Raw genomic sequence first — 118,102 nt, 5'->3', positions numbered from 1 at the left:
GAGGCAGAGGCAGGCAGATATCTATGAGTGTGAGTTCAACTTGGTCTACATATATGACAGTAAAGGTGGGAGAGAGAGAGAGGGAGGAGAGAGGGGGGGGATTTCTCATGAGTCAACGTGGTCCAATCCTGATGAACCATTTTACTCACCACAAACTTTATTGTTTATGAAACCTTACACAGGACAGGATGATGCATTGGTTTACTGGATGGCATGACTCTTTATTGTTCTATCATATTCTGTCATGAAATCTTTAATGATCACATATTTTGGATAGTCTTTATTGCATATTTTAAAAATCAGTTTTGGAAAATTATTATTGAGTAGGAGAAAACACAATTCAAGCACTTGCCCCGAGTTCCACAGGACTTTGATATCACATTGCTTTCTGTGATTTGGGTATAAGGACACAAGATAGAAGGCAAATATTTGTACAAGATTCCGAAAAATTAAATTTCATTCATCGTGAGATCAGGCCAGCCAAGGTTATATTGTGAGTGAGACCCTTTTTCCATAAAATAAAATACAAAATACAAGTTGGGCAGAATTATCTCTAGATTGATATTTTATAGTAATACTGTGAGGAAACTATTTCTTATTTTACTCATAATACTTAATTAATATTTCCTTTGTGAACTTTTTTTTCTAAGACAGGTTCTAGTTATATAGTCCTTGCTTTCCTTAAAGTAGAAATCCTACTACCTGGCCTGTTGAGAGCTGGAATCTCCAGCTGTATGCATCAGGCCCAGCACATCTGTGAAGTTTTAAATAAATAAATATTTGATAGCAATCATTTGTAAAATTAAAAATAAGTTTAACTAAAATTTCATACTTTCTTTGGACCCTCAAGGAGCAATGGTGACTTGATTAAACATTTTAGATATTGAATTCCTGGTTAACTGTGGGATTTGCAAACAGGTCAATGGAATAGTTCTCACGCATCTGTCTCTAGAGATACAGGGCCTAAGGAATATAAATGGGAGGCTGGAATAAGTGATGCAAATCTAGAGTTATGGTCGATGGCACCAATGATATTTCACATAAAATGTGAGTCTGTCTCCCCTCTGCCATCACTAATGCAGAAGGACAGATGTCTCTACCACCATGGATATTTTCCATACTATTGCTTTAAAAAGGAGCTCTCTTGAAGGGTAAGAACACTAAACAATTTTGTTTCAAATGCAACCAATAGACCAATACATATCTGTGAGAAAAAAATTTGCAAATAAAGACTAGGAATGATGTAGAGCAGAAATATAACCTTTAAAGCATGAGTAAACACATACAAGGAATACCATCAAGGCTGAAGGACTTCATAAGTACAAGAGACATTTGGGAGAAATTAATGTTATATGGGAAGCACGTTCTAAAATTCACATTCATGAATTTTGATAAAGACAGTGAAGAGTGTTTTATTTTGACTTTATTGAAAATAATTTTTATGCAACATATTCTGATCAAGGTTTCCTCTCCTCACCTCCCCATTCTTTTAACTCCATGCCTTCTGCATCTTTCTTTTTAGAAAACAAATAGGCAATAAAAAACAGTAAAACAAAACAAATAAAAGTGAATACACATGAACACAATTCATAAAAACACAACTGTGATACAGACGCAAAAGATCAGTGAGATTTAAAAAAATGCCCAGACTAGGCAATATAAGACAAATAAATCTCCAGATATCTCTTTGAGTTCATTTTGTGTTGGTCATCTACTGCTGGGAATGGGGCTTGCCTGCTCTTAAGTGTGGTTTATACCCTAGTGAGACTACACTGGAGAAAATGAATTTCTCCTTTGTATCTGCCAATTGGAGACAGGTTCTTGGTTAGGGCTTGGGGCTGTGTTCACTTTCCTTCTGAGCACCAGGACCCTGGCTCAACCTGTGCAGACCCTGTGCATGCAGACACTTTCTGTGAGTTCATACATGTGTCCGTCCCCTGCTCCAGCTCTTACAAGCTTTCTGCCTCCTCTTCTGCATAGATCCCTGAACCCTGAGGGAATTTGATAAAGACATCCCATGGATCAAATCCATGTCTGATACTACTCAGATGGCTAAACACTAGAAGGTCATGGACCTAGGGGAAAACCAAATACTATTGTTCTGCTAAAGGAGCCTAGCAATAAACATGTCTCTTAAAAACATTCTGCTATACCCACAGTTGGATGTCTAGCTCAAGCATCATCAGAGAAGCTTCCTCCTGCTGTAAATGGGAAATAATACAGAGATTCACAGCTGGACCATGTGCAGAGGGGTTTGACTTTTTTAGCATCATAAAGTATTTCCTTCCTTCTCTCCTTTTTCTTTCTTTCTACCCCCTTTTCCTTTATAATCTATGTTCCCTTGGGCAAGTCCTTCAACTCTTCTGGGTATCAGTTTTCTTGAATATAAGATGAGGAGTTATTGGGGAGTTTCCAAGCTTCTTTCTTAGAAAACAGACTTTCATGGGTGTTTTATAAATGACACTTAAGAAAGCTCAAAGTAGTTATTAATAAAAAAAAATAGTAAATGTAAGTATTCTTTTATAGGCCTGGTGGTAATAAAATCCCAGCTCTTTGAGACATGGAGAAGAGTTTAAAAGATCAAGGCTCAAGATCAATTAAACAAGTGACAGCTCATGCTGGCTAGATGGCACAGTAAGGGAAGGGAGGCAAACTTATACAGACACTATGGAAATCAATATGGAGTTTCTCAGGAACAGGAATCAACCTACATCAAGATCTAGTACACCACTCTTGGATATATACCCAAAAGTCACGTAACCCTACCACAGAGACCCTTGCTCAGCCATGTTCATTGCTGCTCTACTCATAATAACCAGAGATTGGAAACAACCTAGATGTCCACGAACAGATGAATGGATTTTAAAAAAGCGATACATGTATACAATGGAATATTATTCAGCCCATAAAAAAGTGCATTGTGAAATTTACAGGTAATTGAATAGTACTAGAAAAATCACCCTTAGTGAGGTAACCCAAACTCCAGAAGACAAATCTGTTATGAATTTGCTTATCTGAGGATATTAGCTGTTCGGCCAGTAATAACAAAACCATGATCACTAGAACCACAGAGGTTACGTGTAGAGTAACGACTGGGGAAACACTTAGCTCTCTTTAGGAAAGGAACGTAGACAGATAGTTATGGGTAGATAGGAAATTGGAATGAGAGGGTCAGTCAGGGAGGAGGAGGAAAGAGAATATGAGGAGAGACTGCTAAAAGTTAGGGCCATTAGAAAGATAATAGTAGAAGCTTCCTAAAATATACACATATATGAAGATGAGCTAAATGAAATCACCAAACAATGGGGGAAGACAAAGTCCCAACTGTCCATCTTTTGTCACCATATGAAGCTTTCAAACTAGACAATGTCCCAGAAGCCAGACTAAGGAACAAGAAGTGAACAAGAACGGCATGTAGACTTGGGCATATGAATGTTGACTTCCAATGCTGAAGGACGACCTCGCAGCAGGAAGCTAGGGAGTCATTGCTGATACTGGTCCTGCTCACTGCTGTGTTGCCAGCAAACAGTGAAGTGGGTGGCATAAATATGTTAAGACTGTTTTTTTGATTAAACAATTATCTTTTTATTTAAAGTCAGACACTGGAATCAAGGCAGAGATGTTTTAGGAGGCAAATTTAGCCCATTGTAAGAAAATAATAAAGTAAAAAAATCTGAAAAAACTCAAAAAGCAGGCTTGATTGTGACAAACTTCTAGTCCTTATAAGATATAAAAAGAGAATGGGCAGTTTCACCATTCACTGGCAGGGGCCAGTGCTGGACAGAAAATCTACCTACAGAACACCCGGCAGGTGATCCTTTGCCACACTGGGGTCTTAGGGTTCTACTTCGAGAGCTCAGTGTGGTTCCTCATGTGAATTCATCAGATGGGTACACCATCAAGAGACACATGTAGAAGACTCCACTGAGGCTACATCTGAAGTGCATCTGATCAGAAAATGGTAAACCCCCAGTACATCCCTGTTTCCATGTAATGCGTGTATTCCATGTTACCTAATCTCTACTATTGGCAAAATCATAGTAACTACACTCAGCAGTTCTTTTGGTCTGTTACTCTCTGTCTGTTTTGCTTCTATATTGTTCCTTTTCAATATTTAATATAATTTCTGTAGGTACCTTTTCACTTATAGAAGACAAAAAAGGGGCAATTATTTACTTGGACTATAAATGAAGAAGCTTCAAGTTTTTCATAGGCAGTGGTTCTTGAGGGACATTTTTTTTTTTATTCCTGAGGGGAAAAGTAAATCTTTTACAGGAGATTTATCCAACAGTCACACTCAGAATTAGACTTATTTTAAGAGAGTTCAACAATCACTATGTGACTTCAGTGAGGACACACCTAATCGAGAAGCAATGTGTGGTGGTTTGAATGAAATGCCCCCCATAAGCCATAGGGAGTAGCACTATTAGGATGTATGGCCTCGTTGAAGTACCTGGGGCCTTGTTGGAGGAAGTATGTCACTGGGAGTGGGCTTTGAGGTTTCAAAAACTCAAGCCAGGCCCGGTGTCACTCTCTTTTCCTGCTACCTGCAGATCTAGATGCAAAACTCTCAGCTCCTCTCTAGAACCATGTCTACCTGCATACTGCCATGCTTCCTGTCATGATGATAAAGGACTAAGCCTCTGAACCTATAAGCCAGCCCCAATTAAATATTTTCCTTTATAAGAGTGGCTGTGGTCATGACATCTCTTCACAGCAATAGAAACCCTAACTAAGACATAATCCTTTCTGGGTTTTCTTTCACTGTAGATGAATGCAAAGGTTCCTTACACAACTTTCAGTGATATTTATAAATAAATTGTAAAGAATGTTGTCTTTCTCCTGTGTTAAAATATTTTTCTAATTCTATCCTCATGGCATAAACAAAATAGTATAAAATACTGTAGGGCCCAACTAAGACTAGAGAGACAGTTTTTCATGCCCTTGTTCTGGCATTCTTGAGACTCTGAAACTATAAATGAAATATGAAGCTTTCAAGAAGCAAGCTATATGAGAGGAAAATGATGAAATTGCCGCTTGAGTTGGGTCATACCTCAAGCTTTTAATGTCTAATTGAGATCCGTTCTTTAAATACTTCTCAAGTGTCTTGTTTTTGTAGTGAATGGACCATCATGTAAAGATGAATCAGAAAAAGATTGTTCAAACTATTCCTATGCATTAGAATACAGCATTCATATTTGTGAGTTTACATTCTATCTTTCTCCACACTCTTTCTTGGAATAACTCCCAGGATACATGTGCTCATTCACACACACACACACACACACACACACACACACACACACACACACACACACACGCACACACACACACATATGAATATGAATATTTGAATATGCTGGAGCACCCTATGTGCAGGAGTGTGGAGGCCAGAAAGGGATATTAGAGTCCTGCTCAATTACTCTTAACTGTATTCCCTTGAAGCAAAATCTCCCACTGAACCTGCTAGGCTAGCTAACTCCATCTCTCTTCCTGTCATCACCACTTACAGAACTGGAGTTATAGGTTCAAGCAGCCATATCCACTTTTTATGTGGATGTTAAGGACTTCAAGACAGGTCCTCACGTTTGCTCAGCAAATACTCTTACCTGGTGAAGCACCCCCAAACCAGGACTTTCTTTGATTTGATTATTTTCTTTTGGAGACCTCTGTTTTCTCAATATTCACTTTAATCAAGGCAACCTGAGTGATCAAAAGAACGATTGTGAGTGGTCCATGAAATGAAGCATCCATTGCACGATGAGGAGAGCCTTTGCTCTAGGGAACATTGCGGTCTTCTTGGTGATGAGCCTAGCCTTTAAAGGTGAAGCCAGTTCTTAAGCCCTTTAGGTGACACTCTATGTTTGGCTTAGATGTTATAAATCTGAAAAATTATTTTTCTCTTTGCTTATGAGTTGTTGTTTTCTTAAATAAAAATTACTAATTTGTTATGTGTTTACTAGTGCATCATTATTATTAGTTTATTGTGTTATTAGCAAATTGTCAAGAATTATGCATTTGTCCATGCAACATATTATCTGCTCCAGGTTAAGCTCAGGCATTGCAAATTCTACATCTTTGAGGGGATTTGTGCACACCTGTTATTCATGTCTTTCTTCAAGTCTTACCTCCACTGTGTTTAAGTCTTGATGTATACACTTACTATTTGAGGTTTGACTATGAGATTCTACCACAGGGACATATGTATTTGAACCCTTGGTCGACAGCTGTTGGCACTGTTTTGGGTTGGGGAACACAAGGAGATTTGCTGGAGGAAGTGGGTCACCAGGCCTTGAGTGACAGCACAGCTCCATTTCTTATCTTCTGTCTGCTTCTTGACTTGTGGACATACCATAACCAGCCACGTCATCCTCCTGCCTGCTTACTTCTCTCTCGTTTTTTAAAAAAGATTTATTTATTTATTATGTATACAACATTCTGTCTGTATGTATGCTTGCTGGCCAAGAGAGGGCACCAGATCTCACTACAGATGGCTGTGAGCCACCATGTGGTTGCTGGGAATTGAACTCAGGACCTCTGGAAGAGTAGACAGTGCTCTTAATCTCTGAGCCATTTCTCCAGCCCCCTGCTTACTTCTCTTAATACTGAATCCTCTTATATAGTTTGTGAAGAAGAAGAAGAAGAAGAAGAAGAAGAAGAAGAAGAAGAAGAAGAAGAAGAAGAAGAAGAAGAGATAAGTGAAGAGACTAGAAAAAGAAAGAGAAGAGAAGAAGAGGAAAAGAAAGAAGACAGTAAGAAGAAGAGAGAAGACAGAAGAAGAAGAAGAAGAAGAAGAAAGCAAGAAGCAAGGAAGAGAAGAGAAGGAAGAAGGAAGGAAGGAAGGAAGAAAGAGAAGAAAGAAGAAAGGAAAAAGAAAGAAATAAGAAAAGAAAGAAAGAAAGAAAGAAAGAAAGAAAGAAAGAAAGAAAGAAAGAAAGAAAGAAAGAAAGAGAAGAAGTCCTTCTCCTTTAAGTCACTTCCTGCCAGGGATTTGGTTGCAGTAACATTGAAGTACCTAATGTGATGTATGCATAACTTCAAGGCCACATCCTTGGCTGTCTCCTTAGTTTTGGAATTTTCATCTGAAGAAATCAAGTGCATTGGATTTTAAACTGATGAGAATGCCAAGCAATGTTGCCTGAATTCAAAAATGCTGATCCTTTTAGTATCTTGGCTCTTGAATTCCAGAAGACTTTCTTTTTCTCCCTCCCTCTCTCTCTCCCTCTCTCTCTCCCTCTCTCCCTCCCTCCCTCCCTCCCTCCCTCCCTCCCTCCCTCCCTCCCTCCCTCCCTCCCTTTTACTTTCCATTCCTCCTTCCCTCCCTTCTTTCTTTCCTTTCTTGAAATAATTCTGATGCTGACACACTCCAGTTCTGCCTACTTACATTTGAAAATACACAGATTTGTTTACATGTAAAATGGTTGCATTGTATCACTTTAATTAAAACAGCAATTTGTGAATTTAACTGGGAAGAATGCTGTGAAGAAAGGCTGTCATCAGCTCTGTCTTACATTCACTTTCTTTAAAAAAGTATTATTATTGAGATTTTATACATTGTACTATATTTAAAGCATTTCCTTCTCCTCCCTCAACTTCTGTCACCTGTCTCATGTTCCCCCTACTTCCTTTCAACTTCATGATATCTTTATTATTGTCACAGATATGCACGTGCGCACAGACATAACCTGTTGAGTCCATCTAGTTCTGCTTATATGTGTTTAGTGGTGACCCCTTGGGAATGAATAACCTATCAAGACACTCATCTCAGGAGAAGCCAGATTCTCTCCTTTCAGAGACCATTAAGAGACCATTAATTGTCTCTACCTCTTCATGGAGGGATGGAGACTTATGAGATTTCTCCCACCCACATTGGCATGCTAACTGGTATTGTCGTATTTACTTTCTCTAGGTTCATTAGACCACTTGCTTTATGTAGCAGAGAATGACTTTGAACCCCTGGTTTGTCTATCTCTGCCTCTGGAATGCTGGGAGTCTAAGCATATTTCAGCCCTCCCAGTTTAATTTGTGCTATGGACCAAACCTGATCTAACTACATCCCTGGCTCATCTATCTGCTTGTCATTGACAATGGCTGTCATTGTCATTGACCAATGACAATACTTTCAAAGGAGGCCATTTATTTCTTTGTGAGATGAATGTCCATAAGTCCATAAGTCAGGGCAACTCTTTTCCATGAAGTTTTAAATTTCCAGGTTCTGCCAGTTATCCATTAGTCTGCTCCTAACTTGTCCAACACTGAAACTGCCTCTCCAGCTATCATAGCCACATTCAAGCAGCAAGAAGGAAAAGGTGTGGGATAAAAGAGAGGCATATAGTGTATGCCAGTTTTCTTTAGGGAAGATTTCTTTTAAAAATTCATTTTAGTAATTCTTTTTTATTTTATGCGCATTGGTGTTTTGCTTGCATGTATGTCTGTGTGATGATCTCAGATTCCCTGGAAGAGGAGCTACCAGGTGAGTGCTGGGAATTGAGCCAGGGTCCTCTGGAAAAGGAGCCAGTGATCTTAACTACTGAGGCATCTCTTCGGCCCATTAAAGAAAATTTCTTGAAGTCATGTGATGAACTCTTTTACTTCTAATCTGAATACTGAAAGGTGGCATGACACACTGGGGACCACAGCAGTTGTCCAGTCGCATCCATATTTGGTTTTAAACATGGATTCATCTGTTCACAGTATCTTTTTAATATGATTACAACATAGTGTCTTTATTTCTAGGAGCCTAGCAGCATTAACCAATAGCTATCACTTTTATATATTGGATCCTGGAACGAAAGCTAGCAGCAAATATTTTAGCTCATACTTGGATTTGTGTGTGTGGTGTTGGAGGCTGAAATCAACCCAAAGCTTGATATGTGCTAAGCAAGTAGTTTCCCAGTGAGATATATCTCATTTCTTTTTCTTTTTTTCTTTTTTTTTCTTTTTTTTTTTTTTTTTTTGGTTTTTCGAGACAGGGTTTCCCTGTAGTTTCTAGAGCCTGTCCTGGATCTAGCTCTTGTAGACCAGGCTGGTCTCGAACTCAGAGATCTGCCTGCCTCTGCCTCCCGAGTGCTGGGATTAAAGGCGTGCGCCACCACCGCCCGGCTGATATATCTCATTTCTATTCTTAATAATGTCTTTATCTTTTCTGATCTTTCAAGATAAGATTTCTTTGTGTAGCTCTGTCTGCCCTGAAACTCATTCTGTTTCCCAGGCTGGTCTTGAACTCACAGAGATACACCTGCCTCTGTCTTCCAAGTGCTAAGATTAAAGGTGGGCACCACTATCGCCCAGCTCCTTAACAGATATTTTTTTTTTCCTTTTTAATATTTTTATTTCTTGGGGGAAGGTTAGAGATTACAATTTGATTTCTGTTTGTCATTTCCTTAAGATGTATAAATTCTGCTTGTGCAGAAGTCCAACACCTGTCTCTTCCCCCACCCCACCTGAAAAGGGAACATTCTTCTTCAAAGATGGAAGGCAGGGCACCGGCAGTTTCCAGAGAAGGCAAGAGTAGGTAACTTCCATTAGACAGAGGCAGAGGGTATAAGAGCTAAGTTGATGGTCCTGCCTACTCAGAAATAAAAACCCAGCTAAATAATGGCAAACGCTGAAAGCTGGAGAGCTTTCCGAGTTGTCTCCACTTCCTGTTGGCATTCTACGCAAAACCCTACAGGATACACACAATCAGTACAGGACAACCGCAAACAGAATACAGTGGCGGCAGCATGGGAGAAGCCAAGGAAGGTGCCGTCATGGCAGTCCTCAAGATTCCCTGGCTCCTGCCTGGCAGCTTCTGTGTCCTGGATTGCCTTTATGAGTAGGCAATGTGGAAGGCTGCTGCTAAGCACTGACAATGAGCAGTCATTTGGGTCACTGTGGGATGACTCCAGAGTAGATACTGCAGAGCACAGCCAGAGTTCCCAAGAAAACTGTGGCTAAAATGGCAAGAACCTACAATGCTCGAGCAGGCTCTAGGAGGTGGAAATCAAGTCTTGCAAGCTGTCTTGGACATCAAATAATGAATGAATTGTGTACCAATACTTTTACTGTGCATATTAAGCTCTGTTGGTTATGACAGCGACGACCGACATTTATTATCTGTGCCAGGCAGTGGTAAGTGCATGTGTTCCATTAACTCATCCATTGCATCAGTCAGACTGGGACCAGGAGGTGAGAATAATAAGAGCATATCCTTTCATTTATTAACTGGAGATGCTGAAAACAGGGATGAAACCTAGTTGCAGATCATAGTACCAGATCTAGTCTTAAAGAGGATGAGAAAATGCTGGTATGCATTAGAGTGTGTTTGAAGGATTGGTGTGCAACCAATACTTCCTAGGGCACATCCATGGCACCTGGACCTGCAGTCTGAAGGCTGAGATGAGGTCCAAGCTCCGTGGGGAAGAGTAAATGGGTAGACTTTGGTAGGCACATCTTCCGATCTCTGCACAGCTTCTGTGCTCTGGCTCTTCCTTTCCACAAAGCACTAGGCAGGTGGAAGGCACAAACTGGAGTTATCCCAACTGTTTTGGAGTTCCTGGTCCCTCCCACACTTGCTTCTCTTCCCTTCTGGTAGGATCTGGACTCAGTCTCTCTGTGATTGGGTGCGATCCCTGAGATTATCTGCCTATATCACCACCCGCTCTACTGGTGGCCTAGATGACCAGCATTATGCTGTTATCTCAAGAGTGCTCTCCTGGTAAGGAATGGCTAGAGCCCAGCATTCCCAACAACTGTTTCTAGAATCTATTTTAGAGACTGTTTCTAAAAGAAAGGAGATTTAAAAGTGAAAAGACTGAGAAAACACAAAGAGAGACAAAGCGCAAAGTTTAGTGTCGGCTGCTGAGAGTATCAAGGAACACCCCTCCCCCTAGCTGCCACAGAGAAGTCGTTATAATGTTATTGCAATGCATATTTGATTAACGGATGCATTTCTGTGGTTATATTTAACAACAAAATTCTAAAAATAATTAAATAAATGTAACTTGACTTACCTTAACACGGAACCTGAAACTTTTGTGTGCAAAGACTCTGTAGCTTTATGAATGCGGAAACAAATGTGACTTTTCCTCCCAGGGTAGTGCTAAGGACTGAGCCTGTACCACTAATGTATACCTAGGAGGCATTTTTTTCTGCCCACCAATAGTCTCATTCACTGTGTAGTTAAAACCTGAAAACAGCAGCAAACAGAATTAGTCAGTAGCTCCTGTTGCGGGGACAAACCGCCTGAGAGTAACAACCTACGGAAGGAGACACTTTCTTTGGCTCCTTGGGCATGAGCCAGTTGGCCACATCCTACAATAAGGAAGCAGAGAGAGATGAATGGCAGTACTTAGCTCACTTTTTCCCTTTCCATTTTATTTGTAACTCCAGTCCATGGGATGGTGTTTCTTATATTTGGAGTTGAGTATTCCCTCTTCAGGTCAATCCCTAGAAACACTGGCAGGTCCAGAAAGGTGTCTTCTCTGTAATTCCAAACCTGGTCAAGCTGACCATGAAGAGTAACCATCACACAATGATTATCTATGTTTATAGATGTCTAGAAATATATATAGGATGAATATGTATTGGATGTCCATATATTTAAAGACATAGTCAAATATTTTGGCTCATACATCAGACTCAAAAAATAAGCATAGAGATGATGAAAATTGAACAACAACATCACTTTAGACTTAACAATGCTAAAATTTAAATAACGTTTTAAAGGAATCAGCATAAAACTGTCTTTGACCCTGTACTAATCCTCAAAGTTAAATCTCTAATGGGGAGCTGGAAGGCAGTTATACTCCACCACTAATGAATGGAATTGCTATATTAACTCTTGAATATCTTTGATTTCTTTTACATTACAGAATAATTTTTTTCTGACGTAAAACACTGATATTTGGACTTTTTTGTTAAATTTCTTCCTAAATAAGTGACTATATTACCCTGAGAGCTGTAGTAACACGTTTTTTTCCCCCAGAAACTTACTATATTAATAGGAACCCAGTCTTTCAACTGTGGCCTTCCTGATGCCAAAGTTACACGATAGACATAGATATCTTGAGAGAGAAAAGTTGAATCAAAAGTGTTGCTTCCTTTTTGAGTTCTCCCAGACAGGAACTGACAAAGGGTCCAGAGGGCTAAAGATGACAAGTTTATTCTGCTACACAGGGGTAGGTAGAGTTCTCCTCTTTCTTTCAAGACATGGCCAATTAACTGGGCCTAGCAAGGGGAGACTGCTAATTTGGGGGAGAGACAAACAATAACTACACATGTTCATTCTGAAGAGAAATGGTTAGTGAAAATTGCCCAATGTTAGCCCTGTCAGCGACTCTGCTCCAGGCTAGAGACCTCTGCTGGCAGCTATTGCAACAAACCTGTCTGGAAGTGTCTGTTTTTCCATGTCCTTTCCTTATCTGATTATTGTTCCAATCCCTCATTAAATAATTCTCATCATTGTATCATTTTGATGGATTCCCCTCACTAGGCTTTTCTCACTCTGCCATGTTTTATTTTCTCTTGCAGTAGTAAGGATTGATCCTAGGGCACTCCACACCTGACCTACATTCCAAACTTATGTACCTATTCATTTATATCTTTATTTCTTTATTTCATATATGTGCACCATGAGCATGAGGTACCTGTGGAGGGCAGAACAGGGTGTTGGCTTCACTAGAACTGGAGTTACAGGTTCTTTTTTTTTTAAAAAAATATTTGTTTATTTATTATGTATACAATATTCCATCTGTGTGTATGCCTGCAGGCCAGAAGAGGGCACCAGACTCCATTACAGATGGTTGTGAGCCACCATGTGGTTGCTGGGAATTGAACTCAGGACCTTTGGAAGAGCAGACAATTCTCTTAACCTCTGAGCCATCTCTCCAGCCCAAGTTACAGGTTCTTGTGTGTCACCCTGTGTTGGTGACTGAAACCAGACAAAGGTCCTCTGGAAGAACAGTAAGTGTTCTTAACTGCTGAGCCATCTCTTCAGCCCTTATTTATGTGTTATCTTGGGACTGACCCTAAGGCCCTGGGCTCACTAGGCAAACACACTATCAGTGATCTGGACCCTTCATTATTTTCAAATTTTCTTTTGAGACAAGGTTTTTCTTATTCTCTTTCTGTCGCCCAAGTATTCCTTCAATTTGATTGTCTTGTTTTGGGAGCTAGGATTACAGGAATGAGCTACCCAGCCTGGATGCTTTCTCTGGTATTGACATTACTTCACCTTCTCCACGAATTGTCAGACAAGGAGTGGTCATCAATTTCTCTAACCATAGTTGGAGTAAACCACATTTGTCTAGGAGCTCACCACCGCTGCATGCTCCACAGCACAACTGTCTTCCTGAATGGTTAATTCATGTTTTAGACATATCTCAGATATAACTTGCCTGTATCCTAATTTTCTTTTGGGTGTGTAGTTTTCTTTACCCTTGCTATTTTATTAAACTTCAAAACTCTTGGATTAGCTAGACAAAAGGCACACAAAAATTGTACAATGGGGAAGCTGAGCTATGAAGACAACACAGTTGAAACAGGTAATAGCGAATATGTTGGAAAATGAAGACTAGAGTCTGAGTCTTTTTTTTTTTTTGTTTTTGTTTTTTTTTTTTTTTTTTTTTTTTTTTTTTTTTTGGTTTTTCGAGACAGGGTTTCTCTGCAGCTTTTAGAGCCTGTCCTGGAGCTAGCTCTTGTAGACCAGGATGGTCTCGAACTCACAGAGATCCACCTGCCTCTGCCTCCCGAGTGCTGGGATTAAAGGCGTGCGCCACCACCACCCGGCTAGAGTCTGAGTCTTGTTTCCTCTCTCTTCTTCCTTTTGATAAAGGATGCTTGGCATGGGTAGGGACATTCAAAGTTTTAAACTAAGAAATAAGTATATTATTGATTCTTTGCTTGCATGTATGTCTGTGTACCATGTGCATGCCTTATTTCTGAAGAGGTCAGTGGTGGTGGGGGTGGGCATCAGAGCTCCTGGAACTCAAGTTATAGTTTTGAGCTGCCAAGTGAGTACTGCAAATCAAATCCAGGTCCTCTGGAAGAGTAACCAGAGCTCTTAACCATTGAGTCATCTGTTCAGCCCCATTGAGTGAGTGAGTGGTGTATGTGCAGTTCAAATTTAATTTCCAAGATATCATTACCTCCTATAAAAGTACATGGGTCTTAGTTGCTTTTCAATTAGTATTTATTTAATAAGTGAATGAGGCATTTGGCTCTTTATCAGTTTTTGAATCTTGAAAATAATGTATTGTTGCTGATTGGAGAAGACTATATGTACACCATGTGGTTGCTGGGAATTGAACTCAGGACCTTTGGTAGAGCAGGCAATGCTCTTAACCTCTGAGCCATCTCTCCAGCCCCGCACACTTTGTTCTTGTGTATCTTCTTTCCTCATCATTCTTCTTCATCTACTCTTTCTCTTTCCAAAATCCCCCTCCTACTTTCATGGCACATATATTCTCTTACTCTATTTTATTCTTTCTGCTTTCATTAAGATCTTTTCCTCCCTTTCACGGTCCCCTTTCTTGTTTTATGCCCTACACTCCCCCGACATATACATACATGCAACAACTGTATCCCAGTGGAAGCATACACGACCTGTCATTGTGAGCTACCTTACTTAATAAAATATTTTCCAGATCCATTCATTTTCCTGCAAACTTAATTGTCTTTATGGATGAATAAGATTCTGCTTTATATATGCATCATATTTTCATTATCCATTGACCTGTTGATAGACACGTAGGCTGATTCCATTTCATTGTTATTTTGAATATGACAGTAAAAAATGTGGATATCCAGGTATCTTTGTGATAGAATAAACTTCTGGGGGAGGTGGGGAGATGTACCTAACAATGATGTAGCTGGGTCATATAGTAGTTTATTTTTTTTGGTTGTTTTGCTTTGTTTCTGTTTTTCAAGATAGGGCTTTTCTCTGTAACCTGGATGTCCTAGAACTTGCTTTGTAGATCAGGTTGGCTTCAAACTCTCAAAGATCTGCCTGTCTCTGCCTCCTGAGTGCTGGCAATTTTGGATTTTAAAAGAAACGCCCTTGCTGATTTCCACAGTGGTTGTACCAGTATACAGTCCTGCGGTCAATGAATCGTGTTCCTCTTCCAGTCCTCACCAGCATTTGTGGTCCTGTGTTTTTGTGGTGATAGTCATTCTGTCTGGATGATTTCTTCATGTTACTCAGTTAGTGGACAGAGTGATCCTTCAAGAAAGCAGTTAATAAAATTGCTATTTTCTTCTTATGAAATAGTGTTTATTTTAATATACTAAAAATACATCATTTTAAGAAGGAAGGCTAATCATCTTGAGAAATGAAGACTTTTCTATAAAATAAACAAACCTACTCCTATCTGAACTTGGACATGACTGATTTAAAAATTATCAGAGTTTGGAGATCAAATTCTCTGACCTTGGAGCTTTCTACAATCACTTTCCCCAGATTAATAATTCATCGTGATGGACAAGTTGTGTAACTCCTCTCTGGGGATATTTATAGGGATAAGAATTCAATGTTCTTAAGAAAACAAATTAAGATATCCAGTGTTGACTGATGGTAGCGGACCCAAACTGGGAATCCCCTCAAAATTTCCAAGTTGGCGTCGCGAGACTCTATTACATCAGAATTTACAAATGAAGCATGCGACTCAGTGGCTCACAACTAACATGTGGAAAGGACTATTTCCCATCTACACGGTGAAGAATGGATATAAAAAGTGGAACACTGGACATATAAGAACTGCCTAAAGAATAGCATTATAACATTTGATTTTTTAAATTGATTTTTATTGAGCTTTACATTTTTCTCTGCTCCCCTCCCTACTTCTCCCCTTCCCTTCAACCCTCTCCAAAGTCCCCATACTCTCAATTTACTTAGGAGATCTTGTATTTTTCTACTTCCCATGTAGATTAGATCTAGGTATGTCTCTCTTAAGGTCCTCATTGCTGTCTAGGTTCTCTGGGCTTGTGATTTGTGGGCTGGTTTTCTTTGCTCTAAGTTTACAAACCACTTATGAGTGAGTACATGTGATAATTGTCTTTCTGTGTCTGGGTTATCTCACTCAAAATGATATTTTCTAGCTCCATCCATTTTCTGCAAAATTCAAGATGTTATTTTTTTCTGCTGGGTAATACTCCATTGTGCAAATGTACCACATTTTCCTTATCCATTCTTTGGCCAAGGGGCATTTAGGTTGCTTCCAGGTTATGGCTGTGACAAACATAGCTGCTATGAATATACTTGAGCACATGCCCTTGTGGCACGATTGAGTATCCTTTGGATATATATCTAAAAGTGATATTACTGGGTCTTGAGGAAGGTTGTTTCCTAATTTTCTGAGAAGTTAACACAGTGACATCCAAAGGGGCTGTACCAGCTTGCATTCCCACCAGCAATGCAGAAGTGTTCCCTTTTCCCCACAACCTCTCCAGCATAAGTTGTCATCAGTGTTTTTAATCTTGGCCATTCCTATAAGTGTAAGATGAAATCTCAGAGTTATTTTGATTTCCGTTTCTCTGATGACTAAAGATGTTGAACATTTTCTTAAGTGTCTTTCAGGTATTTTAGATTCCTCTGTTGAGAGTTCTCTGTTTAGGCAAAATTCTTCACAGACCTCGAAAGAATGGTACTCAATTTCATATGGAAAAGCAAAAAACCTAGGAGAGCCAGAACAATCCTGTACAATAAAAGAACTTCTTTTTTTTTCTTTTCTTTTTTTTAAATATTTATTAATTTATTCTGTATACAATATTCTGTCTTTGTGTATGCCTGCAGGCCAGAAGAGGGCACCAGAGCCCATTACAGATGGTTGTGAGCCACCATGTGGTTGCTGGGAATTGAACTCAGGACCTTTGGAAGAGCAGGCAATGCTCTTAACCGCTGAGCCATCTCTCCAGCCCCTAAAAGAACTTCTAGAGGCATCACAATCCCTCACTTCAAACTCTACTACAGAACTACAGTACTGAAAACAGCTTGGTATTGGCATAAAGACAGACAGGAGGACCAAAGGAACTGAATTGAAGACCTGGATATTAATTCACACACCTTTGAACACCTGATTTTTGACAAAGAAGCAAAACATTTAAAATGGAAAAAAGAAAACATATTTAACAAATGGTGCTGGCATAACTGGATATCAACATGTAGAAGAATGAAAATAGACCCATATCTATCAACATACACAAAACTCATGTCCAAATGGATCAAAGACCTCAACATAAAGCCAGCCACACTGACCCTTATAGAAGAGAAAGTGGGAAGTACACTTGAATGAATTGGCACAGGAGACCACTTTTTAAATATAACCCCAGCAGCACAGACACTGAGAGAATCAATTAATAAACAGGACCTCCTGAAACTGAAAAGCCTCTGTAAAGCAAAGGACATGGTCAACAAGACAAAATGACAGCCTACAGAATGGGAAAAGATCTTCACTAGCCCCACATCAAAAAGAGATCTGATCTCTAAAATATACAAAGAACTCAAGAAATTGTGCTGTGGGACAATGGTTTTTACCCTGTCAATTGTATTTTAAGAAAATGCTAATTGGCCAGTAGCCAGGCGAGAAGTATAGGTGACAGCCAGGCAGGAGGTAGAGGCAGGGCAACAAGAATAGGAGAATTCTGGGAAGAGGAAAGCTTGTTCCACAGTTGTGACCCAGCCACAAAAGAAGATGTGAATGCCTGTCTGAATAAGGTATCGAGTCACGTGGCTCTTGCCTAGACAAGAATAATGGGCTAATATAAGTTATAAGAGCTAACGGACCAATCAGTTTATAACTAATATAGACCTCTGTATGATTTCTTTGGGACTTAATGATTGTAGGAAACGGGCAGGACAGAAAACCTCAGACAACAAAATTGGTCATCAAAAGAACAAACAATCCGATAAAAAAGGGAGTACAGACCTAAACACTTGATCTTTTGAAAGAACTTGGTTAAGTAGTTGAGACAGACATGTGCAAGTGCCCTAAAGAGGAGGGAGCATTACAGACAGGCCCGTCTGATGGAGGCGGTTCCTCAGTTCTTAACGGAAGTTCCTTCTTTCCAGGAATATTAACACTTGTTCAGAGCTGAAGAAAAACAACCAACACAGAGAGGGGTGTAGAGAGAGAAACAGAAACAGAGAAGGGCAGAGAGACAGAGACTGAGAGAGACACACAGAGAGACAGAGAACTGGTTGAGGGAATGAGAAGAGAAAAAAGAGTTAATAGACAAGAAAGAAAGTCAAAGAATCAAAACAGACAAGCACAGACCCGGGAATGCAGGCTTCCAAACGTGAAGACACTTCAGCAGTGAACATGAATTTGCACAAATTCTCAACTTTACCTTCATGAGTACTGACGCAGTTAGTATGGTAAATGGGAAGTGGAGACAGGTGTTTTCCATTGAGCAAAGCTTTCAGCAAAGCTTTAAACATGTTTTCAGTCAGTTTTCAACTTGGAAAGCACGGCTGGGCATGCATGCTTTTGGAGTGAGTGTAACCCTCCTGGAATTTAAGAAAAAGGAAAGGCTAAGTAACAAAGAGAGGATGAGTATATACACAGTAGAGTACTACTCAGAAAGAAGGGCGGAATGTGCCCTTTGCAGGGAAACGGATGAACAGTGGATAGCAGATCTTCTTTCATATGTGGAATATAGATTTTGAAAAGATTCATTAAAGTCAGTCAGGCAGTGGTGGCATGCCTTTAATCCTCAGCACTTGAGAGGCAGAGGCAGGCAAATCTCTGTGAGTTCAAGGCCAGCCTGATCTACAAGAGATAGCTCCAGGACAGGATCCAAAGCTACAGAGAAATCTTGTCTGGAAGAAAACAAAACAAAACAAAACAACAACAACAACAAACACACAAACACACAAAGATTCATTAAAGCCAAAAAGACACTATTTGGTAAGAGGTGGAGCCTGGTTGGAGAGAGACAAGAGAGGGTAACAGATGAATGACCCAAGTAATTTTTATGAATGTATGAAAATGTCACAAGGGAACCCATTATTTTGGGCAATCAGTATATGCTGAAAAAAGCTTAAACAATGCAAAGACAACTTGGGATTCCTCATTCTTCAGGAGGTAATAATGGTCAATCAGCAAGGTGTGTCAGTAAAAAGCACAGCATGATGAAATGGCACAAATCTGAGGGTAAGTTCTGGGGTTCAGCTTTCACAAGTCTTGGGCAAGCCTCTGATGCAGGCTGGCATGACCAGTCTCACCTCTGACACAAAGGGAGGGAGAAGATGGTCTTTTTGATTCTCCCCTGAAGAAGACCTGTGGTCCTCTTCTGGTTGTTTTATGGATCCAGTCCCTGCTTGGAGGAACTCGACAAATGTCAGAAGCTCTATAAACAACAGTTGTTTAGCAACAGAATACAAATGGTATTTTTGTTGTTGTTTTTATTTTGTTTTGTTTTTCTAGATATGGTTTCTCTTTCTCTGTGTAACAGCTCTGGCTGTCCTGGAACTTGATTTGTAGATCAGGCTGACTTTGTTCATCTCTCATAATGCAAACAAAGTTCATTTAGCCCATTTTTTTTAAAGATTTATCTATTTATTATGTACACAGTGTTCTGTCTGTCTTTATGCTTGCTGGCCAGAAGAGGGCACCAGATCTCCATTACAGATGGCTGTGAGCCACCATGTGGCTGCTGGGAATTGAACTCAGGACCTCTGGAAGAGCAAGCAGTGCTCTTAACCTCTGAGCCATCTCTCCAGCCCTAGATCAGGCTGACTTTGAACTCAGAGATCTGCCAGATTAAAGGTGTGCACCACCACATCCAGTGAATGGTATTTTTTGTTTGTTTGTCAGTCCCAAAACCTGTCTTCACAATCCTGGAGTTCTTATCCAGATCCTGTCAGAGAGGTTTCTTTAGTATCAATTCATAGTTAGACAAATTGGATTTGAAGAAGACCAGTGGCAGCACACAGGGCTTAGTTGGAATAAGCTAGAGCTCTTAGCTGTAGCCTTGACTCAAGACTCCACCATTCACTTGCAGCCTCTGAAGTGTGTAAATGTAGCTTGTTCTCTCTGCCTTCATTTTCTCAGTTCTGTAATGAGGTCATCACAGTGCTTCTCTTGGGCAACACTGTGCACCTAACACACTGTGAAAGCACTTGCTCTAACAGGACAGTTTCTACTAAAGCTGAGGTACGAATATGAGCCTAATTAAAATAGAAATGCATACTATTTTCTAGCCCTGTGTCTGAAAGGACACTACTGTGCCAGAGTTTGAGCATTCTTCCTCCCCCTTTTCTCCCCTCCCCTCTACTTCCCTCCCCTCTTTTCTTCCTTCTCCTCCCCTCTTCTCCTCTCCTCCCCTCCCCTCCCTTCCCTTGCCTCACCTTCCTATCCCATTCTTCCTTTCTCTTGTTCATTTATGATCTATCTATTACACAGTGACTAGAAGAATATTTGGATGATGGAGAGATGTCTCACTGGTTAAGAACACTTACGGATTTTGCAGAGGACCTAAGTTCAGAGGACCTCAACATGTTGAATGGTTCACAATCACTTGTAACTCCAGTTCCAGGGGATCAGATACCCAATGCTGGCCTCCGTGGGCACCTATTTGCACATGGGTCACATAAACTCACACAGGCACACACACACATCTTAATTAAAAACTATTTTTAAGTGTATTTACTTTTCTGTGGTACGGGGAATTGGGCATTGGTAAATTTTCTATGATTGAGCTATATCGTAGACACTGTCTGTCTATCTACCAATAATCATACTCCTTCCCAACATCATATATCTTAGGTGGCACATGGCTGGAAATGGTAATATCTAGTTGTTGAATTATAATAAAAAAAGCACAGCTGTTTCTTCCTCTGCAATCTGTGTGAGAAGTGAGCATTCGCGGCATCTTCCAGCAGAGGGCAGTAGAATATGCTCGGTTCTTATGCAGGCACTGGGAGCTGGTGTAGCTGTTTGGAAGTAAATAGCTATTTCCATTATTTTTGAACACTCAAGATGTGAACACAGCCCTTTGGGTAGCTCTGCCGTATGAGGCTTCAAGTTGGTATCAGCTTCACTAATGCTATTTTCGTCTGACCAAGAGGTGAGCTTGCATTGCATTTCTTGTGAAGGAAAAAGAATTAGGGGAAAAAAAGGAAGTTACATTTGTTGTAGCTATAAACCAGAACAGGAATTATTTCTAATTTTCACCCCTTTCCTCCTTCATAAAGTTGGTTCTTTGTGTGTGACACACCCTATAACTTTTAGCTACCTTGTGTATTTAAATGCTGTGTGCTGCATTCCATATGCGAAATCGATTTCAGGGAATATAAATCTTCCCCTAAATTTATCAGCTTTTTTTAGTAAAGTAAATTTGTCCTTTATAGTTACTGAACGCTGCAATAGCCCCACAGCCCTGCATCTTAAGGTTACTATTTCGGTGAGATTCAATGAGTGCTTGAAGTTGAAATTAAAGGAACATCTTTGTGCTCAAAATGCTTTCTCTAAGATCTAACACCTGGATAACATTCTCCAAAACTTGTTTGCTGCTCCTGCAAACCAAAAAACATACAAGACTGACAGAATGCTCTCTTAGCCTTCACTTCTGATCCCATCACCTGTTCCATCAAAGTCTTTCTCATCCACCACATGTACACATATCTGTCCACTAATAATACTTAAGCTGAGGATGTTCCTCTTCCCTGTGGCTACCTTCCTCACCAAGTTTTAATTCAGAAGATGAAAGCCGAGGAAGGGAGTCCCTGTGTCCATCTAGATCACAAACTCTGAGGGAGTGCCAGTGTCGGAGCCTGACAGACATGTATTCACAGTTACTTGTGGCCCAGCTACTTCTCAGTCATGGTGAGGCTGACACTGGAACTGGAAGAAGTAGTGAATGGAGGAACAATGGACCGAAGAGGATACAGAGGAAAGATTTACTGAGCAAAGATGCGAACACAGCCCTTTGGGTAACTCTGCCGCATGAGGCTTCAAGTTGGTATCAGCTTCACTAATGCTATTTTTGTCTGACCAAGAGGTGAGCTTGCATTGCATCTATGGGTCTCTCTAACTGCAGCATCTAGGAAGAACTCCCGGTGCTTGAGTGCCTGGCTGAGTAGTTCACTGTAACAAACACCAACAATATGCTACTAAAGTTTTGGACTGTCCCAGGAACTGTGAAAATGGAAAGACAAGTGCCTGTTCTCATGACTTTTCATTCTTCTAGAACTCAAAACTGAATGAATAACCACTATAAAGAATTATATGGGGGGGGGGATTTGCTGGAAAGATGGCTCAGTTGTTAGGCAGGCTTCCTTTTCTATCAGTGGACCTGAGTTCAAATCCTAGTGCCCACAGTGAGCAGTAAACAAAGACCTATAACTCCAGCTCCAGGGTATCTGATGCCTTCTTTTGACTTTTATGGGTACTTGTATACACACACACACACACACACACACACACAGAGAGAGAGAGAGAGAGAGAGAGAGAGAGAGAGAGAGAGAGAGAGAGAGAGAGGTAAAAAAATAAAAATATTAAAATAAATAAAATATTAGAAAGAATTACACTGCTGGGCCTATTGACATACACATTTAACCTCAGCATTCTGGAGACAGAGGCAAGCAGATTTTCGTGAGTTCAACGCTAACCTGGTATACCTAGTGAGTTCCCGACCAGTTAAGACTACACAGTGAGTGAGACTCTGTCTCAAAAAACAGAAAATGAAACCAACAAAAGTGAACAAAAATAACCAAATAAACAAAAATTAAATAAAAATAATTATAATACAGCTTTGTTATTTGGCTAATAATAATTAATATTCTTGTCTATGTTCCACTGATGTGGGATGCCCTTCTGTATATGTGTTGCATTCATTGGTTTTTGAATAAAGCTCTTTCAGCCAATGGCTTAGCAGAATAAAGTCAGGTTGCAAATCCAAACAGAGATATATAGAGTAGGCGGAGTTGAGGAGATTCCATGTTGCTGCCAAAGGAGAGGGACCCAGAACCTTTCCTGTAAGCCACAACCTCGTGACAGTACACAGACTGATAGAAATGGATTAATTCAACATATAAGAGTTAGCTAGAAATATGCCTGAGTAATTAGCCAAGTAATGTTGTAATTAATATTGTTTCTGTGTGATTATTCTGATCTGGACAGCCATGAAACAAACGAGCAGTCTCTGTTTACATAATGGTGCCCAATGTTGGTGCTCCATATCAGAAAAGGATTTCAGATACAAAATAGGATAGATTCAAACATATAAAAAACCTCTAAACAGGGGGCTAGAGAGATGGCTCAGCGGTTAAGAGCACTGATTGCTCTTCCAGAGGACCCGGGTTCAATTCCCAGCACCCACATGGCAGCTCACAACTGTCTGAAAATGCAATTCCACGAGATCTGACACCTTCACACCAATGTACATAAAGTTAAATAAATCATTAAAAAATTTAAAAAAAAAACCTCTAAACAAGACACATTGTGTTTAAAAATGTATGTAGACTTGGAAGAGAGAGAGAGAAAAAAGAGTATAGACAGTTATAAAAAGAAGGAAAGTCTTTAAAGAGACAGTAAAAGTAATCTAAAAGAGTAAAGACAGTCATAGATTAAAGGAGTAAAGAAAAGTAAGCCATGAAAAGATGCATTATGTATATTATTGTGTTTTCATTGATTTCTTTTGATTGCAGAGAGACATTTGGTTCTGGGGGGCTGTTAAGTTAAACCAACATAAAAGTATCTTAACTTCAATATTTGGGTCTAAGGATATGGTGCTTTGGAAAAGAGGTCTGCTTTTGTTTCCACAGATGATGATGAGAACCTATGGATTCCTTTCAGGCTAATGTGGTTTGATGGAACAAGTCCCCCCTGAAAGGTCTCTGTGAACCTTAAAAATACTTCGCCCAACAAATAGCTGTAGTTTGGAGAAAACTACACCCAAATTTGCAAAATGATTGTTTATAAATGTTGTTTTCATTTAAAAGGAGTTGGGTGTAATTGTTAATGGCCACAGTCAATCTCTTTAAAAAAATAAGGGCTATATGACATAGAGATGAATACTTTGCATTGGTTTGGATCTTGGTCTATTTATATAAATTTAAGGTCAATTTGCTATATGTATTCTTGTTCTTATTTAAGGCATTATATTTAGACAATTCATTTAAAAATGTAATATATAATTAAGAAATGTAGGATAAAAGACAGTCATCTATAATAGTCAAACTGTAGTCATGTTAACTAGGTTTTCTAGCTATACAGAGATGTATTTCAGTTAGATAATCTTCAAGTCTTCAAAGACTCACAAAATATAGCATTTAAAATGTTATAAGAACTTAGAGTTCTCTTGACAGTGAGACATGTTTGCTTCTGGCAGCACCAATCTACTTTAAGAGGAAGATGGGTATCGAAGAGTCTCCCTATGGGTTTGCTAGCCATTTGGGCAAGAAACTGCTCTTGCCTGGACTGCTTGATGGTATGCTGTATGAACTGGACATAGAGGACCCACAGAAAAGTGACTGTTGAACATTCTCAAAGATGGGATGGTCCTTCAAAGTTTGTTTCACAGAAGAAATCATGAGACATTCTGCAGGATACAGAAGAAAGTGATTGACAAACTGCCAAGACAGGTGAAACGACCATTCAAATTTCCTTCTCCGTGAAAAAGTCTGCAAGATACTGTGGGCCTGTAGGCTGAAGATGAATGCCCCAACATAACAGAAGAACTTGGTTGGGTGACTGTTCAGGCAGCAAAGTGTCTCTGTCAATGCTAAAGTTTTGAAAGTTGCTTGCAAAGTAATTCTTGTTTACGTAGGTAATATTATATCCTTCTGGGGTATTTGAAGAGTTGAAAACATAGTTATAGTTACAGTTTTCCTTAGTCATGATGAAAGATAAATTAGACATGAAAGTTTCTAGATACAAATAAACTAAATATTGTTAAGTGTAATTCTTGCTTGATACCTGTTTTGTTATATGTAATTTTACTTTGTTAAAGTTAAAGCCTTATTTTTTAATTAGACATAAAAGGGGAAATGATGTGGGATGCCCTTCTGTATATGTGTTGATTTTATTGGTTGATGAATAAAGCTGTTTCAGTCAATGGCTGAGTAGAATAAAGCAAGGCAGGAAATCTGAACAGAAATATAGAGGGAGAGTAGGCAGAGTTAAGGGTATGCCATGTAGCTGCCAAAGGAAAAGGGCCTGGAAACTTTTTTGGTAAACCACAGTCTTGTGGCCATACACAGATTAAGAAAAATGTGTTAATTTAAGATGTAAGCACTAGCTAGAAATATGTCAGAGTCATTAGCCAAGCAGTGTTGTAATTAGTATAGTTTCTATGTGATTTTTGGGTCTGGGTGTCCGAAAAATGAACTAGTAGTCTTCTTTACATTCTGCCATCATAGTAATAGAGAGTCACCACCTGCAGCAGATGGGAGGGCTGGCCTTCAGGTCAAGAGATGGAAGAGCTGGTCCTGTCCCTCATAGGCTGCAGAGCATGTCATAGCAAGCCCTAAGTCCTGCATTTTGTCTGGGCAGCACACTTCAGCTGATCCTGTTGGAAAGGGTGCAGGCAAGCCAGATCTGAGAGCATGAGAGGAGGAGAGCTGACCCATTCCTTTCTGCCTGCTGCATTGGAGGAGCTAGATAGTCTGCTCAGATGATGAAGATGATGGAAAATTGACAGGCTGACCATTCCAGCTATCACCCAGGCTATGAGTTTACCCACCCTAACATGCACCCCATCTATGAACTGCTGGAACATGTAAAGCATTAAGATCCTCATTTTGCTACTGTAGAATGAACAATTATCTAAAAGAAGAGATAGTTAACCTAACTGTAATAAAATATCTTTGCTAAAGGCATGATCGCGATTAAATGGTAGTATGAGAGGATAGAGGACGAAGATCAGCCTGTGTAGAAAGATGCAGAGGGCGTCTGTGTTAGATGTACTTCTAAAGACAAATTTCCAAGATTTTCTCTTCATAATTCTTAGGATTGAGACTGTAGTATGATAATACACTCATTGTTACACCATATTTTATAGTAAAATAAGTTTACAGATGCAATTAACACTTTTAGTGAGTTGATTTTCTGTTGCTTGGAAGGGAGATCATCAAGGTGAGTACAGACTAATCATGTGATCCCTTTAAAAGCAGAGTCATTTCTTGGTTCAGTGAACTGCTTCTGACTTTGAAGGTGAAATTATCCAAGTGAACCAAGACCAGAGTTAGGATCTGGGAGCTTCTGCTGATGTTAGCAGGGACACAGGCACCTTTAGTCCTACAGCCCCAAGGAGGAAGTTTTGCCATAAGTTGGAAGCAGATCTTCTGAGAACCTCCAGAAAGCAGCAAGACTGTCTAATAATTAGTTCACATGCAAACATATAAGCAGAGAATTCAATCTATTCTCTCTCTTTCCCCCATCCCCTGTGTGTGTGTATGTGTGTGTCTTTAACCACAGGACCTCACCATATATCACTGGCTAGTCTGGACTTTGCTATGTAGACCAGGCTGGACTCAAACCCACTGAGCTCTTCTTGCCTCTACCTCCAGAGTTTTGGGGTTAAAGGTATGCATCACCACACCTAATCCTCAAATTAATATTTGGCTAGACTTGTGACCTATAAAAATGTACAATACTTGCTGGCCAGTGGTGATAAATGCCTTTAATCCCAGTACTTGGGAGGCAGAAACAGGCCAATCTTTATAAGTCTGAGGCCAGTCTGGTCTACAGATTGAGTTCCAGGACAGTGAAGACTACACAGAGAAACTCTGTCTGGAAAAACAAACAAACAAAAAAGTGTAGAACTAACTTGATGCTAAATTAGGCCACCAAACTTAAAATGTTATGAAGCAATATAAAATTAATTGTAGCTGCACTGGATTCATGATTCTCAAGTTGAGTGGGTGAAAAGAAGGAGCTGGAAGGTGGTGCAGACTATGTGGTACATAGTATTCCAAGCTAAGAGTGCTATATTGGAAAAGTATTAGATATGAGAATTTTCGGAAATTCAGAGAAGCCTCATATGGCTGGGGAATGGAGTGTCCATGCATTTACATGTAGGAAGTACATGAGACAGGACATGCAGGGATGCAAGAAAGAGTGAGAGGAAATTAGAGGAGAAAGCAAAGGCCAAAGCTAAAGGATACTGTAAATCATGTAGAAGTGATGGATTTTATTACAATGGGTATAGTTATGAAGATTATTCCAGCACAGGCAAACCAGATGTTCTCTACAGAATGATGCCCTTCAGTATGCAGGGTGGAATAAAGGAGTGAAGCAGTGGAGGGAGGAACCCTTAGGAGATTATTGTTCTAATGCAGTCGTGAACTGCTGGTACCTTCAACTGAGGGATGAACTACCTTATACCGTTGGTGTGGGACAATTCTACATTCTGCCAATTATGTTTTAAAGAAATGCTTATTGGCCAGTAGCCAGGCAGGAAGTATAGGCAGGACAACCAGACAGGAAGTAGAGGCGGGTCAAGGAGAACAGGAGAATTCTGAGAAGGAGGAAAGCCCATTCCCCTGCAGTCCTGCCCAGACACAGAAGAAGCAGGATGTGACCTGCCCTGCTAAAAAAGGTACTGAGCCATGTGGCTAACATAGATAAAAATAATGGATTAATATAAGTTGTAAGAGTTAACAAGAAGCCTGAGCTAATGAGCCAAGCAATTTATATCTAATGTAGACTTTCTGTGTGATTTTCTCTGGTACTAAATAGTGTGGGAACTGGGCAGGACAAAAACCCCAACAAGCAGGCCCTCATGTTACATACAGTGTACCAGTAGAACCTAAAATTTAATTTATGAGAGTATTAAGGTACTAATTTTTTATGTAGTGATTAACTGTAGGATAAAGTAAAGAAAAAAAGACATTTAAGATGACTAGCAAGTTTCTTTGGGCAATCATAGGAAGGGACATTTAGCAGAGACAGAACGAAATTCAATAGGAAACACTGGTAAGGGAGGGGACTGGTTAGGAATTCATATTCTAATGTATGCACAGTTTAAAGTTGCTACTTATGAGGATACAAATGTTTTATATGGATTTAGAGTGTAGGAACTAGCATAATCCAGAATTCATTGGCTTTATGTTAAGCTAGGCTAAACTACAATAAAAAGTCTTCCTGTTCTAACCACCATAAGCTTCAATGATTTGACATGACAGAATTTAGGACCACAGTAATGTGTTCTTCCCCTCCATTTATCCATTCAGGGAATCAGTCTTCAGGCTTGTGTCTAAAACATCGTTTTTAAAAAAAGGCCATGGAATGATTTTACAGTGTGTTGGCATAATCTTGTTTGTTGCAGTTGGAATAGATGTTACTGGTACATATTGCACCCAAGCCATGCATGTATGACAGACCCCACAGTTCAAAAGGCAGTTTCCACAACAAAGAAGTCCTAGGTGCAAAATGTCAGCAATGCCATGGCTGAGAGTCCTTTTCCTGGGATTGGAACATCAGTCACTTCATGCTGAACAGAACATGAAGAAAAACGCACGGCTATTTTTTATTAGTAAAACCTGAAAGTGGAAAATAACATTTCTGCCTTTCCAGTCAAGAGAATTTAATCACATTGGCGTCAGGTGCCAGAAGTTGCATCTAAGTCAGGAGTTGTGAAACTACAGTCCCCAGAATGAGGCCAGGCTACTGCCTGTTTGGTAGATGATGAATCCTTGGAACCTATCATGTAGGTGATTTTATCAGAATTGAAACATTTCCTCATTGACTCTCACTCATTCCTTCTTGGGCGGGAGACTCTCAAGGTGGAGGAAGTTGCTGTAACTTACAAAATCTACAAGGCCTGTCCTCAGGATTATAGAAGCACCAAGGGTTGTCTGTGAGGGGTGAGTCAAATTGCCTATAAGTATACAGTATGCCCCAGGAATGCTTTTTTTTTTAACCAGTTAACACCCATGCCAGGGCAAGCTGTTCAATGATGCAGTCACCTTTGAGTCATCTGTGTTGCTAGAAGTAAACTCTCACCCATGCTCCTGTAAGTCCTTCCCATAAATGAACTGGTTCACTAAGCTATACACGAATGGAACTGTTTCTATGTTCTGTAGTTGGTGTCTTATGTAGGGTGAATAGCCATTTGTTCAGGTCTCCCCCAAACATATTTGTGGCCATTTGCTCGTATATTGCACACAATTCCTTTCCCATTGTGCAGCAGTAGGTGAGGCAGAGACCATATGACTGTGATACTTCTATGGAATTATTTATAGGAAGAATTTTCAGACTGTGATATTGCACATACCCAGTGAAAAAGCAAAAATAGATCACAGTAGATGATCTTTAACATAAAACTATGTGATTGAATTATGGGGTAATAGATAATATCACTTAATGAAAATGAGCATGTGGTGAGATGAAAATGAGTCGAGATTTAGGATTCTATTAGCTCACACTGACAGCAATAACACTGGACTTGAAAAATCAAATATATATTTATGTCATGCCCCAGTGCCCACTTCCAAATAGCTTTTGATAAGAAAGATGCAATTAAGACTATGCAGTATTGCCAGGTGGTGGTGGTGCATGCCTTTAATCCCATCAGGGAGATAGAGGCAGGTGAATCTCTCAGTTTGAGGCCAGCCTAGCCTACAGAGTGAGTTCCAAGAAAGCCAGGGCTACGCTGAGAAATGCTATCTCAAAAAACAAAACAACAACAACAACAAAAAGTATTAAAGAGGATTATGCTTGAAAACTCAGAATCCAGTTGGCAATAACTCAAGAGTGCATATTTATTTAAAAAGCTTAGTTCTGCCTTTTCTGTGAAGATACTGAGTTATTTCAAATATCCAAAGTGTATTTTTGAATCCACTATTGGGCAAATGGGAATAGGTATGGCTAGCTGTCTGTCAATTTGGATATATAAGAAGCATCAATTTACTTTCTAAGATTTAATTTTTATTTTTTTTAAAAAGATTTATTTGCCAGGTGTACACTCCTTTAATTCTAGCACTCGGGAGGTAGACTCTCTGTGGGTTCAAGGCCAGCTTGGTCTACATAGTGAATTCCAGAGCAGCCCGAGCTGGTAGTGAGACCTAGTCTCACAAAAACAAAAACAAAAACCAGAGAGGGGGGGGGCGGAGGGAGGGAGAGGGAGGGAGAGGGAGGGAGGGAGGGAGGGAGGGAGGGAGGGAGAGCATTTCATTTTATTTTTATTTACTTGTGTGTGGGCACTCATGTGCACTCCTGTGCTCTCGCACATGTATGAGCCTATGTGTATGCATTCCCAGGGAGGGCAGAAGACAACATCAGATACCTTGAAGCAGAGATACAGATGGGAACCCGGCTCTTCTACAAGAGCAGCAAGTTCTCTTAATCTCCGAGTCATCCCTCCAGACCCCATTCTTGCTTCTGTTTTGATATGCGCACCTTGCTTCAGTATATGGTCTGACATCAATACATATACAGACAGTACTAAATTAACACAAAGGGTACTAAAAAAATAGAGCACATGCAATTGGGCCAGAAGATAGAACAGGAATTGTAGGATCAAAAAATATTTTGTGCGTGTATGAATATTAAGTGAAATATTTTTTATATTCCTGAAAAATCATTGCTCTTTAATGCACACTGGAAGGTCAAAGCAGCTGAATTCTGATGGGAGCAGTAGCAGCAGCAGCAGCAGCAGCAGCAGCAGCAGCAGCAGCAGCAGCAGCAATGATAACAAGATAGAACTTACAGCAAGAGGTGAAGGCAGGCAAGCATCAGAGATTTATTTCTTGTACTGCTTGGTATATGAGCCACCCTTTTGAAGGTACCACCTATTGTGAGGAAGGGGCCTCTTCTTTCAGTTGATACTTCCAAATACCCACACAGACCCACCAAGACATGCCTTTCCTTGTTAATTCTAGATCCTATTTCAGTGACAACGAATCTCATTCATCACAGGTGGCATTTATGCCCCAGAGGTGGGTGGGAAAGATTTATATAGCCCTAAGAAGTGGAGGCTCACCCAGAAAGAGTCTATTATTACTGGCTTCAAGAGATAACCATCTTTCTATACTATATATTGCTGAAGCTGGAAACCAATATATATTATGTCATAATATTTCTTCAAATGACTCCTTTTATTTCCAGTTTTTTAAAAAATATTTTCCTTTTATTAAAAATAGAGTTTCAATGTCAGGCGTGGCAGCTCATGCTGCTAATTCCAGCACTCAGTAGGCATAGACAGGTGAATTTCTGTGAGTTTGGGGCCAGTATGGTCTGCAAAGAAAGTTTCAGGGTAGCCAGAGCTATATTGAGAAACCCTTCTAGAAAATGCAAATTCAAAACCCACTCATTCCCCACAAAAAGCATAGATTTTTTCTCACATAATATATCCTGATGATAGTTTTTCCTTTCTCTGCTCTTTCAGTTCCTCCTCAGTTCTTCTCTAATATGGATCTACCCTCTTTCTAATGCTCATCAGAATAAAAGCAGGCTTCTAAAGGAAAATAATAACATAAAATAGGATAGAACAAAAATCAAGACCTTGGAATGGTGCAAAACAAACAGAAGAAAGAGAGCCCAAGGAAGTCACAGAAACAGATATAGATGTACAGACTCACTCATTTACATGTTCAAGAGTCCCATAAAAACACTAAAGAGGCCAGACGGTGGTGGCCATGCAATTAACCTCAGCACTCAGGAGGCAGAGACAGGAGGATCTCTGTGAGTTTGAGGCCAGCCTGGTCTAGGCAGGCTCCAAATCAATTAAAACAATATTTAAAAGTGTCAACAAGACATTTGAGTTCATTTTCTTTTGGTCATCTGTTGCTGGACATATAGCTCACCTTTAAGTGTTTGTTTCCCCAGTGAGACTCCTTTAGAGAAAAAGAAATTATCATTTTCTTTTTATTAAATTTATTTTTGGTTTGTTCATGGCTATCAATCTGAGATAACTTCTAGGTTAGGACCCCATCTGGTGCAGACCCATGCAGGCCCTGTGCGTATTGCTTCAGTCTCTGTGAGTTCATATCATTTTTGATCATGTGGACTTGGAGGGCCTTGTTTAATGGAGAGTCTCCATCTCCTCTGGCCCTTGCACCCTTTCCACCTCCTCTTCCACATGGTTCCCTGAGTCCTCAGGGGAGGGACCTGATGGAGACATCCTATTTAGCACTGAGCTCTGTGGTGTTTCTATTCTCAGGCTGTGAGAGTATTTGTGTTGGTTCCCATTTGCTGCTGGAGGAAGCTTCTCTGATGATGACTGAGCAAAGGTACTAATCTACAAGTAATGAAGAATGCAATAATTCAATTTATTGCTATGTTGTTTTAGGCGAATCATAGTATTAGGTTTTGCCCTAGGTCCCTGGTCTATCTAGTCTCAGATTCTTAATTACCTAAGCTGTGTCAGATATGGGTTCCATCTCATGGAATGGGCCCTCAGTGAAATCAGATATTAGCTGGTTTCTCGCATAAACTCTGCCATCACCATTTTACTAACATATCAGAGAATCAATGATACTGAAGTTGTTTAAAATCCCCCTTCCCCTCTTTCCCAAACCACTAGGCTTTGTGTCTCTTCCTGTGTCTCTGATTGTGCACCGTATAACTGTCCTTTTGGAGTAAGCCTTTCAACCCTAAGTTACTGAGAGCCTAAGATAGTGTTATTGTTTGGGGTTTTAGAGATTTAACTCAGTGCCTCTGAGATGGTAGGTAAGTGCCCTAACGTTGACCCATATCTCAGTCCTCTAAATGACCTGGAACCATATCTCAGTCCTCTAAAGTGGGAAGATGTTTCAGGTTTGAAACAGAAAATTTGTGAAGAAATTTGCCTCTTGTTGTGTACATTCTTTGTGTTTGAGCATACTTCTTCTTTTCTGAGATAGTGTGGCCAAAATCTCTATCACTGCCCAATAGAGAAGCAGGTAGGGATAAGCAGAAGGGGAAGTGAGTCTGCTGACATTTGCGCAGCATCCTTCCCCTAAGTGTTTAGTGTCTAAGCTCTCTCAGAGCCAGCATTTCTTCCTTGTCCTTATTTTCACTTTCCCCCTTTCCTGATTCCAACCCTTTTCTTTGGTTTTGTTCCCTGGCTCCAGCTTCTATTTTCCAGATGTTAGACAGCTTTGAACTATAGTATTCCGTGTTTGCTTGTGCCATGGCACTCCCCACATTTCAACGCCTGGTATCAGTCACACAAACTTTGATTTCCCTCTGGATCCCCAGTCTTCAGGAGATAATTTTCCATAGAAGAGGCTTCATAGATTTCCAAGAAACTGATCTGTAAGTAAAAGTCAATGGTCCAAATCTTAAGTATTGAAGAGAATAGCTAACATTTACAGAGCCCTAATCTTTTCTTGTTTGGAGATAAGCAGCTCTGATGATAATGCTGGGAGTATATGACTGTTAATATCTTCATTTTACAGAAGGGAAGAGTCAAAGGCACAGAAAAGTCCAACAATTTGTTCAAGATCACACAATATGAAGCAAAGAACCATTGTCTGATCCCAGGTAGCTTGGTCCCAGAATGGTGATGTCAGCCATTAGAATTGCCTCCTCTCATACGTTGGCTTGCCCTTGCTAAGAACGTTACAGAATCATTGATTTGATCCAATTTATAAAATTTCTCTCATCTAACATGCTTACAAAGAAGCCCATAGGGGAAAATATGAGAAAATGGATTCTGTTTTTTCACTCATTATCACTAAGGATAATTTATTGACATATTTATCTTAGAGGTACCAGGTGGCAGAGGGTGAAACTCTCATCACAGTCACCGTTAGATAAGGATGCTTGCAGCTTCTCCCTGTCGAGCTCAGCCTTACCTGTTACACACCACTCAAGGAACAGGAAGCAGAGAACCTGCAAAGCCAAGGAGGAATTCATCCAGGGATAAGGAATCTACAAAGAAGGCAGAGGGGGCACCGATCAGCATTTCCCATCGCCTGATCTCTCCAAAGAAAAGAAGAGAGTAACTCAGAGTTTTTATTTATTTTTCTAGAGCCACCACACTTAATTCCAATGGTAAATCTAATGATATAGCTACAACTGTGACATCTAAACAGCTGCACAGCAAGCATGTCTTCATATAGAAACTTAACTTACTCCACCAGTTGAAATGTTAAGTCCTTTGTTTTAGTAAACTTAATAGGTTTGTACAATTGTTTTTTTGGCTGAGTAATAGTTAATCTGAATAGGCTCATTTTTTACTTATAACACGGAAAACCAAATTTTTGCTACTTATCTTCATTATAAACTATGAAAATATTTTAACTTGATTTTTATTGAAATTTTGATATCTAACTAGGTTTCCATGTAGTTTCATATTAAATATATCTACATGTAACTAGTGAGCTATCGTGAAAAGCTTTCATTATTCCAATAAAATCTAGCTACAAATTACCAAGGGGGAAGAAAACAAGCTCAACTGAAACATTGAGCATAGAAAGAAAACATCAAAACTTAGGAGGTCCTTTGGCCCATTTTGGACAAAGAACAAACACACATTCATTTATTTATTTATTTAAAAAGTGTTGATTACCTATTATATACAAGGCAAAGGCTGGTCTTAACAATGTCTATTAGAATATGATAATAAATGATGATTCTAAGCAGGACCAGTCCATCAACCCATTTATGTTCTAATGGCTGGTTAAGTGAAATGATGGGTGTTGTCCATGAAGGCTCTTAAAACACCCGCAGTCCTGGTAAAGTAATAAGCACTGTAGTTATAGTTACATTTGTTTCAAGGCTAATAAGAAATAACACCCCCATGAGGTGTTCAGAACCCAAAGTAGTTATAACTAAGGGTGAAGAAGTGGACTGGGAACATAAGCCAGACCTGGAGTTCCAGCTGATGATTGCTGAACAACTGGCACGGTGTATAACTACGTCAAGTACTAGTCGTGTGCATCTCAAAATGCCATATTAAATACAAGTGTATTATTAATACTAAATGGGATAAAGAACAATTAGTGTGGAGATTTTATTAAGGAAAAAGTAGTCCACATTATCTAGATGTAACTTTCCTACCACTTGCTAAACTGGAATGTTTACCATTTCTGGGTGTGTGTACTTTACAGTATGGGAAACTTGCCACATGGTCTCACTTATTTTCTTATGGAATTTGGAACTGTGGAAGAATGTTGGCTTTGTTGTACGTTTATTTTATTTAAGAAATTAAAGCCATGAATAGTGGTAAAATTTGAAAACTGGAACTAAACACATGAAATCATAATTCTTTACTTTTACATTTTTTTTTTATTTTAAGCTCTTCTACTGTATTACTAGAAGTCCCATTGTTATGGAATTCCTCAGCATGTCTCCTGCTGTATAAATCTAATCTAAACACTTTAGGTTTTCAGTGGTTATGATTTTTTTTCTGTACAAGACTCAAGATAACTGTTTTAAGAATTATTGTCAGGTAAAAATAGTTTCTTTGATTCATACACGAAAATTTCAGATATCTCATCTCATTAGCTATAATGGTAATATTCTCCATGAAGTTATGATATGGCAGAGATTTTAAAATAATTGAAACATGTCAACAAGAGGATAATATTTTCATGCTATACTAAGTGTTGAGTGTCTACACATGAAGATAATTCCTTTGTTACATAATGCTCTATGTTTTTATTGGCCTATATAGAAGTTTAATTGTTAACAGTAGAAATGCTAGAACAACATGATGGCAATCAACTTTCTTGACATATACAGGTTTATGTGGACCCAACATTCTTTCAATTATCCCTGGCCTTTGCAGTCAGGAACTTTTCATGTGTAATGTCTTAACTAAAAGACAAGAAAGCTGTAAGAACAAAAAGGTTTCAACGTAAATGTCTTCTATGGGATTATTCTGTTTGTTTTCTTTATTGAACATAGCCTGGATGCTTTTGTGCCTCTAAAGGTTTATAACATGTGGAACAGGTAGAAGTACCAAGAAGTGAAAAAAACAGCTCTCGCGTCAACCACACAGCCATTGACACCAGTACTTTAAAGGGACCCCAAGTCTTACAGGCAGAACTTCTCAGAAATACTACTGTTCCTATTTCTCACAATTTTCAGGCAAAACAATGTTGCATCCAACTGAGATCACAGGAGTGGCAAAGCTCCCCTCTCCTGTGTTCATATACCCCATGTACTAAGTTCAGCGTGTCTTTGAACTGTAAGGTTAACAAGGAAGACTTTGTCTCTCATCCCTACAGAGTCATATAAATCTTCTGAATATCTTCTTAGAAATGGGGGAGGGGGCCTAAGGGGAAGGGAATGGTAGGTAGAAGGGAGACAGTTTCTGGAATTTTTAAACACCACCAAGGCACAGATAATTCAGTTATCTGGGGGTGACCAAATGTTTAGAACTGCTGTCAGTGCACAGAGCAAAAGTTCTTGACTGCCTCTGTCAGTTCCCCAAATAAGTCCTAGTGGATGGATTTCAGATTGGCCTGGTTAATGGAAAGAGGCACTCTTGAGTGAGAGGGGGTTAAGTCAAGGATGGTTGGAGCTGCAGTCACTGGTGGCAGACTCCGGTTTGGTCATGTTCTCTGATCCCTAACTACATAGCTGGATTAGAAAGTGCATCAGTTACATGTGAAAAAGCATGTGCTGCCCCTCCAAAGTCCAGACGTGCTTGAAAACTGTGGTGTATATAATTTAGAACAATAAACTACGTGCACAAAAGGAGTTTTATCATAACATAAAATCCAAAAGTAACAATTTCATCACACAGTTACACTGCTGTTTTCCTTTTTTCCCCATTTTTTTTCTAGATTTGTCTTTTTTTGTTTCATTTTTTTTTTAATTTCCATTTTGATTTTATTTCTATGGAGGGCTTGGGCGGGGTAAAGATTTTGTCCACTGAAAATTAGTCACCCTCAATGATATATATTTTAGAAAAAAATATGAGCAGCAAGACTCTCTGGAAATAGATTCTGTTTGATGTCGCTAGTCTGTCTTTTCTGTTTTGCCCTCCTTCACAGCAGCCTCTGAAGCTTTCCGCAGTGGGGCTTTCTCCGAGTTGGCATGTCCTTGGCCAGAGTCTGCCGTGCCGCCATTTTTGTGAGTAGTGTGTTTTTCCAAGTAGTTAAGCATCTCACTGAGGACTGTTTGGAAAGTGCTCAGAGCCGCACATATTGCTGGTGTCCCGAAACCATGAGTGATCAAACTAGAAAAGAGAAGAAGTAGAAAAAAAGTAGGTGAATCATTCGGAACACACACACACACACACACACACACACACACACACATACACACACACACACAAATTCCCTGTAGTTCAGAACATTCCATTTGACACTTAACTGTGTTCTGCGATGTTTCTTTTTATTATGGGAAACAATAAAATTAAATTAATCCCCTTGACCTATAAGATCAATAAGAAGCTTGCACTCCACTGAGACAAAGACTCGCTGTTGACAGACTTTGTATGTATATATTTTCAGTAACTCTGAGTAACCGATGACTCGGTTCTTTATCTCATTAGGGAACAGACAGAACATGTGTCTTTCTATAAGCAAGGATCATCTTGCTTCCCCGAGAATGTCATGTATGCATGTGTAGGCATAGGTCACACTTGAAGACAATTCACAATATTGAGAGTAACTCTTGGAGTCTAGGAGGAGGATTAGCAGGTCAGGTAGTAAGGAGTGGTTGTGACTAGTATATCATATGCATCTATGATATTGTTCCAACAAACTATGTGCCCTTTTGTATAACTAAAATGACTTATAAGAGAGCCAGAGTTGGCAGAGTGTGCCTGATAGCTGGTTCCTCTGACTTCATTCCTTTCATGGCAAAAGTGCCTCTCTAGGCATGTACCCATCCACATGAGGATTGTATTGTCAGCTTCTTCTGTACTGCTTTGGATAAGAGACCAACCTGTCTGCAGGAGGATATACATTAGATAAAGGTACTTCTCATTTCTTATATAGACACTGAATAGCCGTAATTTCTTCTTGAAGGATCTATACACTACGCAGGTGAAGATACCACCCTGGTGATAAAGACAGAAGGAGGAAGAAAGAATCTATATCTAGACTCTGAGATATTGAGAAATGAAGCTCTATCATATGTAAGCAGCTTTTTTTTTTTTGCTTGGAAGATAGCTAGGAGAAAGTAGCAAGTATGTGTGAGAAATGTTGTTTCAAACTCAGCATAAATATCACTTCCAATTATGAAAGCTGTCTCTCATTGAACAAGTATATATAGCTGTACATTAAGCCTCTTGTGAAGAAAACCATCCAGATTGTTCATTTGAGCCAAACTGTCCTGAAGAGATACTGTCAGTTTTCTTTTCAAAGCTTGTATCTTATAATAATAAAGAATGCATACATGGCACATTTAGACATATATTATAACACATAATACAACATAGTATATAATATATATTCTATATCCAATAAATAAAACTACTGTGTACTGTGTACAGGATTTTAAAGTTATGATGATGATAGTAGTTTTTCATTAGATACTCACATCTCAGTATGTTATCAGTATGTTACCAGTACTGTTACTCAGTAGTTACCACTCAAGATATATAATCCCTATTATTAAAAAATGAGATGTTAAACAATACAAAAAAAGAATCTGAGTTAGCCTACTGACACACCTTAATCAAAGTGCTAATAGGACTGGCCATATTGGATGCAGATGACATCAATCCATGAAAATACTGAGGGTGACACTAAAGGTATAGTGTCCTGGCCCCATTATAGTGCCATAGTGCCCTTTATTCATGTTTACGACTGTGATGTACTCATTGACAAGAGTAAAGGTTTTGCATGTCCTTCTTGCTGTTCTAAAGATTTCCATCATCTTTGGGACAGCTTACAAAATTTACCCTGTCCTTAGCTGACATTAATATATGTAGAAAAGAAAAACAATGTTTGGTCACCGATAATTTAGTAAATAAAAATAGTCAAGACTTGAAGCTATTGTTTGCAATAAAATTTGTATTATAACATTCCACTGTACTTCAATCAAATATGTACGTTTCTGCTGCATTCTCTTATGCTGAAAACTAGGCAAGCTTATTTAATTTAACATCTACAATGAGACAGCTTGAGAAAAGACACATGGTAAGAGACATAACAGGAAGTATCGATGGTAAATGGAGCTGTTGAAGTTATAGGTAAATCTATTATGGTGGCACTTGACAATGAGATCCTTTTGGGCTAGGCAGTTAGCCCCAAGAATAAAATATACGCGTGTTTTCTTTATGATAGCTGGGTTACAGTGTTTAGTGTCACTACAGATAAACAGTAAACTTAACAGTCAGGACTGGAACTGGGAACATGATACTGGCCACACTCTTAGTTCTCTATCTGTGCCACTTCACATGTCCTACCTGTAGCATCAGTGAGTAGACACAGTTCTTTTTAGTTTACAGGTGAACTGAGACTTAGAGGATGTAGCTAAACAATTTGCCTAAGAAACCAGATATTCTGTATTTTGTCCTTCTCGGCCTGAAGGCATATTTGACCCCTTTCCTTTGAGAAATCCATTTGTAATGCTTTCATTTTAAGTAGCTACATCTAAATCTGTGTACCATGTACTTCCAGTGCCCACAGAGGCCACAGAGGCACTGGGTCTCTTGGAATTGGAGCTCTAGGTAGTTTCCAGCAGCCGTGTGAGTCCTGGGAACTGAACCTAGGTCCCCTGAAAGAGCAATGAGAGCCCTTAACCTCAAAGACAGCTCCCTTTCCTGACAATGATTGAAGTTCACCTTTTTCTGAAATATTTTTGCCCTGTGTTTTTGCTATCATCCTTCATATGTTTGTAATCCAAGTACTCGAGAAATTGAAGCAGGAGGATTGAATGTACAAGAAAGCCGGGGTCACATAGTAAATTACTGTCTCCCACAGATACAAATCAAATACAGACTACATAGACATGAATACGTGTTATAATGGTTCATGTTCTAAAAAGAACTGTCATCAGGCTAAAAGATAGGATTTTTCTTGGGATCTTCTTTCTGTGTTCAGAGAATGCAGCTGGCATTAGTTTGTGATGTCATCTTTACCCTCAATTGAGAATGGCATTTTCAAAATCTTCATATGGAAATCCAGTTGGTGATGGCACACACCTTTGTTTCTAACACTTGGGAGGTAGAGGCAAGTGGATCTCTGTGTTTGAGGTTAGCCTTGTCTACAGAATGAGTTCCAGAACAGCCAAGGATACACAAAGAAATCCTGTCTCAAACAAACACAAAAACAATAACCACCACTTCACATTATCTCTGGTCTTAGACTCCTAGTGATTTGAGGAAATTATTAGAGCTCCTAAGAGAACAATGGTCTGATTAGAACACCTATGTTTTTCCCAACTCTAAGTTTCAGAGTAGGGGTTTTCTTTTCACAATCTAGAACTTGAAGAACTTGATGCAAGCTGAAATATCCAGCTTTATAGAAATGCCTGAGGTCAACTGCACAGTTTTCAACATAAACAGTGTACGTTTACTGTCAGTTTCCTGTGTGGAAATCAATGTGCAAATTTTATTGCTACCTCAATCAACATTATTTGTGCATCACTGCACGAGACAATACCAGCTGCAATGTGCAGGCACTTTCCTAGAGGTTTCTAGCAACATTTATATATCTAGAAAATTAAAGTGATACAATATCAATTTAAAACTTCTCATGAAATTATATATATATATATACATATTTTATATATATATATATAATTTAAAATGATGGAAAGGAGTACTGATACCATCATACTATTCTGCTGGAAACCTCTAGGCAGAGGCAGATGGGTCTTTGTAAACTCAAGGCCAACCAGGTCTACATAGAGAGTTTCAGGCCAGCCAGGACTACAAAATGAGACCTGACAGAACAAAAAATTATTATTATAGCAATTTTTATAAAACTTATTACATGTAACTTAACCTACATTTTCTAAAACATATCATGAGTTTCTCTCAGTTTTTGGTTGTTTATTTTTCCAGACAATGTTTCTCTTTGACTGTCCTTAAACCTCACTCTGTAGCCCAGACTGTGAACTCAGAGATCTGCCTGCTTCTGCCTCCCAAGTGCTGGGGTTAAAGCATGGGCCACCACTACCTGACTTATGAGCATCTCTCTTTTATCTTCATTATTTATCACAGACCTCCTAGCTACTTCCTGTTCTCCATAACATCTGCCTGCAAACATTCTCCCTCCTTCCCTCCCTCCCTCCCTCCCTCCCTCCCTCCCTCCCTCCCTCCCTCCCTCCCTCCCTCCTCTCTCTCCTCTTTCTAAATGGGTTTCTCTGTGCAGCCCTGTTTTTTTTCTCTGTAGCCCTAGAACTCACTCTGTAGACCAGGCTGGCCTTGAGCTCAAAGAGATTTGCCTGCTTCTTGCTGCCCAAGTCCTGGGATTAAAAGCATGCACCACCATGCCCAGCAGAATTTCATATAATAATATATTTTAAGGTTTGATCTTGTTTTATGTGTATGAGTGTTTGCCTGAACATTACTTTCAGGCCTGGTGACCTTAGAGACCAGAAGAGAGTGTTAGGTGTTAGATGCCCTTGGGCTGTGTAATTCTTGGTCAAGCACTTTCTTTTTAACTTGTGCTCCAAGCCTTACCCATACTTATATTTGAAATATTGCAATCATCAGTGCTTAGTCAGAATGTGCACAGATCTAGGTAACAGAGTTAACTCCTATCTGAAAAACCAAAGCTAATTTAGCTTTCTGAATCTAGTAAGCATGGTTCACATTCTGCTAGTCTATGCTGGATAAAAGTTACCATGCTGTTTCCACTTTGGCCAAATTGTCCTTCCCTTCCAAAATGCTTTATCTTTTCCTGGATTTGTCTAAGCATCTTTGGGATTTCTTCTGAGTCCCTTTCTGTCTTGAAAAGAGTTGTGTCTAGCACCCAGAATTCACACGTACTAAGCAAACACTGACTTAGCATGTATTAAAAATAAAGCTTTGTTGACTCCCCATAAGAAGCCTTAACCTCTTTTAGGAGTGCATGGAGGATGGGGGAGAAGGTGGAGGGAGAGGGAGGAGGGTAGGGAGTGGGAACTGGAATGGGTATGTAAAATTTCAATTAAATAATTAAAAATGTATAAAATAAGAAAAATAATCTCAGCGAGAAAATAAAATCTTTAACTAAAGGAAGTAAAATAAAGCAAAAGTTACTTTTCTTCTGGAGACTGGGTCACAACGTTGTGACTGCCAACTACAGATGGGTTTTTAATAGCTTTTTTTTTTCAGGCTACAAAAATTGCTGAAAAGAGTACATTCTGTTAGGCTACACATCAGAGAAATGAACCAAAAGGAAAAGGCAATAATCATTTAGATAGATTAAAGCTAATTTAATTTGTAAGATTTCAACTTTTTCTTTTTGACTGTACTGGACTTTGAACCCAAGACATTTCAAGTGAAAAAGAAAATAGTTTTTAGTAAGTTCTATCTTCACCTTCAAATTTCAATGTCGAAAATGTTTTGAATTCACATTTCTCTTTCCTGCCCTTCTTCGGGTGTCTGAGAAGGCTGAAGTAAAGTGTGGGTTGTTATTATTACTGTGCTGTTACGTTATCTTGCATCATTCTTGAGTGTTGTTTATCATGGATCTTGTGATTCCTAGTGCTGCATGTGTCTGCTCCTTGTGCTTTTGCTTATGGGAGGTGAACAAGCAGCAAGACTGCAAGGGAAGACCAGCTTCCCACTGCCCTCTCCCCATACTTCCTCACTGAAGACCAAAATTGAAATGCAGTCTGAGGCTCTGGGTGTGCCCTTTCTGTTACAGTACGAGGTGATGTCTGCTAGAAAAGTGCAACTTGCAATCATAGACCCCAGGAGATACCTGCAAAGGGATCTGGGTCTTCTATGCCAAATTGCCAATGTAGATGAGGTGTTTATTTGATCTCCTGGAATCAACAGAGCATTTAAATACAGGCTGGGGAAAGAGACCCTAGCTCTGGGGAAAGAATTGGGGGCTTACTTTTGCTATAGTTTGAGGGATATCTATTTTTTGTAGCCTAAACAAGGAATCAGAAGAAAGGCAAAAACCAGCGGATGATACTTACTCCCTCTATACATTATCTTATTTTATTAAATAAAGTTTAATTAAGGTACATAATGAAGGTATTTGGTTTCCTGGTGGCTGGTGGTGGAGAACCACCCAAAGCTGCTCATTACAGTGGCCTTGGCGGCATTCACAAGGACTCGGTGACTTCTTAAGCTGTTTTTTCCCCCTTCAACCACAAACACACATTAAAAAATTACCTAGCCTGCTTATTTCATTTTGTGGATCTTACCCTAGAGAGCCTAACTTAATTGGTTTGGGATGAGATTCAAAGTATCAGTACTTAAAAAACTATTCCCATACAACTTAAATGCAGCTGGGGAATTGGATAAATCTCCCTAGGGCTAAAGTACACTCTGGGCTTTGTCTTCTTCAATGTCTCCAGTATTTCCCCAGAACAGCTGCGGAACTTCAGTTCCAGAGAAAGTTGGTAGCTATAAAACCTTTATGTGATCAAGTTTTAGAAACAAGGGAGCCAAGCAACACTTCAGCTTCAGAAAAGTCAAGAAGCCAATGACAGGTGATCATGCATTGCAAAAATTCAGTATGTGTACAACAGAGAAATGTCCTTCCACCAAAACAGCCAACAAACACTTCCAAGAACCTTCCTGTGAGACTGGAACTCTGAAAACTCACTTCGGAGGTAAGCTCCCTGGGGGTCTGTCAGGTTAGGAGATGAATGTCCTGCTGCCACTGTAAGGCCACACTTCTGCGACCATCTCAGCCTCTTAATTTCCTTCTCCATTTTAAGAAACGTAAATAATTTAGCATAGATTAATAAAAGAAGGGCACCGTGGCAGCTCTTCGGTGCTAACTAAGCTAAAGCCTTTGCCTGGTTTGAGTTTAAGATCGCGTTTTTGACGGTAAAAGTCCTTGTAACTGTGACACAAGCGCAGACCTCAGTCCTTACAGGCTTCTCTTTGCACTTGGCCATGACCTTCATTTTAGGGGGTTGATGTTAAAAGTAAATGTCAACCCTTATATAGAAATTAATGTGGGAAACAGGATTTTTTTTTCTTCCCAGTTCAGAGTGATGATTCCTAGTTCTCTTTAAAAATAATTGCATTGACTAGAAGAAAAATTTCCCCACACAATTAATTAAATATTTTTTTCTGCTCATACACGCTTGAGTGCCGCAGCTCATGTGTGAACGTCAGCAGACGATTCTGTGGCATTAGGTCCCTCCACCATGTGGTTCTGGCAACAGAATGCAGTTCTTTAGGCTTGGTGGCAAGCCCTCTTCTCCACCGAGCCCCCTTGAGGGCCCAAGAACTCTTTGAAGAAGGTTTGAGAATTTTGCCTCTTGTCTGCTAAAATTAGCTGTATACTTTATAATGTCTTGGTCCTAAATTGAAGATTTGAACAGATTCCCCATTGTCCTATCACAAGAAAACATAAAAACAGCAAGAATAAAATGTTCGCACTTAAGGCTCCGAGGACGAAAGTAAAGATGCTCATAGTAGGGCTGGGACTGTTGTCTGCATATGTTGTTATCAAGAGCAGAGCACTTAGAACATGCCAGTGCCGTTGCCTGGGATGCCCGTCTAACACGGAACACCAAAAGGAATGGGAGTGAATGACACGAGGAGCAGAATCTTGGGACATGAGAGTTAGCTGTTTGTACAAACTGGAAACAGGATGAAACTGACTGTGTGAAGCCCTCCAGGAGACAGATGTTAGAGAGAGAAGCCTATCAATGGGAGGAAGATGTTTCTAATAGACTTGTTAGATGTAGAAGAGCAGGCTGTCATTAAAGTTTTCAAGCCTGCAATGGGTGACAGGTTGACAGCAAAGCTGCGGAAAAGATCTGAATGCTGAAGAAGAGTCAGGAACGGAAGGGGCCTCCCGACACAGAGACGCAACCAGGAAGCCATAATCACCCGCAAGCACATCTCTATATATTCTAGTTCAGAAGCATAACAGGAGTGGTACAGGAGTCCATTTCTGAAGACAGGGAGGTGTCAGCAAATGCTTTGACTTATACTGGAGAATTAAGAATGTCTATCACTTCCCTCCCATAGGTTGTGACCCTGGGAGGCAAACCCATGTAAGACATATCCAAGACCCAAGTGAACTATAATCATAATAACAATTGATATGGGTTAGATAGAAGACACAAGTCTTCTGGCCTCATGTAATTATCAATACTGTGTTTCATTCTTTTCTTTATAGGTTTTTGTTTTTGATTGATTTCTATTTTGAGACAGTGTCTTGGTAAGACCTCTAGCCCTGGCTCACCTGATATTCACTATATACCCTAGGCTGGCCCTGATCACATGCCAGTCCTCCTGCTTCTGCCTCTTAACTGCTGGGATTATAGATTAGAGCAACCATAGCCAACTCTGTATGAATTATTACTCGTTTCCATTAATTTAGAAGTTCCTGAAGAATGTGCCCATCACTCATCCTTCCATTGCTCTCCACTGGCACAGTGAAGCAGAAGAGCTGACTAACATTTCTGTTAGACAAGGTCATGCTGAGGAAGAATCTTCCTCATGTTTCTGATAGACTGTCCTCTCGGAGTTGATCATTAGTACTGTTCTAACGTCTCATTTGTATGAACACATGTGCCCCTGTGACCTCATACTCAAGGAGATTATGAGAATATGAAACACGAAGAATAGAGAGAGTGTTGCAATTTCTCTGGACCGTGAGTTCAGAAAATTTGGGCTGTGGTTTTGACTTGAGTAGATCTGCCCTCTCCTGGAACCCTGATGCCATCTCACACTAATTGACATCACCAGGTCTGGAGACACTGACTGAGTCCATGGGAGTAGTCTGCAGATTTCAGTCAAATTGCTTCCCTTTCTGGAAGACGTTGTGGTGTCTGCTGTGTCCTATGACAGGTCTCACTGCTGGTGGGACTTGGGAAGTGATAAATGATAAATAAACCTGCCTCCTGTCATTTTGATGGAAACAAGTGTCTCCGAAGGCTGAGTCCTCAGAGCGGTGGCTGCTATTGTCACAGATTTCCAGAGCACGATGGTATGTCATCTGCTATAAAAACTAGAGATAGTTATCTCTACTTTACAGGGTTAGATCACTCCCTATCTTTGTCTAGATACATTCAGTCTCTGGAGAGCAAGCCAGGGCTCTCAAGATACTGAGTCGAAAATCCATTAAGATATAAGGTCAATTAATGATCTGCTCTGTGACTTTGATTAAACAAAATAGTAATGCAGATTGATGTTACTAATGACAGAATCCTCTATGCCTATCCAGTCTTGCTCTTTCTTTACTCTTCTCCGAGCCAGTACTAAAAATAGTAGAGAATCAGACTCAGCAACTTGTCTGTGTTAACTGCAATGCTTTTTCTCTTGAGTCCATTTACATGACAATTGCCACTTTCAGCAAAAAGCAACAAAAGAGATACTCTTGTCTAGTGCATTTTACCCAGACTATCAGCAAAATCATATATGCAGAAACTTTTAAATATGCTACTATCCAAGTCACAAATCCACACCGTTTTTACTGGCTCTCCTGAACAATGAATTTGTGGGTCAGAAAGGTGGTTTGACAGGTTAAGAACTCGCTGTCCAGCCTGCTTTCCATTCTGAGGAGCTAAATGATAGAAGGATAGAAATGACTACTGTAACCTGTCTTCTGACCTCTCTGCATGCCGTAGCGTGTGTGCACACGTGCATAATAAATAAAATATAATACAAAAAGCTTTATAATGCATCAGAATCGTATTTCTTTCAAAGGACGAAAAAAATTCCTGAAATCCTAGGAGCATCTAAGGACTATGTTTCTCCAAACTTGCTATCAGATTTTGAAAATAATATAAATTCCAGAATTCCATTTTTTGACATTTAGACTCTTATCCTTGAGGTTTTTAATTGAGATTAACTGACAGTTTTGCTATGAGGCCAAGTTTAAGGACCATAAACCATATAGTCTTTCCACAACTGGTCAGTGACTGAGCCTACATTTACTAACCTCTTGTTAAAGTATGTTATTGTTGCCTTTAAAAATAAATACAAAATGAAACAGTGGGTACATTTAAATCAGGAGCCTTCAATCTGTGTTTTCCCTAAAAATGACAGCTGTGTTTAAAATAATATAATTTTAACATGGGAAAGAATGAAGCTGCAGCACACTATAAGTTACATACAAAAATTAACACAAATGGATCAAAGACCTACATATAAGATCTAAAACTGTAAAACTCTTAGAAGACAGCATAGGAGAAAGCTTCAAGACATTGGATTTAGCAAGCATTCTCTGACATAACACAGAAAGCACGGACAATCATTGTAATAATCCAAAAAAACAGTCTACATTTAAAATTTTTGCTTCAAGGACCCACGTTCGATGGAGTAAAAAGGTGACCTTAGGAAGCTAAGAATTTGAAAATTGTGTATCTAAAATTTGATGGATAGAAGGTTATTGTAAAGATAAACAATGAAGTACCGCAGGTCAGCATGGAATCAAATAATCCAATGGGAACCCAAGATGATTGACTACAAGTCCGTGACAAATAGCTAACAAATTTTAGAAAAGATGTTCAAAGTCATTGGTCATTAGGAAGATGCAAGTTAAATGTGCCATGAAAGGGGATGATTACTATTTTTTTTAAGTCAACAGGAAGTGTTGGGGAGGACGTTTGGAAATGCAAAGCTTTGGGAAACTTTACTTCCCCACATTTCTATCGGCAGGTAATGGATATAACAGATGTAGAATTTACACTTATATTGGAAAATTATATGGTATTAAAGGGAAGGGAATTATGGCATATTAATTAATGCACCTGAAGTGATCTGTGCCTGATCAAATAACTAGTATATATATGTAAACAAATGACACCTATTGTATAATCTGCTTAGGTGCAATCAGAGTCACAGAAATCAAAAGTAGAAGAGCACCTTCCAGGAGGGGGCAGAAATGGAGGGAAATGTGGAGTTGCTAAATAAATATAATGTATCAGTTTTGTAAAACACAAATTCTAGGAGCTTGTTCACACAACAGTGTAAATATGCTTATTTCTAGAGCTGAATCCTACTGAAAAAGGAAAAGGATATAAATTTTATATTTTTAGTTCAAGGTAGAAAAGATAGACTTCAGGAGACTTGCTATAAAATAAATTTTAACCCCAGTGACTTCCAGAATCCTAAGAAACCAGTGAGCTTTATACAATAAACAATCTGGAATGTAAGAAAAAAATAAATGAAAATGAAATCTGGTAAATGTTTAAAAAAGCAAAATAAGCAAGAAATCACAACTGAGATATTCAAGATCTTCAATATATAAATATCAAAATTTTAGAGATGCTGCTATTGCAAAATCACTATTAATTACTGTATTTATTAATTATTCTCAAAACTATTACTGTACATTTATTGTTATTAAGTATGGAGTTAGAACATTTAAACATATAATTGGATTTTTATTTGTTTGTTTTGGTTTATTTTTATGAGACTAGGTTTCTCTGTGTAGCCCTGGCTTTCCTGGAACTTCCTCTGTAAACCAGCCTAGACTCAAACTCACAGAGATCCATGTGCCTCTGCCTCTCAAGTGCTCGGATCAAAGGTATGTACCACCACCATCTGGACTAAATGTATAGTTTTATGTTTCAAATTGTGATTGAGAATCTATAGCCACTTATTTTGTGATTTTTGTATCTCAGCTATAATCTCCTTTTTTTCCCTGAGAGTAGAAGGAGCTAGTTATCTTATTTAATTCTTCTGAGACAGGGCTTTTCTGTGAAGCTCTGATTGTCCTGGAACTTGCTCTGTAGAACAGAATGGCCTCAAACTCAGAGATCTGTCTGCCTCTGCCTCCGGAGAGCTGGGATTAAAGGTGTGAGTCACAACTACAGCATGGATATTTAGTTCTTTAGTTCCCTGGCAAACACTACCCTGTTACCATATTCTAAGGAAGGAGGTTAAAAAAAGAGCATGTAAAGTCCATAGCAGATTTGCTTAATTGTTATTTTATAAATAAATTAAAGCTTTCTCAAAGAACTTTGTGGGCTGGGGAAATGGCCCGCAGGCAAAGACTGTCTGCTTGCTGCTGAAGAATGAGAATCTAAGTTTGATTCCCAGAACCCACATACAAAGATATGTCTGGTCTAGGACCTGTACCCACCAGCAGTGTTGGGGATAGAGACTGGGGGATTGCTTTGACTTGCTAGGCAGCCAGTCTAGCTCCAAAGGAGCAGGCTTCGGGTTCATTGAAAGACCCCATCTCAAGGGAATGATGTACAGTGTGACAAAGCAGGAGTCTAGACAGCCTCCCCTGGCACCTCCTCATGCACATTTGCACATTAACACTTACACAGACACACAAACACACACACATTACACACACACACACACACACAGAGAGAGAGAGAGATTTTGTGACATTTAGGTTTATAGCTTGCACAAGTATCAACACATTAGCAAGCCAATCATGCCTGTATTGAATATGCAACTCTTCTACCTATTTATTTCTTACAGAAGCTAATATTCAAGTCAAAGCTGATTTCACTCTGGCCAGAAGAGTGGGGTCACTATGAATTGAAGACATCAGCATGCCTAAGTAGAAATCAGCTCCTCATTTGCTATAGTGGCGCCTCTTGATTCTGTGTATCTTAATAGTAAATGTGTAACTTTACAAGTTTCTTTTAGACTCCAATTTGGATTTAAAGAAAAAACTACTAACTTCTGAATCTGTAAAAGTTCCAAATCCCTTGAATGTGTACATAAACACAACTGTGAAGATAATCCTGGGCTGTCAGCCCCTCTTCAACTGGCATGACTGGTAGAAACAAGCAATCACCATTTACTAAGTGCTAAATTTATGTTCCTTATCTCATTACTACACATAGTACAGAGGATCTATGAGAACCCAAATCAAGGTTTGAAAGCCATCCCCATGCAACTGACTTCACACCTAAAGAGACCTAGGTTTAAAAATGACTCTCTTGATTGCAAAACCTTGTGCTCTGAAATACGAAGGCATTTGATTTTTCTCCTCATTTCATTACACTTGTCCATACTATTTCCACTGAGGGGCAGGTAAAATTCTAAAAGGAATGTCTTCTATGTCAGGTGCCCAATATGGAGAAGTTCACCAGAACCGCCACGTACAGGCTGCCCATGCATGCTTCAGCATTGCCAGGACATAAATTTCATTTCACTTTTCAGAATCTGGAAAGATTATGTTTACTGAATCTTGTGTAGACTTGTGATATGTTAAGATAGATTACTGCATTTAAAATACTGTTTTTGCAGCCAACATTATTTCAGCACCTATTATATAGATAATTGTGTCTCATCTTAAACAGCCTTAAAATCTTAAAAAGTTTTCTGTTTCATTGTTTTGTCCTACTCTCTTTTGTTTTTACTTATTATTACTAATAATTATTTTTATAAGACTGGTTGTAATCTAATGAGAGATAAAGGGCATGGATTTGGACAGCTGGAGAAGTGGTGAGAATCTGGGAGGAGTTGGGGGAGGAAAAATCATAATCAGGATATAAAATAAGGAAAATATATTTTCAATAAAATATATAAAAGAAATAGAAATATTTTAAAATAATTCATAGGTTGCCCATCCTGGAATTTTCTTCTTAAAATCTAATAAACTGTTCTTGACCTCAGAAAAGAACTTAAGCAGGTAATGGAAACATTTTAATCCTAATGATTATTATTTTTTGCTTGTTCATTTTTGCATGGGGTCTCTTTAGTGAACCATGAACTGTTCTTGAACTTCTAATACTCGCTGCCTCAGTCTACCAAGTACTGGGGTTACACGTGTGGCCACCACCCTAGCTTGTGAATCAATCTTTTATTAATATTGCTTATATTTTTCATCAAACGATAACTCAAGGAAGATAAAATATTTTCTATGAAGGAGAAATATTGCATAGCACTATAATTCTAGAGTTTGAAATGGGAAAGCACTAAGCAGTGACCATTTTCTTGCTCCTACTACAACTAGAGAGTAAATTTTCCAGAAAAAAATTCTATTTATTTCCAAAGTATTTCAGAAAGTGAAATGTAAAATGTGCACTTAATAATGCATTTAAGAATCCCGTGTTTAATAGCCATCTATACTTTCTAAGTATATAGAAATTATTAACATACTCCTAAAATTGTTAATGATATTTAGTGAACTTTTGTCATGTCTGTTTATTTAACAATTTACCATTACATCATAAGTAATCATTTAAAAGATTTCAGAATCCTGGTCCAAAACTTCTTAGCGTTCTTTGATCTAATAATATTATTTCTTGAAAAATACAAAAAGATATTTAATATTCTGTTCTAAAATGCTTCAGTTAGTCATTTTATTTTTAATTCAAGCTGTCACTGCTGTGGCACGAATGTTTGTGTCTGTGTCTCCTCAAATGCATGTATTGAAACTAAACCTCAATACAATACCTAGATGAAGAGTCCCGCGAGGTGATTAAGTCACAGAAGATTGGATTTCTGCTCTAAAGAAGGGTCTCCTGGGAGGTTGTTGGCCCCTTTCATCACACAGTACAGCCGTTAAAGGGTCTGAAGAGAGAGAGCCCTCACCAGATACTGAATCTGCCCACACTTCGCTCTCAGACTTCCAAGCCCCAGAATCTAAACTATACATTTATATCATTGGCACATTATCCAATGGAAAGTATCCTGCTATAGCATTCCTAACAGTCCAGCAGTCTTTGTTTTAGTGTAGGAGTATATCTTTAACCGAAACTGCGATACCAATACAGAAACCTGGAGGGAGAGTGTGGTTTAGCAACTCTGAATCTGAACAGATGGGAAATCGCGTCTTACCTGAAATGCGTTAAGTGCCTCTGGATGTCCAGGTCTAGAATGGGAGTGGGTCTGGAGGACCCCAAGGGGGATCTGTCTTGGCTCAGGAGGTCTTGGAATTCTTTACAAATCTGTCTACAATGAAAAGCACAAGACTGAACTTTAACTCTTGAAATGGACATTTAGTTTTGCATGATACTATCTACTAAAGTCTGTTCCCCACTTTAAAGGGGATTGGGAGGATGTTTCAGTCAGCAGTCAAAAGTTCTATAGGCAGCATGCAGTGACTTTGGTGCTGAGGGCCACAGGATGACGCTAAAACGGTTCCAGCAAACAGCTGTTCCAAGACACTGGATCCACGTCGACTCTTAAAGTGAATATTTACATGTTAATCTCTGGATAAAAGAAAATTCATATGACAGAACTGTAATTAATATTCATCTTTTAAAGTCTTAGAATTTGTTCTTAGTACATCACATCTGTAGATAAATTTAGCTAAAGTTACAGGCTTTCATTATTCAAAGCCATAATTCAAGTCAATTTTTTTTTCTTTTTTCTTTTTTTGGTTTTTCGAGACAGGGTTTCTCTGCAGCTTTTTTAGAGCCTGGCCTGGAACTAGCTCTTGTAGACCAGGCTGGCCTCGAACTCACAGAGATCCGCCTGCCTCTGCCTCCCGAGTGCTGGGATTAAAGGCATGCGCCACCACCGCCCGGCTCAAGTCAATTTTTGAAAGTTCTTTTCCCCAATATTACAATATAATTTACTTTTGACCACAGTCATGCCTCAGTGTTTGAAGCAGATAATCTCTCGCTCCAAAATAAGTTCACCAGTTTCAGAGAATTTTGACAGAGAATTTTCTGCCGCTTTTCTTGTCTTACTATGAATGCTAGCCTTTGTTTAATTAGAAACCTTGATGTGTGTCATGACTAACATTTAAGCTCTTGGAATGATGGCATAATTGTAAGGAAGTATAACATTTAAAGAAATATTGTTTTAAAATCTTTTTTATGGTGTGTGTGAGCACGTGTGTGCACGTGTGTGCATTTTACTGTGTGTATGTGGGTGTGCACATGCTATGGCGCACGTGTTGAGGTCAGAGAAAACCTTTCACATTTTTACAAAAGTACCTCTGTTGTTTTGGCCCCTACATACAGAAGGCCAGCTGGCCCATGATCCTCCTAGGATTATCCTGTCTCTGCCTCCTCTCTCACTACAGGAGCACTGCCTTTACAGACCCATGCTATCATAACTGGCTTTATGTGATTTCTGGAAATTCAGGTCCTTTTATGCTTGTGGGACAAGTGATTTTTACCTACTGAGCCATCTTCCCAGGCAAGAAAATTTTAAAAAATCTAACACAGTGAATTAAGTTAGCAGCTATAGAAAAAAGTCAATAAGCATGGAGACATTTCTTGAAAGCATTCTTCATGTATGACAAGAACATCTGACATTTAAGGGGAAACACAGTTTTGTACGTATGCTTGTTTCCACAATGGGCTTCTGTGCAATAGAGGGGTTTGCCCTTGATTGTCATCAACAGCAAGTAGAGAAAGGTCAAGTCACCTCAAATTCTCATGAAGGCCGTGACAGCTCTGCCCTGAAACATTTGCTCCAGTGACAAATATTTGTAAGTAGTGACAAGAGGGCTGGCCAGGTGTCTCAGCAGGTGAGGTTCAGAAATGCACCCCTGAGACATGGGGGAGCATGAGAACCAGCTCCCTGAAGGTTGTCCTCTCACCTCCACTTGCATGCCCTGGCATGAGTGCACACATGCACACACACACACACACACACACACACACACACACGTAACAAAAGTCTTAAAATGGCAAAGGGCAATTCACTTTGGATGAAGTTTCAGTGTGGCTTCTTGCTGTTTGATGGTGAAATTTTATTGAATTTGGCAAGAGGTCATTTCTCCTATGAAGAGGAAGACTCAATTTTTTTAACTTTTTTTTTTTTTGCCAAGTGGGCTGTTGAGAATTTTCTTTATTCGTTTTAATGGGACCCCGCTCTCTCAAGTGAAAATGGATAGGTTTGAGGATGCTAGTTGAGTTTTAATAGTTGAGTGAAACTTTACCTATGGATTTGAAGACATTTTGTGCTGCCACCATCTCCAGGGTTTTATCTTCCATAAGAGTGAAACATTTTTACTTTTGTTTTAGCTTTCTAACTCAAAAACACATAAATAGAGCCTCACACCCCAGGTTTTCCCTTTTGGCAATTATAAATTATAAATCTATAATGTTATAAATTCTTGTGTAGCCGTCCATCATTACAGTCTCTCCCTCCAACACACAACGATTAGACTGACTTCAAATCAGGTCCTCCTTTTCTTTCAGATTGAAACAAATTTTAAGCAACTTAACACTCATGACTGTTTGGTCACTGAATCCATTAATTTATAGTTTTACAAGGCAGGCTTATGCTTGTCTAAACTACTCTGCGAGCTATAACCAATGTGGTCACTGAAGACGGAAATGAAAGCTCGGCAAGCTTGAACTCTCTGTTGGTGTGCAGCCCAGGACACCACACTCTAGCGGAAGCAGCAGCCGTTCTCCCAGTTGAATTTTCAGTCCTGTCCCTTAACTTGCTGACCTCGGACAGTGGAGGCACTTAAACACAGAAGACAGGTCTGCAGGACTCGGCGCTAATTACCACCTTCTCCCTAGGACAGTTACCAAATTAACATGCTGACTACTTTCATTCTTATTTCAGTATCTTGTTTCTGAAGCTTAGATATGAAAGACTCTTTTGTCTCTAAACAAAGTGTCATATTATGAATTATGTAACAAAGATGATCTTCAGTGACTCACAGCGTTCTAACTTTATCTCTTGCGTCATTGTCCTTAAGGAGGTAACATTTTTTGGCTGATTTCTGGATTTAAAGTTCGGTGTTTCTGCTGGTGATGGCTATTAAGGTAATGACAGTGAAGATTACTAACTTTCTTGACTTTGCTTACTGTCCATCAAACGGGAGGTGTAATTATTTCTAATTTAGCGATGAAACTTTCTTGTGTTTTCTATCAACCAAGTAAGCAAGAATCATGTCTAGTTCGAAATGTGTCTGGTTTCTATCTTTCTGCTGAAACAAACTATGCAAGTTATACCAAAATATTTGGTCAATTACCAAACAGAAGAAATAAAGTTGGTTTAGGAGGGTAACTGTACGTAATCAATGCTGTTTATCTGTAACTGTGTATTTTACAAATTATAGTTAAATACAATGAAATCTATTATTTATCAAAGTAGCAAAGAGTCATATGGATCAATCTGCAGAAGCAAATCGGTGATTGGATATCTCACTGAAAGAATTTTGTAGTACATGTATATTTAAAACGTTTATTATATTTTACACTCTGTATGTGAGTGTGTGTGTATTTGTGCATGCACATGCTATAACACACAAGCAGAAGTCAGATGGTACCTTTTAGCAGTCTATTTGCTTTTTTCTGTTTTTTTTTTTTTTTCATAATAGGAGACCTTGGGATTAAACTCAGGTTTGTTAGCCTTGCCAGTAAGTGCCTTTAGCTGTGGAGTCATATAGTTGACCTAATTTCTGTATATCTGAGAATTTCCTTGATAGCCCCATGTCTAATCATGTGAACCTTTATGCCTTGGTACAGATGGTAGAGAGTCTTGGTGAATCTGTTTATATTCTGGAGCATGAGCCCCCATTGTTTTTAGAGAACTCTTGCTTTCTAGACCGTCTTCAGTCAAAGGAAACAGGAACACTGGAGATGGGGATCCACAGCGATATCTCTATAGCGCTTACTTGGTAGCTAGGATCATCTTTTTCCGTGCTGTCTGTTCTTTCTGTTCCATATGTTGTCTGGCAAGATGTTCTCCTACTGCCTTGGCTGGAAACTCCGTTTCACACGTGTAGCCAAAATCCCGAGCCAAGTGCAAAGCCTCACCTGTTGGCAGAGAGCACAGGTGAGTGTCATCCAGATACCCTACCTTAGAACAGCACTGTTGTGACCTCTCCCCAGCTCTCACCCATGGTTGTGCTCAGATGCATCATTTTGCTTCTATTCGATTTAAATAATGCAAGAATAAAATTGGGAGGAAATGTCGCCTGTGAGGAATGCTGATGAAAACAAAGGGACAGAGAACTTCCTAGGCAAACCCATGGACGACGGAGAAGAAAAGAGAGCAAACGCTGTGGCTCAGAGTTTTGACTCTTTCCTTTGAATGTCTCATGGCATAACAGAAACATGACTTCCAAGATTCTACTCAACAACCACAAAGAGAAAAGCTCCTTGGGTATAACCTTTTGCTGCTGCTCAGTCCTACGTCTGTTGTCTACAGATGAGCCATTCTGATGACTTCTCTATGAGGCTGATGAAAATATCCAGAAATGAGCTCAAAAGATTTTGGAAGTTGTTACACTTAGCAAAATTAAATGTTACACTAATTATTATTATTAATATGTGCATAATACATGGGGACAGGGTTACTCAATATCCACATAGTTCATCAAACCTTTCCACGGAGAAGCAAAAAAAAAAAAAAAAAATCAGGCTGGTGCCAATATCATGTGACCCTTCTTTAATAACTGTCCAGTGTAACACTCTAAGTAAGACTTGAACTCGTGCTGTGCTCACAGAACAACAGACTCGATGATGAATGGACACTTGGAAGTGTGTAAGGATAGTTGGTACACTAGGTTAAGAGGAGACACGAGGTGATATCATTAAAATATCCTTAGTAAAAAATGGTTTTCCTACATAAAGTAAGCCCTTTGGTTTGGAAAATTTGCATTAACAATGTTAACAGTTGTAAAAAGCAGGAAGGCAGCTGAGGATCACAGAACACTGAGAAACTAATATTCAGGAAGTAGTCCCCACAAAAAATTACTCTTAACCTTTCTTATAGCTAAAAATTCCAATAAAACTTTATTTTCAGACACATGATTTGAAAACACAGAGCAAAGCTGAAAGAATTTTACAATGAAAACCCATATGTCCATTCTTCATATACTTAGTGTGCTCTGTTACATAGGTATTCATTTTACTACACACTTATCTATGTTATTTCCAGAGGAAATAATAAATATCACGCATCTCTCAAAGTGGGTATCACTAACCTGGGTTCTATATTTAGTCTTTTCAGACTTTCCCCCTGAAGTATACTAAATAAAAGAAACAAGACTAGAGATGCCTTAATTATGATTTGTTGATATGACGTGTAAATACGTTGGATGAGAGAGGGGGAAGAAGTAGGAAAGGATATCATCAAGTCAGGGACACATGCTGGACAAGCATTTGTACCCACGAGACACACCGTTACCCTCGTCTATACGCTCTACGTCTCCTGGCTAAGTCTGAACTGGTGGAGCCCTGGGGCAGGGGCTGAGCGGTTGGGCATGCGCAGTGCTCTCACAGAGGATGCAGGTTTGCTTCCCAGCACCCACATGAGGTGGCTCACACCTGCCTGTGACTCCATCTCTAGGAGATCCCACACCCTCTTCTGGTCTTCTCAGACATGCGTACTCACGTGCACATCCCTATACACAAACACACACAATTAAAGCTAAAATAATAAAAAAGAGAAGATTTTTAAATTTTTGAGGGTTCCTTTTTGTCTATTTCAGAAAAGAAAAGAGCATTTGAACAGCACGGTAAACTGCTGTATCTGACAGAAGTAGTTGGGAACCTGGTTGGAATTTTCAAAGTGAACAAATGTCAATCAATGGTGAAAAATAAGGCCGCTTCATGATGTGAGTATATTTACATCTTATTTATTTTTGATCGATGTTAATATTGCCATTGATTTTCTCATCTAATCATGCATGTTATGAACATTTATCTCCTTTCCACAGTATGAGATAACTTCTTCTGGGACCTTGCAAAAGAACCTAACTCAATGGGGGAAAAGGCCTCAATGAAACAAGCCTATCAATACAGACAGCGTTTTGTGAATTAGCGGACTAAGGAATGCCCCACACACCACAAATGAGCGCTTCGAGTACTTGTGTGGAAACATCAAGTTTCCCTGCACTTAGAACAGAGATGCTGTGGCTAAATATGAAGGGTCTCTGTATACTCAGTATTTAGTGGGGGGCCATTGTTTTGAGTAATGGTACAATAAACAAGCAGCATTTTTAAAACATTGATTATCAACAGTTTATCGCCCTGATTCAAGAAGAGGATAAAAGCATATTTTTAAGAAATGAAATATGGATTTTTAAAGGCTATAGCAATGCTATGCAGTTATCACTTTTACTAGAAAAAAAATGACAAAATGGATTATTTGTGAAATTTCACACTTGAAGATCAAAAGTCGGAACCATCAAATACTGAATGTTATTGCACAGATAAATGTGCAAAGGTCACTTCAAACCTGCTCAATGACAGCACGGACCATGCTTTTTTTGCAGCTTTATATAGCAAGCCAAGTTGCACATATCAGAGTAGCCACACATACAATCGTTCACAGAGATCCAGATACTTAACTAGCGTTTCACCAGAGACTTTTACATAGCTCAGTGCTTCTCGACCTTCCTAATGCTGCAATCCATCAATACAGCTTCTCCGGCTGTCGTGATTCCACATACATAAAATTATTTTTGTTGCTACTTCGTAACTGTAATTTTGTTACTGTTATGAACCATAAGGCAAATATCTGTGTTTACTGGTGGTCTTTAGGCAACTCGTATGAAAAAATCATTAGACCACAATGGAATAGCACCTCACAGGCTGAGAACCAGCGACAGATAAACAGTGGGAACAGGAGGATGGCAGCAGGCCTCTTGAGTTTGCTAGAATCTGGTCCTTGATGATTGGTCTCATTCTATGCAAAGCTCTCACCGCGTGGTTGTTTTAAAACCTGTTGGGGGGAGGGGGACTGGAGAGATGGCTCAGAGGTCGAGAGCACTGACTGCTCTTCCAGAGGTCCTGAGTTCAATCTCCAGTAACCACATGGTGGCTCACAACCATCTGTAGTGAGATCTGGTGCCCTCTTTTGGCCTGCAGCAGACATGCAGACAGAATACTGTACACATAATAAATAAATCTTTAAAAAGAAATAAAACCAGTTCAGGGAGAAGAGCTGCTGTCTTACATTTACACTGACAGCCCCACCCTTCCTTCCCTTAGCTCTGTTCACTGCTTTCTGTAGCTTGGAGTGTAACATTGTTTCCGGATCTATAGTGATGCTACATCAAAGAAGCCGCAAGTGAAGACGTTCTGATATGTAGTTTAAAAGTGTGTATCATGGGGAGCTGGAGAGATGGCTCAGTGGTTAAGAGCATTGCCTGCTCTTCCAAAGGTCCTGAGTTCAATTCCCGGCAACCACATGGTGGCTCACAGCCACCTGTAATGAAGTCTGGTGCCCTCTTCTGGCCTGCAGACATACACACAGACAGAAAACTGTATACATTGGACCAGGGGGGAGTTGGGAGGACCTTGGTCTTAGCATAGAGTGGGGAACCCTGATGGCTCCTTGGCCTTGAGAGGGAGGGAGGGGAGGTATGGGTGGAGGGGAGGGGAGGGAAGGGGGAGGAGGAGGGGAGGGAGGGGGGAGGAGGAGGGAAGGAGATGGAAATTTTTAAATATAAAAAAAATAAACCATGAGGAAAAAAAAAGAAAGAAAGAAAGAAAAAAAAAGAAAACTGTATACATAATAAATAAATAAATATTTTTTTTTTAAAAAAGTGTGTATCATGGCACAAAAGCGTTGTGTGTGGAAATCTAAGAATGAATGTATAATGCATCTGTCAACTAAAACACAGTATTCTAAAACAATGTAACATACAAAGCAGAATTCTTTATAGCAGATGACTTAGTGTCAACAGGCTTAAGAAAAACAAAAGTGTGTGGATAAGCATCTATGAGTTTTGATTGGTTTGTGCAAAAAAAAAAAAAAAAAGGATCTGTGAGTTTCTCTGATTCTGAGCCATAGGCAGTTAGTTACCTGTGGTGGAGAGAGCATCCTAGGAAGGAACAAGAACATTTCCCCTCCCTGTCTCATGAGTGGCCACTGACACCTTCTTCTCTAAAGGATGAGGTAAGATGCCGTGGTTCTGAGTGGGTTTAAACTTTCTGTTTATTTCAATTTATTGTGTTACTTGGGCATCTACCCTTTAACCACAAACAGCGACATCTTAACTTTGAAAACTAGATTAATTTGATTTCATGTCAAGAAATAAATGCCTCCCTCCATATGTGGGAGACAGTGGTAAAGCTTGGAATATCTGAGGGAGCCATAGCAGTAAGACCAGGACCTATCCCTGGCGCATGAGCTAGCTTCTTGGAGTCTTTTTCTTATGGTGGGATGCCATGCTCAGACTCAATGCAGGGGGGAGGGGTTGATCCTTCCCCAAATTAATGTGCCAGACTTTGTTGACTCCCCATGGGAACTCTTACATGTTGGGAGGAATTGATGGGAAGTGGGACGGGGTGGGGGGAGTGAGAGGGTCAGGAGGAGGGGTGGAAAAGAAAACTATGTTTGAAATGCAAAATGAAATTAAAAAATATATAGAAAAGAATGTCTCAATTGAGATTTCCATACTGATGAGCTCAAGGCTTGCAAAGGCTTTAGGTATATGTGCCAACCATCCCCATCTGTAAAATGGGCCACCACAGAGAGACAGAGAGTTGATACAGTGTTGTAGGTGATTTTAGTAAACAATGATCTTAAAAAGCAGTTTCAGGTAGATTCCAAAACATGGGACGAACTCCAGCATGAAACTTGCTTGCCAGGTCTCTGGGGATTCAGTTTTGTATACATCAAAGCAAAAGTAAAATTCTGGGAGAAAATATTAGAAAAACAATTAAGTGGAAAGATAATGGAAAAGTATTTTCTGATGAAAAATCAATTGACTCTTGTACTGAGGTTTGGGCTTCTAAAGGAGTGGATCTGTATTTATTATTTTTAAAGATTTGTTTTTGTTCACTTGTATGTGTGTGTCTTTGTGACCGTATGCCATGTGTTTATGGGTAGCTGTTGGCCAGAAGGCCTGAGATTTCCTGCAGCTGGAGTTACAGGCAACTTTGAGATGTTTGATGTGGGTGCTGGGACCTGAGCTCTTGTCTTCTGGAGAAGGAGTATGGGCTTGTAATTGCACATCCATCTCTCCAGTGCCTGGATTTGCTTTTAAATTAGAAATAAACACACCTGATTTTTGAAACTTGTGTATTGCTGTGAAGGATTTTTTTTTTAAAAAATAATTCTATTTTAGGAAAAGTGTGATTCCTATAACTAATATTTCAACAACGGTCTGTGGGAAATGAAACTGTAACCTTGTAATTTCTTAGAAAACCCTACTAATGGTCACTGTAAAAATATTACCACAAAATTAGTTTTAATACGATTGCAGCATGTAATAAAGACAAGAACTCATATATTTTAAATATTCTTCACATATGATTTCAATCTTATTTTCATGTATGGGGAAAGAGCAGGCTATTTCAAGGAGTACCTATGAGCATTGACAAGTTTTAAACCTAGATACTTATATTAATAAATTCCTCTCTCTCTCTCTGTCTCTCTCTCTGTCTCTCTGACTCTGTCTCTGTCTCTCTGTCTCTGTCTCTCTGTCTCTGTCTCTGTCTCTGTCTCTCTGTCTCTGTCTCTCTCTCTGTCTCTCTGACTCTGTCTCTCTCTCTCTCTGACTCTGTCTCTGTCTCTCTGACTCTGTCTCTCTGTCTCTGTCTCTCTGTCTCTCTCTCTCTCTCTCTCTCTCTCTCTCTCTCTCTCTCTCTCTCTTGCACTATTGGAGATTCAACCCAAGACCTTGCACTTTCTAAGAAAGTGTTCTAACACTGAATCCTCTCTCTTTCCTATCCTCAACTCTTTCCACTTTCTATTTTTGGGATAGGGTCTCACTAAATTGCCCAAGCTGGCCTTGAATTCATTCTGTAGCCAAGACAGGTCCTACACTTGTAATCCTCCTGCATCGGTATCTGGAGTAGCTGTGATCATGGTTCTGCACTGCAAGGCTCTGCAAATAAATTTTCTTGTAATATGAAATTACCGTCAAATCCTAGAGCTGAAACACAGAGTTAACATTTCTGCTATGCGTCCCAGCTTATTCTGAAAGGAGAGCAGTCTAAGCTCCACCTCCCTGAATATTTGACCTAACCACATGTCTCCTAACCCGAGAGTTTCTCTAAAGAAGTGGTGACTGTTTTCAGGCATTCACATTGTGTTTTGTTCTACACCTCCTTCAATGCCCTGCCATGATCAGAATTCCTGATCTGCGACAACCATTCACTCAAATATTTTATTGGTTAATCATAATCGTCTTGTGAGGCACTCCAACAAATATTATACAAAAGCCAAACCAAAGAAATTTGCTAGAAAGATTGACTTCATACTACAAACACGTGCAAACAAGAACCTATCATTATATCAGTGGAGCTATTTAATAAAACAAGCAACACTTGAAGACATAGTTTCTGAACCCATTCTATACTTCTAACTCATGTTTTTGCTTTAAAAAAAAAACCCACTGGATTTCACCAATATCAGTTAATCTCTGGTATTAAGGCATGAGCTTTTCCCCGAAAGCTCCTCAAGTTGTTCTATTCAGCTGTGGTTGAAAATCTGTCCCCTCAGAGGAGGGGAAAGCATTATGCAGATGGACTACACATAATCCCCCCCTATAAGAATTCTGTGGGTTCCATCAGGGGAAGGCAGTATTCGCCGAGTTACTGGTAAGTTGTATGAGTTCCGTCTAGCTGTATGTTCTTAAAAGCCTGACAGAATTGGCTGATATAAATTCTGGAAACAAAACGAGGAATGTGGTAAGAGGAATAAAAATAGCATAATTAAGGAAACAAAGACATTGCTGATTAAAAAAGAACACTCAAATTGAGAAATGTAGTGAGGTGTAGCTTGTTTTTCAAGTAAGTAGAGAAATGATGGATTACCAATAAAAGGTGTTAGGACAACTGGGTGGCCATCTGGAAAGAAATAAAGTTGGACCTATACCATATATCTGAGAACAAAACAAATTCCAGATGGATCAAAGATTTAAGTATAAAAAGGTAAACCACAAAGTAATTGAAAAACTAGGATGATTCTTTTGTGATTTTGAATCTGAAGGTACTAAAATCAAAGCTGAAATTTCAAAACTACATGAGAAATATGATTTCATCAACAAACAAGTCAAATGCCTGGAAATGCTGAGAAGAAAGGAATAAAAGAGGATAATGAGATAGGGATTATGACTAATGAACATTATAAGCATATACGGCTGAAATTATTAGACAATGAATTTAAATCAAAAGATTTAAATAAGCAACATATCCCTGTAACAGTAAACAAATAGAATCTGGGGGTTAAGGAGCTTTGCAACAATCAGTTTTGCCATAATTTGAAAATATCAAAAGTTACTCTCTAAACACAAAGTCAGTATATAGAAAATAAAGCTCAGAAATTTCTAAGCATGTGTTAATTCTAGATTTTAAGAGAGATTTTCTTTAGTCTATCAAGTTAGCAAACGTTAAAAACCCTAGAATAAATGATTTATGTTCAAACACAGGGAGGCTCCCATGAAAATGCCTTACCCACATTGCCATAAGAATACACATTTATGGGTCTGAAGAGATGGCTCAGTGGTTAAAGAGCACTAGCTGTTCTTCCAGAGGTTCTGAGTTTTATTTCCAGCAGCCACATGGTGGCTCACAACTATCTGTAGTGGAAATGGATGCCTTCTTCTGACATAAAGTCGTATGTGCAGGTAGAGCACTCATATAAACAAACAAACAAACAGACAGACAGACAAATCTATCTTTAAAAATACAGATTTATAACAGCAACTGAGAATAATCTGCCTATAGTCTATCAAGATTGCAGGTGCACTATCCTTTGAGCCTGAAACATTGTTCCTAAGAATTTACCATAGATGTTCTCGGTTGTCTGTATAATTAAGCCTATCAATAGGAGGGTATTCATTCTAGCACTATCTAAATTGTCAAAAGCTGAAAATGCTTTAGAGATATTAAGTAGAAGACTCATTAAATTGCAATGTGTCTATGTTCTTCCTTACATAAGTACAATTGGCTTAATCTGTATACTTTACTTGTATGTAAAAACGAATCATGAAAAAAGAGGGGCATGGATTTGAAAAAGAGCAAGGGAGAGTATGCAGGAGGATTTGGAGGGATTGAACGGGAGGAAAAAATGATGCAAATATATTATAAATTCAAAAATAATGGAAATGATTAAAAATGAAAATAAAATTAAATGTGTTAACTAAATATATTGTCATCAATGGTTAAAAGAACCAACAGCTCATAAATATGACTAAAAGAATGAACATTAAGACAAAGTCCAAAAATATAAAGTCCAAAGCCATGTCATAGACTACCATCTTTCAAAAATGAAATAAACACATATATGCATATATCCTTGGAATGAAGCAGAGGAACAAATTGTGTTGGCTTTCTTGTGTAAAAATAATTGGCTGCCTTGGAAAAAGCGTGTAAATCCCTTCACAACATTTGGACTTTATATTATTTTCCTGTGTTGTTTGTTTAAAAATATATTCATAAGGAAACAAAATCATTCTCTACCCTCTTAGAAAGATTTCATTCATTTTGAACTCAAGAATTTCCTTGTATATTAAACAAAGATAATTTTAAGACTTCGTTATTTCAGTATAATCTATGATTTGATTAAAGGCTTTTGAACTTCAAAAAAATGTAAGGAATAGAAAAAATTCTGAAATTAAGTCTTTGAACAGTTCATCAGCTGAGCCACAGTTTTTGTAAAGCAAATTGTTTGAAAGAATAAAGGAAGAAACTATAAAACGGTATAAAGATGCACATTCTTCAGCAAAGCCTGCTAAGTATGAGGGTGAGGAAAGAATAATGGACCAAAGACTGAGGCCAACAGACTCACACATACCGTGGGGTTCTCTGTCAGTAGGAAGAGGAGTATACGGACCCCTTGAACACATTTTCAAGCGGAGACTAAATTGTGCAGCCTCCTGTATCTTCTGCCTCAGTAAACAAATACCTTCCCTCCCCACAAAATGGATCAAAAGGTAAAATGAAGAGGAGTAAGAAGAAAAATCTGGGGAGTAGCAAGGAAGAAGAGAGTTTAAGGAGATAATTTCCAAGGGTGTACGGGTGTCCATGGTATCCTACAGGACAGACAGACTCGCTGAGGCCATTTACTGAAACCTGAAGAAAGAGATCTCAGATATTACATAACAATATTTAATTGTTACCTAATTATCAGGTATCAAAGCAGAATCTACTTCTTAGGGACCTTTTTGTGCTAAGAAGAAATTTATATGTAATTCCCATCGGCCTGAAGGGGGAAAAAAGCCCAAAGAGGCCTTAGAATGAGTAACAACCATAAGTTCTGCTATAATTAAATATATTGAGGTCAATTCCACTGTTAGCTTTTGAAATGCAAAACTATGCCCCCAAAGACATGACAGTGTCAGATTCTCTCTGTGCAGAAGGGAAAACTGGGGTCCCCTACTTCCTGTTCTTCCTGGCGGTTGTGTAACTAAAGTGAGCACCAGCAGAGGTGTCGTAGCTTTGCTTTCCACATTTCTAAGATTGTCATGCAATCTTAGAACGCAGATGATTGTGACTAATGAGGATGTGATGTCCGGAAGGCCTGGGAAGGAGCTGTTTGGAGGGTGGTGGTCCATTTAGACATACACACATGCCAGTATCATTCCAGGTTAGCCCTTTAGCCTTGTTTATCAAAATAAAGCCCCTGTTACTCATGGCTGTATGGAGGAAACTCCTAAACTCCCTAGATGTATGATCAAGGTTGAGCATGGATTAAACAAATGGTATCATTAAGACACAGGAATAATGATTCTAAGGGTCTTTATTTTGATTTTTTGGTTTGGTTTGGTTTCTTCTCTTCAAGCCGCAAAGAATTGGCAATAGTTCTCTCCAAAGGGAAAAAAATATATATATCATGAACTACAACACTTAGCAGCTCCACTTGCCAGCTCGCTCACCTATAAGAAAACATTTTCTGCTGTGAAAGTTATGTTTTCTTTATTATTGGAAATGCAGACATATGAGTTCAGGATCAGAGACACAGTAGACCGAATATCGATGATAAGATCACTTCTATTAGGCTGACACTATGCCTTGGCTGGTAAAGCAATTGCTGTGGAAAAAGAAAGACCTGTGTGTGTTTGGATACCCAGAACAAAAATAAAGGCAATAATGCAGTCCTTTTCTGTTATTCCTGCACTCTACGGCAAGATGGGTTCTAAAGAAAGGAGAATGTCTGGGAGTTCATTAACCAGGATAAACAAGGTGGAAAGTGAGGACCACCATGGGGTTATTGTCTGAACTTTGTATACCTGAGCAAACACACACACACACACACACACACACACACTTTTTACTTAAAGATACAAGTCTATTATATTTTTAGTGGAAGAGTTTTGTAAATTTTGTTAGTAACTTTTTAATAATGTTATTGATTACTACGAATTAGAAGAACTTTGGGGAATTAAGGGACAGAAGAGTTATCAAGATTTTACAAACTTATAGTTGGTAATAGGTATAAGAGAGGTGGGAATGCCGGCTTAGAGTTCATAGGGATGGTAGGGGTGCTATGCAAGGAAAAATAGACTATAGCCTCCAGCCTGTTCTTTCATTCAAGTGAAGACTCAAGTCTGTGGCAGTTCACTATGCAACAAAAACAAATCAGAATGGAAAAACAGATTTAGGGGTTGCAAAGCTGCAGAACTGGGCTCTTCTCCCTGTGGTCTCCAACTGTCTAATCCTATACAGCACAGTTAATCTCCTCACTTTAGTTTGCTTGTTTGAGAATAGTGATTACTAAGACATCCTGAGCGCTGCCTTTGGGATGCTCATCACGCTCAGGGGTTTGTAGGTATTGTGCTGACTCTTCACCACTACCTCTTGAGTACGATGCTGCTACTGATGCTGCATCATAGATAAAAAAAAAAAAAAAAACCACTTCCAGCAGTAACCGACGCACCTCCCTGTAGTACGCGATAGGTAGACATGAGTCCAAACAGGCTCATTTGTCCCCAGAAACCACACTCTGAACTTGTTTTGAGGTCTAGGTAAAAGAAAACTAGAGTGTAATGATTAATCCGCTTCAGGTGTTTCTGTGCCGGCCTGGCACCAAACGTTTAGTTGACGTTAATATTGTTAATTATACAAAAGCCATAAAATACAGTGTTGTGCGTATATGGTGTTAGATTATCAAAACACTATCTTTTTGAGAACATATTTTTAGTGAAGAAGTTACATTTTGCATTTTTTATTTTCCAAGGGAGGGTTGAGGATGCACGTGACACAGCATATCTCTACAAGTCAGGTGAGTAAACTCAGGCCACTGATAAGTCTTGGTGGCAGGCATCTCTATCTGCCCAGTCCCGTTACCAACCCGAGGTTACTCGGCACTTTTCTTCATATATTCTTGAGCTATTGCAGAGAAGTCTCTGTTCAGAAAGAGGCAACATTTTCTAGCACAGCGCAAAGCTAACCCTACATTCAGGTTCCTTTACCCGCTTCAAGCTGTACAAACAAGATTCTTGGGACCCACAGACGTGTGCAATTACGGACAGAATAGAACTCTGGGTTCTTGGTCCCTGCTGAGACTGTGAGAGAAAGAAAGGCTACTGATGAGGAACGTGTCTGACTGCGGCCAGGGAAAAGCAAGCTGCCGCTGTGTTAGGCTGCTGAGCACAGGAGGCGGCAATATCAGGTGTGGCAACTAGCACCCCCCTAGCTGTGTTAGATACTACGGTCTTTGTTGATAAGTGAGGAAAATGGAGTACAGACAGGTTAACCAACCATTCCAAGTTCAATACCAGTTTCAAACGTGATACTATTCTTAGAAGGTCAAGGAATGAACCTTAAGGATTAACAGATTTTGCAGGTGTCACACTAGTTCCCATGAAGTAGGAAGCAGAGTGGGTCTGGAAATGTACATATTTGAAGCTGAAGAAGACGGTAACAGTAATAGGAGTTCCAACTAACCAAGTGAAGGGAAATCACATGCAGTCTTTGGAAATAAATATTCCTTTTGCTGATTCTCCTCTACGTTGTTGAGAAAGGTGGGAGGGCAGGGAGATGAAGAGGAAGAGGGAGAAGTCAAGTGAGAACTTGGCCTCTGTCACAACTGCTATTTTAAGCATTTCTATCAAACAACTTAAATGAGTGGTGTTTTAGAACCCTGGATGTTGCCAGACAAAGTGACATGAAGTTCGGCAGAAGCAGCAAGACTGACACACCAAGCGTTCCACTCTGGTGAACAGAACTTCCCTCCCACCCTAAGTGCTGATGGCTGTGGGAAGCTGCACGCAAGAAAAAGGTGATGGACAGCAGGGCCTAAATCACAGATTCCTCCTGCACTTTTGAGCAACTAACTCCACAGAGGCTGCTTTAGTGTGAGCTGAAGGGCAAACTGATGGTACCAGCCTGTAATAAACTAATAAGCACAGAGCAAAAATGTCAAAACCACAACAGAATTGTCATGGCCATGTGCTTTGAATGTTTTCTAGAGAGAGAAGGCGCTGAAGTTATTTCAGTGTCTCTGCAGGAGGACAAGCCCACTTGATTAAACAACTTTAGACTATTATATGACTGAGAGGCTGACAAGCGCTCTTTTACTCTAGATACTGAAATGGACAAATGGAAACCGAGAGTAGTATAAATAAGAAGGAGAAATGAAGACCAAAAGCTCATAATAGAGATGTTAGAAGATGTGCTTAATCCTTAGTTGTGTATTTAAATCTAGAAAGATAGAAGTGTATGGGTGAAATGGGAACAAATTCTTGCCTTTTTTTGTGGTCAAATATACCAAACTATGAGGGATGACTGATTGTCACACATGTACTGGGTCACAGAGATATTTGAAAAACCCCTAATCTCATCTTGGCTGTTGGTTGTAAGAGCTTAAAGCATGGTGTTAAGCAATCTTTAAAAGGACCCACGTGGTTAGTTCCTGTTCATTAAGATGCATGGATGGGGAACTGGAGAGATGACTTAGTGGTTAAGATCACTGAATGCTCTTCCAGAGGACCTGGGTTCAATTCCCAGCACCCACGTGGCAGATCACAACTGTCTATAATTCCAGTTCCAGGGGACCGAACAGCCATGGCAAAACACCAATGCACATAGGCTAAAAATAAATTTTTTAAAAATTATGCATGCATGGATAAAGTAGGAAATCCAAGAGACAAAGAGGTGCATAAACGATAGTGAAGAAATAGCATGATCTTTTCCACAAGATTACAGGGTGTAAAGAAAGCTGACAGAGAGGCTGAAGAGGTGGCCCAACAGATAAGAGAACTGGCTGCTCTTCCAGAGAACTCAGGTTTGATTTTCAGCACTCACAATAGTGACTCACAAGTGTCTGGAGCTCCAGTCCCAGGGAATTCAATGCCCTTTTATAACCTCAATGGGTACCACGCGTACACATGGTACATAAATATCCATTCACAAAAGATCATCATACATACACATTAATTAAAAATAAATAAAACTTAAAACATTAATAAAAGCTAATAGACAATTTTTAGATGTTAAGAAAATAGCTTTAGAATTTCTTATGGGAGGAATGAATTACTCATAGTCTACCATTTATATGAGCCCCGAATCTCTGCTCTTACATCTACTTTCTTTACCTTTTAAAAACTACAATAATTTTTGCCTGGCAGTGGTGGCTCATGCCTTTAATCCCAGCACTCAGGAGGGAGAGGCAGGCGGATCTCTGTGAGTTTGAGGTAAACCTAGTCTACAAGAGCTAGTTCCAGGACAGGCTTCAAAGAAACAGAGAAACCCTGTCTTAAAAAAATCAAAAAAGAAAAAAAAAACAAAACCCTACAATAATTTTTTAAAACATATTTACTTAAAATGAGCAAGAAACTATCTCCTTTTTAGTCAATAATTAGTCATGTTCTTGTAATCTTGTTCTACCCTTGCCAGTACATGCATATGGATAATAAGTAAGATGTCTCTGTCACAGATCAGTTCCCAGCAGCAGCAAACACAAAGCAAGATTCAGGACATAGAACCGGTCAACCATCCTTTATCCACAATGCTCAGGCCCCTGGTATTTTGTATTTTGGAAGTTCCTTTTCAGATTTGAAAATACCTGCGCACAAATGCTAGTTGAATATCTCTGACATGCAATTCTAAACTCAAAAGAATTCAGAATGCCAAACTTATAAGTATCATTTTAGAATTCAAACGTTGGGGTTGAGGATTCACCTCAGTGGTAGAGTGCTTGCCTAGCAAGAGCAAGGCCCTGGGTAAGGTCCTCAGCTCTAGGGGAAAATAAAAAGATAAAATACCAAACAGTCTAAAATTTGGATCACTTTTGCGTTCACCCTTACAGTCAGCAATGACCAACCTCTAAGAGTAACTTTGATTAGCACAACATGCTTGCTGCCAAAGATCTTACTGTTGTGATTGTTGTTGTTGCTACTGTTGAGTGGGTCAGGGAGCAAAGAAAACTGTTATGAAGCTGGGCTTACTGGTGGATACCTGAAATCTTATTGCTCAGGAGGTTGAGGCAGGAGGATTGATGTGAGTTTCAGGCTACTCATTCCAAACCAGTGAGAGCTTGTCTTAAAATGCCAAACCAAACCAAACCAAACCAAACCAAACCAAACCAAAACCAACTATCAAACAAAAACAAAGACAGCTATTGATAACAGAGTAAACAAAGCTATTTTTTTGTAAAGACCAGTGTTGAGAATGCAGTCAACATACTTTCCTTTCAGTATTTTATTTGTTTGGTTTGGTTTGGTTGTTGTTGTTGTTAACAGCATTTTTCTCAGTAGCCATAGGTATTCTGGAATTTATTAGATAGCACAGGCTGGCCTCCTGCCAGTCTCCCAAGCTAGACTACTAACGTGTGCTTAATGTCTGGCTAATGGCAATGAAATTCTTAATGCTGCACAAATACATGTTACAATGTATAAGATGGGAAAGGTTGGGGCTGGAGAGATGGCTCAGAGGTTAAGTGCACTGGCTGCTCTTCCAGAGGTCCTGAGTTCAATTCCCAGCAACCACATGGTGGCTCACAATCATTTATGATGAGATCTGGTGCCCTCTTCCGGTGTGCAGGCATACATGCAGGCAGAATGCTGTATGCATAATAAATAAATAAATCATAAAAAAGATGGGAAAGGTCAATGCAATAACCTAGGCCTTTCACATACCTCTCCCTGCAGCATCACATCCATAAGCTAACTGATGCAACAAAAGTCACAAAGCTGTGTTCTTAAAACACTTGGCCAGCACAGGAAGCCGTCCACCATTTGTATTTAAAATACTATTCTCGATTTTGCAGGAGCTTTCCTCTGGCATTCAAAACCAACAAAACCTGATATTCCCTACTCCTTAGAAGAGGATTGCATGAAAATGTGCAGGTTAGCCCTGGCAGGAGAAAAGAACGAAAACTATGAGGGAAAAGGTAACTCTTGGCAGTTCATTACCATCTCCCTGTACACTTCTTAACCTCAAGCTCTCCCTGACTCAGTTTACCCCTTCATAGAAGCATAAACTTCAATGTGCTTTAAGAATCTACAAACTTCTGGCTATGGTGGCCTACGTGTTTAATCCCAGCATTTGAGAGGCAGAGGCAGACAGATCCCTGTAAGTTACAGGCCACTTAGGGTTACCATAGTGAGACCCTGTAATAATGCCCATAATGTCTAATGCACTGTGCTTTCAAGCCCGGGAACATCACCAACCTCACAAAGTTGTTTATCCTGTGGCTCTTGTACTGAGTAGTAAGCTAATAAAGAGATGAGAAGACCACGGGCATGCTGCTATTATCTGAGAAATACTTGGTGAAGTATCACACGCCTTTCAGTGCCTTCTTCTATCTTCCCTATGATTGCCAAGTTAGGAAGTCAATTGATACCCCAACAAATTAGCTATATTTTTTATTAAGGCAAAGCAATCAGTGTCAAGATTAATCAGAAAGTTCCCCTATTACCACTGACTATTACTCTTAACAGAACTGCGGTAAAGCAATAACATAAACCAAGGCTTGCAGTACCACTGAGACCGGTGTTTCATTATTTCTTCGAGAACGTGAAAGGCATACCTTCAACCAAGGAAGTGAGGAGGGTGACATTGGCTGCTTTCCGTCTTCCAGCTGGCAGGTTTAGGCCAAGCCTGTCCAGTTTCTCTCTTAGGCAGCGGCCACCGTTCTTGGATTTTGCTCTTTCCGGAAACAAATGCAAATTCAGTTTGGTTAGTTAAAACTTGGAAGAAATTCTGAGACGACTAGCTCTCATGGGGATGATACCACAGTGAATGGGGTATAAAAGGACAGGAGGCTTGAGAGTGGTATCGGTCCAGTTACCAGAGACACAGTGGCAGGAAACAGCTTCATCTTACCTCCTCAGAATGCCTCCCAGGAGTGAAGCATTGAGGCACTCAGGTGGCGAGAGACGCCTCTTTACCTCAGCAATGGTCACCTTGTATTTGGAAGTAGAACTCAGAAGGGACAATCGACCAGGAACTGAGCAAAACAAGTCTGTGGGGTTGACCACACAGGTGCCACCTTGGGAGGGGAAAATGTACATGTTAGTGATAGCAAAAGAAGAGAGCTTTGTAAGACGCATGTAGAATCAAGAGATACACGCAACAGCTGTGTCTATCCACCATATACATCACGTCAGGCTACTCTAAAGATATCCTTCTAAGAACTAATTAGTATTTTGTATATCACACAGAAAATGAATCTGTGTGTAGCATTGGAATTCTAGACAAAATTAGCATCTCCTACAACACAGGTTGCCTCTAAAGTGTTAATTTTGACATTATTACATCAAGAGACACATCTGTACTTTACTGCCCCCAAATCCAAGAGTTCACCTCACAAAAGTTGTTCCTATTAATTCACAGTTATATGTGATTGTGCACACATACAGAATGGATTGAAACTTTTGATGCATTCTTTTCTTTTCTAAAATGTTTGAAGGTTTTCTTCTTCCTTCCCTCATCTGTCCACCAGCTAAAGATACCAATCCCCATGTACACTAAAAATCATCTGCCCGTCCCCAGAAATTTCCAATAGATACAGGTGACAATACAGTCAAATCTGTACACGGTGCTTCAATCTTCATGGTCAGCCAGCACAGGTAGACAATGTCTGTTATTATCATTATGATGGTTGCTTCATCGTTACTGTTAGGGTGCAGGGAAATGATAACCATTAAGAACATCACCAAACGATTTTACAGTGATGGAGTTCCTAGAACAGGAATATCTTCAAGTTCGATAGAGTCTCTTGAGCCTCACATTCCTGCAGAAGCTATTCTCTATCCCCTATTCTCTAACCTTAAACAGCTCCCGCTGTCTAATAATAGACTTGGATACTCACGGGTGAGCAACAGTAGTCACAGTTTCTTGATGCCCAATTGCTAACTTACTGCAAAAAAATCCCCAGTCAAAGTTCATCCTGCTAAGATAATGAGCATATGAACTGGGGATGTAAGGCTTCCTTCATATGTGCCTACTAGACCTCTGAGACCAATTTTCAAGGGTCTCTGCCAATTGTAATTCAAAACTGGATTTTCTTTTAAAATTTTTCCTACAATTTCTCTCTCTCTCTCTCTATCTCTCTCTCTCTCTCTCTGTCTCTATCTCTATCTCTATCTCTCTCTCCCTCTCTCTCTCTCTCTCTCTCGTGTGTGTGTGTGTGTGTGTGTGTGTGTGTGTGTGTGTGTGTTTGGCCTGATGAAGGTGTCAGATGCCCTGGAACCAGGACCACTGGTAGTTGTAAATTGCCTGATGTGGATGATGGAGAATGAATCCAGGTCTTCTGCAAGAGCAGCTAGTGCTCTTAATAGTTGAGCCATCTCTCGAGCCCTTCTCAGATTTTTTTTTCCTGAAAATTTTCTTGCGGTAGCTGTATATAAACGTAAGCTACTTTTTCAGAAAAGGGGATGACAAAGGAAAGGAAGGAAGGAATAAGTGATTAGAAAAAGAAAAAGACAGAAGATTGTTGCTCAAAATTGGTTTACTAAGAAGGTGATCTCCTTTAGCTTCCTAGGAAGAAGCTAGTCATGAGTGTGGGATCTTAGATCCCATTAGGTCCTCATTCAGAATCTTGGTTTTGAAGGAAGGAAGACGCTGTTCATACCCATTAGGGTTTAAGAAGTACTGTACTAGAATTTAGGCCTTGCCTCCAAGCAGCCCCTCCCTATCATCTTTTACTAAGAAATACAGATGAGCAGTTACAGCAAGAAACCTCTGATCTTTAGACTCAAGGATGTTCCTTGGTCTTGTCACCTAAAGAACCTGGAAGGACATGAAAATATGTAAAGGAATCCTTACCTGGAAGTGAGAATATTAAAATATTTCCATCCCTATAATGTTTGGAATTCTTTCTAGCTGTTTTGCAATTACTCATATTTCTCTTTAAAATTTATTTTAACTAATTAATTAATTAATTAATTAATTAATTTTGTTGCCTGTGTAGCCATGACTATCCTGGAACTCATTCTGTAGACCAGGCTGGCCTTGAACTCAAAGACCTCCTGCTTCTGCCTCTCAAGTGCTGGGATTGAAGGTGTGTGTCACCACCATCCGGCAAATATATTTTTCTTTGACAGTTTCATAAACGTTCATAAATAATTTTAGTCATTTTAGCCCCCATTACCTTCTCTCATCATCCTTCACACTGAACCCCCCACTGTGTGTTTGTTTGTGGGGGGGGGGAGGGAGAGGGAGATTCCCCTTGAATTTAATATTTTATTATGGCTGTTTACATAAGCATTGGTGGGGCATTATTTACTGGATGGAGCATGGGCAAGGGAGGGGCTCATAAGGTTTCTAAGGAACTATTTCCAGGTAGTGGTTGCCGGGGCATGAGGCATCTTTTTTCCAGTGGTGTTGTCACTGAGAAGTTGCCTAGGCTTCAGTAAGTTACCTCCTCCCCAAGTTAGCTTTAAATTGCTAACGATCAAGGTCTTTCTCCCTTAATAATTCTGAACCAGTTTATGTGGCCCATTATTTTGACACCACAAAAGGGAGGGAGAATAGAATGTCAAGGCATTCTGGCAAAATCTGTTGTATATTCCAAAAAAAATTCCTCATGCCATTTTCTGGAAACAAGACCTAGGTTTTAAAGTCTGAGAGGTCGGGAGGTCTGTCAACTAAATTCTTTTCTTGGAGTCAAATGTGGAAAAGCTGAAAACCATTTTCGTTAGCATATAGAAGCACACACATTTGCTAATTCTTTCCCACTTGGAATTTCTATGGAATTTCAAAAAGTAATAGTAGTAGCAAAAATGTTAGGGAAATTCTACAGATTCTTGGGGCCATGGCTGTTTTTACTCATTCACTTTCATTCATTCTTGCACTGTGTACTTAGAGATACAGAGCACCCTTATAAAGAAAGGAAAGTGACTTTTCCAAAGTGAAGTGAACTGAAAATCAAGGTAATTCCAGTGAATCAGAATCATGATTCTGATTGCTCGAGGATTTACATGTGAAGGAAATATCAAAAATCAATAAAAATAAATGTGTAAATACAATATCCATCCACTCTTCTGAAAGGAGGACTCTAGCTGCAGTCACAATGAATCAGAAGCAGACATAGATCTTAACAGTTAATATCTCACTCAGTATTTTACCGAAGAAAAAGAGCTGTCCTTAGTAATCTGTGAGTTATAAACCCAATTTAGAGAGAAAATGGTCACAATTTTTGAAAAAGGAGTTAAGTCTAATTTTCTTAAATTCAAAATCTATCACCTTTTGGCTTAGTTGAAAGTAGGCTGTTCTCTGGACATCCTCTGGATGGACTACCTAGCCATCCTGGAGGCCCTGAGAGCTTCTGCTCCTCCATCCAGGTTGGGCTTCTGGTTTATGCTAACGTAGGCCTGTGTTAGGTAAGTTACACAGGCTGCATGTTAAGAGTATACTTTATGCACACACAAATTGCCTCAAGGATTTATTTTGTATTCAGGATTATCCATCAACTCTAGACTCTTTTATTTTTTATGTCACGGAATCTTGAAAGGGAATTTCTGTTGCTTTGATACGTGGCATCGTTGCAGCCTTGGGGAACTCTCTTATTCTGGCTAAAGATTGGACAACTTGTAGAGTTTACATCAACTTGGGGAACCTGATATCTTCCTTCCCAGTGGGTTCCTTTGCAGGAGGGCAGAGGAAAAACAAAGGCATGACAGCCAGGGTTTTGCATTTGTAATGAAGGTAGTGACGTGGTGGAACCTAGCTAAGGGAGCGGAAACTATCAACAATGATGATGAGAACCCAGAGGACAATCCGAATTGGACCATGCCAGGCTACTACTGTTACTCATTCTGTGTTTGCCACTCAAGGACCTTGTGGTGTCTCTGAGGCTCCTCAGCTCTTACAAATGTTGGGTGACACTCATTTTCTCTTCATCATTACAGTTGGGGATGACAGAGTCAGATAGGCTATGCAGAACTTCTCAGGAGTTCTCCCCTCCGACACTCATAGTACGTGGAGAAGCACTATTTCTACAGAGGTCAGTGCTTGTAAATTTGGAGCAACCTCCTATTTCTTGCAAATCTGCACATTCTAATGAGTAGCTATGTAGGAAGTTAAGGCTTGTCTACTCAAGATCACTTGTCTAGGACACGCCATATATACAATTCTGCCAAAGTTGCAAAAAGAAGTTAGCCAAATCTGTAGTTATTACTATACCTGGCACAGAACAACATAGGTTTAGACTGGGGGACTGGTGACAGATAGGAACTTGGCACACTCGCTTGGAGGCCAATTCTTTCTTAATTAGTCTACTTGAAAACTGAAGGTGTTTGTACCTATTCTACTTCCCACTATGGCTGAGAAGTTACCGGAAGTGGACAGTGTACTCAGCATCCTGAGTAATGGTACCCAGCACTAGCTACCACATCACAGCTATAAAGCTGGATACTCATTTACCCGTTGTTTGTATTGCTACCTAATGAAAAGCCAAGCGCTGAAAGTCTCTTCTTACCCCAGACGTGTGGGGCAGAGCAAAGGGGAGTGGTTGTCTCTAAAGAACAGTATCTGAGCGACTGCTGAGTCTTCGTGCCCCACCCGCCCCTAAGAACACACTCAGTTATGCCAAGAGGCCCCCTGGCGCCTCTGCAGGTGTGATCAATACTTTCTCGCCTGCTTCAGCTCGCTAGGCCCCACTGCGCACAGCCCTGCAAAGCCGCTGCACCTCAGCACCGCCCCACTCCCCGGAACGTTGGTGTTGACATAATTAGACCAAATCTTAGGAGCGAAATAAATGTTCTGTTCGCCTTACAGCCAAACAGATGTTTACAATTCAAATGAAAGAAATACAAACGGTAGGGATTTTTTTCCTCCCCTTCTTCATCTCCAGTGATCGCTCTTTTTTTTTGACACATTAAAAATGTGTAAGCGGTTACAAGAGTTTCCTGTGCCTGTTTGTTTTGCGGCTTTCATTTCCTCGAGGTTCTCTTGTTCGACAGGTGGGGGAGAATCTTTCTGGGCTGCTTTCCCCCTCTAGCCTGTCTTTCTTTAACAACGCTCTAACCCCGCCCGTGAGATCCTTCTCCCCCCCCCACCTACGGCAGCAGATATTAATTGTAATCAAACAGCAAAGAGGTGGGGACTTAGTTGCCTTCACACAAGCCTTTGATGGTGTGACAGCAGCGAATTGGACTGTCCTGATGGAGGGATGCGCTTTTACAGGTGCCGTTGCACCAGGCCGCTGCTGCTTCCTGCGGGAGCCCGCACCAGGTCCCAGCAGAACAAAAGAAACGGAACTGGGTACAGGATAGGTAACTGCTGCCTTGCTGGTTTGTGCTCAGGGATCAGTTCCGAGTTCCCAAAACGTAAAGTGCTTTGGACGGTGATTATTTTCTGATGGGGGGGGAAGGGAGGCAAAGTACTTCTTTCCTCATGAAAAACAACCGTTCAGCAAATCCTGCTTCTAGATGCTTTGGTGTATGCGTTTCGGATAGAATTTCAAGTCTTAAGTATGTTTATTTTTAGCGTTAAGAGAGCGCAGGTGGCGTTTCCAGTGTGCCACGTGCTCTATTTTCATTTTCAAAGGTTGCAGAACCAAAGAGATGAGTTTGAGTCACCTAACTACAAGAGATTCGGGGTAGTCGCTCACTGATGGCAGGCTGACAAAGGAAGAAAGATTAAGCTACACACGGACCTTCTGCTTCGCCCCTTCTAGGAGCTACCGCTAGGACCCCACCATCCCAAGGTCCAGACAAGGCTCAGGAGAGTCCTGAAAAAAACCAAAGCAAGGCACGTGTCCTCCCGCGGAGGAGCAGGCCAGTTGCTGTGAGAGCAACAAAACCCAGAAAGTGTCGGCTCTGTCCTGTCCATTATTGGTAGACATGGCGGTTGAAGCTAAGGCTGCTTTTGCGGAAAAGACTAATTTTGAAAAAGAATCAAATCAGATTGGACAATGTTTGCAGCGCGGTGTAAACGTCTCAGCCTTGGCGAGCTAGTCAACTCAGCGATCTGATACACTCTAGCTCCCTTAAAACGTGCAGAGTTTAAATCATATTAATCCCCCCCCCCAAATGTTTTGATTCAAAGTAGTTTGTATTTTGTGTAGCCAAGGGCAATCAGGAAAGCGCTCCTCCCTGCAAGTGGCCGGTGGGTTCCCTTTCCGTGGCCCAGAGGCTACAGCGGTATTTAAGCTTCGGAAATTAGCCTGGGGCTGCAAGGAAAGATGATCAGAAAGCGAAACAAGGGCGCTGTCCCTCTACACTTTTTTCATATCCCCCCTCTTTTTTTTTTAAAGTTTGCCATCCCGATTTCACAAAAGAGATCAGGGCCAAAGAGTCACCACTATCCACCCTCATACAGGAAGCCTGACTCTTCTCATCTCTAACTCGTGTGTGAAGACCAGAGCCCCTTTATCCAACTGATCCCCATATCATGAGTCCATTCGGAGTCCATTCATGATTAGCTTCGCCACCGTCGTGATCCTCATCAACACTGCGTTAGTAAATGCTCAGAGAGAAATAAAAAGGTCTGGGTGTCTGACAAAAGGGAGGGGCCATGAGGATGCCTCTGAAGAGTCACCAGGAAAAAAAGAGTAGGCTTTCCTTCCTTCCTTTTTTTTTAATGATTAAAAACACAGGCGACTCCTGTAAATAGGAGCCGCTTTCCTTCAAGAGATGCCTTTTGAAACCCACTGTCTGAATATTCAACGAAGGCAAAGCTCCACTCTGTACGAACAACATTAATATGATCTCTGCAGAATTTGTTACTCAGAAATATTAACATATCAAAGCCAACGCCCGGGGCGAAAGAAGCTATCGATACGCGAGTGCAGGCTAAAGTAAAGATTATTGGTTCTGATGGTCGGAGCGGCGGAGCTGCGGGCAAAATCGCGCACACCATTAACCGGGAGTGAGCGCGCAGGGAGCTGGGCCTCCGAGGCGGCCGCAAATATTTTATCTAGGTGGTAATTACCTCGCTGCTACCACGCTGGTCTGTCCACGTTATCTTTTGGCTATCAGACCTTCGTTTACAAGGGGGAAAAATGTAATCGACGCTTAACAAAGTTAGCCTGAGAAATGACATTTTGTTCTTTACTATAGATTTAGTGAATGAACGCTCATCCCTCCACCCTTTGCAAACCAGGCCATCTTTTTTCCACTCTCCTCAGATACGACCATTAGGCAGGTATCTTTCCTCAAGGCGGAACTATGACATTCACAGGGCCGCAAGGTAGCAGAGATTATTCAGGCTTCAGGGCCATAGAGATTTGTGGGAGAAAATGGGGAGTACAAAGATTTTAAGGGAGATCAGTCTGTGACTCACAGACATTGTTACCATTAGGAGGGATGGGAAGGGAGTAGCTGACTTAATGATTTAGGTGTTCTATTTTTTATTACTTCAGTTATCGATATTAGGAGTTCTGTGGCATGCGTGCCTCACCACGCCAATGAAGAGAAGGGGTTTCTTAGGTGTTTTGACCTAAGGGGATTTTGTCAGTGCTTTGAAAATAGAAAAGTGCTCTTGCTATCCACTTGGAAATTATGAATGCTGATAGAGCTACAGAGTCATCCACCTAATCAATTCACACTCACACACCCACACACACACTCTCCTCTCCAGAGCCTAGATTGCTCCTGTCCTGTAAGACCTGGGAATGGGAAAAAGTGGTCAGATGCCGGGGATCCGAGTTTCTCGAAGGTGGGGACTACAGATTTTATTGTTGTCTAACTCCTACGCGATCTTTTCTTCTACACAATCAATGTTTGGCTTAAATTAGCAGACTAAGAGAAGGATTAAGAGAAGGATTTTAAAAGGTGAAACAAATAGGCCCTGAATTGTACAAAAAACAAGACAACATCACCCAAGGAGCTTCCCTTCTGCAGCTTGTTAAGGGAAGAGCGCACTTCCATCTTTTAGGCCCCTTTTGGATGGCCAGAAGAAAGGAAGGTGTTCCTGCTCTCCCAGGAAACTATTGATTCCACAGCATCTACAGCTTCAACTCTCTGCCTGGAATTCATCCTGTCAGTTATGCTACAATCATTTGGATGTGATAGTCAAGCCGTTGGGGGAGGTACTTTACCAAGTGCGGAGCAGAAGGTACGCACCGCCTCGGAAGGCTCGGCTCGCCTAGCAGCCGGCCTCCTTCCCTAATTATTGGCGCTGTCCTTCAGCACCACGGTGTCTGTGCGCCCTGAGCGCTTGGCTTCACCTTTAGTGTTCTTTCCTTTCCAACAGACTCAAATCAGCCAGACTTACTGAACCTCTCTTTCACTGTGTATATTTTACTTGTGTTACAGTTATGAACAGCTAAATTTAATATTCAGAAACTTGTCTCTGTTTTTTGTTGTTCCAGTATGGCGGAATACAGGCCTGAATGGAAAGTTTAATATTGTTCCTTCTAAATATCTATAAGAAGTGATATTCATACTCTTAAAAAATTATAAAATCTCAAAAGTGTGCAACAACAGATTTGAGCAATTTTTTGCGAATTCAACATAAATTCCAAGCACACAGTCTTTGGAACAGCCAACTTCCCAAAGAAAAGGATCCTTTTTTTTTCTTCTGGTGTTTATGGTGGATGCTGGGTTATGAGATCTACATGCAAACACAAAATTTCTATTGCTTTTGAAGAGTATAATACTTCCTCAGAAAAGAAAAAGCAAATAATTTAACTATTTTTGAGAGAAATGGAGAGGGACTAAAGGACATCTATTTGGTACCATCAGAAGTTTTGTGGTTTGGTTACCAGAAACAACTGTGGCCCTGAAGCAGGAATTAGTCTTGGTGAATAGGCCACATCCTATTAATTCGTATGAAGTTGGGATAACAGCTGGTCCCTCTTGCCTCCTGTGCTCCTCGGGTTACTGGGCATGCTAGGAAAATAAACTTCAGAGGCTCATGGTACAGTTAAGCAGGGAAGCCAGCAAAATCTGCACTGCCTTGAGGCCCTGTGAATGTCATAGTTCAAAACCTTTTGTCAAAATGGAACATCTGAGATACAGCCCCCTTCAGTGCCTTGGCTGAAAGCAACAGCTCTCTTCTCTCGCCTCACCCCCCTTTTTTCCAATGCCATGGGTAACTCTGGATTCAGATGTTTTCCTCAACAGATGGGAACAAGAAAGCTTTATCCAGTGCACTTAACACTACCTCCTCCTCCCACCCTCCTGTAATAAAAGAAATCCTCTGGACGCTCCAAAAAATTAAATAAATAAGGCAGCTACAATATTGGTGACTCATTAGCCTCCTGGAAAGCCTCGGTGATACAGCCTTTCACAGAACCCCTCAAGGCCCATCGCTCACACCGTCACCCCAAACACTAAGGCGGTGGCTGGCACATTAGGTCTAAAAGAAACCAGAAATCTTGCTCCAGGATGTGGTGCCCGGTGAAGGGAAAGAAGTGTGAAAACTTCTGTTTTTAATCCCAGCCATTTTCTCCCCAACTTTGATTATATCACCATTCTGTGAGGAGGAATAGATAGAGAGCTCCTAGCATGAGACTTGGGGCTTGCCCGGCACTGAAGGGTTGGTGGAAGAAAGGGGTATTTTTAATGTACGCATGCCTGTGAGGATCTGCAATAACTCACCAACGTAACTCTTTTTTGTTTGTTTGTGTCTCAATCAGCGGACAAAGAACTTAATGTTTGCAAGTATCCCCAGATCTTCAAAACAAAGAAGCTGAGGTCAAGTTATTTCTACTCACCTCTTCTTATCACTCCTCCTTGGCCGTTGAGAACAATCCCACACTGGGCTTCCACAGAACCCTTCATAAGAGAAAAAGGAAATAGAAGCATTCAGATACGGTAGACATGACCACCATGCAGGTGAAATATTTTAGACTAGCCTATCCCCGAACTCTATGTCAGGAGACCATGGAAGGCATGAGTGAGCAAACACATTTTAATGAAAATATTTAAAGAGAAATTACAATCTACAACTTTTATCCATCTTAAGGTATGCATTGTGCATCACTCCCCAATATCACACTTCAGAGGGTTTAAGACATTTTCATTTGGACCTAAAAGAACAAGAAGTCCTTTCAGTCCCTGAGAAGGAACAGGGCATACACATGGGCAGCGCATGCTCACCTCTTTTCTGGTGAAGAAACTTATAGCTTATCTGTCAAGTCTGGAATTGTGAGGGTTTTTGGGGGGAGGTTCAGAGGAAATATTTCACATAGAGGGTTTAGAATATCCTCTCAGCATTCTATTTTCCCCTAAAGCAGGAGCACCAAATTTTCCTATCCAAAATAGGCCTGCTGGAGGAAACACCTTCAGGTTCACTCTCTGCAGAGCTCCAAGCTCCCAGGGTGCTCCCAGAGTGATCATATGAACTGGAAAACTAGAAAGGACTTGCTGATTTTTTATTAAGAAAAATAAAAATTTCTCTCTGTGTCTGTCTTTCCCCCCCTTCTGAATCAAAATGTGTTAAAAGCTCATTTTCCTTTACAAACAAACGAGGTATTGGACATGAAAGAGGCCTTGAAGGGTGTTAACCTACCCAACAGCCCGTGAAGAGTTAAGTAAATGCGGAGAGAGTCGGTGCATAATAAAAACCCACTTTACAAAACAACCTTTACAGCCCTGGCTCCCTTTTGCTTCCCCATTTTCACCATATTGAGGCAGGCCCGTAAGACCCCCCTTTTCAACCTACTCACCAGCTCTTTCTTATTTTAAATGTTCTGCCTTAAAGTGATTATCAAATCAATATGAAAAAAAAAAACTTGGAGACTGAGCATAAATTAAAGCGGTGATGGGAAAAGGTGTGACAGTTTCCTTTGTTGGCCATAGCAAATCTTTTTAGGGGACTCAAAGATGGAACTGAAGCCACAAGACCGTTTGCATCTGTTAGGCAGACTTAGACTGCCCTCTAAACCATTGGACTTCCACTTAAAATTCTGTGCAGGGAAAAGTATATTTACATTTGTTGCATTTGAAATGAGGCATATGCTGATGAATGTTTTTAAAAGGAAGAAATAAAAGGAGAGAGATGGGTTTCCCCACACACTCCCTCTTCATTTCTTCTCTTAAATGTAGCTATGGCCCTTTCTTTTCTGCTCTGCTAAGTACATCCAGAGGAGCAGAATAACTTTATAGAGTTATAATCTTCTCCTAGTCTTCATATACATTACAATATATGCACTTACATCCACATATGGAAGTCTTTGTGACCATGCCTGTGTGCAGGCATCGCACACCACACTCTTTCATCGAGTATCTTCGAGTGTTTTCTTTCTCAGTATGAGTAATATTATTTCAACACAAGTAACAAGAAGAAAAGGAAGAAGAAATATATAAGAGACAGGCTGAAATAAAGATTTTGAGATATCCAAACTGTAAAAGGTAAAGGACACCCAAGTTCTCCAAAGAAGCGGGACCAATTTCCCCTCTCACTCTCAGGCGCACGGCTAAGATGTTTATTTTCTCCAAAGAAACAGATCTTGGTCTCTTCACTTAACAAACTCCCCCCCCCATAAGTAAAACATGCTGTTTGGTCAGATGACATTGCATAAATGACCAGTTGAATGGCACTAAGTCGAAAATTGGATAAACTACGGTGTCCTTTTGCACAGGATTCTGTCTTTGTCCCGTGCTTGCAAATGTTCTAATCCTCTCTTTTGAAAAATGCCCAGCTTTGTGCCTAGCACAGAAAAAAAATTTGTACAGATACAAAAAAATCAGCAGCAGACGTGGCTATTAAAAAGAGTAAATAGGTTTTAGTTGAGCTAAGCATTGAATGGCAGATTTTTTTTCTCCTCCGGAGACATAAGGGGATCCTTGTGAAAAATGTAAGAAAATGCCCTAAGCGTATAAAATTATTTTGTGAATTTAAGTATAGCAAGTCAAGCTTTAAGGAGTGAAATCTTCTTTCTTGTGCATGAATCATGTGGTTATGGCTCTTTGTTGGAACTGTAAGGGCTTTCACTTTAATTTAAAATTAATCTCTGGCTCAGGGGTAGAGGAGGGGGAAAGATATTCTGTGCGCAACAAGAGACCTTTTCTGTCTCCAAGTTGTGCTCCTGGAATATCTTCCCGGTCTTCAGGAAGTGTGTGGAGGTGGCAGGCTTTGTGCAGACTGAAAAAGGGAAGGAGATGTGCTCTCCACTAAAGGAAAGTTCAGCTCTTTGGGTTCCTACTCTAGACCTTTGTGGGTTTACTGATTTGAAATGTGTCTAAGACAATGGCATCACTTAATTAAAAATTCTATTGTTGGCAACGAACGTGGAAAGCCTGTTAAGAAAGTAGGAGACCTGATTAAGTGGTGGCCGCTGCGGTGTCTGAATTCATTTCTATTCTTTCCCACCTTCTTCCTCCCATCCCTGTTCCTTCCTTTTTTTCCCCTTCCAGCTCTTTTTTTCTCTATTTGTCTGGCTTCCTCTATTTCATTTCTGACAGAATAACGAGTTGCATCTTACGTAATATAGACTGGCCTGAAGAGAAATACTAAAGAAATAAAGCAGGCTGCTGGGTACCAGCTTGGGTATGCTCAGGCAGAAAGAAATACAGCTATACTCTGGCCAAGTGCGTTGTGCAAATTATTTTATTGGGGCTGACTTTTGCCACTTTTATTTGTGGTTCCTTACTTGACACAGCAATCTAATTTGTTTGTGAAACTTTTGCTCAAGCTTGTTGCTCCAACAACTTCTTAAGAACAACCTGACTCCCTCCACGCATCATGAAATTCCACTACAGGTTCTGTCTAGGCCAACTCTGGAAATATGAGACTACACCCTATAAATTATGGAAATTGAGGATATCATTAGCAGGCCGTCAGCTTTTAGGGTCTTGCTCTGACACCGCTAGATTCAAAGCAGCTCTCCTGACCTCACACACCTATCCTCTCATGGTCAGAAATGTAGATTCATAGCTGACTTTTGATGACTGGCCCCAGGTAGGGGCTGCAGCTATTGATCCAATGAGAGGAACGCAGTGAGCACAGTCTTCCTGTAATTTGATGCCTTTCCCTAAATCATGTTTTGTGTGTGCGCGCGCGTGCGTGTGTGTGTTTGTGTGTGTGTGTCAGAGAGAGAGAGAGAGAGAGAGAGAGAGAGAGAGAGAGAGAGAGAGAGAGAGAGAGAGAGAGAGAGAGAGAGAGAGAGAGAGAAAGCATTAACAGAGAGAGGAAGGGGGAGGGCGAGGGGAGGGCGCAGACAAATCCGCTGCACGCTTATTTACCTGCAAGTCGTCGGCTCCCGCGGCGGCCAGCCCCAGGCTGGGGCCTGGCAGGAGTCTTTGATCTGGGTGCATTCCATACTGAGAGCCATGGCTCATGAGGGACAGGTCGTGGCGGCGGTAGGCATCGAGGCAGCCCAGCTCCCGCCTCTGCTCGTCCAGGCAGGAGGACTTGAGCGCCCGCGCATTGTGCAGGTTAATAAAGTCGGTGGGCTCCCCGTGGTGAATCTGCTGGTAGTACTGTTGTGAGTGGTGGAGCGAGTTCAGAGAGTAGGCGTCGGGAGTGACCGCCGGGTGGCTGTGCTGGAACTCGTAATGGAACGACTGGTGATGGAGCGGGGTGTACTGGTGGTTAGTGGAGAAGTAGGGGGATGCAAACTCGGTGCCGGTGGTGGAGTAAGTTAAAGGAGAGGAGGAGGAATAGGCAACCGTGGAATTGGCTACGGACTCCAGACAGCCAAGCTGCATCAAACGGTAGCTGTTTGATCCGTCGTGACGTATCTGGAAGGAAGAGGGGGAAAGGGGAGAGCAGAAAAACTTGAGGTTTGTCATTTTGCAACCAAGGCGCCACTCTCCCAGAGTCGGGAGCTTTCCCTGGCTCTCCTAGGAGAAAGAGAGCAAGCAGGCTGGGTTCGAGAGAGATGCCGGGGCTCAGTGAGCTCCTTCGCCAAGCAGACTTCCAGCACAGTTGAACTGGGGGTGGGCGGCCTCGTCTTCATAGTGGAGAGAGCGGGGTGGGGGTAATCCCCCACCCTATATAGGTGGGGGCGATATCACACACGCAGTCACAGACAGAATACAGACAGACAGACAGACAGACAGACAGACACACACACACACACACACACACACACACACACACACACACACACTTCCCTTCCCAACTTGTGCCTGGAGCTAGGGGTACAAGTCAGGTTTGCAGGTGATTGGGGTCTGCGGGGAGCAGGAGACGCCACAGGCAGAGAATGCTAGAATTCACCTCGCCGCTCCAGCAAATTCTCGCGGCGAAAACGCCCGCCTGACCATGCGGAGATGTTCAGCCTGGGCTGCTCAAAAATATCATCGTCCACATATATAATTATATATTAAATATATATTAAAAATCCCAGTCTGCAAATTGTTCAGCTTGCTCACTTCTGTATCCGTCTGTATCCCATTCCTTGAATAAGCCCCTTTCAAAAGGGGTACGTTTCTCCCCATCCCCCATGTCCACCTACCGCCCCCCATTAGTCCCTTTTCTTTGCTTTTCGGAGAATCCTTTCTGTGTCTCTAGCTTTCTCCTCATCCCCCCTTATTGTTAGGATTATGTTTCTCCCTCATTACAGCAAATGGTGCTTATCGTGGAGAGTTGCCCTCCCTGGCGACAGATGTCATAACGAACTTTCTCCCTTCCCTTCCTTAACTTCTCCCGAAAGCCAGATTATAATTAAACGTAACGGTCCAATATAGATTAGAGGCAGGGGAAGCTGCCACCACAGCCGCCACCACCGCCGCCACACACTCACACACTTACACACACTCACACACACGCGCGCGCGCTCACAAAAAAAGTAATAATACCTCCGCATCGTGGACTAGTCCGGGAAAGGTAGTTGACATGTTGGGTTTCTCCAAAAGCTTACGATGCAATTTCCCCCTCCAAAAAAAGAATCAGGAAAAAAAAATCCAAAACTTCTTGTATTTTCCAATTTTTTTAAAGGAAAAAAAATGCTCTGTAGATACAGATCTAAACTGTAATGGTTTTGCCCGGATCGGATAGCTCCTTGTCTCCTACCCACTTAAAAACCTGTAGGAACAAAATTTTCCCTCTGCACAAAAGCAGCTCCCTGGACCAGATTTTGTACTTGCTGAGAATTTCTTTGGCTGATGTCGTAGGTCCCTTGGTAATATAGAAGTTTTGAAAATTAAGCATCAGCACTGAGAACGGGGAGGACAATAGGCAGAGGAGATTATCCCATGAGACAAGGAATAAATATTGTATCTTCGCCTAATAAGGAACTGGAGCTTCTTTCAACATTTTTATCCATTTTCCCCAACCTTTATCGTGCTTTTCTATACAGACTGAGGTGGGGACTCATCTCTGCTGAGAGCATTTATACATTTTTATTGTGAAGATGGAAATCTACCCCCCAATAAGTACACCTTACAGACAGAAATATATATTAATTAAACCTTTCTTTTACATGACTGAGCACTTGTTCCTATTGGTTCCACTCCCTGGATACTGAAAGCTGACTTCTCCTACAGACATTAGACTCAATCTTGCCCAGTTGGAGTGTCTGCCTTCTTCCAAGTAAAACCAGGACTGTTTTTCTCATGTTTACATTGAATTTGGGTTCTTTCTCCTTTTTTGAAAGGCAACACCAGGTGGTGGCTAACATTTTTTTCAGCAGTTTTTAAGATAAATAACCATGATGGACAGTCTTAAGTTTCTGTCGCAACAAAGTGGGACAACTAAGAAAATTCAAGAGAATAAAGACATATGAGGAGGCTGCACACTTAAGTAAATACCTTTCACGCCTTGCAAGTCAGCCTATTTCCCTTCTCTTTTTGTACTGTCCTTCTTCGGTCTTGTAAACAGTACTCTGCCTTTCTGCTTCCTGAAGGTGTGGATCATTTAACAGTGGAATCAGGTATTTGAACACCGTTACAGCTACATAACCCCCAAATACTTAGAAGTTACATTTTTACAAAGAGAGGACTGGAAGGAGAACACACACACACACACACACACACACACGAGCACGCGCACATGCATGCACACACACACAAACACACACACACACATTTCCTTTTCTTGGTGGATTTCTCAACTTTCAAACAGTTTTAGTGGTTTACTTCATTCAAAATTTAGGCGGCTCCACTGAGTTAAATACTGTTTTGAAGGGTGTCTGTGAGTGTATGTCTCTCTCTCTCTCTCTCTCTCTCTCTCTCCTCTCTCTGTGATGGCTACAAGCTCAAAATATGGAGGTTTTGCAAGGTTTTATCAGCGAACTTGCCTATGAAAGGGGAAAAAAAAAGCCTGGCCGGCTGGCTGGACAGACCCACTGGCTCATCTCAGAGATAGACAGGGTAATTCAGTCTTAATTGGTGTTTCATTTGGTTAGCTTTTAAGTGTTTAAACTGAGAAGGTGTCTTAATAACAAGCCCCAGGCAAGCAGACATGTGGCTTTTTTTTTTTTTTGGTTGGGGGGGTTTGGGAGGGTTTATTAGGATATGCTCACGCAGGATAACTGGGGCTGTCACTCAGAGCTTTTGACTCTATACAAATGGACAAAGGCACATGACAAGACTTGAAATGCATTGTTGGAAATAGAGATCGGAGATGCCTTACTTCCACACAGAATCAGCAACCAAGATTTTTTTTCTCCATGTCAAGGTGGACTTAACACTCCCTCCCTTCCCAGTCCCACATTGTAGTCTAACGAAATCAGAAGACTTTCCAAGAGAGGTCAATGAAGATGAAAAAGAAGACTATAGAACATGGTCTTTAAGTAGGAAAGGAAAGAGGAACACTGTTGATACTTAGAGACTGTGCCTTCAAATGTTTGTACTAGAGTCTTTGTTTGCTATGTCTGAGCCCAGCTCTTATAACTTAACAAAAGTGGACCTAAATAATATGATCATACATGACAGTTTATGGGATTTGAGGACTGAATCTATAATCATATCTCAGAAATCTTGTCCCTGAGAAAGTTCAAGCCCATCCCCTCCAGAAGACTATAGAGGACCTGCTAGCTGTCTTGTGAGTAGTGAGACACATTTTCTGGTAAAGAATGTTAACTTCTTAAGTAGTCTGCACTCAAAAGGAAAGGATCAAACCTCTCAGGCAAGCAAAACCTATCTTCCCTCAACTCTCCCAACCACCAGGAATATCTTCAGTTAAGGACAAGGGACGTTAGCATTTAGCTTAGGTCTCAGGAGAGGATGCACAACCTTCTCTTCCAGGACAAATCAGGATTCTCAGGGCAGCCTGGCTGCTTACTCAGCCTGCAGTGGAGCCCCTTGGATCCATATAATCATTCCTGCCTCCAGAGACAGTCAAAGATATCCCCTCCCTTAAAAAAGGAGTCTTATGATGCTCTTGGTAATGAAGCTTAGAATCTACCAAAGAGTGCCTTCTAGCTGCCTCTTCTGTCTTGAGTACTTCATGACATTACTGAAATTCTAGTAGTTGTATCTCTCCATTGCTTTCCCAGTTCCTATCCCACTTTCCTGAGTGACATTTAAGCACCCCGATAAAGAGTATGAAAGGTTTCTTTTTCTTTGCTGCTGAACACCATTGGGCTTGGAGGAAACTAAAGATCATAGAGTGAGAGAATACCTTAGGAGACTTGAGAGAAATGAAACAGAAAGAATAAAGTCTATACCAACTTCGTATAGGATCTACTTTGACAGGCTCCAATAGAACATGCTCATCTCTTCCCCATGTCCCACTCCTTATTTCAGCATCTTAGACAAAGGGAAACTTCAGTTGTACAACTGCTTCCTTCCATCTATATCAACTTTTCATTACAGAAAGCTGTTTCACTCTGACAGGATAGTTGGGAAAATCATCTGTGCCATATGCACGAATTGGTCAGTATTCCTTCCCATCTGCTCTGGGGTTGCTCAGCATGCCCCTTTTATAAATGAATTTATCGAGGCAGGTGTGTTTGATGCCTTCTGTGTGTGAGGTGCAGCCTCTGGATTTGTTTCTGTTAGACACCCGCCCACCTGTCCCCCTGTCATCTAATTAATAGTCTCGAGCAATTAATAAGTGACATTTTGCTTGACCCAAACACAGGGCTTTTCAGCAAAGTTAATTCCTCTTTTTCTGTTTTGTTTCTTTCTTGGAGAGGGATTGGCTACACATTCTCCAGGGGGTGTTGTAATTGAATTAACTGGCCACAGCCTGCTGGATTCATGGTGACAGGCTGCCTGGGGCCCCTTCTAAGGGAACACTGGAGGTGTGCATCCCAGTCTGAACTAGAGGCCAGGCCAGTGCATGCCCACTCAAAATAGCCCACGTGAGCATGAGGCAACCTTGCTACCTGTCACCTCTGTGGCAGGAGAGGTCTGCCTTAATTGTCATGTTTTTCTTCCTCTCTCTGGTTCCCTGTTCTACATCACAGACATGACTGTCCTACAGAAATCACCCTAGAAATCTTCTAAGAAAGCCTTTTGCATATATATATCCTTGTCACATTGATTAGTAACCTGAAGTGGAAGAATGGTTTAGGAAGCTGAGGGTCCCTTTCCTGAGTTTCTAGGCAGCTACCATGCAGTTTGCCTTAATCTGGATCCATTCTCAAGCATTTTCACTGAAAGGATCTTTATCTACTGTAAGTCTAAGATGGGCAAGCAATTAGCAGACAGCTATCATAAAGTTAGCCCATATCCCTAACTTTAATAAGTATTATTTCAGTCTTCCTCTTCCTTCTCTTCCTCCTCTTCCTCCTCTTCTTCCTCCTCCTCCTCCTCTTTCCTTTCCTTTTTTTTTTGCCTTTCCCCTTACTTGGGGCTTCCTCGTACCAAATTTCTTGTGTCATATTAGATAAAGTAATAGTTACAATTATTTAATATGATTTATCCTGAGTGTGTGTTTATCTTGGAATTAAAGTCAAGCTTTATACTAGGTATATTGCCTAGTATTGACCAACAGCATTATAGTTGGATACTCTTCCCCCTTCCACTTAATACATTTATCAACATGCATTAACAAATGTATCTTTTTTATTTTTCCCCTCCATCCCCTTCTTTCTCCCTTTGCCTGCTCTTCCTCCCTCTTTTTTCTTTCCTTTCTCTCTTCCTTTATTTTTTTATGGGAAAGTAGAGGGAGGATTGATCCATTAATGTTATGCCTTAAGCAAGTATCTGTGTACATTTTCTAAGAATGGAATTCAGTGTGTTCTGCTCCACTGGTGCATGCAGCTAGCTCCACAACCCAAGCATGAACTTGCAAATAAGAGACGTGTTCCATTGTCACGAAGCCCCTAGCTTCTAAATTGTTCTTGTTCAGGGCAACAGTAAAACACTGAATACTCCAAAGGGTAGATGCTGCTTGTCACACAAAGCGGCAAGTAGAGATGTCTATAACACAACCACTACCAAGAAGTGTTTGAATGTGTGGCCCTGAACCTCTGTGGAGCCTTTTTTTTGAGAGGAATATACAAATGATACTTTCAGAGAACAGAGCAGCTGAAAGACCTCAGTGTCCTACTTGAGGCTTGCTCTGACTGTGTCTGTCCATAGGTATCTGCTCAGAGGGACCCTGTTACGTCTTTGAGGTTTCTAACCGGAGCTTTGGCTCTACAAGACAGTTCTCTCAGTGCTCTCTACCTCTCAGGGGCTCTTTCAGTCACTCAGGGTTTTAATGACCTAGGACCTCTCTTAGTCCGTGGGCTTATAATGGGGTCCTCCTTCTGATTTCCTTCTGCCCTCACCACAGGTGCAGGGGGCTAGTGAGCCGAGCATTCATTCAGGGGACGAAGAGACAAGCCTGTTGGACTTCCCACCCAGTGTCTGAAACCCCTGGTGGATTCACTTTTCCTCCACTGGGAAAGTGAGGAGAGAAGGGCTCCAGTCTGTTCTGAAAGGGTTTTAAGATGACTCATTTACACGGACCTCTTTTTCTTCTGGCTCAATACAGGGACCCCCTACCTCTTGACTCATTTAAATGTTCTCCTATCTCTTGGCTCGTTTACATGGAATCCCATCCCTTGATTTATTTACACGGAGCCCTCCCCATCCCTTGACTGATTTGCATGGGCCCCCTATCTCTTCGGGGTCCCCCACTCTCTCCCTCCCCCCTCTAGTGAATTGCATACTTCTCCTTCTGGTTCTGTTTTTTAAGCTCCTCTTTCGGCTCCATGTACCTCACCGCTTTCACCTTCAGCAACCCAGTGGCCACTTTACATAAAAATGTTTCCCAGTTGCAAAGGAGAAAAGGCAGGCCATTTTTGAAGAGATGACTTTAGGATACGAAGGGGAAATTGACATTTCTGTCAGACTCGGTTTAAGGGCTGTCACCGAATTTTAAAATGTCCCTTCCCTCCTCTTTTTCTTTTCTTCCTCCTGTCCGACCCCACCCCCGCCTTGCGAGCTATTTGTCAAAAGCCTAGCCGGGAGTGGATCCGTATTTTGTCTCAGATTTACAGCCGGTAGGCAACACAGATTCCAAAATCGTACAGAGAAAATGCATTTGCTAGCAATTAAAAAGCCTACGAACGTATTAGTGGAAAATTAAATAGGAGAGCTCTTTCATCTAAAGTCTTCTCTTTGATAACAGTGAAACTCGGAGCTGAGGCCCTAGTTTGAGTGACTTCTGGCTCTTCGAGAACAGCTGCCTAACCTGGGCTAGAGCTCAGACTGGGCGCGACAAGGCATCCCTCTGAGTTCCTCTCCGGAGCTGTCTGGCCTGTCGGTCTAGTCTGGAGCGCGAACCCGCAGGCTGCAGGGCGCGGTCCCCGAGGGCGAGATGCCCCGCAGGCCTCTCGACTAGCTGCCCTCATTCAGACTGGAAAGCAGCTCTTTCCGCTCAAGGCCTTGGTTTTTTTTTTTTTTTTTTTTTTTTTTTTTTTTTTTTCAGTGAGAAATTTGCTCCTTTCTAAATGTTTGCTTTCCAAAAGAGATTGCACTTTACTCCATTCTTTCAAGAGGTTTTGAAAATCCCTTTGGCAGCCTTCTGGTTGACTTTATCACCTCCATTTACCAAGCGCTATAAAAAGTTTTATGCCAGCCTGACCGCTTCCCCCCCCCCCCCCAAAAAAAAAGTATTGGTTTATTTCATCCCAAGGACAGGTGTCTTCGCCACCCAAATTGACAAGTTGCTGTAATTCTTATCACTTTTGTGTAGACGAAATAATAACACAAAACTGACCGTTCTACTGAAGTTTATCGAGGGCTTATCACGTGGCAAGAGCGGCTACCAGCCTTTTGCAAGCATTATGTTGTTTCGTCCTCACAGCATAGGTAGGTACAAAGGACCCGAGGTTGTTAACCCAGGCCTCTACCTTCCAACCCATTCCACCCCTTCAGCTAGGCTATTCCCCAAAAAGTCAAAGCTAAAAAGATTTGCATAATCGGCCAGGCTACTCAGGACTTTGAATTTGAATGTGGCTTCATCTCCCGAGACTGAACCCCTCCCTGCACCTAAACTTTTCCAAAATAAAAAAAAAAAAAAAAAATCTTTCTTGTTTTTTTCTCCATTCCTTTTCAAGCGTTTATAAAGAAAACTCTCCAAGTGCCGTTTGCGTTTCTTCTGCAGCAAGGAACAAGCCATTTTAAAGACTCTTGCTGGAAGTCCTGTGGATTCTGAGGCAAATTCAGCCCTCAGCTTTCCTGCTGGTTCTGACTTAAAACTTTTAGATGTAGGAGCTTCCAGTGTGGTCCCTCACCCTGGATGGCTCACTAGCGTTTGAAGCCTCCGCAGGTCTTCCAGGTTGTCCAACCTTGCTGCAGGACCTGGGGAGACAGGTCTTCAGGGATCAGCAGTGTCTGGGAGGATTCTGTAGAACCTGCTTTCCACTTTGGGAAGGGTGAGAACCTCACTAGCCTACGGGAGAGCCTAGTAACTGGGGTTTCATTGGAAAGGCTGCAGGAGAAGATTCTGGACCCAAGGAATCCAGAGTCCTGTTGCCAAGTTAGTTTCTGCTTAAAATAACTTTTTTATTTTCAAAATGGAAGGGAAAAACAAATCAACCAAAAGAAAGAAAGAAAGAAAGAAAGAAAGAAAGAAAGAAAGAAAGAAAGAAAGAAAGAAAACAATTCTCTTCCAGTTTTTGAGAAACTTGAGAATATTCAATCTCTCTCTCTCTCTTTCTCTCATGTGTGTGTTTGTATGTGTGATGCCTGTGTGTATGTGCCTATGTGTGTGCTCGTGTGGGCATTAGACCAGTGTGAATCATGAGCATGACTTAGGACTTGAACGTGTGAATTCTGGTTGTTATGGGGAGGGGAGGAATATTGAAGCTATTGAAGAGATATCCTAGTTGTAGGCTCTTTGTATCACTAGAGAGTACTGTGTAGGATCTCAGATGAATTTCACACTTCATCCAGTTATGCCGGAAGCAAAGACCTGTACTCTGGTTATCGCCATCTTAAGTTTACAAATTAAGTAAGAAATTTACAGTTACAAGGTCACATAGTCAAGCTTGCTTCAGAGTTAGAGCTGTGCCTTCCGCATCGACTCAGTCCTAAGCAGGATCTCCAGAGCAAAGAGTTCAGTCATCTTTACTCTTCCCATGACTCTTCCTTTGTGGTAAAGGATTGTTTCCCTGTTTCTCCCACCTTAAGCATCATTCCCTTCCTACTCTTTTAAAATGTCCTTTCCTGGGCTCCCTGTTTGGTTTTGCCTACCTCCCTCTTCTGACTCTGCTTCTTTGTCTCTGTCTTTCTCTCCTCTTCCTTCTCTGAACCCACACTTGCCCTGAGCTTCTCTTTCACTTCCACACATACATTTACATCCACACATACATTGTAAACACTCTTCTGTCTCCCTGAGATTCAAGATTCGCCTCTGCTTCTGACAGTCCCTCTGCTAATCTCTGAGGATTTCCCTTCTGTCTCAATATCCTCCTGGGCCTCGTCTCAAAGACAGTGTGGGTGTAGGGAAGAGGCACTTTTCTGTCACCAGTATTTCATGCTCTGGTCATCCTGCTCCACAGATCCTTTCCTACCTTGCAACAAACCCCTGAGGATCTGTCTAGCTGCAGATTGCAAGTCCTTGCCTCTTCTCCCTTCTAGTAGCCTTGGGGAGCTTTGAGGCAGCCAAGGCCTCCAGTTACTTCTTTTTTCCTTAAAGAGCTTTGTCTGCTTCTTCTGTCAATTACTCCAGTAGCCTCTCAGAGGCCCTGTTTATTTTTCCATTGACCTTCTCTTCCTTATGTACTGGAACAATGCCTTATTATTTTATTTATCTTAATCTCTGGTGCAATCGCCCTTTTATAGTTCAACTTGGCTGTGCTGGTGCCTGCCTTTACACTCTCTTGACTTCATTATACAATCTTGCCGGATCTCTGTGCTCTGTGCATGCTGTTTAGACCTCACGTTTGCCTTTTACTTACCCTTGAATAGTTTTGTTTTGAAACTCCTGGCCCATCCATGTTTGTCTCATTTCTTTGTTTCTGTTTCCTGCCTTTAATACTCATAGATGCTGTCCAGAGATCTGCACAGATTCTACTTTCTTACAAATCTTGTCCAGTAAAACTCTTCATTTAAAATTATTTTTTGTTCTGGTGGGCATATCTGATCATGTCCCTTTATCTGAAGTTAGTTCTGGTTGCAGTCTCTATGATAATTAAACAGTCTGGGGATGGATTTCTTTCTCTTGAGAAATTCTGTTTGTTCCAGTGAAAAAGGGTGAAGCCATCTCTGACTCTGTCACAGATGAACTTTATGACTTTAGACACACCATTTAATCACTCTGTTCTTGCCCAATAGCCAGGCTATATTAAATGGGGATGGGGAAAACATTCCATATGAAACACTCCCCCCCCCCATTTGTATAGTGCCTTAACATTATTTGGGAACTGGAGGTTGAGGTTGTAGCTTAACGACAGAATCCTTGTTTAGCTTGGGCAAGGACCTGCATCAGATTGACATCCATATAGTCACTTGGTTCATTTCCTGGATCTCATCTTCATTCTGATAGATAGAGTCTGTCTAGTGGGTTGACATCATTGGGTTGGGCCACTTCTTGATCATAATCCACCTTCTACCAACTCAGTTGTGATCTTTTGTCTCTGTAGTAGATATATTTCCAAGTCAGGATATTGTACCAAGAATCTAGACTCAAAAAGTAATACCTTAATAGTAGCACCTTTCTATACTTAAAAAAATGCACAGTGCTGTTTTGCCTGCATGTCTGTGTGAGGGTGTGAGATCCTGGAACTGGAGTTACAGAGAGGTGTGAGCTTCTGTGTGGGTGCTGGGAGTTGAACCTGGGACCTTTAGGAATGGCAGTTAGTGCCTTTAACCTCTGAGCCATCTCTCTAGCCTCATTTTTCTGCATTGTTATATTAGATGTGGTTTGCCGGGACCAACACTGCCCTCCCATATGCCTTGTCTGTCAATGATGGGAATTACAAACCCAGAAACAGTCTACTGCTGCGTCTACTCTCTTCTTGTCTTCAGGTATAAGCCTTTCCTAAGAAATTACTATAGGAGAAAAACAGAGGACAGTGTACTCTGGAGATTCCTGTAATATCTGGGTCCAGCACATCCTAGACACCTGTCTGGCTCAGGTGGACCATCCGTGAAAAGCTAACTTTAAGAAGTCCAGCAAATGAACTGCACAGGATTGAACTTTCTTGCCTCCACATGTAGAAAAAAAAAAAGAAAGAAATCACCTCTTGAAACCTCCTTTTCTGAGAAATTAGAAACTAAATCTATCTTTGGAACTTTTTCCTACTGTAAGATACTGCCAACACATATAGACTGTGATGAATTAAATATGTTCAATATATTAGAAATACCTATAATGAACGCTGACATTCTGATAAATAATACAGTGGAAGGTTCTTTGTATGATTGAACACTACCTACTTCACATAGATTTATATGCAAGCAGTTAGTGGGAACAGGCTCTTTCCCTAGTTAAATAGGTGAGAAACTGTCTCTCTGGGTATACTCCAGTCTGAATGCTAAGAATTCCACAGTGACAAAGCTAAGCAAGAAAACATAACAATACACATAATACAGACTCTCTGTGTATATTCCATATTTACAAAGCTAATTTTTCTTTACTTCTTTGGTTATGACTGTACTGTGTCTCTTTAAAGACTGTGTTTTATTTTTAAAATGATTTACTTATTTTTATAGCTTTCTGTACTCTCTTTCTTCTCTCTTCCAAGACACACTATGTCTCATTTAGAGGTCTTTTATGTCTGAATCTGTCCTATTGTGTATCTGTAATCCTTTTCTGTCCAGGAGTACTTCTAAAATGCTAAGAGGCATGGATAGGACTAAAGCTGTTTTGCTTTTTGGCTCCACCCATTCCAACATGATGAAGTCATGTTCATTGCTTGTGTGAGCTCGTACACTGCCCCAGTTCCAAGTATGCAGCAGGTCTATGTTGCACCAATAAGCAGTTTGTAACACGCTGCTCACAAACCCCATTTAAATGATAAGTCTCCTGAAAAAGCCAGAGCTCTTTGTGCAACTACCATGAACCAGGAAGCTTTTTTAAAGGAGCCATGTGGTTTTTACTGCCAATGCTGAGTCAGCTGAGTCAGGAAGACACACCTCTCTCTCTCTCTCTCTCTCTCTCTCTCTCTCTCTCTCTCTCTCTCTCTCTCTCTCTCTTTCTCTTTTAGACAGAGTTTTACTGTAGCTTTGGGGCCTGTCCTGGAAGTAGCTCTTGTAGACCAGGCTGGTCTTGAACTCAGAGATCCACCTGCCTCGGTCTCCTGAGTGCTGGAATTAAAGGCATACACCACTGCCGCCTGGCAGGAAGACCTCTCTTATACTTGCTGCCAGCAAACAGAGTCCATCTGAAAAAAAATGCCAGCTACCAGTTTTTTTTTCTTTTTTTCTTTTCTCTTTTTCGTGTGTGTGTGCGTGCGTGTGTGTGTGTGTGTGTCTAGAATTTCTTTCCAAACTTTCTCAGGTTTTATGTGGATTTAGCTAGCACACAATGGCATGTCAATCTGTTGGTGGAGGTCACTTGTTTATTTCCCAGCCACTCAAACCCGAAATAAACACACAGAAACAATATTATTTGCAATATGGTTTGCCCAATAGCTTAAGCATCTTTCTGGCAAACTCTTATACCTTAAATTAACCCATTTCAATTATTTTATATTTTACCATGAGGTTCATGGTTTACCAGCAAGGTTCTGGTGCACTTCCCTGCTGCAGCAGCTACATGGCATCTCACTGACTCCGTCTACTTTCTTCCAGCATTCAGTTTAGTTTTTCAGCCTAGCTTTACTCTGTCCTATCACAGGCCAAAGCAGCTTCTTTATTCATTAACCAATAAAAGCCTCACATATACAGAAAGACCTCCCACACCATGCTGCCTAACACACAAAAATGCAACATAGTGGAGACAACTCCTTTATCACTTACTGGACTCTGGTAGTCTCAACAGGGGAGGCACAGTGTGATGTTAGAAATGCATTGCTCTCATGTCCTTTTAGACAACAAGGCTAAATGAAATTCAAGTCCAGTTAACAGCAAATTTCTAAGCATTGAGATATAGAAATGATTGATTTTGGAATATGCTCATATGTCACATGAGTGCAAAAAGATGGTCCCAAATTACTTGGTCTCAGAAATGAGGATTTCAGATACTTCACTCCAATTCTCCTTGTGTTTCTTTCTTATTTATTGAATTTTATTCTTCTCTCGTGCATTACATCCTGACCTCAGTTTCCCCTCCCTCCACCCATCCCTGTCCTTCCCCCACCTCCCTTTTCTCCAGATTAACTCCTCCTCTGTTCCTTTAAAAGAAAATCAGGCCCCCCCGGCCATAGCCACCAAACATGGCCTAACAGCATAATAATAAGACTGGTCACAAACCCTCATATCACAGCTGGATGGTACATCCCAGTAGAAAGAAAAGGGTCCCCAGTGCACGTAAAAGAGTCAGAGACATCCACACTACCACTGTTGGGAGTCCCACAAAAAGACCAAGCTTCACAACCATAAGATGTATGCAGAGAACCCAGTTCGGATCCATCTTTGCAGCTTCTGTGAACCTCTATGAGTCCTGCTAAGTTGACTTGGTTTCTGTGTGCTATGTTCTTAAGATGTCCTGGAACTCTTTGGATCCTACAATCCTTCCTTTACCTCTTCAGGGGGAGGAGTTCCTCTGGCTTTGCCTACTGTTTGTCTGTGGGTATCAGTAGCTGGAATGCATCTGCATTGGTTGCTGGGTGATGCCCCTCTGATGACAACTGGGCTAGGAACCAATTTATGAGTGTAGTAGAAAATAATAGGAATCATTTCATTGACTTTTTTTTTCTTGGCAGTTGTGCTTGGTTCTATTCTGGGTCTCTGGGCTGTCCTGCCTTTGGTTCCTGGCCATTCAGTCAGTGTCAGGTGAAGACTCCAACTTGGGGCATGGTCTTCAAGTTGGACCAGTCATTCTTCATGCTTTTCAAAAGTCAGAAAAGATCACCTTAAAGCATTTTCTGGAGGACATTGGATCCACTCATATTTCTAAGGATGAATAAGTCTACTGCCTTATTCTAATATCAGCACAGAAAGCTTTTATTATTTCTCCAACTATGGAATGTTTAACATAGAGGCAGAGGCTGATAGGTTTGGACGGTGCAATTTGATGGCCTTGAGTGACAGTTAAGTGTCTATGCTACCACAAAATCTATTCTTAGATGGGTGGTATTATCTCTGAACTTGGAATATGGGATCAGGAAGATCAGGAGTTCAAGACTAAGCAGGGTTACATGAGACAATATTTAAAAAAAAACAAAATTTATTCTTTTTACTTTATAAAAATAATTTATTATTATTTTGTATATGGGTGTCTTGCTTGCATGCATGTCTGTGCTCCATGTTCATACCTGATGCATGTGGAGGCTAGATAAGTTTCCCAGATGCTCAGCAATTGGAATTATTATAAGTTGCCATGCGGTGTTGGGAATTGAACCCAAATCCTCTTGAAGAGCAGCTAGTGCTCTTAATTGCTTATCCATCTCAAACCTCTATTCTTATTTTCTTTTTTAATAATCTCTCTCTCTTCCTCTCTCCTTCCCTCCCTCCCCCTCTCTCCATATATATATGTATATATATACATACATATATACACACACACACATATATATAATTTGTGTGTATGTATGTGTAAGCGTATGTGCACATGTGCACAACAGTGGGACTATAACAGTCAGAGTTACAACTTTGAGTTACTTCTTTACATTTCTCTTTGAGACAAGGTCTCTTTCTTGTTCTCCACTGAGCACACTAGTCTAAGGGCCCATGAACTTTCAGGGATTTTTTTTCTGCCTCCTATCCTGTAGTAGAAGTCCTGAGGTTACACATATTAGCTATTATGTCTAGCTCTACATGGGCTCAGAGATCTGTACTCAGGTGCTTACACTCGTATGGTAAGTGTGTACCTACTGAGTCAACTCTGAAGCCCACAGAAGTCTATTCTGAAGAACGAATTCATTGCCTAGATTCTAGAAATGTCTCATCCTAATGAAGAACTGTTTCATACCTAATGGCAGCATTTCTTTTTGATGAAGGCAGTATACTATGGAGAAAGAAGATAACAACAATAGAAAGTGAAGATACCTGGAGTTTTGTTTTTTTTTTTCACTGATATTGAAACCTATACAAACTTGATCCTACTGAAGAGTTTCTCCATTGTGTAAATACGCATGACCCACATTAGATTATACATAACTGTGCATTGACCCAATTGCTGACCCATTCATGGACTGAATCTCTAATTTCCAATGTGGTTCTACTTAGAGATACAGCATTGAAAGTGGTAGTTAATGTAAATTGAGGTGGTAGGAGTGGGTTCTGCTCTACTCATGAGATATGGAAAGTGGTACTGGAGAAAATCTCATGCCAAGCCACCACCAGAGGGTGGCTCATGGCAAGCCAAGAAGAAAAGTGCCTGGAGAAGCAAACCTGCCAACATTCTTATCTTGGAATTACAGCAAATGTCTGTCAGCTCACCTCATAGGTGGGATTCTGCTACAGCAATCACAGCAAATTGCTGTCACAAACCCTGGTCCTCTGGTAGAACAACCAGTGCACTCAACCCTTGAGCTATCTTTCCAGCTTCTGGGGAGGGGTATTTTTTTGGTTGGTTGGTTGTTTTTGGAGACAGGGTTTCTCTGGTTGTCCTGGAACTTACTCTGTAGACTAGGCTCTCTTTAAACTCACAGATATCTGCCTGCCTCTTCTTTCAAAGTGCTGGGATTAAAGGTGTACGTCACTACCACCCAGTTTATACCCTTTTATTTTAAGACAAAGTATCACTCTATATCACTGACTAGCCTGTAACTATCTGTGTAGACCAGACTGGCCTCAAACTCACTGCAGACTACTTGTCCCTACTTCTTAGGTACTAGGATTAAAGGAATGCACTGCAGAGTCCGGCTGGAACAGTTCTTACTAATACTCTTACTGAGCTTGGATCCTGATTTTTCAGCGCTTATAACATCTCTTAACACAACAAGACACAAATCCAGAAATTTAAGCTCTAGGCATGTGTTTGGTTTTTGTTTGCTTGTTTTGTTTTTGCTTTTGGCTGAAAAGTTCTGGCAATTTCAAATAAAATTACTTCAAAACATGATGTATTTATTACAAATGTACAATACATAGTTGATTTCCATATGTTAGTGTAAAAGAATATGGGAAGTACTTCAAGATTTTTATCGTAATTATGGTGATAATATTTGGAAATGTTGATAATAAAACATACAATGAGAAATCATCCTGCTTTCATACTCTTCTGTTTTAGGTATGAACAGAAGAGAATTTAAATTTTGTTTGTCCTTTGTATTTCATTTCTATTGAATGGCATTGGTTTATTTTTTTAAAAGATTTATTTATTTATTATGTCTATGGTGTACTGTCTGCATGTGTGCCTACAGACCAGAAGAGGGCACCAGATCTCATTATAGATGGTTGTGAGCCACCATATGATTGCTGGGAATTGGACTCAGGACCTCTGGAAGAATAGTCAGTGCTCTTAACCTCTGAGCCATCTCTCCAGCCCATGGCATTGGTTTATAAAGCACACCTAACAACCATTCCCTTATAGTTCTGACCATTCACATTTTTCTGTTAAGAGACATTTTAAACCCATATTAGAGGCTACACATTGTGGTTTACAAACAAGTCCCACATCTCTGTGGCTTCTCAGAACAAAAGTTTATCTGTAGCATTTGAACCATTGTGGGTTTAGACCTTGGCAGGTAGTGATCCTCTCCTTGTTAAGGTGGAGAACTAGAGAAATCTTGATGTTTTCTAATTTTGAGAGGGAGGTTGTAGGAGGACCTCTTGTAAGCACATTGGCCGGATCTATTTACATGACTGTCCTTATCTGGAGAGTCCAGTCTTGTTCCTAGAAGAGGGGAATGTTAACGAAATAACAGGAGTGACATCTGACATAAGATGGAAATGCACATTTGGATTGGAGACATAGCTCAGAGTTAAGAGAACTGGCTGGTCTTCTAGAGGACCAGCATTCAATTCCCAGCACCTACATGGCATCTCACAACCACTTTCAGCACATGCCCCACCCTCTCTCCACACACATGTACAAGCATACACACATACTCTCATACACTATTAAAGATAATAAAATTCTAGGGCTGGTGAACTGATTTAGCGCTTAAGATCTCTGGCTAATCTTCCAGAGAATCTAGTTTCAATTTCCAACACCGACATGTCAGCTCACTATCATTGGCAAGGCAGTCCTAGGGAATCTGATGTGCTCTTTGGTCCCCAGAGGGGCAAAGACATACAATGCAGGCAAAACACTCACACTTAAAATGAAAAACTTAAAAGTAATAAATGAGAAATTCCCAGTTAGGTCTAGTTAAACACTAATGTGGGGACACATTTGACAAATGTGAAGGGCATTTTGTCGAGGAGGTCTGTACTCAGAGGTCAACAGTATTTTTGCCTCATTAAAAAGATCCTTAAGAAGGGAGATCATGAGCAAGGAAGTCAAGACCGTGAGGAGTGCGTTTACCCATTGAGACGGTGGGACAGAGCTAACGGGAGACCACCAAGTCCAGTTGGAATGGGACTGATGGAACAGGGGACCAAACCGGACTCTCTGAATGTGGCTGATAGTGGAGGAGGACTGAGAAACCGAGGACAATGGCAATGAACATGAACTCTACAGCATGGACGGGCTCACTGTGAGCCTTGTCAGTTTGGTTGCTCACCTTCCTGGACTTAGGGGGAGCTGGGAGGACCTTGGACTTAACATAGTGAAGGGAACCCTGATGGCTCTTTGTCTTGGAGGGGGTGGAGTGGGGGTATGGGTGGAAGGGAGGGGAGGGAAGGGGGAGGAGGAGGGGAGGAGATGGAAATCTTTAATAAAAAAAATGAGAAAAAAAGATCCTTAAGAATTTTAGTCAGTATTTCTATGACAACATTTACAAATTTATTCTTTGTTTTTTAAATTTGTATTCATGTGTGTGTGTGTGTGTGTGTGTGTGTGTGTGTTTGTGAGTGTGGACTCATGTACATGTTATATAAGTGCAGGTGCTTGCTTTGGCTAAAAGAAAGCATTAGATGCCTTGAAGTTGGAGTTACAGGTGGTTGTGAACTCCCTGGGTGTTGGAATGAGGGGAACTCAACCAGGATCCTCTTCGCTTGTGGCATGTGCTTTTAACAGCAGAGTCATCTCTCCAGCCCTCTATGATAACAACTCAGCATGTCCAGCTAATTAAAGGTGATGCATCGTTAATCATAACTCCTTAGACTCTTCTCCAATACTTTAACGAGTAACTTTCAAATAAAGTTTGAACATTCCTTGAACGCAGCATCATATCAAGAAATGGCTGATGTTTTAGATTGCTTAATGTAACCACAAATTTTGCATGTGATTATATTTATTATATAATCATATTATTAAATATCATGATATATTATATGTATATATTATATATACAAATATATATTTAATCCCCTTTCTTTTTCATTCTCCATTTCTCTTTTCACACACACACAGACACACAGACATACAGACACACATACATGGTAGTAGTCCTGGTATTGCTTTATTCACCAAAGATTCATAATGCTAAAAACAAATGGTAATCCTGGAAATTTCACTAGTTAGAACCCTCCTATCTGCAGGAAAGATTCCTCAAATGCAGGCGAACTTGCTTTTCTCATCTTCAAAGATCTCCTTCGAGCGTCAGAAAAGTTGTTTGTAGTAAGCCCAAGGGAGGAGGAGGGTCTGACAAGCTTTCTCCTCCCCTTTTGTGACTGAACTGAGGACGCTGCTGGTATGACTAATTCTACCAATATCGACCAGTAGGTTAATTTCTAGAGGACGTAAGCCTATGGCTGTGTGCAGTAAAAGAAAGAGGCGGTGGTGCAACATCTGATCTCACTCTCCCAGCCCCTCCACCTTTCCTCCCTTGTCTCTAGGGTCCGCCAATGTCCTCCAAGCTGCTAACCCTTAGCGCTCAGCGGAAGAGAAAGGAACTGTCCGTTCAGAACTGGGGCCACGTGCAACCTGCCCGCCAAAACACAAAGAACTGAAATATTAATTAAAAAAAAAAAAGCCAATCTGTTCAATCCTCCGCCCGCAGGCAGGCTCTAACGGAAAACCGCATATGCTTTCCCTTTCTCCTCAATAAATCTTCATGTGGGCATTAAAATACCTAAAAGGATTAGTCATTAAATGCTTGTACATTTGGCTTAATGCGCAGGAAACTGCATGTCACAGGGTTACATCAGAACTGCAGTTTAATCTAATTTGCAGTATTTGTGTAAATGCTTCATTTCGTTTGCTGATTGTTACAGAGGATAATATTAATATCCCAAGTGTCCAGAGGGAGGAGGCCAGCACACCAGCACTGAAATAAGATGGATGCCGATTGATGTATCAAACTATCAAAGCTTCTTTTAAGGCGAAACACAGAAAGAGAATAAATGGGAGTGTGGCTTTTTCCTCCTCAAACTGCATTTATTATTATTATTTATTATTTGATCCTAAGGTAATAAGGAAAATGCCTTTTCTTTTTGAAAAGAGAGCTCTGCACTTCAGATAGATATGGTGTCCTACATATTACATTCAAAAGCTGTTCATACAACAACAGTGAGAATCCTTCAAAGGACTTAATTGCACACTCATTCTTGCTTTCCTCTGAAGAGGTTCCTTTGTAGAAGTGATGCTCCGAAACACACCCTGCACACCCCAGCCCCCAGGGCAAGCATTTCTCTCACTAGTGAATTACTAGAGCATGTTATTTGTATTATCCATCCGCATCTGGCCTTGATAATTTACTATTTAGTTCACTTTTTGGTTAGTGTTTCATTTGGTGCAGGATGTTTATAACTTAGTGAATAGTCTCGTGCAAAAAGTGAACACGTTCTCAATATTATCTTTTAAAAATGGGTATATTCACTAAAATACATTTAGTGATGATTTATCTTGTGAAAGTGATCTGCTAGGTTTTCTCATAGAGTATTTTCTCAACTCACTTATTGAGTACATACTTTGGATGCTTCATAGATCAATGAAGGATTCCAACATCAATTCTTACCTCTTTTGGCCATAACATAATGAAATTCAAGCCAACAAATTCATTACAAATATATTTTTTTATGATAAAAGGTCATGTCAATTCTAGTAGATTGGTATTTTAAGGAAATAGAAACTGAGTTGCTTACACTGTATCCTATGATATTTGTATAATATCCTTATATTATACAAATAAGGAGTTCCTTCCTCTCCAGGCTTCTTTGTATGACTCATGGTGTGACATGTGCACTCAGATTTCTTCCATCAACCATGCTGTCTAATAGCCACTGCCACCCTGACACATTGTGCAGATACTGGAAACACTAATAAGCAGACCATTTCAAACACCCATTGTAATGTTACATATGCATAAGTATGTCAGTAAGTGTGTGTGGGCATGTGTTTGGTTTATGTGTAAGAAGCACGTCAGTTGGTGCATGCAACCAGTGTCCTCAGAGGAGGACATTGGGTGTCTTTATCTATCAGTTTGCCTTATTTGTTGAGATGGGAGTGGCGGGCTGCGTTCCTGCATGGGTCCCGCACAGCTAGCTTCACCTGAAATAATTACATGGAAATTGTATTCATTTAAACACTGCCTGGCCCATTAGTTTCAGCCTCTTATTGGCTAATTCTCATATCTTGCTTAACCCATTTCTATTAATGTGTATAGCACCACAAGGTGGTAGCTTACCAGGAAAGATCTTAACCTGCATCTGTCTCGGAGAGAAGAGGCATGGCGACTGCCTGAGGCGTCTGCCTGACTCTGCTTTCTTTCTCCCACAATTCTGTTCTGTCTACTCTGCCTACCTAATTTTTCCTATTAAAGGGCCAAGGCAGTTTCTTTATGAACCAATGAAAGTAACACATAGACAGATGACCCTCCTCCATCACTTATTTCTTTAATATGAGATAGCTCACTGAGTCAGCAGCTAGGGTAGTAGCCAGTGAGTCTCCACACTGCTCCCCAACATCACCCACTGCTGAGTTTTAGATGTGTCTGGCCAACCTATTACACGGGAGCTGGGAATTTGAATTTAGGTCCTCACAATTGAGTAGCCAGTGCTCTTACCCACTAGCCATCTTCCCAGATCCTCAACATTCTTTGAAAGAGGAAATAGCATTATGAGAATTCAAGATAGCAATGCTTACAAATGAGCAATTTATCATTAGTATGTTTACATTGTGAGGAAAAAGGGCAATGGGAAATGCCCTTGCAATTTTAAGTCCATTGCTGGGGTAGTCACTAATTTTCATATCCATAGCAACTTCCAGGAGCTCTCCTTGTCTCAGACATCTAGTGCCATCTTGAATTGCTACATCATGTATTTCTAAGTTTCATCCTGTTCTGAATTCTTATGACTCTAAACATGCATTGGGCATGTCTGGTGGTTTCATTCCCTGTTTAGTGCATCTTTAGCTAAGTGTTGTGTTCCTTGAGTCCTTGATTTCAGTTTGCTTCTTTGCAGAGATGAGTTGTGTGAGATTTTTAGACAGGAGGCAGCTGAAATCATAAGAATTGCTTTAGGAATTCCTCAACTTATCTAAAAATATAAGATCTGTCTGCTATTTTTATTCCAAACAAACTTCTCTTGTATTGTGAAATTATTATTTATCAAAACATAAATATTATTAAATTCTTTTTTCTTTTGTTTTTGGAATAACGTTTTTTATTGATTTTTTAAATATTTATTTATTATGTATACAATGTTCTGTCTGTGTGTATGCCTGCAGGTCAGAAGAGGGCACCAGACCTCATTACAGATGGTTGTGAGCCACCATGTGGTTGCTGGGAATTGAACTCAGGACCTCATGGAAGAGCAGGCAATGCTCTTAACCGCTGAGCCATCTCTCCAGCCCTTTACTGATTTTTTTGAGTTCTACATTTTTCTCTGCTCCTCTCCCTGCCTCTCCTCTCCCCGCTTCAAACCTCCCCCAAGGTTCCCATACTCCCAATTTACTAAGGAGATCTTGTCTTTTTCTACTTCCCATGTAGACTAGATCTATGTAAGTTTCTCTTAGTGTCCTCATTGTTGTCTAAGTTCTCTGGAATTTTGGTCTGTAGGCTGTTTTTTTTAATATTCAATCAGGTGATGAGTTGGTTTATTACAAATGATCTGCCGTTTTACCCCCCAAATATTGCTTCTGCAAAACTAAACTCATCTTAATACTCAATACTAGTGATTTTGCTCTTCTTTAGGTGTAAATAAAGCATATTGTCTTTTTATAATTTAAGTTAAATGAGATTAAAACAACTAAGTGATCACAGAGCTTACGTAAAATCCCATTTTAGAGACTGAAAAAGATATTATGAAGAGTATTGAGTGTTACCATATGGGGTGTAGAGAGATGGCTCAGTAGTAAGCATTTGTCACTCTTTAGAGGAAGTAAATTTTGTTCTTAGCTTCCATGTCTGGTGGCTCACAGCTCCCTGTATCTTCAGCTCTGGTGATCTGAAAGCCTCTTGTGGGTCCCAGTGGCACCTACACACACACACACACACACACACACACACACACACACAAACACACACAAGTAAAAGTTAAACTATTGGAGTGTTACTGGCAATATTTGAAGGGAACTGAATATTATAGCTGAGGAGACAGAGTTCAGATATAAGATACAAGTTAAAAATGCAAAATCAAGGTGTAACAAAAAGCAACACATAGTAACACGACATGACTTCCTGGAGTGCAGCGGGCAATGGCATAGGTTCTATTGTTCTGGGACACAGTTGAAAGCAACAGCCTAAAACTGCGGTCATAGCCTAGGGACTGATGTGTGACATTAAAAATCAAAGTTATGGAATCCTAATAATTTATTCACATTTTCAACATCTGACTGGTTTTTCACAGATAACTTTTTTCTCCTACTTTTCTACCAGAACATGTCAATCACTCTGTCCTTTATAAAAAATAAAAAAATCCCTTTTACCCCCTGGAACTTATCATGTTTTCTCTGCTCTAAAGAAGGAAATGATACATTCAGAGCATAAACCTGAGCTTCCCATGGGATAGCTTGGATGGAACCAGATAAGAGAGCTACATTAGGGCAGAAGTATGGGTCAAGGCATATCAAACCAAAAACATGAGGCTAGGCTAGTTTGGGAGGTATTGTTTGTATCAGATCATTTAAGGCCTGCTCTATCTACAATATAAGGGCTTACCTATATAAAGATAATATTCTTGCTAGTGAACAATAAGTTGAATGCATATTAGAATAATATTTTATCATATTACAGACATGAGAGATTAGACATGATCAGAAAATAAATTAAGTGGATGACTGTTAACTTAAATAATTGCAGTTTAAATATATGACCAACCCAAGAAGCTCACATACTCAAGTGAGGATACAGCTTGTTCACAAGTGTCATCTCTAATGCATTAGTGATTGTAAGCAAAAAGATTTAGGGCAAATAAGTCTACAAGCCCTTTAGTATCATCTGCACTCTGTGAAAATTACATGGCATTTACATTTAATTTGTATTTTTAACAATTATCTTGGGAAGCTACTGCTGTGAAGCACATTTTTGCTAATATATTCTGACTTATATTTTCAACATGTTTGCAAACTTTAAAAGCAGAATTTATGTTAAAGCATGGATTACCACATATGTACTATATACTATATTTTATGTAATAGCTTTGCTTAGTAATCTTTGGATCTTCATCTTAGCTGTTAAAATATGTGATGCTCACTCTCTGTGTGTGTGTCTCCCCCCCTCTCATCTTTATTTCTAAAAATAAAATGATACTTCAGATGAAACTTGTCTTCAAAATACTTCAGTCAGTTCCAACTGTGTGTAAGTGCTCTTTAGTCATAAATTGAGAATGACCTTGATTCTTTTTAAGTACACGATGCCATGAAAGGGATATTGAATGACTTATAAGAATTTAAAGGCTTATTTTGTGGGTGTTATTAACATTTGGAGATTTTTTTAAAAGGTAGAGTTTTTAAATTAGGAAAATTTAACATTAAAATTACAAAGGTAGAGTTTTCCTAATCAAGATGTCCTCATCAAACACCCCCTCCCACCAGGATTCAGGAGGCTATGTGGAAGAGGAGGCAGAAAGATTATAGGAGCCAGAGGGCAGGAATGACTCCAAGGAAAGAGGCTGAGTCCAGAGAGAACAGGACTGTGGGACCATGCACAGGATCTGAACAGCTTCAAGCAAGTCAGAGTCTCAGCACAAAGTGAACATGGCCTTTTATATTTAACCAAGAAGCTATCAGCAATGATATCCCCAGCAAAGAGAAGTTAGTTTTCTCCAGTGGAGTCTCACTTGGTGTGCCGACTAATATTATGTCGACTTGACACACACGCTAGAGTTATCTGAAAGGAGGGAACTTTAGTTGAGAAAGTATGCTAAGGCATTTTCTTAATTAGTTATTGATGGCAGAGGTACCAGTCTTTTGGTTTTTGTTCCATCACGGGTTGGTGATTCTGGGTTCTATAAAAAGTAGGATGAGCAAGAAAGCCATGGGAAGCAAAGCAACAAGCAGCACCCTTCCATGGCCTCTGTCTCTGCTCCTGACTCTGAGTTTCTGTCTTGTTGAGTTCCTGTCCTGACTTCCTTCAAAGTTGAAAAGCAATATGGAAGTGTAAACTAAACAAACTCCTTTGTCCCTCACTTACATTTTGGTCATTGTTTTAGAATATTAGTTAAAGATGTGCTACATTCGTTTATGCTATGGAACATTTGTTTAATGATGCAAAAAGATGTGCTGCCTTCTTTTATGTTGCATTTGTTTAACTTTGAAGCTGTGTTATTTTGTCTGTCTAATATACCTGATTGGTCTAATAAAGAGTTGACCAGCCAATAAGCAGGCAGAATAAAGGATAGGCATGATTTCCAGGCAGAGAGAATAAACAGGAGGAGAAATTTGGGAAGAGAAGATCGAGGAATGAGTGAAAGGAAAAGGAGAGAGGACACCGGGAACTAGTCACAAAGTCACAGAGTAAGAAGTAAAGAAAGGTATATAGAATAGGGAAAGATAAAATCCCAGAGGCAAAGGGTAGATGGGACAACTCAAATTAAGCAAAGCTGGCTAGAATCAAGCCAAGCTAAGGTCAGGCATTCGTAAGAAAGAATAAGCCTCCATGTATTTATCAGGGAGCTGCATGGCGAGCCCTGCAAAAGAGTTCAGAGGAAAGAGTAAAAACAGCCACCAACAGGCTATGGTGTTTTGCTCCATCCCAGCAACAGTAACCCTAACTGAGACACTGGTTATTTTAACCACACACTTCAGTGTAGTCCCCACATCCAGGAATAGTTGACCAACACCAAATAAACCCAATGCTATTTTTGTAGATTTTATTTTTGGTCTCATTTTGCTTTGTTTGAGCATTTTGTCTTATTTGTTTCTTACCTGTCTATTTTGGTTTCCATAGAGCAAAAAGGTGTGGGTTTAGGTGGGTGGGAAGATGGGGACAAATTGGAAGGAGTTGAGGGGAGGGAGAAAGTGGGATCAGAATACATTGTGTAAAAAAAAATTCAAGAAAACAAATGTAAGCACCCATTGTCCTTTGCACCCTTCCATAAAACTGTGGATTTGAAATACCCATAATGCATTTCATTTTTGTTTATGGTGTCCTTTGTTTTCAAGGTACTGTTCAACTCTGTATTTTTTTTCTGATTGCTGTTAGCTTGCTGAAAATAATGCCTTAAAATGAAGTCTTTACAATATGTTCAACTAAAATATCCATCATTTTCCAATAAATAAATAAATAAATAAATAAATAAATGGTAGAGTCTCATTATGTACCTTTGGTTTACCTCGAGTTCACTACGTAGAGTAGGTTGGAGTCAAACTCACATAAACTCACCTGACTTTGCTTCCTAAATGCTAAGATTAAAGCTGCATACCAACACACCTGGTTTGCAACACTAAGAAAAAGACTTATTTAATTATAAATATGGGTAGGGGTTTATGTGAAGGTATGTGTACAGGATTTTTGACATCTGTAGAGGCCAGAGGCGTTAGTTGCCCTGGGGCTGCTGGAGTTGACATTATAGGGAGTTGTGAGTCACATTATACTTGTTCAGGGAATCAAACTCTGGCCTTCTTCAACAGCAGGATACATTCTTAACTTCTGAGTCATCTCTCCTTTTCACATTTTACAATATATTATTTTATTAATTTTTTGAGACTTTCATATATGTATATAATATATTTAGATCATATTTACCCTCTTTTCCTGTACCCAACTCCTCCCAGATCTATCCTCAAGCCCCTCCCAACTTTACATCCCCTCTTTTTAATAAGTCCTCATGTCCACTTTATGCTGTTCATATACCCATGAATATGATGCCATTCAGTTGAACATAATTGACTTACCAGGAGCCACATCCTTAAAGAAAACTAACTCTCCCCCTTACACCAGCCATCAGCTGTCAGTAGCTCCATAATGAGGATTTGGTTGTAATAGTTAAAAAAGAAAAAGCAAACTAAAGAAACCCCATAGTTTCCTAAAATCTTTAAAGTTGGGGGAAAAATGAGTGATTGATTGGTATATGGCAAGATAACATTCTGCAGGTGAAAGTTTAAATTGTACAAGGTAGTCTATTCCTACTTTTTACATTTTTGTATCTCCATCTTTCTTTTGATCCCATTCACAAGATTTCAGTAAGCTGCTATGCTATTTAATCTTTAGTCCAGGTGAAGGTACAATCAAGAATATGTGTACCTTCATAAGGTTTGTTACTTTTTAGCTATTAATACAGCAGCTGCGTAGATGGAAGATTCTGTCCCAAATTGACCCCCAGAGTTTCAGTCCCAAAGAAACACACAGAGGCTATATTAATTATAAAATGTTTGGCCTATTAGCTAAGGCTTATTAGTAACTATCTCTTACAACTTAAATTAACCCATGATTCTTGTCTATGTTTAGCCACGTGGCTTGGCACCTTTTCTTAGTGCAGCATTCTCATCTTGATTCCTCTGCATCTGGAAGAGGAAAGGCAGACTCAGTCACCAGCCAGAACTATGAGGCTGTGGCCTACTGGGAAAGATTCAGCATGTCTGACTTCATGGCTGCTCTCTCTGCCTCTGCTTTCTTCCTCCCAGAATTCTGTTCTGTCTTCCCCACCTACCTGAGGGCTGCCCTATCAAAAGGCCAAGGCAGCTTCTTTATTCAACCAATGAAATCAACACAAATGCAGAAGGACAGGACCTCCTACACTATTCTTCCAAAATTTTACTGTAGTCACTAAAAAGTTCTGGTTCAGGCTAAAATATAAAGTATGAAGTGTCAGGCCCTATCAGGGGAATTATAGCAGTTTATCACAATAGGCCTGATGAGAAACATTCCCTTCTCATGTCAGAGTTAATACACAGCCCACGTATGTGTGGTGGTAGGGGTTCTGAAAGGCAATACTTACTATCTATGACTCTTATTCTTCTGCCCAGGCCAGCTTGGATGTGAGATAATTTCTCTCAAGTTTGCTGCATGTCCTGGTCATCATTTGATGTTGTCCCATGGGGAAAGATGGCACATTTTGACTCTTATTTACTTTGCAAAATATCTAAATGAAGAACAGATGATCAGATGATAACTTTAGGTTTAGTTGTGGTTCATTTCAATTTACAACTTCCATCTCTGAGCGAAGTCAGGACAAGAACTCATGACAAAAACACTCATAACTTATTAAGTACCTTGACACTTGGTATCTCAATCCCTATTCATTCCCTTTCCATTCTTACTATTTGATTTTACTAAATTAAATTTTAAAAAACTTTAAAAAGTCATTTTTAAAGTATGTATAGGCATGTGCACATGTGTACTTGTGTGTTCGATCACTGGAGGTCAGAGATGGAGCTGGGGTTATAAGTGGTTGTGAGCCACACAAAGTAGGTGCTAAGAACTGAGCTTTGGCCCTCTGAAAGAGCAAATGAGCTCTCAGTTGCTGAGCTACCTCTCCAGTCCCAAGCAAAACAATTTTTAAAGAGGATTCTCAAATTGGCTTCTCTGAGCAGGAAATCATAATTTTGAAATGCCTGCTGTGATATATTTGTGATATATATTACAGTTACTAAACATGTAACTGTAAATAAAATAAATGTGAGTAACTTGAGTTTTATAGAGTTTAAGTAGTTTCTACAAATCATTTTGTTACATTAAATAAATCAAACTCAGGAAGTGAAATATTACATGCTCTCTCTTACATGTGGAGTCTACAAACTCTCTCTCTCTCTCTCTCTCTCTCTCTCTTCTGCCATCTCTCTCTCTCTCTCTCTCTCTCTCTCTCTCTCTCTCTCTCACACACACACACACACACACACACACACACACACACCAAAATGGGAAGGGGAGTATGAGGAAGTCTATAAAAGAGGGATATAATAATAGTAGGTAATTGGAGTAGTAATAAAGACAAAATGTGGCATGTTTTCTCTCATCTGAAGAATCTCAGTTCAAACACACTTATATGACAAAATAGCAAAGGGGGGCTATTTCTGAGAAAGCAAAATGTTTAAAATGTTTAGGTGTGAAGACTAGTGCTTAAATATTTAGTGACCTACTACAAAAGTCAAATATTTCTGTTTTCTGAAAGACTGGCCCTTACATATGCTGCTCAGGTTTTCTACCATCAAGCTATATTTCCTAGCCCTGCTGTGATCTTTTTATTTTGATACAGAGCCTTAACAAGTTGCCTGTCTGGCCTGCAGATGTTCTTGCCATGTGAGTAGCTAGACTGTAGATATACAAGATCAGGCCTTGTCAGAATTAGATTTTATTCATATTGCAGCATCCATGTAAGATTTATGTATGTATGCATGTATGTACATATATATTTATATGTTTATATGTGTATGCCTTGATGAAAAGGCTTTTACTCTAAGCTCTGTCTGCTTCCACTTACCATGTGCTGGGGTTACAGACAAGAGTCACTGTGCCCAGCCCCACGAATCTTGCATTCACAAAGGGCTCATCCTTTGAAAACAATACACCGACATATGGAGCCACTCAAAAATTTGTTTGTACACTCCCCTGATAACAATTTTACAACAGAACCAGAAAACCCCTCACAGAACACAATATTAAAAAAATATAATCCAATTAAAATGGCAAAGGACTTGGTTGTATTTTTATCATAAGAAAATATGCAAATGGCAAAAAGTTTTATGAAAACGTTACCAGGGGCTGTGAAATGGCTAATCTGGTAAATGAGCTTGCTGATAACCTGATTGATCACTGGAACCCACATGCAGAAAGAAAGAGTTGACCTCAGCAAGGTGTCATATGACCTCCACTTGAGCACCATGGCATGGGCACACACATGAGAACTCATGTATACACACACACACACATACACACACATATGCCCATGCATACACACACATACACACAAAACAATGCATAAAACATAATAAATATTAAAATATATGCCTAATTCACCATGTTGGGCAGCATAAATAAGCATCATTTGTATTTATCAATCAATAAACAATAGGGGCTAAGGATATAGTTCAGTTGATAAAGCAGTTTCCTAGCAAGCATAATTCCCTGAGTTCAATTATCAGCACCCCAAGAAAGCTGACATGGTGGCACATAACTATCATCTCAGAACTCAGGAGGTAGAGACAAGAAGGTTGGAAGCTCAAGGTTTTCTTCCAACCTTACAGAGTACATATGAAGCCAGTCTAGGGTACATGAGACCCAGCTTCAAAGAAAGGACAACAAAACAGAAAGTTAGAATGTTTGGATATGAAAATGCATATTGCTAAGTAAAAGAAGCAAATATTGAAGGGCTATATACTGTGGCATTATAGGATATGATATTCCAAAAGAAAAACCCAAAACTGTATGGATTTGGGATAAGGTTTTGAGGGATATAAAAAAATGTCAGTGCTCATTAGGTATTATTCTGGGAGAAGGAGGTGCAATGAATAAGAAGAGTACAGCTCATTCTTAGGACATTAAAACTATTCTGCATATATGGTAAAGATTCTCTGTTTATCTATAACACATAAGAACCCAAGTTGTTAATAATCCATGTATTGCAACAAACATACCCATCTATTATAAAAAGTGTAGCAGGAGACACTGGGTTTAGACGGATATGTGGGAAGGATATGTATCAACTATAGTTAATCACCAGGTTTTTGTAAGCTTAACTTTGACTCAGAACATAAATTTTGCTCTAAAATGCTTGGTTTTATTATCAGTGTCAAGATAGGGTCAGGCTAGTAGAATGTGTGTTATAATTTTAGTGTGAAGATCTGTTTCTAGGAGTTCTAAACACAATGAAAGCCTGAAATAAAGCACAGACACACAGATCTTGATCCGTCTGCATGGCAGTAAGCAATTGTGAAAGGCAAGTGGAGCAGATGGCCCTCTGTGGTTGAGTGGCACACACTGGACTCAGGAAATAATATAGGAGTTTTCTGTCACGTAGGGAGAACTGTGCGCAATAGCTTTCAATGTGAGAGATTCTCTAACATTATGCGGAAAACAGACATGGCGAGGCAGGAACCCAATATTTATGGACTCTTTAGGACAAGTCACTGTTTATGTATTGTCTGTTAGACATCCCCAGGACATCTTTTATGATGTTCCCTCCCATGCATCATCTCTTACCCCATAGTTACATATTGATGCTGCATATGGCTATCCAGCTGGAGATCTCTCTTCCCCATCCTCACTGGCAGCTAGCTGTGGTCTTGTAGTTTCTTCCCAAGTGAAAACAAGTGGAATCGGTATGGGAAATTCTATGTCCTTCATTTAAAGACAACCATGTGCTTTGGGGGTACTATTCTTTCTCACTCTTATAATGGTAGGTGGCCAGCCTTGACAGAGAAGAAGAAAAGAACAACTGCAGAGTAATCATCATGGAAAGTTGCTGCCATCTCCTTGCTTTTATGTACCCTGCAAAAAAGTGTGGCCAAGGCATGGCCATCAAAGAAATTGTGTCAGCGTTATCATCCACCGGTGAGTCAAGGAGAAAATGAGCAGGGAATCCAACCGATGGAATCTCTAGGTAATCCTTCTGAGACAGCAAGGCACAAAAAGTGAAAATGACTTCTTTGCCCGTGGGAAACTGATGATAAAGCTTAGATATTTATAGCTGATAGCCTGTCACTAGCAAGGTATAGCTAAGGGATGGGAATGATACAGAAATTATATGTATAAATAGAGGCATATTTCATCTAATTCTAGAAATTACATTTTAAATCATGTTTAAACTTACTGTTGAAGAGGATGAGAAGTTAGCTTTGCCAGCTAATTATCAGTCATCCTGGAAGAAGCCTGGTACATATTTAACTTTTATGTAACCTGTTACCAATATTATACCAGAGTAAATCTGACTAGGAGACAATACCTACGGTTGCATCAAAGAATGGCCACATCTCATCTCCTATCTAGTATATGTCACATAGGTATCTTGCAAATCCCTAATTTTCCACGATTCACAATGATGTGCTCAGTCAGACTTCTCTATTCCACGTAACCCAGGTTGATTTCTACTCAATATCCAGAGTAGACTTGGTAAAAGGTTTTGAGTGGCTTACTGAATAGTCACAAGATGAGACACTCTCTTGGATGACTAATCTGCTAAGGAGACCGGAAAGCATAGAACATGTCAGACAGAAACATCCTCCAGAAAAGTTCTGCTGAGCACACACCTGTCTCTGACATCTGTCCTGGCTTCTTCCATGAGCCTGCAGGCTCCGACTCATGTCCCCCTAGACTGTGAATTTTACCTTTCAGGGGAGCCAATTATCAATATACAAACAAAATTTCATTCCTTTTTTTTTTTAACTCAGATACATTAAGGTATAGTTTTCTCCATATTATCCCATGAATTTTGGAGTATCCCATGTCTTTGGTTAAAGATTAATTTTCAGTTATCTTGAAGGGGTAGTAACAGCTCTCTGAATTTCCTATTAAGAGTGTGAAACCACTTTCCACATTTTATTGATAATAGTTTTTTTCTCACATAATATATTCTCATCAGTTTGCCTTTTTTACTCCTCCGAATCTTCTTCCACTCGGATCCCCTCCCTTTCTGCTATCACAAAAAAGCAGTATTCTATGAGATAACAATAAAACTTAACAAGGTAAAACAAGATCGTCATATCAAAGCTGGACAAGACAAACCAACAGAAGAAAAAGAGTTCCAAGAGAAGGCACAAGAACCAGAGACCTACTGCCCCCCCCCCCCTGCCCCTGTGCACACTTGCGTGCACTGACACATGCACAGGAGTCTCATACAATTACTAAACTCAAAGTCCTAGTACATGTGCAAGGAACTGGTGTAGACCCATGTGGGCTGTGCTTGTTGCTTCAGTCTCTATGAGTTCATATGAGGTTGGCTCAGTTGATTTAGAGGGCCTTGCCCTCCTGGTGTCTTCCATTCCCTCTGGTTTTTATAACAAGTGTAAAACTTAATTACATTCTTCAGCTCCTTGAATCATTGATTGGATAAGTAGAGAAGAAGTTTTGTTTCTATCAGGGTAGCCAAAGCTTCAGTTTTAAAATTTCATTTAAGTCAACATTGTACTACATGGAGAACAGCATAGATATGCACATCACATGTCCGATATTTTTCATGTTTAATTTTCACGTGGAGTAAAAAAAAGGCATGCCTTTGAGTCATGATTCAGAAGTGATTTGCTGACTGAAGAGACAGGGAGCTTCAAACATATGTTATTCAAGGGTAGACTCATTCTCAGAATCTAGACTTAAATTATTTCTGAGAAATTTCTGTGGAAGGAAAGTG

General features: G+C 40.2%; 1 protein-coding gene across 2 annotated transcripts; it reads right to left on the bottom strand.

The window, feature by feature from the left end:
* Window positions 1-36,815: 36,815 nt before the first annotated feature.
* Tfap2d (transcription factor AP-2 delta) lies at window positions 36,816-86,800 on the bottom strand. 2 transcript variants are annotated; one of them, XM_038343889.1, is made up of 8 exons: window positions 86,762-86,800; window positions 85,205-85,702; window positions 81,733-81,793; window positions 71,952-72,117; window positions 71,656-71,774; window positions 55,397-55,538; window positions 51,643-51,756; window positions 36,816-37,035 (listed from the first exon to the last, which is right to left on the bottom strand). In XM_038343889.1, exons 1-8 carry the CDS (start codon window positions 86,798-86,800, stop codon window positions 36,816-36,818), a joined length of 1,359 nt encoding a protein of 452 aa, XP_038199817.1. The 2 variants fall into 2 exon arrangements, with proteins under 2 accessions (XP_038199817.1, XP_038199816.1); XM_038343888.1 differs by lacking the exon at window positions 86,762-86,800 and having other exon boundaries at window positions 85,205-85,753.
* Window positions 86,801-118,102: the final 31,302 nt, after the last annotated feature.

Source organism: Arvicola amphibius, chromosome 9 (genome assembly GCF_903992535.2).
Source record: "Arvicola amphibius chromosome 9, mArvAmp1.2, whole genome shotgun sequence".
Classification (NCBI taxonomy): domain Eukaryota; kingdom Metazoa; phylum Chordata; class Mammalia; order Rodentia; family Cricetidae; genus Arvicola; species Arvicola amphibius.
Note: the sequence above shows the minus strand (reverse complement) of the source record. Positions and strands in the feature narration are given on the sequence as shown.

Bases quoted from the DNA above. Each gene is read 5' to 3' on its own strand.
- Tfap2d (XM_038343888.1), bottom strand. From the start codon at position 85,753: ATGACAAACCTCAAGTTTTTCTGCTCTCCCCTTTCCCCCTCTTCCTTC. The intron at 81,794-85,204 runs GTAAATAAGCGT...TCTCTTATGAAG, and splicing joins CGGGAGCCGACGACTTGCAG to GGTTCTGTGGAAGCCCAGTG. The intron at 71,775-71,951 runs GTAAGATGAAGC...GTTTCCGGAAAG, and splicing joins CTGGGAGGCATTCTGAGGAG to AGCAAAATCCAAGAACGGTG.